Source organism: Myzus persicae, unplaced genomic scaffold (genome assembly GCF_001856785.1).
Source record: "Myzus persicae strain clone G006 unplaced genomic scaffold, MPER_G0061.0, whole genome shotgun sequence".
NCBI lineage: Eukaryota > Metazoa > Arthropoda > Insecta > Hemiptera > Aphididae > Myzus > Myzus persicae.
The window spans coordinates 34,511-178,689 of NW_019102621.1; the positions used below are offsets into that span (position 1 = coordinate 34,511).

Consider the following 144,179-nt stretch of genomic DNA (forward strand, 5'->3'; position numbering starts at 1 on the left):
CCTACCAGAAACTGAGACTACCAAAGTAAAAATTGAATCATCTTTAAAACCATTTATCATGTAAACATTTAAAAAATATCCTTGTAAAATTAATATATCAATCACTCAGTTCAAAATCTAAAGTATTAATTCAAATATTTTGAAAAATTCAGTGGTAAACATCAATAAAAAATGATTATTTAAAATAAAGAATAATGTTTCGAATTTACACAATTGATGTTTGACAAATAATTAACAAAATAACAAAAATCATACATTTGAATTAAACTTCACTGGCTCATAAAAAATGTACGTGTGCTCTATACATAACTATACAGAAACTAATCTCTCAAGTATCAGTAAGTATAAAATGTATGAAGAATCTTATTAATTTTATGAAATTTTAACAATAAAATAATTTACATATTCATAATATATCTCTATGTAATATGTTATATAATTATAATATATGAGGTTAATTTTAAAAAAAATATTTTTTATGTCAGATGGAAAATATTCAATTAAAGAGGGTAGTTTCGGGAAGCAAATTAGATGTGATAAATTAGTACTTTGGGTTCAAAGACAAAAAATTTTAGTTCTTCCTTCTTGAAATTCCAATTTATATATTTAAAAAACAACGATTTATGGAAAATCTGTCACAATTGGACTTCTTCTTCTTCTATTTCTATGATCACTTTTTATAGGAAAACAGGTATTTCGTTGTATTTTTTTTGGGTAGGTATTGGTAGGTATATAAGACATAAACATACGGTCATTACATCAAGCATCTTGATGAAAATTTGAATAACAAACAATACTTAACTATCATTATTTATTTTGTTTTATTATATGAATTGGTTAGGTCACTGCTTTTTATACTTCGTATTACCTGACGTTGGTCGATAATTATTTTTAATTTTAAAATTTTATTTAACGAGTGTATTTCTATTTTTGCATTTTTTATAAATACAAAGTTCTTTATAAGTTGTTTTGACCTCAGTTTGAAAATATTATAACAAATTGCACGATTTTTTTAAATAATACAATTGGACATAAACTTTCTCAATTCTTAAATGTTGTATAGAAATAGGTGTAAAAGTTACTATAACAATAGAGTAGACGTAGCATTGGTTGAATATCAGTGTAACGAATATTTATAATCCATTATTTATATATAATAATAACACAAAATGATAATAACATAATGATAGCATAATGATAACACCTGAACATTTTTCAAATAGGCAACTTATTTATAGGTTAGGCAACTTATTAGACATCTCGAGTCGTCCAATTTCAATTAAACTATATTCATATACTAAAGTTACCTCTAGGTAAAACTATTAATTGATACATTAAAATGAATGAAACATCTAAATGATATTTAAAAAAATACACAGCTATACAATACATTATAACATAATATTAATAACTTATTAATCATACTTTTTTAATAAATATAAGATTTACATGAATAATTATGATGAATGAAATAGTAATTACATTTTATAGTGGGAAATTTAGAAATATATCATGAGAAGTAAAAAAATCAAAAGAAGCAATGGAAATATTAGTAATACAGGAATTTTTCCTGTTATACCGGTGCTGCTCAGATGTTGATTATTTTTAGTTATAAAATAATGTACTACTCTATCGTTCATTTTTACGCTATTTCTGCTTTTCCCCAATTTCAGTCTCTGTTTTTCCTAAAAAAAAAAACGGTATATAATATGACAAATATATTTTATTGTTTTATTTCTACTTACTGTTTTACTGTTATCACCTAACTAATTTTAAGTTAATGCGATTGTAGCTTGAATTTTAGTCTGTTTAATCAGTACAAGAATAAAATTAAAAAAAACATTTCATCGAGTTTTGTTTAATTTTTATAATCAATATGTTACAGCAGACACTAGTTAATAAGTAGCTCGAGTGTCAAAATATGTAGTTTAAAATTATAATATTAAATTATATATAAATACATATACATTATACAATATGTGTCACCCTTGAGAATTTATTTAAATAAACTAAAATAAAATATATAGGTATATTTTATAGATGAATGTGTTATTTTTTCCTTGAATTACTTAAATTCTAAAAATTATTTAATGGTTGAGAGAGTTTACCTTTTTCGTAAGTATTATATTATCTTCATCCTCGGAGAGTGAACATTTGTCTTTTATATTGTTGGCCTAAAATAATACGTTGGCATAAAATAAAAACAATGTATATACATATGTATAAATTATACGGAAGGAAGACCTATCTAGCTATCTATCATAATAATTATAAATTTTAAAAAGTAGACATGCTGCAGTAGCAGCAGTAACAACACTCATCAGCCTAACAATGTAATAATAATAAGTATAGTAATAGTATTGTGTAATGAATCATACTATTTTAATACTATTTAATGACCATTAACCTGAAACACAGTAAGCTTATATACAGTTTAATCTGTATAGAAAAATGTACGACGTGATAAACGGCCCCTTTCCCCACCCCCATGCACAGGTCACAATATTTAATAAAAGATTACTCAATAGGTAATAACTAATAAAGTAATAACCATATTCCATTAATTATTCGTCATTATTCAATTAAAAAATTCATTTTTATACTCTGCCAATATCACTCGAACAAAAGATCTAAGATAATATTTATTAATTAATTCATATTATACAACGTTAAAAGTTTTGATTAGTCTAAAATACAAGTATATCAATTTTTATTAAAACCCACCTAGTACCTATATTTCTTAGACTATTAATTTTCAATATGATATTTTATTTTAATTTAGGTAGTAAAAATGTTTCCCGATATGAATAAAATAAGACAAGTTCTCGATACAGGCTCCCTTAAAAAAACCCCCATTCCCCCCCCATACCATCATGTATTAATGTGTTACTCCATCTTACAAACGTACAACTTAGCAAATTTGTGTTCAGGTTCAGCAGAACCAATTTTATGTTGTTAGGTTTAATATTAAAGTGATTTAAATCATGATGGACCTTTAAGTTCTGTAATTATCTGTGTTTATACCAACGTTGGTGTTTACGATAATTATGACTTATGAATATTTTTAAATAATATAGTAATATTTTGCTTACTCATAACTATTCATTTAACAATTAAAATAACCCAAAACACCAAGAAGTTCCTATAAACTCGGATAATTTTATTATTTCTAAGTTTGTTTATAGGTTAATTCACTATACCGAGTATTTAAGCTAACAGCACAAAGTTTTCTTTGTTGAACTTTGTACATTTGAAAGACGGAGGTAGCACATGCGGCTATGGCGTTCTCTTAAAATAAAGAGTTAAGGTTAACAATTTATTTTTTGTTTTAAAAAAATTCAAATCAATATATATTTTAAACATTAAAATAATTTGTTTACATGGGTAAATAAACTCATTTAATAAAAACTAACATTTAAAAAGTAGGTTTTTCAAAAACAAAAACAAATAAAAATTGTGTTTTTTTGTTGTATCTCTAACTATTATTAATGACTCACCATATTTTATTCTTCTGGCTTTATTACTTGAATTTTGTTCTCACATATATTATAGACACATAAAAAGGGCATAAATATTTTTGTAGTCACTTAATTGCTATTATGTATTGACTTATTTATCTTGAAAAGAAAACTTGAGAAAATAATTGAACATTGTACCGACTTTGCTGTTCAATGGAATAATATGTACTAATGGCAAGATATAACACTCAATAATATTTACTTATAAGTTAGTATATTCTATTATGATTAAAATGTATTAATAATATTAGAGTGGTGAGTATTACACTAGTTTTTGACCTTTGTCCAATTAAATGTAAATAAATAATGAGATCATCTAACTTTGTTAATTTCTTATCTTTAATTAATATTTATAAATATTAAATACATTTAAATTCACTTAAATACCTGTTGTTACCACCTAACTGAATAACGTTGGATTGGTATTTGGTATATTTGATTTATAACATTGGAAATAAAAAAAAAAATCATAAATCTACAAATAAATGGTTATTAGTAGGTTGGTTGTACTTATTATATAACCATTACCTTTACATACTAAGTACATACCTACTTTACTCTTCAGTCTTCACACAGTCGTTAACTTCTTTAAATAGCTTAAGTTGTATAATAAAATATTAACGTTGTAAATTTTAATGAAATATATAGGTACCTACATAAAAAGGAGGAAAGTAGGTAACCACTCTGTTGTGTACCTCGTCATTGAGAATTAAATATCACTGTAATGTATATGTGTTAAATTTAAATTATTAAATGTTAAATCATTGATACAAAAAACGATTCTGAGCAAAGATGGTCTGTCGGCCTTATATTAATATGCCAATTGCCAAGTTACATGAACAATCACTAAACATTTAACGAATCAATAGTGAGCCAATGGCCCCTTAAACATTGTTTAGTAGCCCATGATTATAATTGGTCATTACATTTTATTGAGCCATTCAATTAATACATTTTTCATACAACTTAGCATAAGTATATTATATGATGTATTATTTATAAATTTATAATGCTATTAAAATAATTTATTTTACTATCATTAGTACGGTATGTTGAATTTACTTTAAATTGAAAAAATTGTATTTTAAAATGTCATTGTGTGTATAAGACATAATAATATTATGAACTATATTTTATCATAAATATTAAATTATATAGTACATTGTTATCATAGTATTCGTATATTATACATTATAAGTTTAAAAATGTCATTAGCTGTTCAATAATTCTCAAATTTTCATAAATTTGACAGATGTTGTAGTACTTTTAATATTTTTAAATGGCAATAATAACAACTTATGAAAAACCTTATACTAAATATTCAAGCTTTTTGACCAAACAAAATATTTTTTATCGATATAGAAAATGTAAAATGTTTATAAATAGATCAAAAAACGTCAAAATATTTTTAAAATTATATCATGTATAGAAAATTCTAATACAAATATTTGGTAGAAATTTTAATTTAAAAATTGAATATTTAACAGATATTTAACATTTTAATAATAACAGTTATTTTGTTGTAATATAAAAATATTATACTTATAATATTACACTGTCAGTTGATGACATTTTGTGTGCTTTTCGAAGGTGTCCACTATTCAGATGGTTCAAATTGTAGAAAGTTTGTAGTTGGCTCTCTTGAAAACATCCACTTTTAAGAGGTTTCTGCTTAATAGCACCTCCTAATGGAGGTGTCCGTTAGAGTTTCGCTGTATAATTACATAAATATTATATTAAATAAATAATTTTAATAGCCATATAAATATATTATAAGATATACAACTTATATAGGTACTTGGCAATATAAGCTGACAAACCGTCTTTGCTCAGAATCGTTATCCGTATGCAATGATTGAACTGTTTGCATTGAATTCAAATTTGATACGTAGAATAGCTATTGTGATGTATCCTCATTATTCGGGACACTACAAAGTTATAAAAAAAGTCACTGTAATAGTGTTATTATGGATTACATTTTAATTAAAAGATAAAACATTGCACACAATGGACCTGCCTCAGTATAGTTAAATAAAGTCTATATTAAATTATTAACAATGTTGTGGCGTTGTGTACCGTATGTTATATAAGTATATTAATTGTAATTAGGTCTACCATTTATAAAAAGGATTCACCTGTAAAACAATAAACGATAAGGTAAGTTAAAATAATTTTTGCCAAAATATTGCATTTTAAAATGGTATTATATGCATAAAAATATAAAATATAATAAAACACTTAAACAAGTTTTTATTACCTAAGACAAATATTTTTATATTACAAATGCTTCAAAAAGAGTCAAAATATTTTTAAAACCTTATAGTGGGTAGAAAATACGAATATATAGCATCCTGTGAGTATTTAATGTGTATCTATGGGTTTTTTACAAATATATATTATATTCCCAGTATAAGGAAATTTTTTACTTTTGAAACCACCCCTCCCCCTTCCAAAGTACCAATGATTTACCAAACACATCATTGTAAATGTAATACATTCATCACTCCACTCAGAATTGAAAAGGTTTGCTGTGAAGTAAGTGGGCTAAGATTTCTTTACGATCTTTTAGATCCGAACTCAATTTTCCTATTAAATAAAATGTGGGACGCAAGCAGTTTGCAGTTTGCACCGACAAATTCAACTAAATGTAATTTCCTTTTATAGTTATAAAGTTATAACTTATAACTTATAAGGTATAAGTAATAGCTAGGTACTATAAAAGTATTAATTATTAATAATTAATGAGCATCAATATCAAACATCAAAATATGTCACGATTAAATTCTTAAAGAAATAATTTATAATTTATCTGATATTAGATAGGTACTAAGAATTTCTCTTAAACAAAATACATTACAAAAAAAAAATAATAATAACCAATGATACCTAATATTTACTAATAATGGAGAATAGTAAAGAATAAGACGAATCAAGAATGTATACTGTATAGTGTATACACATTAGGTTACCTACTTTAACCACAAACTAAATTAACTAGTAACCATACATAGTATACGTGATGTACGAATAGATACATATCTAGGTATCACAAGTTACACAAAGGACTATTGTTTTAATTTATTCACCTTGTTAAATTATTTACCATGTATTATTAATTGTTGCGGTTTTTTAGATTGCTTTGGCTTTGACATCAATGTTTATAAGAAAAACTTAGGTATAATCGTATCAACATCAGTCGTTTACTCGTACGCATCAGTTGTCATGTGAGTAAATTACATCGATAACGATTAAAATGATATCGAAGTTGTATCAGGTTTATGTTTCAAAAAATGTGTATACCAAATATGAGTACAGTCAGTATCATCTATAACGACGGCTAAGGGACTGTAAAAACGAATCGTTAAAACCAGATGTCGTTACATAAAATATGTTCATATAAACAAAACGGAATTTTTCCGGGACCTTGAAAATAACATCGTTATACCCCATAGTAATATAATGTCGTTATGACAGGTGTCGTTATAGATAGTACTGACTGTATTATAATATGTTAACATATTGTATTATTAAAGCTATGGTACATAGATAAGGTAGATAGCGGTTATTATAAAAATCAAAAATAATTAATATTTAACATAAAATGGTTTGTTGAAAACTATAAGTTTGTATTAAATTTGGAATTAGTAATTAGGTAGGTATACATATCATGGTATTATAATTTTTAATATTTGTAAAACTAGAATTTTTTTATGCGTTTGCACATAACAGTTATTCCTTTGACCTCTAAGAAAGGATTTAATGGTTATTTCTTATAGTGATTTTGTCGTGTCTGAGACACCTATAAGATTAATACGAATTTTGAGACAAGTACTCCCCTAAAATCAGATTGAGGTTTCTGCATAATTGTGTTATTAATTTAACTAGTCCAGAGAGTTTAATTTTTAGATCTACTAGGCAAAGAAATATTTTGACCACCGTTTTCACAAATAATAAATACTTATTTCTCCAGTGATTTTGACTTTTTGCGACATATAGGGAATTACCCCGGTTACCGTCTAGCATATTACTTTGAACTTGAGAGGTAGGTGACTAGTGACCAGTGTAGAAGCAACCAATATTTATATTCAAGGGATGACGGAAGGAGTGGGAGATTTTTTATGAAAAAATACCAGTACCTGAAATTGCAATACAAATTAATTGAAATTATGCAGCTACATATTGCGTAGGATTTAAAAAAAAAATTTCCATCAGGGGAATATGTATCACTGCTAGCGACTCGCAAAATGTTGTTAAGAGTAAAAAAATCAATAAATTTTAAATTAAGTATTTTTGTTTAAACTTTTATTTTGGGAGACACAGTTGGATTGATTCATTCCAAAAGTCCCAACGATCCACACAATAGGGGTTTATAAAATAGACCTATAGTTGCCCTATAGTCTAACTACTGTATGTCTGTATATCTACCTTAATGTCCAACTACGCCCCTGAACTATTTGTGGGAGTACGAGGATTATTTACGCTCAGAATATAATTAACCTTCACTAACAGAAACAATCACATAAGTAAATTCTCATCACTTTTACTTTTATTTTATACTGAGAATATTACTCCAACACTCTAAATGAACCATCAACCTATATGAACTACTATATAATAATACAATTTAATAATATTGAACGCTCATTGGTGAAACACACTCTTAAAGAGTTGTGATGCCAAAAATAAAAGAAAGAAAAGAAATTAAGAAAATGTATGAAGATTGGATAGTTCTGAATTTCGTGAAGTAAAAAAAAATGTCTGAATTAATTTTTTACGAGTTTTCATATATTTTTTGCTCAAACTAATTGTTCGTTTATTTATTTTTTGTGAATATTCAAAATCCATATCATAGTTCACTTTAAGATAAAAATATGTCACGCTACAAAAGACAATAAGTTTATAATTTGAACTAAATGTTATTATCCTTTCCTCATAAACTTTTCTTAAATATTATATTTAATTTTAATCATTAAAGTCTTTTGATAAATATTCAATGCAATAAAATAACAAATTTGAACCATATAGTTTTTATGTTATGTTTGATACCAAAATATCAGATAATTAGTGTTGTTTTGTATAATAAAACATTATTAGTTTTTAAAATCAATATCGTTTACCTTTAATTATTTGAACGAGAATTTCACATAAAACACGACTCTTCACAAAAATAAAATAAATTACTATTAAACCGGGAATTATCTGAACTGCAATATACCAACTATATCTATGAAATACAGATACCTACGTACTGAATGCGAAAGGCGTAGTTCATACTGGTATCGGTCGTGTGTGTTTTCAGTTACGTTTTGCGTGTAGTCACAGGCTGACGTTTGATGATGAGTAATGATAAATATTTTAATCCAACACTTTTATAGGGGATTTAAAATGAAGTATAAATATACTTACAAATAAAATAAAATATTTAATTTAATAAATTGTATTTATAATTGTTGTGTTAAATGTTTTAAAAAAATACGGACAATTCTATGGATACTACAAGTACTACTACAACAACTTTAAAGTCAAAAAAATTTCCCACCATGTTCAAGAAAATGATGCTTTCAAGTTAGTTGATTGGTTTCTAAAAGTATTATATAATGTTGATTATGCTTGATATGTATGTACAAATACATTGTTTATAGTTACACAAATATTCAATAATTGTACTTTTGTTTTGTATTTAATGTAATCACGTAGATTAAATATTAAAATTTCATAAGTAATCGTTATTCGTTTTTTTTTACTTGAAATCATTATTATATAGTTGCTTAGTGTACAGAATAATATAAGGTATTCATGCAATTCATAATTAATCATTTTCACTATGCTGGATGAACAAGTAGAGCAAATAAACAGCATTATTGAATTATTACATTAACACGAAAACTTTTAAGACTGAGGAAATATGACACAATTTAATTTTGGCAAACTGTGATAACAATAATTTAAAGTTGAATTTATTAGTCTTATAACATCAGTTATATATTTTGTAATTAATAATAATTAATTTCAAGAACGTTTTTAAGAAGTAAAACTTACACATAGATCATTGTAATAAAATATAAATTCAAAACTGTATTTGTATTTACAATTAGAACGTTAGGTATAGTTAAAAAAAAATATTAAAATTGTACTTTTCATATTTTGTATAAATTATCTATATGAATCACAATAAACTGATATTATATTAAAGATATTTAAAAAAATGCATAGAAAATACTCATGATACATAGATATAGTATAGCTTTGTTTTGTGCTTACATAACTTTCAATATATAAACTTAGAAAAATTTGTAATTGTACAAGCAATTGCAATATTAACAACATAACATTTATTTATTTAATAATGTATCTATTACTTTACATTTTAAATATTTTTTTAGGTTTAAGATTTTCGAACTTAACTAATTATGAACAAAAGCTTAGACAGAGTTGGCTAATACATTGATTTTTATGCAACATCAACAAACTAAAATATTATCCATGGTAACGGGTTATTAGTATAGAAATTGGATACAAATTTACTTTTTTAAATTAAAATACACACGTAGGTAGTAACGAGTAACTTAATAATTGTACACAACGATAAAAAAGAAGCTAATCCTTTTTCCATAATAATATTCGATTTATCGTCCTAAATGTGTGACTTAATTGAAATAATACACAATAATATATTAAACGAAAAACTCAATAAATACAAAAAATTAGCCAATCATCAATAATTGATATTAAATACCTACTGTATAATGTTGATAGTAGATTTTATAATAAAACTCAAAATTAAAAACAAATTCAATTTATTGTTTCTATGAATATATATATATTAAAATGTATAACCTATATACCTACTAATAAAAAATATTTGAGTTGAATTTTCTAATAAATTTCGATTTAGTTATTCTATAATAAATTATAATACATGTAGGCTAGATGTTAAAAAATACATTTTTTTTATAAATACAAATTATATACAAATGTATGTACAAAGATGCATAGTACAAGGTATATTGTTGTATTTAATACCTATATTGAATATTTATTATGAAAATAAAATACATGTAGTATGTACTAATGCTTTATGGTGTAAATTTATTTAGGATTAAAGACCATTTCAAAGGATGCAACTTCAGCTGTAAAATCATCCGTCCAAAAAAAGACATCGGCAAAAAAAAAGTCGAAAACGGCTTTGGAAGCTGAACAGGAAGTTGTGGGTATGTCAAGGCGGCCAGACACAGCCACGTTGGGCAAACCACTGTTGTTGGACAAGCGGACAGAGAGCGGAACGGAAGTACGGCCATCAACTACAAAACGTCCGGTTTGTCAACAATTTAACAGTAGAACATACCGGGTTAAAACCAAGGACCGAAAAAGCGTGCTTAGCTTACCAGAAGTATCTAAACAGACACCGAAGAATCGGAAAAGTCATTTACCGATTAAAGTGAAACCGATTGCTCCAACTCCACCAATTCGGCAACGTATACAAAAGATGCCGTCTCCATCAAACGACCAGGAAAACGTTAAACAGAATATTATTAGCGAGAGAATAGAAAAAAAAACTGAAGAATATCAACCAGAAAAATGGGTTCCAACGGCTGTTGGATCAGCGAGGAAGAAAAGGCTTGTTTTGTGCTATTTGTGCGGTAAAGAATTCGGTACTGCTTCGTTGCCATTTCACGAACCTCATTGTCTCAAGGTACGCTATAATAGTTATTCCACAACGTAACGCTCCCAAATTATAGGTAAAAATACTATAAATATATTAACATTTTATTGGAAATGTAAAATAACTCGTATTTTTGGTAATACTAGATGTTGTGTTTAAAAGTTTGACTATATTTATTTTTTAGAAAACACAAATAAATTTACTGTAGTCTGTAATTCAAATGAAATTCAAATAAAAAATAATCATCATAGGTATAGGGAAAAGGGAAAACAATTGACGAAACTAATTTAGGTATAGATATTATACAAAAAAATTATAAACAAAAAAGTTGGTAGAAAAATACATTAGATTAGGTACAAAAACAACGAAATAAAAATAATATATTCGATTTATAACTAAGTTCTATTTTTATTGGGTACCTACACTATATAATTATTTATTGTCCTTGAACTTGAAATATCGCATCCTTTATTATTATATTTTGTTTGTTTGATTAGTTTTTTTTTTCGATGTTTTGCATTTCAAAATATTTTAAACAAACATTGATAAATTATACTTCGTGACGATAGTCACATATACAAACATAAATATTATGACAAATAATAATAGGTATACGCATACGCCGTCGTTATATACAAGATATGATTACATCTGATTATATACCTACTATATGTCTATATAGAAATATATCCTACTATATATTATTATATATCTATGTATATATATGTATATACTATTATTACACTATTTAGTACTTATAACTTTTATTAACAAACAATATTCAACTAATTTTTCAAACAATGAATGTAGGTATAAGTGTTTTTTATGATTTTCATAAAAAATTTGATTATTATATTTAATGATTTTAAAATAATTGTAACAAGAGCTTTCTTGGTAACTAGGTTAGTGTAATAATATTAAGGCTTGTTCCTGTCGAAGCATTAAACAAACATTTTATCAAAATGTAACTAAAAACTACCGGATATACCTCGAATGTCGGAATGTATGCTCAGTTGAATATAGGTTAAACGTGGGAAGTGTACCCACGGCGTTTAATAAAAAAACCATAATTTGTACAGTTTTCCTTCGTTTTAAGCGTATCTAGATACAGGAAAGTTGAATCCTAGTTTACAAGTATATATTTTTTTTACAACCTCAGCTGTACTTCTGTTTAATATAGCTATATTGTACACGGTTTACACCGTCAAAACACAATGCCACCAATGTGAGAGCAAAATAATAATGGGTGGGTGTGCAGTGTGCACCTATATATAGTTGCTTGCCCAGGAAGTCCGTAATATGTCTATAATATGGTTTTTGGAACACTACTCCCATTGTTTAAAAGAGGATGTTATACATAACGAGTAGTTTTTGCAATAAGCCACCGGTATCAATAAAATTATAATACCGAACTCAATTAATCGAACTTAATAACACTCTTACTAGCCTTACTTATTTTAATTCAAGTTGACGAAATAGTCTTATTATATTGAATGATGCCTCAAACAGTCACTCTTTCTAAAATGTATTTAACAATTTAAACGTCGTATTTAATAATGATTCAGTTAGATAAATTTACAGGTTTTTAGATTAATACAAAAATGTTTGTAATTAACAAGAACAAAATGTGATTAAGTTAATCAATTATTTATTGACAAAATAAATTCTATTTCTAAGTTTTAAAAACGGATGAAATATCATTATTTTTTAAATTTATTAAGATCATTTTATTGATTGAAAAAGCTATTATATAAACTATAAAGTAAAGAGTTCTTTTCAATGGGCAGTGTAGAAATTAAAAACACTGCTTGTTTACTTAAATACCATCGCAGATCACAATGTCGTACAGAAGACTAAAGTAACAAAGTCTGCGATATACTTACAGGAATAGGTAAATCACTTTTTAACTAATTATTGAAAGATAACACTTATTCATAATTATATACTTAAAATATAAATATAAATAATAAATCTAATTATACCCCAAATTTTTCTCGATATTTTTATTGTAAAACAATAAGGTATCAGTTATATTGATATTAAATAAATAAATACAATAAATTACAAAATTACAATATATGTTTTTTACTATATCATATTGCCCGTTGGAAAGATTTTCAAGGGCATATATAGGGATAATAGGGATATATATATATATTTTGAATAAACCTATATCAGATTTGTGTAATATAATATAATAATACATATATTGTGGATAGAAGTGTTGGCGTGTAGCTGTAGTAAAAGAATCACTTGAGTGATTTTCAAACGAAAACAGTCGCTGTATAGACCTTGAAAATTGGAAACCTCAAAACACTCCATACTGACCACAACAATACCTATTTACGATATAATTATAATATTATACTTGTTTTAAATGAATTATCCTAAAATTTGAATAGTTGGAGTGCCATAATCATAAACTCCCACTGACCTGTTCATCCATGACCCATATCTAAAATATATTCCTCATCGCTATATCTACTGACTTATTAACTATTAATAGTGATAAACATGTTTTCATTATATAAGTTTATAAAGTTGATGAAAAGTCAATACGTATGCATATAAATAAAAAAATTTAACATGTTCCATTGACAAGGTCTTGGAAAACCTATAATAGATATTATCATACGAAAAATGATTTTGAACAATTCCGTTGAAATCACATTTGCTGACTTTTTTTACAGTTTTTGATAGTATTTCCTTAAATTAGAGCTTAGACTTTTAGAGGAACCATTGAACAAAATCAAAAAAATTACCTCTTCAAATAATCAAATATATTGTGTTTTCCCGAGATCCAATCTTAAATGGAGCTACTTTTTGAATGTTGAAATTTCTTACCCTAAAATCTATTTAGCAAAACATAATGATAATAAAAAAATAACTGTAAAATCAATAGGTACATAATATTATATATAATATATAACCTAACCTACCAATACAATTTAATTGTCCATGTGTTTCATTATTTTTACACGCTACAGGTATCATTATTTTATTGTGTTTTATGTATACCTATAAGTGACTATTTTTTCAGACATATAATTATTGTTTTGTACTATTGATTTTAAATTGACATTGAAACTATGAAACATAAACATAATATTATATTAAAAACTATCTAATAACTATATATATATATTTATATATGTAGTCGAACGTGTCCTGACTAGCTGACTGATCAACGTAGAGCCTAAGCTATGATATCTGAAAACTTAAAATTTTCGTAGTACCCTGTAAAGGTACACAAAAAAGGATTTTTAAAAATTCGCCCTTTAAAGACGTCCTCTCACACAGATTTTGAGATTCACTATAAAAATGGAAATTTTTTTTGTTTATAAATGGTTGTCATTGGCTGCAGATTATGAAAATAATAATATAAATTATTTTTTTTGTTTGTATATGAATTGTTGCCATTGGTTACTCGACCAGATAAGGAAAAAGCACACATCAAATCGTAGCGTTTATGTGGCCTCGGTTAAAGATTTAAAGAACCACTAAATCTTAAAACCAAATGTATGCTTGTGATTTATTATACACCCAAAAACTTCCAGACTGATTTTGACAAGAATTTTTAGGGATGTCAGAGAGAGTAGTTTAATTACGTTAAAAAATATACCAACTGCTAAATTTTGTCCACAGCTTACAGTTGCCCATTTAGGTCGAATTATTTCACAAAGTGAGGTACACCAACGCTGACTTGCCCGTGATTTGACTATCTGAGGTACACTAAAACTGAAATAGTGAGATACACCTTTATAGCACTGAATTTTATATTTGTTCATTTTTCCAGAACGAAGATAGGTTACACAGCTAATATAGTATATACACAATATAGCTGGTATAGGTATCTATATTTTATAGGAACTACATAACATTAGCATGGTTTATGTTAATGGACAGACAATTACTGTAAAAGATAAACGTTCGTAAATTCGATAATGGCTATGTATATTTTTTCAACAGAAATGGACACAAGAAAATTCCCGACTACCCGAACATTTACAAAGAACTTTGCCAAAGAAACCGGACAGTCAAATTATTTCTGTTGATGACTGGAATCAGCTGGCATGGGAGGCCACTCAGGTACCTATGCCTAATATATTATACAAACATTCAATTTCTAGCGATAACATTAGCTTAAAAACTCAATACTTTGAGTTGAAGTTCGATGAACTGAAAACCGACTTTGCAACGAAAGCGAGTGGGCAGAAGTCATGACTCATGATGCAGTTAATTCATTTATGGTATAACCAACTATTATAACTGGTTATACACTTTATTTGTACGCCCAAACATTGGTGTACATACGAAGGTGTGCATTGGTATTCCCTCGTGAATACATAGTCAAACAATGACAATGTTTGATTCAAATAGTAGGAAAATGATGAGGCTTTTCTTATTTATACATAGATAAATTGATTGATGACATTTCATGTTATCTTCTATTATTATATATATAGGTACCTACTAGCTAATTATAAAAATGTACTACTCGGACAATGATTGAAAAGTGTATGTAATGATTGCAGTCAAATTTGGTGCCATGCGATTTTTGCCAACGGAAGTTCCTAGCAAACAGACTTGAAGCCCACGCAAGAGTTTGTATTGAATCTAAGAAAAAAACAGCACCAGTAAGTGGATAATAATTTGATTGTATTCATTATAAATGTTAGTATGGGTAGTGAGTATAATTTAGATTTGACAATATGAGACAACTATTATATATAAATATCAATAATCTCACAAATGATGAGTGATGAATACTTTTATAATGAGTAAACAGTTGTAGGTATTTAGATATTTAGTTAGATGATGTATCTTGACTATTAGTTAGTATAGAAGCTGCATTCTACTATGTGTACTCGTAAGTTGTATATTATTTTGTAATGATGTAAGTATACATTGGATTTTGAATTTTACAGTATGTACCTATTAATATAAATAATTCAGTGGGTTATGCTTGGGCATTGATAAATGTAAATTTATATCTGCTAAAATTAGAAATTGCTCATTCGATTGTGTAAATAAAAATTTGTTTTTTTCGTCTGACATCAATAAAACAATTAACATAAAATATTTGAGGAGACCAAGTATTGCAAATAATTTTTCTAGATCTCCGTCTAGGTCAATTACGTAATTTCACAAAATGTATGCAGATTTAATGTACACGCATACAGGGCATGTTATATTATTTACATAAGAATAAATGTTACACTATTATTGTAATTTGTAAGTAAAAATAAAATATGTTAAATAAATTAAGGTTTTTTTTACGGATTTTGTATAATGAATACGTTGACTCACTGTATAAGTGTAAATGACAAAATATATTTTAACTTATAATATATTATATCCAAGGTGATTGTTTTAAAGGTAAACACTCACAAAGGTATTTACTATTTAGAAATAGGTATTATTTTCACAGACACGAGGGTTAGGGAGTAGGCCATTAGGGTACGCTCATCTAAATATAAATAATAGGTTTGTCTATTTATAAGTTTTAAATAATTAACTAATCGATCGAAATTTCGATATTTTTAAATTACAATTCTCGGAAAAATGTTCTGCTTCAGAATATGTTTTTTTTTTGTACTTTATTTGAACTAAACAATCTATGTACAATATACGTCATACGCCATACTTTGTTTAATACGCTTAGGTGATGATTCCAAGAAGGTTACTGTTAGAAAATATGTTGAAGTAGCCACTCACTGCCCACTGACGTTACTCCTGGCGTGGATTAAAATATGCGAAATTAAAAATGTATGCAGCCATTCAAAAAAGATAAAAAAAAACTTTAAAAATGCTTACAATAAAAATATTATTTCATTATAAAATGTTATTCTATTACCTATTACCCCAATTTAAAATTTCTGAACACATCTCAGTACGTAGAAGGCACATAGGTATAGGCGGTAGAGGTATAGACAATATACTATATTAATTGTAGTTATATATACTAAATAGTAAAAATATTTTCATATTGCAGTATTTAGTATGTACTCATTTTAATATTTGCTAATTTTTCAAATAGCTCGAATTATAAGTGAGTAAGTGACTATGACCATGAAATCTAACCCAACCAAAATATTGGTATTAAAATATAGGTATGGATATTATTTATGTACAGAATACAATAGGTTTTAAATTTTTCTCTCTGCCCAGAATCTAATACAAAAAGTAAATTTTATAATAAGAAAAATTTACAACCACAGGTAATATCAAATTACGTATAATTGACAATATATTTTAAATCCGTCAAAAGAATGCGTATTACCTAAATGAAAAGTTTCGTAATTAACTGAACATTGAATTTTAAATCTTCGACACATTTTAAGCTAGACAGTTAGATGTATGAAATACACGAAAATACGAAATACAAATTGCAGACTGTAAACCATATAGCCATACTAGGATTTAAATTATAGAAAATGACTGACCGTTTTCACAATGATAGTACCGCACCGCGCCCATGAGAACCCAAACGACATTATTTCGCATGCCAATATAAAATGCATATTTTCTCAGTAAAAGTGTCAAATTCAAAGATACAAAAAATATAATAATAACTAATATACTTTTTTTTTTTATGGTATCGAGGACTGGAGGAGGAACTATGGTGCCAATACTTCTCCTTCAGCCCCCATCGTTTATTGTCAAAAACAAAAACATACAACAATTAACAACGGCGGGCCAATCCCCCACTCGCTGCTATTACAAACAAAATTTTTCTATATGCATAATAAAACGGCGGACTATATTATGTATAATACTATAATAAATAAAACGGCTCTCCCTAATTTTAAATTACTAATATACTACTTATATCCCAACGATGTATTCTGGTTATCATTAATCAACGCTACACGTATTTTATTACTATAGGTACCTACCTATACCATCTATACATTCAAAGCATCGTGACGTCGTAGTTATAGGTATTAGGTAGGTACCTACACATAGATACACCTTATAAATACAACACGTTATATGAGTATAAACATAACGAATTCGTATATCGATTGAATGTCATTATGTATACAACGACGGTCTCAAAAGTAGAAGAACAAAAAATACGAACATATTATATAACCTAAGTATGTTATAAGTCCGTCAATATCGTCAAATCAGCTAGGTGCATGGGGCGACGATCGCGTATATAGATAAATAATTAGATATATTATATTATATTGTGCAGGGGGAACCGTTTCGTCTGGTCGAGTCATGATTTTATTCGCGTACCTAATAATAATGATAAATAAAAATATAGGTATTCCGTTTTCCACAGACGCCAAAGTTACCAGCTAAATCGGCCGTCATCATGGACAGACCAAAAAAGAAACCAGCGCCGTGTTACGTGTGCGGTCGACTATTCGGGACCGCGTCCATAGGGATTCACGAACCTCAGTGTCTGATCAAGTGGACCCGAGAAAACGATAGCTTAGCACCACATCTCCGACGACCTGTGCCCACTAAACCGGAAGTGATCATCGACGAAGGTAATGAGATACCACCGTTGTGTATGTGTAGTGTGACGTTTATGACATATCTAATGTACCTACCTGGCTACCTATATAATAATTTATGTAGGTATATCATATGTGGTGTATCATTTTTATAGATCTACGTATAGTAAAAGGTATATTGTACGGCCAGTATAGGACGATACACGCTATCTATAATATTATTTAATCAGTCAACTTTTGAGACTTTAAGCAAAAAATGTTATGTTTTACAAAAAAAACAATTTTTCATCTTTATTTTGTATTCCTAGCGTGGAGCGAAAGATGTAAATCCCTAATGACTAATTATTGCCCAATATTGCACATTGCCCACACTCAAAAGTAAAATGTAACAATTTGAAAATTTTACCTAAGTATGAAACTGTAGGCTTCACAAAATACCAACTATGAAAAAATCAATTTTTAAAATTGATACCTACCCTATGATTTTTATCTTAAGTTATTGAGTCAAACGACGCGTTAGCAACGGCTTCAAATGTAATTTAAATAATTGATATACCTAAACCCTAATGGCACAATATATACAAATTATATACTCAGATATTCACATAAATATTATATTTTTATGTTACATTTTTAAGCCAATTTTATGTACCTAGTTCATGTACGTATACATATTATGTCAGATGTCGGCGTGTAGTTAACTAGGTACTTCCTAGTCCTAGATGCTACATTTGATGCTTTAACAATAATTCTGACAATAATAAATGTGAAAAATAATGTATAATAAAGGTATTATTTAAGATAGGCAGGTACTTAATACTTATTGCATACCTATCATGTGAACAATAATTATTAATTACATATAATATTATAATAATATAACGTTTTAGTGACGGGCAAGGTGGACCAACAAGCTACCAGAGAAGAACACTGGAAATCGTACTTGTCACAGCTCGTGCCATGCGATCGGTGCAAACGGACATTCGACCCGGACAGGTTGGAAGTGCATCAGAGAAGTTGTAAAGGAGTGACAAATAAATGAAAACAATATTATTATTAAACTAATAACGTCAATGCAGATATAAATATTATTATTCTCGTTAAAACCAGGTTTTGTTTAATTACAGTATTGAAGTACGTAGTTATGTTAGTTATTTGATGTAGTAAGAACTTTAGAGGACGCTTACACCCGCATGCGCTGTCTCCGTCTTATAAACGCGTAACATGGACATTCGTTGTACATTCTAAATAATCCATTTAACTCCTACTATGGTTCAAATTTCAGCGAATTCACCTGTTATCAAATTTAGAAGTAATAGAGACAACCATGCGGGTGTACCGTCCTCTAAATTTAAAACGGTTAAATATGTATTGGAAGTAGGTTCTTACGTCTTACATAAATCACAGTATCTAAAAGCAGCGACGTATTTCGAAAAATGTTTAGAAAGGTGTCGAAAATATAGGGGAATTGACTATATTATATAGTTAGGCAGTTGTGGAGTTGTCAATAAGCAGGTTAGTGGCGTTTTTCTGAAAAACTTGAATATAAATCGCTTCTGACCACAATATATTAACCATAATATACTCAATAATTGTTGTCTAACTGTAGTCAAAATTACTTAGGTACCTAACATAAAAAAATACTTATTGAAAAAATTAAATAATTGAAAAAATATTATTTGTTTAACTGCTGACATTGTTTCTATATTAGCCATTAGGCACACAAATATAAATGATAAATTAGGTAATATAAATTAATCACTTAAAATTACATTCTAAACATCGAGAAAATAAGTCGTGTGCCTGTATAATTTTACATAAGTAACATGATACCGTGTATATCATTAGCTAGACTTAAGATAATTTGTGATTTAAAGTTTTGGATAAAGTTACGTAAATAACCTACTGATTTGAGTATTTTACTATAATTAGTAACTGCATTTTTTGTAAATTTATTATGCATGTATTATAATAAACAGAATAGTATATACTATGTATATGATTTATTGTAACGACAAAATTGAATATAGTTTTATATTATTAACACATTTTTACAATTTTTCCCTAGAGTATTATCAAATAAGACATCAGCAGAAGTCTAATAGTTTTAATCACTGTCTTTCTTTAAGGCCGTGGTTTTAATGACCTGAACACATTTTCAAATAAAACAAGTAATATGCATGAAAATATGAAATACTCATAACTATTCATATATTTAATAAACACCATGTCAAAACTTTTTGATTAAAAACGAATAATGTACTCCCACAGATAATAATTACTATTACAGTATTACCTATACATCTGTGTATACTCAAACCCACGACCTTCGAGTATGTAAGACAGGGGCGGACTGGGCCATAATTGCACAGATGCGCCGGTGTCATCGAATGTATCCCGGGCTGGTACAAAATAATCCACCTGCTAAATCATTATTGTTGACGATTTTTTTAGGACCTCTTATACTTAGAACTCCTTTGTAGTAGACCGACATAATCCACTTCACTCCACTCCACTCAACTCAACATTCAATGTTTATAAATTATAAGTTACCTATAACTATATAGGGTCTGCAAAATGCATTATTTTTTGGGAAGTTCCCGCCAATGCTTTGCAGGTACAAAATCCCTTTCATACTCGTACATCAGAGGTTCCCAAACTATGGGTCGAGCTATTTTTTTAAATAATACAAAAATATAATCATCTATTACCTTTCGTTGATGTTCAAAGTTCAAATTCAGTTTTATCGCCAATCCTCATCTGTGAGTGTGACAATTACGAGTTTACCAGCGGCGGTGTCAAATACTAAATATTATACTTATTTTACTTTTTTTTCGTAATTACATAAAATTTAATAAAATAGTTTAATTTTCTGTTGTATGGTAAAAAAAAAGGTCATTCATTGATATTGTGGGTCGCCCATATTTTAAAAAATTTTCAAAATGGGTCGTACAATAAAAAGTTTGGGAACCTGTCGTACATCAAAGAATTTAAAACTATTTAACTTTTAATTTGCATTTTAATCAGTTTTAGTGTTTTTTGAGCAATAATTTTTACAATTTTTAAGTAATTTTTGTTAATTCTTAGTACAAATTTATACATGACTTAGGTACATTTTTATATTCTAGATTAAATTTAATTAGGAATTTCAAAAATTTTGCTGCGACCATTAATCATATGTTAATTGTACTATTTATGATTTTATAAACTAGTCACTAACAACTAATTGGTTAGTCGGTGTTACATCGTAATCGCGTTTATATCGATAATAAGTTCATATTGTTTACTCAAAAATTGTTATAACAATTTTTTGGTCATTTCTAAGGACATTATTGCGGTTAAAATACTTTTTGGGGGCATTCTAATCTAGATGTCATCTATGATTTAGGATTTAAAGTACAATATAAACAATAAATAATTAATATTAGCTCAAATAAATTTTAATTTTAAAAATATTTATCACCTATTTATTCATTTATTATAGTAGTTAGTGAACAACTGAAATTCAAAAATGAAGTACCGAAGTCTATAATAAGTGTAGGTTGTAATAGTAGAGGGCCGATTTTTTTTCAATAATAGTCCACCCCTGATCTAAGACCCATCGGTCTTTATCTTTAAAGGCCGTTCTCAAATCTGTCATTTCTTAAGAAATTAAACAGTTTTTTGGATATTGTTTTTAGACGCAAGTTATACAAGACTGTACAAGTTGATTATTTGGGTCAAATATACTAATTATATTTATTTATTTATAATAAGCATAAATACTTTTAGAGCATAATGCATAATATGAACTTAAAAGGTAATTACTATTACTTGGTAATAAATATTAATTAACCAGTAGCACTTATAACATAATGTTTTTTGGACTAGGCAGAACTCAATTTAGGTCCAACCAATTTTGAAGCCCTATGTTTATTGCCATAGAAAGACAAATCCACAATTAAAACAAAAATGTAATTACATTAATACTAAATGCAGAAACTATACTCTATTCCATAAATCTGGAAGAACTCGCGAAAAAAGAATCGCCGTTATTCGCAACATCTCTCGGCACCCAACGATACCCGCCGTGTACACTGAAGGTTATAATAACATTAATAACAATGGTATTAAATACGCGAAGTGTGGTATCAACTCAACCACATTGTATACAAGATAAAACTGCATCGTCGAAAACAGCGCTTGCCACCGGAAAATCGAGTGACACACCAGCGCGGAGCTGGAGGCGTTTTGGTCAAATATTTTTCCATTTATTTAGGATAGAGTATAGATATTGTTCTACTGCCCAAAACTCAAAAACCTAACCATTATTCCTATATTTTCCCCGTAACTGAAATTTTTTTTTCAATATTTATTGCTTCACAAAATTATATAGTTGAAGGCACGCATCAGTGGGTTTGAATGGTGTGCAAAGCAGGTATTACAACTTGGCATTGAACATGTATTGATACTTTATTTGCATTAGAATTGTTTGTAGCATCTCACAATAAAATTGAAGACCATATTGGTTTTAGAAAGGTTTAGTATAGAACAATGTTATTTACCTTTCCCTTAGTAGTTATTAATCTAACGCAATATGAATATAATTTGCAATATTACCAGTGCATATTACTTTAGCGAGTAGTAATCGTCAAACTATCATACATTATGAAATCATTAATGTACCATTTAATCAATGTCTTTTTTTATTTATTTTATAAAAATTAGATATATATTATTTTCACCAGTGTTATTACTAACTTCTTATCTTTAGTCAGTTTACCTTACTGGGTGTTGACCCTAGATCTTATATTTTCAAGGAATTATAGAACAAGTTTAAGAACCAACCTAAAAATAAGTACCAGTCACATTTAATTTGAGGCACGCAAATCATCAATAATTATTATATCCATCGTCGGGCATAGTGATTTTTTAATATCATTTTACATAAAAATGATCGCGGTAAATTAATAAAAAAAATTATATTTTCAGAAAAATCAAAAATGATTAGTATTATATAATATATCAGGATTGGCCAAACCGTGGTTTCATGAGACGCATGGGGCTCTTGACATAGAATCTTGAGGCTCGCGCATCTTATGGTAACATTTTTAATATGAATTTATGTATTAGAAAAAGTATATTTTATTAAATTACAATGCGTAGAAAAAAATTTAGCAAAAATATAGTGTTCTTAACATAATTTTTAATTATTTTATTATCTATTGCGTGTTTATATTGATTGTACGTTTAATTAAATTTGATACTTTATCTTATTTACAATAATCATATATATTGTATATACGAATATATACATATATATTATTTACTAATTATATATATAATATATGAGCACCTTCTTTCCATTTTGGCTCTTCCACATTTATTAATATATATGGTGGCTAGCAAGTCTCTTCTCTCTGGCCACCCCAGATAAACATTTTTTTTTTAATTAACAAAAATGGTATTAATCAATGAATATTATTTCTAAATTGGGATAAATATTTGGAATTATCTTAGTTACATTCTATGACAATACATATATATAATGTATTATATAAGATATCTAGTCCATTATCATCAACTTCGAACCAGTAGTATTGAAATAGCATTTAAATATTACAATATTTTATGATTTTAGGCTGTAAATTAAAAAAAGTTATTAGAAGCAAAGTTGAACAACAAAAAAATTCATTTTCACATTATGTTTTTATTATAAGGTATTTTAGTGACATGCACAGCGTTACACCAAACGCTTTATTGACGAGACACAATATTATCAGTAAATGATCAATAGATTTTTGTTTTGAAAATGGAAATCAATCATATAAACTCAGACACTGCCATACATTTGGAAAGAGAAAAACTTGACCATAATTCATCAGTTCTTTTAGAATAGTTTAGTCTTATAGAAAATAAAATTTTGTTTTAATAGCATAAAACAAGTATTGTTCAAATTTAAGACGAAAATATTATTTATCAGGAAATAACATCAAGTCTTCCATACTATTGCGTTTAACAATAAAATAATAATAAAAAAAAATGCGGCGATTTTAAAGTTAATATCATGTTTACAATTTATCAAGGTATGAATTGATGTCTGGTAGTCCATCCTTAAGACCTTTACGTTTACGTGTGTCCTAAAAACAAATAAACAACAGTTAATAAAATGTATTGGCATTTAAAATATAAATCTTACCATAACAACAACATATGGTTTTGATCCAGTTTCACATGGGTCACCTGGGAATACTTGCCAATGATCAAATACACACTGTGGGAAAGCTTGTCCTCCGGTGTTACTACGCAAGTCAGCTGTGAATCCTGCAAAAAAAAAAAATGTCCAATTAAATAAATATGTTAATAATTTAAATTTTGATGAATTTTTATAAGATCATAAATTGTTTCAGTTCATCATAGCTTAAATCGTCATCAAACATAAGGATAGAGGTTCTGCGACAGCGTTCTGATGAAATGATATAATATTTATTTTCTTCCATATGCACATTCAACACTGTCCCCATTCACGAACGAATAAAAACCCGCCCGCTAACTACAGAGTGATTCATTTATGCTGGAAGGTATTTTAATATATATTTATTTATTTGAAACTATAGTAATATGAGTGTATTGCATCAGATAGAAATCTGACGAATATAGCGACATAAACCTAATTTTAATTTACCACTAAAGGAAAGTCTATTACTTTATACATTCAAAGTAAAAGAGGCAAATTGTGGTACTATTAGGCTCTGGTTTATAAAATAGTAATGTAGTAATATGTTTGTATTACATCAGATAAAAACCTGAAGAACATAGCGACATTTACCTAATTTTAATTTACCACTAAAGGAAAGTCTATTACTTTATCCATTCAAAGTAAAAGAGGCAAATTGTGGTATTTAATACTCATATCATAAATATGTTTGTTTATTTTGCTAAGACAGTCTTTTACTTACTACACAAAACACAAAACACAATATAACTAACATGAGAGGCAAATTGAAATAAAATAAAACAAAACCTAAACAATGAAGAAAAAAAATTATCTTACCAAAGGATTCATTGACGGGCAAGTATGCTTTAACGACAAACATGGGTGTACCGACAACTTGACTCTCTTCAAAAACGTGTCCTCTACGTCTGTTCAAAACACTGTAAATACCTCCTACTGCAACTTCAGGGCACTAAAAACAATGATATGGTTAATTTTTAAAGAACACTTATTACAATACGATTAATGTTATACATTCTAAAATTGTTGAGCTTAATTAGTTGTTACTTACAAGCTATATAAAAACATTTACATAAGCTGGCACATACCTGAATTTCACACAAGTACACAGGTTCCATGATTCTGGGGTGAGCAGCTAAAATCGAAGCGTACATACAACGACGAGCAGTTGGAATGATTTGACCACCTCCTCTGTGGATAGCATCAGCGTGTAATGTAACATCATAAATATTGAATCTAACGGCACGCATGTTTTCTTCTGCCAACACTCCCTATAAATACAAGAGTACACATTAATTCAATACATACAATATAAACGGACATAAAAAAAATATAAACCCTAGTACACCTAAAGCTGAACATTTAATATATAAAGATTATATTACTCAGACACTTTCAACCATCATAACAAGACGAATCTCTCTGGTGGAAACCGCGAAAGATATAACATAGATATCATCATAGCAGAAATTAATCAATCAATAGCAAAATAGCAAACAATAAATTTATTTTAATTACTCAGACACTTTCAACCATCATAAAAAGACAAATCTCTCTGGTGGAAACCGCGAAAGATATAACAATAGTATCATCATTGAAATATGTTTAATGTATCAATCAATTATTATAGGATTAAATTACTCAGACACTTTCAACCATCATTACAAGATAAATCTCTCTGGTGGAAACCGCGAAAGATATAACAATAGTATCATCATTGAAATATGTTTAATGTATCAATCAATATATAGGATTAAATTACTCAGACACTTTCAACCATCATTACAAGATAGAAATCTCTCTGGTGGAAACCGCGAAAGATATAACAATAGTATCATCATTGAAAAATGTAATATATAACACATGTTAAGTATTTTCAACCTTGTATTATTAAACAATAAAATTACCAGTTTATTCTTAACTTATAATTTAATAAGCACACGCTTTTGACCACCATTGAAAGCAAAATGCTGTCTGATTCAATCGCTAGATATAACATTTTTCGTACAATGCTACTATGATGTTTTGAGGGGGGAGGGGGTACTTCTCTCAGTCTCCTAACTCCTTATCTAAAAGAATCACTGATATTTGATATCACAGTGTTCTTTTCACAATTGCTGCTTAACAGCACAAATCAAGCGGTCAAACGTTGAAGACCTTTCAAACTTATTGGGGGTTAACGACCCTTTTAAGAGCTATCTCTATGACAAACATGCTCTTCAAGAGCAATTAAAATTACTGATATATTTTAGAAAATGAAACAATTTGCTCAGACACTTTCAACCATCATAAGAATTAACCTCTGGTGGAAACCGCGAAAGAATAATACTTGTATCATCATTGCAAAGTTGTCAAAACAAAGATTGATATTAACTAAATATATTACCTCTTTGGTTGCCCATTGGAATCCAGCAACAACTGAATCCTTAATTTCATTAAGATATTGTACTCCCTTGGTACAATCTATCAACAAATTGGGTCCTGTTCCATCAGGTCCAAAAGCCCAGATTTTACGAGCTTCAGTAACATCATATTCGTATTTTTCACCCAAGTAACGGGCACGGGCTTTGAATTCATCTCTTGGGTTGACTTGACCCTAGATTTAGGCATATAATTTAATTCAAGATATTAACTTGAAAAAAAAAATTGAACTTACGCCTTCAATGTCTTCAGCCAAACCATCGGGGAATGGTTGACATTTCATGAACAACCTGTTATGTTTGTTGGGAGATTTTGACAAACACATGATTTCAGACTCTTCATTGACAGTTTCTCTGTATGTTACCACAGGGTCAGACTTCTTGATTGGAATACAAGCATGATCTTCTTCCAAGTCCTTCAAACAAATTTCCAAATGCAATTCACCGGCACCAGCAACAATGTGTTCACCTGATTCTTCAATAATACACTGAACCATAGGATCAGACTTGGCTAAACGTTTAAGACCTTCTACCAATTTAGGTAAATCTGCTGGGTTCTTGGGCTCTACAGCAACACGTACAACAGGGGATACACTGAACTTCATGACTTTCATGTTGTGAGCATCTTTGAAGGTTGTAATTGTTCCAGTTTTAACCAAAAACTGGTCAACACCAACCAACCCACAAATGTTACCTAATGAAATATTCAAACATTTTAGATAAGCAAGCAACACAAATGGTAAAATTTACTACTCATTATTTGGACTGGACTGACTAGTGGCACATATGGTGTCAAGAGTGAGTAGATACTCATTTCACACCTTCTTCCACAATACAATAAAAAATATGATTTCCTATCTATGGTTTAACTAAAATTAAGTATCAAGGTACATACCACAGGGAACATCTTCAATAGCTTCAGTGTAACGTCCCATCATCAAAATTGTTCTTTGGATAGCCTTTTCATACAAATCTTCTTTCTTGCCTGGAGTATAGTTTGGTCCCATAATACGAGCTTTCATGCCAGTAGCGACCTAAAATGTAAAGTTATTATTACTATCATCTATTAAAATTAGGGAAGTATATTGGATCATACCCTTCCAGAGAAAACACGCCCAAAAGCATAAAAACGTCCTTTGTCAGTTGTTGGCACCATTTTGGAAATGTACATCATAAGTGGCGCATCTGGATCACAGTTCTATAACAATAATATATTATTATTTTTGTTACACTATTGTATTTTGTTAAACATAATATACAATATTAATTATACAAACCTTAACACCAAGGGCAGCTTCATCATCATGAGGTCCTTCGTACAACATTTCCATACGATATTTCTGGGCAACAACAGGAGAAGGCAAATGGATGGCTATCATTTGAAGTAAAGCTTCACCGGCAGGCAACCAGGTACGCATTACAACCTAAAAGTAATACAATTATAAATAATTCATTATTAATTCTAGCTTTTGTAAAATCTAGATAAGTATTGAAATTCATAAACTGAACTCACTATGAAGAGATTAAATATGAATATTCACAAATTTATATGGATTCATATAAGAATAATGAAAAATGTGTAGAATAAATCATACTTTTCTTTTATTTCATAGATGTGTAGCATATTAGATGATGAATAAGTACATAGCACAATACATTATATTTTTCACCTTAGTAACTCAGATGGAGAAGGGTTAATATGAATATCAACATATATATTCTTGTCAGAATAAATTTCTATCATCATTGTGAAATGAAAAATTCATATAATAATCATACTTTACTTATTTTAATAGATGCTCATGATATTGACAATGAAGAAGTACATGGCACAATACATTATATATATTACACCTTAGTAACTCAGATGGAGAAGGGTTAATATGAATATCAACATATATATTCTTATCAGAATAAATTTCTATCATCATTGTTATAGGATGTATTATTAATAATATAATGAAATACTTCCACACAAATTTAATTTTAATATAAATTGCCTCCATGCTAATAAGACTAGTTGGGAAGATTAAAAATATATAAATTGTAACTCAGATGGAAAAGGGTTAATATGAGTATCAACATATACATTCTTGTCAGAATAAATTTCTATCATCATAGTTATAGGACATACTGTTAATAATACAATAAAATACTTTACCAGAAGTTTAATTTTAAAATAAATGGCAAGATTAAAAAAAAATGTGTAACTCAGATGGAGAAGGGTTAATATGAATGAATATCAACAGTGATTGTTATCTGTATAAATTCTTATCATCATTGGAAAATAATACATTGATTTATTAATTTAACTATGACAAAATAGATTGGTGTAGAATAATATGTAAAAAAATTTTATAGGCACCATCAACCCATGTTGTACTTCTGATTGGTTGAATTTTTGTCTGTCATATATATATATACGAATATGAATGACAGCCAAAAAGAAGCGGAGAAGTAATGAGTGGAGAATGAGTAACAAAAACCTAATAAATCTATTTTGTGAAGATTTCAACTTTTATTATAATTGTTTAAATTATTATGCTTTTGTATTTTATATTATTTACCCATTCAACTTTAGAAAACACTAGCACTATTTTAGTGTATAAATAATGAAGCAGTGAAAAGCCCAATATACATAACACATATTTACCTTCAACAATGCTTTTCCGTCTTTATCTTGATCTTCGTGTTTCAATTCAATTCCAAGCTTCTTCAAAAGATCAGTAGCTTCTTCTTTCTTGTAGTTCATGATTGAGTTGAACACCTTTTAACATAAATAATTAAATTAATTATATATGCCAACAAAAAATGTAACTACAATATTGAATATTGTAGCATGCATAATATTTACATAAACCATCAGTTATTTAAAAAATTAACTTTCTTCAATAATTACTCAGAACAGGTCTGTGAAAATTAATCATCATTGGTTTGTGAAAAAATCTCTTCAATGAAGTTTAAATTTAAGTGATAGGCTAATATAATTTAGCTACTAAAATAAATTTTGTTCTACATTACAAGGTTATACAGTAGTAATTTGATTAATAAAGCGGTAAACTCATTTTTTTATTATCAAATAAATAGTATTATTAAATAATATTAACAGCACACAAACAAACCATCAGTTAGCTTTATATTTATTTGTCTTCAATATGAGCTCAGAACAGGTCTGTGATAATTAATCATCATAAGTTTGTTCAACAAATTTACCAACCAACTATTTTTAAATTACAATTTCTCCTAGGATAATAGTGAATTCAAATTAAATTATATACATCTCAGACGGCCGTTCTTAAGATATCGTCATGATTCAAAATCAGGAGCATTGGTGTGCAAAGAACATCATCACAGGTAAAAATATTTGAATTTAATATGTTCAAAAAACTTATTAGTACCTACATACTGGTCAAAATCAAGTGTTAACGAAGTTCAGTTATTTATTTTCAAAGCCTTAATATAAAAATATCAGTAATCAATAAACATTTTAAAAATAAAAAGTTGATTTAAATTAATTATTAATGCCTCAGACGGCCGTTCTTAAGATATCGTCATGATTCAATATCAGGAGCATTGGTGTGCTAAGAACATTATCACGGGTAAAAACAACATATCTTAGAAAATTTTTAATTTGTCATTCAGTAATAAAAAATTTAGTAGGTTGTTCATTGTGTCATAATCAATAATAAGCATTAAGCAGTAACAGAACATTTATAAAAACTTGTATGTGCAGTAGAACTCAAATTAACTAAACCAATTAGGACAATATTCAGTTAGAATGTTGGGATTTATCTACCATATTGATATTTGTCATATATACATTGAACAAGCACTAAATGTATAGACATTTGGATCTAATGAACATGGTACTTATATAATAAATAGAATTGTAAATGTAAATTTAAGCCAAACGTGAAATTTGAATGCTTTGATCAGACTACCTTTTAGGGGCAAACCCTGTGAATACATTTTTTCTTGTTCAGCTAGACCTTTGACATTGACTCATTGTCAGTGTTAGGACTCTTTTGAAAATATTTCATAAGTGGTATATCCCACTGCGTTCTCTAATAAAATATATGCAACAAAGAATATTTGCAGTCAGTAGAACCAATCCGAGTGGGTGTTAATAATAGTTTTCAAACTTTTTAATAAACATTTCTGATTTTGTATGTTAATTCTCATAACTCAATTAAAAATTAAAACATGGCCAATGTTTTTAAGTTTGTTATAGGTCATATTACTTATCTCAGACGGCCGTTCTTAAGATATCGTCACTAAGCAATATCAGGGGCATTGGTGTGCAAAGAACATCATCATAGATAAACACAATACATAAGAAACTATTAATAGAAATCATATTCTTTGCTTGTTGAGTAGTAAAGGTAATATGAAGTGCCATAGTAAAACTTAAGATTGTAACTGGAGGAATTTGTTCAAGATTATAAAGGTCTCTTTATTATAGTCTCAGACGGCCGTTCTTAAGATATCGTCACAGTGCAATATCAGGAGCATTGGTGTGCAAAGAACATCATCATAGAATGAATTTATTGAAAAATGATTAACTAATTAATAGTGAATTATGTTCATAATTTACATTGATCTTAATAATAATAACTTCAGTCGGCCGTTCTTAAGATATCCTCATATGATAATATCAGGAGCATTGGTGTGCAAAGAACATCATCATAAGTTTAAATAAAATAAATACTTAACAATAATTCTTAAATATGAGAGCCAAAATTGTAAGCATTTCAAATTTAAAGTTATAATATTCAAATGATAATGAATATATTTCAACTTTCAACTCAACTATAAAACATGAGTACATACCTTGTAAATGGGATCCAAAATGTACATGCAGAAAGAACGTTGGTTATTGTCATCCTTAAGCTTAGCCCATTTCTTTGTTTTGGCATTGAAGAAATTTTCTCCCCACAATCTATCAGAATAATAAAGAAGTTAATACATTTTTTTTTTTAATTTAAATTTAATTATACCTGTTCATAAGCTTCACAACATCAATCTTGAATTTTTCAGCATACATTTCAGCGAACTGTTTCAAAGTGAAAGCCCAACCGTGAAGACCTGATCCGAAACCAACACTTCCCTTGCTAGGGTCAACCTGAAAGATGTAATCAAATACTTAATACTTCAAATTAACATCAAATAGCAAATGTGATAACTCAATCTTTCAGACGTGGAGAAGGGTAATAAAGTTTCATGTAAGCTTGACTTATCAACAGCTTTAAATTGTTATCATCACAAAGATTGAGACTAACGATAGCATTAGGTTATTTATATTTAAGTACCTATATAGGATTTTCTTGATTTTGAGACAGATATAGCAGGATAGCATGAGGCCAACACAATACTTACCACTTTTTGAAGACCTTATATACAGAATATTGATTACAATTCTCGAGGAATTTAAGTTACAACAGAAAATTTATACATGGGAAGTCCTCAAAGACAAAATAATTTAGTTTCATCCTTAATTTTCCAGTCTTTAAGCTTAGGACTTTGCTTTTGCAAATGCGTTGTTTCTCCTTAGAATTGTAAAACATACCTAATCAGAATTCAGTCAAACCATTTTAGAGTAATTAACCTTAATATCTCAGTGTCTATCACCTTTTATCAAACTTTATCTGTTCTTAAGCATTGGATTCTTTAATTATTTTAATTTGAAACAACATAAGGGAGGTATGTGAAATACTAAAAAATAAAAATTATGTACCTAGTTTAGTAACTAAAATATCAAAGTATAAGCACACTTAAGCAGATAATATTCTACCATTTAGTTTCACAATAAGTAAATTTACTCCAACATAGAGCTAACACAAAATTGGTTCTCCTGAATTCAAATTTAATGTGATGTTACGTAAGACTAAGATAACTCACACGTGGGAAGCATCCTCTAAATCAGGGATTCTCAAACGTTGATACGCACACCTCTTGGGGATAACAAACCATTAAATTAAAATAGAGGAAAAAATTCATTGTCTTTAAATTGTTTTATACATATTTCAGTTTAGTAATTAAGAAGGGAGGCTACCCAAAAACATTTGTAGTATTTATAAGTTTGAGAATCCCTGCTCTAAATGACTGGGAAGAATTTCAGACACTCATAATCGTCAATGTAGTCATTAATTTATACAAATAATTTAACATTCAAAATTAAAACAATTTGAATCTTTCAGACGTGGAGAAGGGTAATGAAGTTTCATATAAGTATAACTTATCAACAGCTTTAAATTGTCATCATCACAAAGATTTTATTGATATATATGGTTTAATACTAATAGATAGGTACTAAAAAATTATATATTACCTGAACTTCACCCATGGGACCACTGTCATCAGAGTATGTAGCAATAATGATGTTAACATTTTCAACAATACGTTGGAAAGTTTGGTACAAATCTTCAGATTCCAATTGCAATTCTAATAAAGCACGGTCCATTTTGTTCATGAACAAAATTGGCTTGATTCTTTCAGCTATGGCTTGGCGCAATACAGTTTCAGTTTGTACACACACACCTTAAATTAAATAATTAAATATTAGAGAAACATATAGTAAAGGAACAATATAATGTTATTAAAAAAAAAAAATTAGTTTATACCAGATACACAGTCAACAACAACCAGGGCTCCATCAGTAACACGGAGGGCAGCAGTAACTTCACTGGAGAAATCAACGTGACCAGGGGAATCAATCAAGTTAATTAAGAAACCATTTACATCAGGATCACGTTGGTCAGCGTTCTTAATGAAGACTAAATCTTTTTCTCCGAGTTCAAAGTACATAGAGATGGCAGTGGACTTGATTGTAATGCAACGATCTTGTTCATCTTTACGAGTGTCAGTGAAACGCATGTCTCCAGCTTTGGCATTAGCTATAATACCAGCTTTGGATACCAAAGAGTCAGTTAAAGTTGATTTTCCATGATCCACATGGGCGATGACAGACATGTTCCGAATATTCTTCTTCTTGTCCATCATCTTACGGATCTCGTCTACCGTGAAGTTCACCTAAAATGCATTAAGGAATTTAACAAATGTGTACAACTTATCAATTACAGAAGAAAAACACTGCTACTTTTTAGTCAGACTCATTAAATCAGTATTTCCCTCCATAGAATGTCAGGATAGTAAATTTGTCATCATTCTTTTAATTGCCAAATATGCTACATACAAATACTAACATATTTGAAATTTTCCAGTTCAATTGATTTTGTCAGACTCATTAAATCAGATTTTCCCTCCACAAAATTCAGGTAAGAAAAAAGTGTCATCATTCACAAATCATTGAAAGTATTTGCATCAATTAAATCATTGTATGCAATATTTTTATGTTCACTTCGTTATTTACAATTTAATGTACCATAATGGAAAATAGACATTTTTGTAAATTAGAAAATAAAATTAAGTTTTAAAAGGTGTATTCTATAATATAATCACATAAATGGGATTAAAATAGAATATAGGTACATACTAGATTGTAGGAAAATATAATTGACAGTGCGTACCAACAAATATAAACTATTCGCCGCTTCGTAAAAATTGTTATTGTTACTAAATTTGGTTTCATTATTATAATTTAAAATTAAGGCTAGTTGATGAATTTCTGTATCCCATTCAGGTAAATAAAAATATTGGCTATCGCCTACAATGTTATGCGAACCGTGTCAAAATAGCATACCAATAGGTAAACAAGGTGTCGAGTTAGGTGCAATCATCGGTATTACCGGCTGTCTTAAGACCCAATACCATGAAAAAACATTTGGACATCGATCTCCGAGCCACAGCGTAGGCGACATCATATTATCGATGTCATAGAACATATTAATATACATATGATAGGCCCAACGCGACGTGGTCGGAACCATAAACCGACGAGACGACAAAGCACTTGAACAAATTGTAGGTTAAGGGTACAAGTCACATTAAAGGTCTTAGAAAATCATGAAAAAAAATAGGGTATGGCAGAGGACATACTCGGCAACGGCGACTAACCTGAGATTAAAAAATAAAGATTTCAAGCGCCACGTCCCGCGCGATTTTCGAAAAACGAAATCATGACCGCAAAAAATCGAGGCCGTGACAGGGATCGACGGCATTTTTTTATAGCTCCAACGTTCTACGCCACGCCGAAAACCCCAACCGGACATGGGGTGTTCCGCGACGACCCGCCGCCGCCGCCACCACGTCATCCTCGGTGGGCGCCGACGACACCGAATGCTCGGCACAACCAAAAATAAAAAACGGAACAGAACGGACGATGGAGATACTAACGGGTATTAAACTGCATTTAACGGTAGCGTGTCAACAAAAGCAATCAATACTCACCATTTTGAGATGTTTTCGGATGAAATCTGCTCAGAAAAATTAAATTGTGTTGCACGAGTGTCGGGAGCCGACGTTGCAACAGAAAGGAAGGTGCGCGGAACAGTTCGACGGACCGTCGGGCCACGGTACACAGCGCTAAACCCCCCACCACAGAGCACCAGCGGTCGCCATGACACGTTGCACAGAGCCGCCGTCCACGGGAATAATGACTATGACACCCCACCCTCCCTCTTACTCTTTCAGTCATACGATCCCTTCCAGCCGCGTCAGAACAACAGTGTGTGTACGTGTAGCGCACATGGTTGCCAACCTTGAATCCCGCAAAATAACGTGGACAACTTTTTTTTTAATTCCTATCAAATACTGTCAAAAACCACTTGTCAAAAGGGTATAACCAATCACGTTTTCAGATTTTATAAATCGTGGATATTACTTATACCGTAAAAACAATGTGATTTATACTTCATGGATTTGTTACTATTCCATAATTCGTTCTTCCCATAAAGCATTATTAAAGTTGTCCATAAAGCTAGTATAAACAGTTATTATCACTATCATAACCTTACCTAACCTGGCTAACCTAGCTCTATTCTAAGACCGTGCCTAGCTCGAATTTATTACTAAACAATTATTATTTAATATTATTATTTTTCACGGTCGTTTTATGGTCGTAGTCGCGGCTAATATCTTCTAAGACCGTGTTGCGTATAGACAGAACCACAGAACCGATACTAGTCCATTATATCTTACTATCTTAGTCCGTGGCCGTGGTAGAGATTCATTTCGGTAGAAACTTCTCAAGATTCGTTGGGAAATCATACTATCTTAAATCTTGTTCATTACCATAGAGTACAGCATAAATATGCTCAATGAAAAAGTCATAATATTTTGACAATAACGTCGAAAGAACTCTAGAATTGTCATGGAAAAGTCGCTTAAACGTTTTCGTTTAAGACGTCACGTTGAGCTTAAGCTCAATTGAGGTTGAGACCACCGCCTATTGTCTACCACCCAAAGACCTATACTTTCTAGTTTCTATAATCTATATAACCTGCTTCTATATAACTATATTTATTATATTATTACGTTAAACATCTTGAACGGACACAAAACATGAAATCTATTAATTTCTCTAATAACTGTACTTTTAAGCAAACTCGCAACAATATACGTATACCCATAACAGTCATTACTTCCAACATTAAATCTCGTATCCACAAACCTCATTAAAATGATCTACAATCCCCATTCCATATTCTATTTGTATAAATCGAAATTCATTAAACTGTAACTAAACTGTAATCTACAAACTTGTAATAGCATGCACAATATGCTGAAACATATAATTATAATAAATTAAAAATTAAAAAATATACATATTATTCTATGCCACCACAACAAACGTTTGTGGTTTCGTGCAGTAGATGTATAACTACATAATAATATATATATATATATACCATATATGTACCTAATGGGTAACATAAGGACGTCTGTGGCATCTATATAGGTATCATACATAATCAAAAGGCTCTATTCTGTGGCATATATTTGTGTGTCTATGGTTAGGTTTTACAAGACGATGGTATATTGTATTACCGAGTATGAATGAAAACGTAACCATTACCCTGGTAGGTGAATTAGAACATTTAGAATCCCGAAAGTAGCAAGCTACTGCTCCATAGCAACGACTCGTAATTATTTATATAAGAGTATAAAAAAATGGCTATTGAGTTGTGAAACTATTGTCTATTACAAGTTACAGCGATCGATAAAATAGTTTGTTTTTTATGAACCTAGAACGAGTATTACACAGTTATGGCCAATAGTGAGTATAATATATTATTATCATACTAATGGATTGTCGTAATTCGTAGTTATCCAAATAAAATCATTAAAAAAACAATAAGTAGGTAGCAAGGTAGTAAGTTGTAGGTACATATTATAACATAATTATTGTACATTTAAAATGGTAGTTACTCGATACAAATATCCAAGGAGAAAAATACAAAATATTATTTTCTTCTATAACGATATTACGTCGGTTTATAACTTTATAAGAACCTATACTGCAATATACAGTATACAAGTTAATATTAATAAAATAATGTAAATAATATGTAACATTATAAATTATAATATAATCAACTATCAAACTCAAGTCAAGATGTATTGGCTTAAAACTTTACTGCAACCATTAACCAATATTGGTAATTGTAGGAAATACGGCATTCATAGGTTGAAGGTGTGTTAAAAAAGTGATTAGTGGGCAAGTGGTACTGCTCTGCTCAGGCACGGATTCGGAACACAGATTATTTGGGGGGATGAGTGACAAAGATAAAAAAAAATAATAATAATAATACATCTTGTTGGTACAACACAAATGCGATATAAACATTGATTATTAATTTTGCGAAATTTGTCAAAAAATTTTACTATAAAATATAATAGTATATGTTAAATGTTTCTAGCTCCTATATGACAACAACTTATAGGCATATGAAATTTTCAATTATTATTAGATTTTTTCGATTAACGTCTATAAGAAAATGTAAGCTCAGTAAAAAACTTGAAAATATAAAACTTAAATTGTTGTTAGTGAAAATTAAAAAAAAGTTCAATGTAAGTACACAACAATGTTTTATGAGCGTCTGAATATCAAATTTCGACAAAATAGTTTAAAATAACGAAAATTTGCAAATTAATTTAAGTTAGAGATTTATAAAAAAAATTATTTTCATACATAAGATTTATAAATTTAATGCTAGATTTCTTATAAGTTTATGTACCTTTATCAAAAAAAAAAAATTATTACCAGAAAGTCAAATTCAATTTTTATGAGCGTCGAAGTTGACATTTTTATAACATTGGATATTCACTCGATTTCTCATATAGCGGATTTTCTTATTTTGTTGTAATTCAAAAACAAATGGCAATAGACACTTGAAATGTACACTATATTTTTATTTCATCTATTCATATACTTGATAAAATTTTAACTCGTTTTAAGCTGTTGACGAAGATTTTCAATTTTCATTTTTTTTCTATAAATGTCAATACAATTTTATTGGTTGGGTTAAAAAGTATGAACATTTAATACAAGACTATATATTGTTACAATAGCAGTTGAAAAATATAAAAAATATATTGGCACTGTTTTTCTATATAAGCATTTGAAGTCAAAATGTTGACAACATTTATCAAATTGAAAAATGATTTTGTAGTTCAAATTTATAAAAATTTTAATTTAATAGCTAAGAAATAAATCTAAAATTAAATAATATAAATACAGCTTTTTTATAGTGATTTTAAGTTTAAACTTAGACGAAATCACATATTAACACAAAGAATAACAATTTTAGTCATTTTGTTGTAATTTGATTCCAAAACAGCTCAACTAAACCATAAGTATATATATAATATTTTTCCAGCATCACTGATAATTTAAGTTAATAAGGTAGGTACATATTATTACATAACACAATGTATGAATTTTAAAATTTAAATAGTTTACATTTATAATTTAGATTGGCCATTCTTCATCCTTTTTCTAGCATATTCATTCATAACTAAGTCAATAGCTATAGCTATATGTTTGTCTGTATGAACATTTAATAGAGCTAAGCCATTCGGCATTCAGCCTAGACTTAGTCATTATAATTGCGCATTTGAGCCATGTAATTTTTTATTGTATATACCTAATTGTAAGAGAAAAAATTCTTCACAATGCGGAAGTGATACGAAACAGCAGTATAAGGAACATTTGTTTCTATTTTATTCCATTACGTATTCTAAAAATTTATTTCTACTTTTAATACTAATTCTGAACTTGAATATAAATCTTGAGCATATATATAACATTTCAGCTTTGGTCAATGGTCATGCAGGTATCACACTATCACGTCCTCTTAATATCTGTCGTTCGATTTTTTGTACACAGTTCTTAGCGTATTGGCGTAGATATGCTCATCGGAAAATTCACAGATAGATTTTTTGTCTAGTGCTGTTTAAATATTTGCACATAACCATTTTATGATCCCATCTTTCCGCTGTCGCCTAAATCTGTATTTATTTGTTTTGTGTAGAATTAACTCTTTAACACGTTCTGATAGAATAATTTCACAGTTTTCCATAGTTTTCTAAAAACACTATATAATACTATAACAATGAGTGTGCTATTACTGCAATATTTAACAGAAATTACTTGTAAGTTGTAACATACCTACCACAATTTTAATACACTCAGAATTTCCACATTTCCATTTCCAGATTATCGAAGTATTGTTTATAAATTTGGTAACATACTAACATGTGTCCACAATCGTGTCATTTTCAGGGGTCTATTGTTGAAGGTTGAACTATAAACGTTCGCAATCGTGTCATTAAAAATAACCGCACCATTCGAAATCGTGTATCACCGGCTTCAGCATCCAAGCACCCCCTCTAAATCCGCCACTGATAATTAATAACAGAAGTTTCTACACATTTAATTTTTAAATATCTTTTGTGATAATAGCTCATTAAATAAAGATAATAATATTATATTGGTTATTTAATATTCTATATTATTTAAACATTTTTTCCAGTTACAATTGAACTTATAAGGAAACGTTCTGAACACAACGAAGGTGAGATCGGCACTTTAGAAGAAATATCTTTACACCAGGAAGATATTACTAAAATAGAAAATTTACAACATTGGTGTAAAGACTTAAAAATATTACTTTTGCAATCAAATTTAATATTTAAAATAGGTTAGTATAATGAACAGTATAATAATAAACAGGGACACAGGGTTGGGCAATCAGTTACACGACGTATTAAAATTACATTTATTTGTAGGTGTAACTTGTAAAGATGTAACTATTATAATAACTAATTACATAATAATTATCCTATAAATCTAACTATAACTTAAAATTGAATCTTGTATAGACTCATTGTTATTGTTAATTTAAATAATATTAATATACCATATTAAACTTCATACTTGTATCTAAATAAGTTGCATTTAAATAATAGACAATAATAGACAATTTCAAAATAAATAAGTGGTCAAAAATTACTCGACCGGTTTTTTTATGATAATTTCAAACTGTTCTCGAAGATATCAGGATTCAGGAAAGTTTATGGAGTATAGTTGGAACCACGTTCGAAAATTGGTACTTTCTATAATACTTACTACCTATACCTAAGTGCTATATATCCCCTCATTCCAATCCGTCACAGGCAAATTGACCATATCAATCGAATAAGTTCTCAAAGCGAGGTTCATCGGCACTTTGGCTATGAACCACGATTTAAGATATATCTTAAATCGTGCTATGAACTGAGATACCTGATACACACCATATGGCTTATACTGAAACCAATATACATCTATTTGGCTACTTAGAGCTATATTTGGCTTTTATTTTTTATTTTTATTATATTAAGTCGTGTTATACACTATACAGCTAGTAATTATTAGTTACTAATTAGTTAAACATTATGTTCATAGATATTAGAGAAAGGACGCCGAACTATTACTATTTAATATTTACTATGCATATATTATAAGTGTTCTGGAACATAGGTATAACGTGATGAATTTAAATGGTGGAAGGGAGGACTATAGCTTTTAGGCTTTAATATTTTGGGTATACAAATATACAACATACATAATAATAATTTATTCTAAAAATGTAACTAAAAAAAATGTACTAAAGCACCCTTCATCCTTACCTTGCTCACCCCCCCACCCCCAAAATTCTACGCATCTAGTGTGGAATATTATAAGATCATAATATTTAATAGAACAATTCAACAATTGTGTAACTAGTGATTATACTAGGTAGGTTAAAGTAAATTATATTTTTTCAAGCTTTCATGGTAATACACTATTATTGACTATTGTTCTATGCTATTATATCATATAATTATAAAAATATCATGTAATCAAGTTTGTATAATAATTTAAAACATGTAACGTGTAACGGCTACACTGTACAAACTCTATACTATGAAGAATATTCTAGTTCTTACGCTGTAAACACTGTATAAATCCTTATCATAAAAAATATTTTGTTTACACATTTTTAAGCTCATTTTTATTTAAACCATTCGTCAAAATTTTCAAATTGACCGAAGCAAAAACCGACTTACGTCTTACGTTAAAACTCAACACTTATTCTATTGATTAATTTTGAAAAGTGATTTAAATTTGAGATAAAATATCAAAATTATACGTTTGAACTTACTTTTAAGAAATATAATACAAAGTGCTTAAATAATTATTTATATTTTATCATAGAATAATTTGATATTAAATTATTCTATGATTTTATGTTTTGTGAATGTAACCATTATAATTAAATATAAATTTACCAACTAATAACATTGTTTAAGAAAATGGAAGAAGATATAAAACCAGATATCAAACCAGTGATCGATGAAGTCCCCAAAGAACTGGATGATAAAAAGACTAGTTTATGTGTTGCATTGAAAATTCTCAAAAAGTATAATTTAAATTCTACTGCTGAAACTTTGAAAAAAGAAGCTAATTTGACAGATTCTGCATATAATACTTCAGAACACGATGTTAATAATGCATTAAATATATTCAAATCTCAAGGAGATCCGTCAGTTTATGAGAATGCTTATATAACTCTATCAAAATTTGTTGAAACATCATTAGATATTTACAAACATGAGTTGGGCTGTGTTTTATACCCAGTATTTGTACACATGTATTTGGACCTTGTTTGTAATCGACATGAAGCTGAAGCTTTACAGTTTATGAAAAAATTTGGACCCGGACAAGAATCTTACTATCAGGCTGACATTCAAAACTTGGCTATAATTACAAAAAAAGAAGAACTAGACGATAATGCACTGATAAGCAATTATAAATCCAACGAATTTGTTGTTCGAATGTCTAGGGATACATTATCTCTTTTAAAACGGCATTTGAAAGAAAAAAAACAAACCGTCTTACTAGATATTGTCCAAGAAAATTTGTTCTTTGATGTATATGAAGGAATAGCTAGAAACAAACAACAAATTGATGCGGTGGCAGGAGGAATGATTGGGGAAGGAACTCGTCAAGACAATAAATCAAGAGTGTATTATGGGTTATTGAAAGAACCAGATTTGCAAACTGCAGCAGCGACAGTTAACTTAGATGAAGATGAAGAAGAAACACAAGAGAGTGAAAAACCAAAAAAAAAGAAATCAAAGTCTAATCCTTTATTATCTAAAAAAACTAAAATTGATCCTAATGCTCCACCTTTAGATAGAATGCCACTACCACAATTGAGAGAGGTAAATATATAAATGACAAATTTGTAGAACTTAAATAAATATTACCTGGTCTGAACTTATGTTAAATTAATTTTTTTTTTTTTAATGTTGGGGTTCGTTTGAAACATTTCAAATAAAATATATATAATTTAATACACATTTATATCTTTAAAATCTTGACTATTTAGTATCCAAGATGAAAAAATATTACTATAGGTTTATTATAAATTTATACTTAATAAATAGGTACATTGGGGAAATGCTTATGATGATTTTAAATTTTCTTGTATAAATGAGCTTCTTTTTTACTTACATTAAATAATTTTGTTTATTTATAGGCAAGTTTTGTATTTCAATTTTATTAATGAATATAAATAATGTTCATTAAATATTTTATTATCAAAATTACTACAATAATTTATTTTGTAGTAGAAGTATAATGACTTAATATCGACATGTAGTGTCATCCAAATTTTAAATTATTAAACTGATGGGAATCTTATGTAATCCTCACCAATTCTGCTACATACAATAATAACAATTTTTTATTCAAACGTTTGTATTTTTCAGATTGATAAAAAAATTAAGGTTCAAGCAGTTTTAGATTCTGCTAAGCGAGTGACATTAAACCATGAAACATTACCTTCTATTTGTTGTTATACATTATTGAATTGTTCCAATGCTGTGAATTGTGCAACAATCAGTGATGATGCTACAATGTTGGCCGTAGGAATGGCCAATAGTCGAGTACGTGTATGGAGCTTAGTACCTCAAAAACTACGTGCCATGAAAACAGCAGATCAACTGTTGGATATTGATCTGGAATCAGACGATGTAATGCATAGAATACTTGATGATAGATCAGCTGAAACCACACGTACATTGCTCGGACATTATGGCCCTGTATATCAAGTGTCATTTAGCCCTGATAAAACATTATTGTTGTCATGTTCAGAAGATTGTACTATTAGACTTTGGAGTTTACTATTATGGTCATGTGTAGTTGCATATAAAGGAAGTTATCATCCTGTATTTGATGTCAAATTCAGTTTACATGGTTATTATTTTGCAACTTCTAGTAGAGACCGCACTGCAAGACTATGGGCAACAGATAATTATCAGTCATTAAGATTATTCAGTGGTCATTTTTCAGATGTTGATTGTTGTCAGTTTCATCCTAATTCAAATTATATTGCAACTGGGTCAAGTGACAGAACTGTACGTTTATGGGACTGTGTTACTGGAGAACAAGTACGATTAATGACTGGCCATAAAGGAGAAATTTTGACATTGTGTTTTTCAAATGAGGGACGAGTTTTAGCATCAGCTGGCAATGATTGCAATGTACTTCTGTGGGACATTGCACATGGGCATTTAGTAGCTATGCTTACTGGACATAAAGGACCTATTTATACAATTACCTTTAGTAGAGACAGTACTATTTTAGCAACTGGTTCTCATGATTGTAAAATAATGCTCTGGGATTATTCAAAACTTTTAGAAGATCTCTCGTTAGATGATATGAATGTGCACAACCCAACCGTTATGAATAATAGTTCCAAGTACCTACTTCGAGCATTTGGTACAAAGAACTCACCAGTTATACATCTGTTTTTTTCAAGGCGAAATATTATGTTTTGTGTATGTTCGTTCAATTCTCCTCAATCAAATTAACTGTTAATTTTCAAAAACAAATATTGTACCACATTTATCTTTATGTTAATTATTTAATAGTGTTAAGTTAAGTACAAGATTGTATAAGTAACTATTCTTCTTTGTGGTATTTGTAAGTATAATTTATTTTCTTGAATATATTTTTATATATTTATAGTATGTGTAAAATAATACATTTATCAAAACGCAGTTGTGTTCTTTAACAGTAAAATAATATTAAGAAATTATTTTTTTATTTTATTTAATTGTTAAATTAACTAAATAGTATATATAGGTACTGAATACAAAATACATGTTATATTTTTTGAACTAATGCAAACTTATGTACCATTAAATTTAAGTTTATACATCAAAAAAAGATTTTATTGAATGTTGTACAAAATCAATTGTATATTCATATGATATATTAATAATCCAAAGATAAAGGGTCTAAAATCTTTTTAAAAAAAGTTATTTTTTGTTTCATTTATTTGAATAATTAAAAACATATTAGTAGGTATATTACAGTGAATAACTAATGACTGAAAAATAATAATTTTAGAATTAGTAGCATTAATTGTGAAGACACGTTGTTAGGACATCTTACTTTTGTTAATGTTTATTTTATACAACTTACAATAATACATTTTGAAAACCTGATGCATATTTAATTCAATGTTTTTATATTACTCTATGTTGTAATTGATATTATTTGTATAATATGAATTTATACATCACAGTTTTCTTATTTATAAAAAAGTTATATTTGAATTACATTCATTAATAATTGTATTAAGTAATTCCAAACAAATAAGTGTGTTTATAACTTTATGTATCTGTAGTCTGTACACTCTGGTAATAGGCAGACCCGTGGGCAGTGAATTAAAATGACCTCAAAACTATTTTTTATATTTGTTTTATGTTTTCTGTATGTAGTGTAGAGCGAAAGTGATGCTAACACGGTTCTCACTCCGGTCCTTGATACCACAAAAAAAAAAATGTATGTAGTGTAACTGATTTTATTTAAGGAATTTTTCAGAAAATTACCATTTTCCAGGTCTGTGGAATAACATATGATTATGTTTGTAAACCATATGGGGACTAATATATGCAATACATATGGGAAAGCGCAAATTAAGATAATATTTTGGGCCCTGGGCCTAATAGTAATAGTATATTTACTATCCATACATTATAAGAAACTTACTGCTAGCCAGGAGTCCACTATTGTTTGATATCCTTTGTCAGCTCCAAATAATCCAATAATATATTCTCATTAAATTAATAATTATTCTCTTGATAGATTAAACTCAATTATTTAGGTGTTTACTTCAAAAATGATTAAACAGTTCAGTTAACCCATATAATGATTATAAGCAAATCATATAAAATGCTAGGTTTCATCAATAGAAACACAAAAGAGTTCAAAAACCCTATTTGGTTAAAAACATTATATTTATGCAAGTAATTTGTAAGATCTAGGTTCATCTGGTCCTCTAATAATTAAAAAATATAATAATGAACTTGACAATGTTCAATATAAATTTCTTAACAGAATTTCTCATGCAGGTATCCAATAAAGGTACAGATAACTAAAGATACTGTCAATGTTGTTGAAAACTTCTTGAGCCTAGACTCACTGAGTGCCAGATGTAAATTAACAGATATCATGTTTGTTTATGATTTTTGAACAACCTCGTTGAATGTCCCGAGTTATTATCAGAAATTGGTTTCCGTATACTAGGTAGAAACTAGAGACACTGACAATTTAGATCTATTCACAGTGCCTAATTATAGCTTTAATAATGGTAATTATTTTTTTTTTTCAAAAGCTTTTGTTCTGATTAATCAAATCTCCATCAAATTACATTTTTTTCACTTCCTCGTAGTGTATTTAGATTTAAGACCTTAGAATCACTAAAATCATTGTATTAATATTAATTTTGTTAAAATAATTTTATATATTTTTTAGAATTACCTACTTTAAGCATGTACAACATTTATTATAATCTTTTAAAAAGGGCGATTGCCTGTATAGCTATGTATAATAAATAAATAAATAACCCATATAGAATATTGATACTTCCTAATTATAATATGTTTGATTTCAGAAAATTTGAACAAATTAAAGAAATTAGAATATTTAAACTTGGCATTGAATTGTATTGAAAAAATAGAAAACTTGGACGGATGTGAATCTTTAAACAAATTAGATTTAACAATGAATTTTATAGGGAAACTTGATAGTATTGGATCGTTAAAATACAACACACATTTACGAACATTGTAAGTAAACTCTTAAGTTATAATTTCAAACAACTGATTACTAATAATTGTCTAACACAACAATGGGATCATTGTATTGATAATTAGTTCCATCTTCTATGGGTACCTATAGGCTACAGATCAATAAATGCAATGGACACGCATTAATAATCTAAAAAAAAGAGTAATTGCTTCTCTAAATTCATCAAAAGAGGACGACGGCTTTTACTGGCCCAGTCCATCCCAACCGGGTAGGACAATTAACAGTGAATTCAATATAATGTTATGCTATGAAGGAGGATGAAGTCCCTTTTAAAAATGTATTCATACTTCGACCTTGTCCCCTTCTATTTTTTCCTAATTCAATAAGCATTGAATATTTATAAATTCAATATTTCAATCAATGAAATCTGAGCGCACGGTAGGGCGCCAGGCCAAGTTACAGCAATGCCAGTGTATCTTTACACGAACCAATTCGCTCTTTTTTCTAACCCATATATCTCTGTTTCTTCTTAAGATAAACTTTTGAAATTTAAAACACAGATTAATCTCTAGTAGCTTAAGACGCTGTAAGAAAATGAGCCCTTAATATTGTGCCATTTCAAAATGGCAGGATTTCAAAATTTATAATATTGTTACTGACTGACTGACTGACTGACTCACTGATCATCAAAATTATAAGACACTTCCCGTATAGGTAGAAACACTAGAAACGTTAAATTTGGCACAAAGGTAGATTTTACAGTGTAACTGAAGTGAAAAATCTAAAAATTAGAGTGTATATTTTTAAACGTATGAAGTGGCGCGCTTAGCACGCATAAACGTTTACTTTCAAACAGCGTTACAATATGGTAATAAGAAATTGTTTGTAGTTGAATTATATATATATTTATAAAACATAATCAGGTTTTCGCACATTTATTTTATTCAAATACAAAATATATAATATACTCATACAAATACAGAATATTTTAATAATATTCGTCGGTTTGCGAACGATAATTTTACGCGATAACGTCACAAAAAACATTGATGACAAATTGCATAATGCATAGGAGTCAGGGATTAAGTTTACCAAATGCTTTGTTAGATGTTGGAAACTCAACTTTCTAGTGTGGTCAAGCGCACGTGGCCCTCTCCAGGGAGTTAACTTAATTAATTTTGATCCCTGTCAGGTGAAAGCCAAGAATAGTGCCATTGTTGAATATAACCGTCTAAGAACTTTGTATAGGCTAGACTTAACAGACATTCCACCTAAAAAGGCTCGACGAAAAAAAATAATAGACCGTACTTGGGTATCTTCGCCTGGTATTGACAACGCTCAAGAATCCAATTTCTCAGCTCCTCAACAGAAACCCAAACGGTCTTACAAGAGAAAATCTAAGACGTATAAAAAAATTAATTTAAAAAAAATAAGAAAAATAATAACAAAATAATAACAACACGTCGTCCACGACGTTGAAGCCCACAAAAATAAATGATATCCCCAACAAAAACATAACAGTGAAAAAAGGCCAAGTTCCAAACTCCCTCCCAAAAAGTCGGCCTATCAAAGTAGTGAAATCTACATTGTGGCCAAGTCTGCTATTTTTTAATTCATAACCTCAATGCACTCCTATATTAAAGAGCAACACTTCTCTTTTATTTGTATTGTTTAACACCTGGTCAGTTTCTGAATGAGGAATAAAACATATTATCGAATGTGCTCACTTATGACTTACGAGAGTGATGGGGAGAAAAAGATTCAGAAAAAAGTAAAAGGTTTAGATTTCTTCTCAAAAAAGACAGCGAATCATAGTAAGTAGTGGTATCTACATTGCGGCCAAGTCTAGTTTATTCCTCATTCAGAAACTGACCAAGTGTTAAACAATACAAATAAAAGAGAAGTGTTGCTCTTTAATGTAGGAGAGCATTGAAGTTATGAATTAAAAAATAGCAGACTTGGCCACAATGTAGATTTCACTACTTTGATAGGCTGACTTTTTGGGAGGGAGTTTGGAACTTGGCCTTTTTTCACTGTTATGTTTTTGTTGGGGATTCACATTTACGTAAAATATCTTACAATGTCAAGTTATACAAACTGTTTTTTTTTGTTGGTAAGTCTGTATGGGAAATTAGTTATTTTGATATAAACATTCTGAAATAAATCAAGTAAGCTACGAGCGGTTTTCGAATTCATAGTTAGCTGATGCTAATGCTATATATACGAGTGGCCTATTGAGAGTTGAAGCACTAGATTTACTCACAGTAATAGGTAGGCACTTTACAAAAATCTTGGATACAGGAAATCTTTTCTACTCTAGCTGGTACAATTTTTCCTCGACAGACGACAGTGTTTGCACAAATCGTTAATCCTATGTTTTAATTTGTTCAGGTATCTCACTGGAAATCCCTGTACAGATTATGATGGATACCGCGAGTATGTTATTGGAACTTTACCACAAATTGACGTACTTGACGGAACTGACGTGACTTCATTTGACAAATTAGTCGCCAAACAGCAGTTATCAAATGTTTCACTTAAAATTATTGCCCAACAAAAAACCTATGAAAGTAAATGTTTGAAAATAAAATATAAAAATACGTATAATGAGTATCAACTGATGTATAATATACATTTACTGCGCTAAGTACTCTGTTACTAAAAAGTAGAATAATTTGAATTTATGTCCACTACAGATTTCAGAGTAAAACAAAAAAAGGCATCAAAATCTATAGACATCACTGAAGAAACTTTAGAAACATTCGAAAAAAATTATGAAGAAACAGATGAAGAGTAAGTTTAAAAGTAAATAAATAAAAAGTAACTTAACTGCTGGCTAAAATGATTACTGTAGAATGTTGATAATTAAATATGTAAAAGTGTATAAGGTCGTTAAAAAATGTATAAATAAAATAGATATAATATGTATAATATCAGTGGCAGCGCCAGGGAGGGCCTTGGCGGGCCAAAGCCCCCCTAAATTTGTCTTGGCCACCCCTTGGCCCCCCTTGGCTTCCTAACCACAAACAAACATTTTCTGCAAATAAGAACAATTTATAAAATTTAAAAAATTTAATTTGTTTACTATATAATATTATATTTAATAAATTACACTCTTTTAATGTAAATTTGTTGAAAATTATATCTAATGTTTAAGTGTGTAAATACAACTTATCAGATGTACATTTTTTTTAAAATAAGCTAAAGGGTGGTGTTGGGTTTTTTTTTAAAAATTTTTCTTTAAATGTACAATACATCGTATAAATAAAGAAATATATCTACTCCTTTAAGCCTATAAGCTTGTGATGGGGCAGAGAGTTAACAATAGTTATAATAGTAATAATAGTAATAATAGTAACAATAGTGATAATAATAATAATAATAATAATAATAATAATAATAATAATAATAATAATAGTATTTTAAAATAGCAACATTAGAATAAAATAAACAGGAAATTAGAAATTTGGATAAGTACATCATTTAGCAAAAGAAACAAAATTTCTTAATAAGTACATACAAAATAAAATAAGCATACGAATACAAAGTTAGTCACATTAGACAGATCAGTTCAAAGTTACAATACAATACAATAATATATAAAATAGGTAAACAAAAGACATCATATGAATATATAAGAGAGAAACGTGGCAAGATTCAAAATTTGTTATTAAAAAAATTAGTAGTTATTTTTAAATACATTTAATAAACAAATCAGATCAAAAACAATAATAAAAAATCATAAACACTGAAATCACTGAAATGCGAACTCTTATTTAAGGAGTAGTTAATTCTGCGAATAGCCATTTATAGACGACTTTTTTCTCCTTAACTAGATCTCCATGAATATTTTTTTTCGTATAAAATAGGTAGGACCTAAATAATCAACAAAAGATTGACCAAAAGATTTTTTTGAATATTTTACTAGCAAATTATAGGCTATATGAACTCTTAAATGTCTGTTTTGTTATTGACATTAATAACATTTTTTATTGTAAATAAAATTGCATACTTCTTGTATAGGTACCTTATTGGAAGAACACCTAATTTTATGTAATTCACTTTTGTTGAGTCTACTAAAGATTTTCTATTTAGTATTATTCTATAATACTAAATGTTTGTTGAGAAAAAATGTTCAGCCCCCACCCCCAGGAAAAAATGTCTCTTATAATTAGTATTATATTATAACTTGTATCGTTTAATTTACTTTAATTTGTGTCGAATAAACTTGTAGCATCAATATATATATAGCGTCTAACCACCCTTATTATATAAAATGTTCACAACTTTTAGTTTTTGGAATCAACCAAGTGAAAACACTCCGGAATGTCGCGTTGAGATGGCGCTTCACAGCAGACGAGCTCAGCGAAAGCAAGATGAAGTGAAAAAAACACCCAAAGAAGAAAAGTGGACTCCAAAATTATTCGCCGAAGACGGTCGTCCGTATAATTTAAACCAAGCTAAAGTGCCGTACAAATTGGAGAATGAACACAACAGATATGTTCTCACTGTTCATGTGTACAAGTAAATCAATGTTAAAATAACATTTTAAAGTCATTAAAAAGTGGGAGTTTTATGTTAATGATTAATTACAGTAAAAATAATTTTTTTTTCAAAAATGTGGTTTTCAAACGTCTTTAATAGTTATGTAAAAAATATACTTCCAAAAACAACTAAATAGGTATTCTTTGAGATGATGATATAGTTTTCTATTAAGACAATCGCGCTGTATAATAACATTTAATGCTTAAACATTTCCATTCAGGTTCATGGATACTAGCGAATTGGACTTAGACATTCAACCTACGTACGTGAGGGTCACGGTGCGGAAAAAAATATTGCAATTGGCTCTGGACGAAGAAGTAAGAGTAGACGAATCTAATGCGAAACGGTTGATTGGTTCAAAACTGTTGGAAATAACTATGCCTAAAGTAAATCATTGTCGTATAATGCCATAATGGATAGAAAAAAATAATGTGTTTATTTTTTACAAAATGTATAGGTATTATATTATTTTATTACAGGTAAAACAAATCATTTGTCCGGTTAAAAAACAATGCCCCAAGGACAACGATTTTCGCAATGATAAGTAAAGTAGAATTCTCGTTTTTCATTATTATCTATTTAACTGTAAAATGAAATAAATATTAATAATTTAATATGTGTATGGTAGTAGGTATCTAGGCCGTAGGCCAGGGATGGCGAACCTTCTTGTACCAGCGTGCCAAATAAAAATGTTGGTTGGATTTTGTTTTTTCTGTATGTCAACTAGTTCGATAACCCTTTAATATTATCAAACTTTTACAGTTTTACACATGTGTGTCAATAAAATAGTGTGAGCGTGTCATAGGTTATTAGGTTCGCCATCTCTGCCGTAGGGCCTAGTGTAATAATTATAATATACGGATTACAGACAAATTGTATACGATATTAATCACGATTGGATGAATTTAGAATTAGTAAATATTTCTAATACCTGCATGTTATACTATCAAACTCAATCTTTTTTACTCTTTTTAAAAACGTATGGGTTTATATAACGATGTTATTAATTCCAAGCCAGGCTTTTTATTATATAAGCAGACGATTTAACCAATATTTGACACACGTATAAAATAACTACGAGTACATTTACAGATATAATAATATCAATAGACTCCTGGAGTATCTACCTAAATTCTATCAATTGAGTTGTTTGCATCATAAACGGCATTAATTCATCTAAACTGATGTTATATGCTGTTAGTCAGTGTCGTGCCTAGGATTACGGTTTGCGGGTTATATCCCGCATCCCATCGATCCATAAATCCCCTTATGTATGTCTTCGGTACTACCCACAGTGTTCATTTAAAAGCATTATTACTTATAAAAGCCCACCCCCACTCCATTAGCATTTCCTGGGCTCACCACTGCTGAACATTTTCCCTTCTCCTCACTACACTACCACTTGCTTATAATTGGTGGAGAAAATTAGGTAATGATTTTATCGATAGTAGGCGCCGGCAAGTACTAATAGACAATTTATAAATTTATTTAAAATAGGTAATAAATAATATGATAATACCTACTGACTTTCAATAAATAATGATGCTATATCATGTACCCTTTCTATAAAAAAAACCCAAAATATTAGTAGACTGTGACAAATTAGGTATATTCATATATTTATATATTGTTAGGTATGACACGAAACGGTGGCGGACCACAAATTAGGAGATGTCCCATTTTTTTTTTCATATAAATATATAGAAGATTCTTATTATATCGAACCATCGATATCTCAAATTTTCCGCAATCACAATCCACAAACTCAATTAAAATCCCGTCGAAATAATTATCATTATACAATATAACTCCATACTTGCCTTGAACTTTTTGGTTTAGATCTCTTTTTTCTGTTCTCCTTGAGTTTCAACCACGATAGGTACTCTAGAGTCTAGAGTCTAGAATATCTTTTATCTTGGTTTCGGCTAAACAAGAGTTTACTAGCTGTAGGTAGGTAATAGTCATTAGGTACCTCAGAACAGGTACCTATATTACCACAGAACAAACAATGCTATTACGAATACCTATACTGTACATTGTGCAACATGGGACATTGATATATTGTATAGTACTATAGTACAAACAAATGGTATTTTTTGAAATAGTTGTCGTTTGATTTAGACGGTAGGCGAAAAAAAGTCCACGGAAATAAGATCAGCAAAAAATTTAAATATAAATATGAACTTATCTGTACATAATATACAGTGTTATAAGTTATAACTTTTAAGTCAAAAACATCAGGGGTATACATATAATAGCATCTTATGTATATTTATACTATATTTACACAAAAATTACACAACTATAAAAATATAATACAATAAATGAAGACAAAACAGGTGGTAGCATAATATATTTAGTCAAAAATTATTGTCAAAAAACATCAGTCTTACACTCTTACAGTCTTACGTGTATGTATACTACCTACATTTAATAAAAAATTACACATAATAATTTATGACATTATTTTCACTATAGGTAATATATTATTTGTTGTCATATAGGTACATGCGACATGGTAATTTCTTATTAGGAGTAGAGTAATACATGTGTTCACATTTGTATTTAATTTTTTTTCTGGGCTTTTTTCCCGCGATTCGGTTTAGACAATCCTAACACCTATATCTTGCATTGGATATATTATTATATTCTTATGGATAGTCTGATAGCACCTAAGTTTTGATAAAGAAATGTGTAAAGTATCTAAGAGTCTAAGACAGTGAACGCATTTTCAGATTTTCTAATATGTATAGGTAATGAGTTTTTAATAAAATTAACACAAAATAAATCATGGTTAGGGGGACGAGGTGACCGAGTGGTCTGACTCTTCCGCTGCGACGCAGGCACGCAGCCGGTCGCGGTTCGATCCTCGGCCACCGGGCGGCATTTTTCTCCGGACAAGTCGCGGTGACCGGAGAGCAAGTGCTGCCATCCCCCACCCCCGGGGCATGGCAGAAACCTACGGGTGCCGGGGTGCCCCATTCGAAATTCTGCCAAAACAAACACACACGTGTTCCCCCTACCGTTCCAAAAACCTACAAACCATCAATACAAAAACCTACAGTACCTACTAATAGCTAATGGCCACAGTTGCCGGGCTCAGGATCAATTAAAAAAAAAAAAAAAAAAAAAAAATCATGGTTAATTTAATTCATATTTTATTATAATAGCGTGTTCTTACATAACATCAAGTGTAACTGAATTATTTGTTTTGCTAACCTCATATATTACAAAATGTGTTCAACTTTTTAGTAAATCCAAACTAACGGATGAAGTATTTGATAGCCAAAAGCAAGTGGAATTTTGGAATATAACCAATTCACCAGCAAGTGTAAAGAAAGTTGGAAACCAAAAACCTAAAGATTTCGTCGACAATTCAGAAGTACCACCTTTAGAATAAAGGTTGGGCTCTTAATATCGACCACAAACAATCTAAATAAATTATCATTATTGTTCTAACTGATTTTTAATGAAGATATAGGAAGGTAATTAATAGAATGGATGAAAATATCATAATTTACTTTTTTTTTGCTGTAAAAAAAATACGATACCTATTAATACATTTTCTTAGTAGGTTATTATATACCTAATGTTTTATGTTATGTAATATGTATACAGTTAACCCGATGGTTACTTTTAATTAACCTCAATTATTACCATGGTTGAAGAAATTAGAGTTTATCATAATGTATTATTAGTTGTAATTTTGTTAATTAAAAACAGTGAAAATAATTAGACTCGATTCGGTGTTATACCTAATGCAATTTTCCACATTTTGTTTTTTTCATAATGTTTTGTACCTATCGGCTACGAACCATATTTTGGTGTACAAGCACAACGACATAGGTTTTCAATACAATAAATAAAGACTTAAGGAGGGTTCACATCTCTTTGCGTTGTGTAGTGTTCAGTATATTTAATGTATAGGTAACAAAATGCTGGTCACCCGTTACCTACAAGTTGAATAGGTGTATTGAACTCTACACGACACGGCGAGCTGTGAATTCTCTTTTACTCATTGGGTATGAACCTGCTACGACCTAGTATTTACCTACTTTCTTATAGTTAATACAACATGTCAACAAGAATGTCAGCATGAAGACTAGAAGGAGACCAAACTCCGCTTCTGATAACGTCCCAAAATCAGTCGCACGATATTAAACAGCCACAGGCTATGCTGCGTACTCTGGGTGCTTTAACCCCCGTAGTATACATATATAGGGCGATTATTCATGTATTTTGCGTTTTTTGTAAAATATATGCATTAATTATATTTTATAAGTCATTTTGCACTAAAAGAATAATTTCGTTATAAATTCTAGTATAAATTTGGTATACCTAAATGATAGTATATATTTTTAAGGGCTGTAAAAAAGTTTTACAGACAATTGATCGTTTTGAACTTCTTTAATATGGAATAAGAAAAAACAATTATTTTCATACATTATTTTTTTTGATATATAGGTTTGGATCATATATTTATTTACCCAGACATAGTTATAGTTTGTTCATTAAAGATGATGTAAAAGCATGTAAAAATCTTAAAATAAAAACTCATATTCAAATTTTGGATTCAAAAACTTTAAAAATGTCTCAAAAATCCTAAAATGCACAAGAAAATGAAAAATGATGTATTTATACAACTTCTAAGCCCAAGAGACTTTTTTAGTTTTTACAATTAGTTTTAATTGCATTAATATTTTTTTTATACCTAGTATTATGTTCATGCTCAATAGTCCAAATATAATTTTTATTTTTGTATGCTAAATGTAATGATTTTTTTTTTTAAAAAGCCTATTCAAATTAAAGTTAGGACTGTAAAATACATATTTGGCTTTCTTAGTAAATATTTAATAGTTTTGTTTACAGGTACCTAGTTGTTGTTAACTCATGATATGGGAATTAAACCCCAACAACCCATATTTTGATACCAAAAGTAATATTTGATTGTACTAAGAAAACATAAATTACTCGTAGGTTTTGTTTGTTAGTAAAATTCCTAATGTTTCTAAATATTAAAACATGTTTCCTATAATTGATATTACATAATCAACATATATTTTCCATTTTAATTGACTGTCCATGTTTAAACCTAAGAATTTAACATTATAAGCTTTGCATATATCTTTACAGAAATAATTTATAAATGCTTTAAATACACATACCTCCAGATGATTAATTATTTATAATATAATTTAAAAATTTGACAGTTAAAAAAAAAAGAAAACTTTAAATTGTATTTTTATTTTGAGTTTTCACTTGGTATTATTAAATTGTTTTTAAAATCTTATTTGAATTACAATTTCCTGTTTTTATTAATAAATATTTAGTAATAATTGTAAAATATATATAATTATTAGTATTTAAATTTTAAGTGCATTATGTTTTGAGAGCTTATAATGACAACAAATAATATTTTTTATTGTTTCAAGCTTACAGCACGTAAGAAATAAATGCCCTTAAAGGAAAAAGAGCATTTTATCTTTTAGGAAGAAATGCAAATTCTTTACACTATCAGTTTTAAGTTGTTTTTAAGTTTAAATGTAAATATGGATCATTTTTAATTTTCCTGGTGTGAAATAATTGAAATTCAGTTATTAGTTTTATCTATAAGTGTATTTAAAATATTTAGTATGAAATTAACATAATATATTATTAAGTATCCACTATTAAAAACCCACAGGCCATAATAGGCATTAAGCAATATAAAAATGTATATACATTAAAACAAATGTGTCAATTTGTATAAGCTTTAAAGTAACAAGAAGTAAAAAACAGGTAAATAAATAATTGTTTTTGACGCAAATTTGAATACTTCCTTACTATTTTTTTTTTAATGAATAATAAATTAACAACAAAAAAAAGGTGATAAAATACAAATAAAAAAATAATAATACTAAAAGCCAAAATGAATATAAAATAACAGTGTTAGGCCAGTGGAAATTACTTTATAAAATAATATTTGTATAAAAATATTTATATTTTATTAGTAAATTATATTAGACAAATTTTTTTACAGCCGTTTATGAACACTTTGAGCTTATAAGCAAAATCTTACATTTTATTACAACCCTAAAAGAATTAGCTCACTCAGTATTATGGTTAAATTGATAAATAGGATTTTATGAAATTTTGTACAAAATAAAAATAATAATAATAAATAACTTCCACCGAGGACAACCAATAAAAATTTTTGTGGTTCAAGCCACTAACATCAACTGCTTTATTATATTAGACAAGTATGATGATGTCATGATTATCTCGTTTTATTCAAACAATTATTATTAATAATGGTAACATAAATATTTACATTTATTTGTATGATAAGGAACAGCTTCACAGAAAACCATTTTGCTAAGCATTTGAATAAAAAAAAAAATATATAATTTGTTAATAGGTCTTGTAAAATAAAAATGTTTTAAAGTACACATGATAATATACAATTGTACGTATATTTATATCAATGAGCTTAGCAAAACGTTTATCTCTTGGTGTTTTACAAATTCTGTCAATAATAATAGTATCCATTTAAAATTGTCTGTATTAAATACTTGACTATTCAACAACAGCGATTAGACAATCTGTCTGATTTCCTATCGATATTAATCTTTTCAGGTACATCAGTAGGTTCACGTCCAGGTGTCTTGTTCAATATTGATAATGTAAGGTCAGTAAATGCTTTTTCGATGTTTATATTTGCTTTTGCAGATGTTTCCAAAAATGATATGTTATGTTCACGAGCAATACCTTCACCTCGAGATTTACCAACGACACGTTTATCATCCATATCACATTTGTTCCCTAAAATCATTTTTTCTACATCTTCGTTGGCATGCTGAAAAAAAAAATTATTATAAATAAAATAATTAATATTACATTAATTATAATTGAATAGATATAAAAATATTAGCTAAAACTCAAGTATAATAATCTGTTAAGAATTAATCGAAACATTACAACAACATTTTAAAATTTTTATTTATACTGAATAATAATTATATAATTTATGAATGCATTTGTATTCAAAATATAAACTAAAAATTAGTTTAAAATATAATATATTTATCTAGTTGGTACTTTGAGGGAGGGGGGGGGGTGAAAGTAAAAATCTCCCACTTGTTTTCAAGGGTCAGGTAGTATGAAGATTTTTTACACAAATCCAATTTTCGACAAATTCGATATTTGGTGTAACTTTAAAATAACTGTAGATATATGAAATTTTCACTGAATATTTAAATTAGCATTTTTCATACAATGAACAATTTAAAAAATATTATTATTGGGCATAAGAAAATAATGATTTTCAAGGGGATTCCAAATGGACAATTATTTCAACCAAAATGTACCAATGTTTTGTTAATTATACTGATGGACCAGATAAACCTGATATACATCTGACAACTGCTTTGAATCTGTTAATATAATGTCTTCTTAAGATCGACCAGGTCAATTTTTAAAAATTTTGTTCCTACACTCCTACAAATGTTTTTGAAATTTCAAATGCATGAAATTAGAAATGTTGATTATTTGAAAATTAAATTAAAAATCTTAAAATGTGGCCTGATCGATCTCAAGTAGACATATTACAAATTCAAATCAGTATTCAGGAGTCTTATCACATTATTAGGTCCATCGGTAGGATTGACAAAAAGTACACACAGTAAAAATTATTGTAGATTTAATTTTTAAGAAATAAATTATCATTTCAAATTTATATCAACATCTTAATGAATGAAATTGTGGATAAGTAAATAATGAATAATAATAATACATTTATATATACCTCATTAATGTTTCGTAGCCATTTCACTATATTTTCAAAACTTTTTTCGTTTGTGATATCATATACTAACATAATTCCCATTGCTCCTCTGTAATAGGATGTTGTTATGGTATGGAATCGCTCTTGTCCTGCTGTATCCCTAAAATTCAAAATGTATTACATATAATTTTTAAAAAAATTAAGTTTTTCTTAAATAAGAATCTAACAATTAAAATTAAGTTTTACTTTGAAAATAATTTAAACTTGTAATGCTAAATTAAAGATACCATAATAATATTTTTAATAAGGATGTCATTAGTATTAAAATAATAACAACACAAAAACTTGTTTACTATATTTATGACCTTCTAAGTAAAATAACATTCAACTATTTGTTGCGTAATAAAACCAGACAAAAGAAAAAGTAAAACAACTTATTGGTAAACAACATCTAATATTTAAATTTGATCCTTACCAAATTTGAAGTTTTATTTTTTTCCCTTGAAGCTCTACTGTTTTGATTTTGAAGTCAATACCTGCAAATAAATTGTATCAATTAATAATCAAAAAAATGATAGGTAAATATAAGTAGGTACTTATGTACATTATTTTTTTTTGAAACTAAAAGGATTCATATTGTTTGTTCTTAGAGAAAAGGATGAAGAGCTTTTTACATGTTTCCAATAACTAATAAGTAAAAGAGTATTAAAGTTATAATATTTTATAAACACTTCAAAATGTATCAGTTTTAAATACTTAAAACAACATTTTGTATAATAAAAATTAATTTAAGATTAGATCAATTTCCACATTGATTTATATATTTGCCTCTCGGCTCTTACACTCATAGGGTGTAGCAATATAACCACACTATTGTAGATCAGTCATTAAATGTTCTTAATAAGTGATTTCTGATTTTAGAGTAAACAACTATTATTATTAATATACATAATTACAATTCACTATCAGAAAAATATAGGTTGATCGGTGAACTACATTTGAATTAAGTATTCCTACCCAACAGTGGCATATATAGGGTTTAGGTGATACAATATTTTCATATAGTTTTTGATTTAGTTATCATGAATAAATTGAACAATTCTTTTGAAATTTTTTTCATGCAGTATAGTTATTTATGCACAGGATATTATGGACACACAATTGAATAAAGATTAAAGATAAGTATGTACAGTATCTGAATAAGAGGGCAATGAACGTTCTATTATCTTTCAACACTAGACTGGATACGTAATATAGGATATGGTAGAAAATAAATTGTTGAACTATTGTAACATCTGCAAAAATTGTTTAAAAATAATACATATATGTAAAGCTTTATATTGTTTTTTTGATACCTAGTTTTAAACTGTCGAAGGTAACATTTTTTTATGAATTAAAGGTAATGAGATATAATTGAAAATATTTTTAACATTCATATGCATTCTATGTAATAGTTACCTCTATGTCCAAATTTTCAAATCATTTATGCACTAATATGATATAACTATAATATTAGACATCATACATATTGTGATCGACAAGAATAAATCTTTAAGACTGTACCTACTATTAACACATATATTTTTAAATTTTTTGAGATCATACTATTTTTACATTTTTGTTGTCAAATACTAAATTAAAAAAACACATAGAATTTTGATAAGTATTTAGTTTTAATGTTTTGAATAGTACACAGTATTACTGACATTAAAAATAAAGTAATTCATTTAATTATTTGTAATTAACATTTGATATCTATCCATGTTAAAAAATAACGTTGGTGGCTTAGAGAGCTATTGTGTGTCAGATTCTGACAATGAAGTAATTATTACATTAGTTTTATTGATTGTATTTTCTAATAAAAATTGATAAAACTCAATTATTAAATGTTCAATTAAATATGACTAGTATTTGTAATTTTATTCTAACAGAGATTTAGTTAGCTTCTGATATACCTATGTGATGCTATCTTCCTTTGACTAATCTGAGCTGTTAATAATTATGAGTAATGCCCCATCATATGAATAATAGCAGATGATTTAATCTGCCTGATTCACTGATATGTATATCTTGTAAAAAAATTTCTGGTATGCAAACTTAAATAGATAGTTAAAAAATTAGTAAATGTTATATAAGATATTACTAGAATCATATTAACACAGTACAATAAAAAAATCAATATCAACATCATATTTTGAGAATAGAATAAACTTTAATTTCAGGGAAAATAATTTTCCCAAGGTCAAAAGAGATTTAATTTACCCATTTTTTCAAATAACTGTCTCATATTTTTAGTTGTAATACCTAAGACTTAATAGAAAAAAAATTATATTTTGTAGACTGAATAACTAGGTAATAAATTATTATTTGTGATCACTTAGATGTAACTTTATAATTTTTGGTTAATCTAACTTTTTCACTGGTGTTGATACCTTTCATGAAGTATTATATAGTGCCGTAGCGCGCTATAAATATATGTATTCCCAAATCTAATATTGTACAAAAACTTTCTCCAAATGGCATAACCTTGTAATTAACTAGAAAAATCAATAGACAGTACCAATCACATATTGTTTAATCAAAAAAAATAATTCTAAATAGGTATTAGAATAAAGGTTTTAGATAGTGTGCTCTAAGAAATTAGCTACATTTTATTTCACCTGGATGAATAATAATATAAAGAATTCTACTTTACACATTGGTAACACAATATAATTTTGGAATTTTTTAAAAGAATAAATAATGGTATTCCAGCAGATAGGGAATTTAATAATACCTAGGTATCTTGATACTAATAATTTTAAAAACGCCTCTGGAAACTATTGATCTACCTACATTCTAGTACGTGGTGTACCTATATTTGTGACTTGAGAGTTTAAGCTCTTATTCTGGACTTGGTTCAGACAATGTTCCCAAAATACTTTTAAAATTGTGTAAGTAGCCCTATCTGATATATTACAAATTATTTTGGTTTGTGTTGGTTTTTGGTCATTTATTAGTTGCTATTTTCCATCTTTTTGAAAAAACAGTTTTAATAAGTTTAAAAAACTGTGTCAAACTGCGCCTAGTGAAACTTATATACATAGACCTATTTCTAAATACTCAATAATTCCTAAGTTGTTCAAAAAACTAATAGTCATCAATATCATGATTATTTAAACATTGATTACAGATTATAATAAGAAAAAAGTTTTAATAAAATCTATCTGTGCATTAGCAAACCAAAACGGATGTAAATGAGGCTGGTCTACGGAAACAAAATCTTCAACATTTTTATTCAAATTAATTAGAACTCATGGAAGGCAAAATAAGGCATTAGTAACTAGTTTTCAAGTAATGTTCCGATCCACATTTTTTTTTTGTGCTTTGGTGGACTCTACAAGGGTCTATTATATCAAATTATTGTTTTATTTATTCAGAAAAAAAACTTGAAATTTTTATCTAACCTAAACTGTAAGATTAATTTGTTTTATCAGATACAAAGAAGGCTAACAAACAATTATTTTTTTGGTTTATAGTATACAAGTCAATAGTCAACAGAATTTTCTTCCAACCAGTAGAAAAATAGATTTGAATTTTCTTTTTTAATAGTTATAAATTAGTTGAGGAAGGATTCAACATCTTCATGTGTTATCTGAATCTTATAAAACATTTGACATGGCAAAATTGTGTTCAGCACAACTATTTTATGTTGTTAAATTTAATATTAAAGTAAGCTGGCTTATCATCAAACTTAAAGAGGCAGGTACCTAAGTAGATAATATTTAGGTCTTTTATTGATATTTTAATTTTAAAATGAGTTTTAAATTATGATCTTGCTTATAACTGTGTAAAATATTACAAATTTAAAATTCTCATAATTCCTTAACAAATTTAACATTTCATGTAGAAACCTATTAAACAAACTATGATCAAAATAATCTGCATAGAATTTTCACTCAAGGTAATTTATGTAGGTAATCTAGATTTATCCTTTAATAGTCTAGGTAACCGATTTAGGACATCATAATTCTAATTATTAATCTTATCCATTGTCTATTCTTTGGTGTATCACATACTCATAGGCACCTATATTAACAAATAATATTAGTTCCTAGGTAATGTATATTATCATAGGTATAATAATTTATGCTGTTCTTTTATATTTTGAATTACATAGGTACCTTATCATTTTGAAAGAAATTTAAACAGTAATAATGCTTATCTACATGAAATCAAAATAAATATTAATCAACAAATTTGAATTTCAAACTGAAATTTTATTGATTTATTTAATTTCAAATTAAGACAAAATGCAGACAGTTGGATGAGTAATGTATTTAAAATGATGAATGTCTTTAACATATGAAAATACCTAGCTAATTATTTTTTTTACATTTTGGTTGGTAATACTTAATTTTAGTAGATGCCTCTTAATATAGATACAGTCCTATAAAAACATATTATCCTTATTTTTATTGTTTTTCTTTAGGTATATAAGTTCTATACACAGTCAAAAATTGTTGACTGCATATCTTTTGAGATTGATCCTTAGTAGATTTTCTTAAGTTATTATTCATTTCTAATCTACCTAGATGAAATGATTGAATAGAAAGTGTAGGAAATTATGTATCTAAATAAATTAGTGTTTTGATATGATGGGTCATTGTACTCTTATAAAATGTAATGAATATTTTTACTTATTCTACTAGGATACTCGGCGCATGCTTATGAATATTTTATTAGTATACCTACTACGGATGATGAATATAGGTATAATATTAATATACAATCATATATCAGAACTATAGAAATACTTGAAGGAGAACAATGTATTAAATTTCTTTTAGATTTTATTATTAGGTTACTTACTTACCAAACTTGGTATCTTTTACAATTGACTAGGTATTTTAGAATAAAACATGATATGGTATGTTTAAATAGAGTAGGTAATATTAGTACCTAAATTCTTCATTACATAATAAGGATATTAAATTTCTTGTATTTGTATAGTTAAAATTTAAAATTCTTAAAGATAAATGAAAATTATTATTGTCATCTAATTGCATATGATGCTGTAAGAGCGGTACAGTGAGTAGTTGGTAGTTACTATAATTTAATTGAAGTTTACATGCATTAATAACAACACATTAAGTAGGTAAATAATTTTACCATTTCTCTTACATAAAATGATTAGAAAATTGTTAGTTTAAAAAAATTAAATGTACGCCTACCAATTAGGTACTAAACATGGCAACCAGCCTAATAGTTAAAAGATAGGTATTTTCAAACAACATTTTTGAATAATTAGGTATCAAAATTAATGATTGGGCCATTAATATTTTTAAGAGACTTTAAACTTAACTATAACTCTCTTTGTTTTTAAACTATAAACAATAACATATAGGCATAGCACGTAATTGTACTATCTACTGTTTGTTAGTTATTCAAATCTATCATAGCATGAAATAGTATTCTAACAGTTTAATTGATTCTTTTAAAAATTTACAAACAGAGCTCATAAATATTAATCAATGATTAAAAAAAATTCTTTTAACTCATTACATCATTGTTATCGCATAAATGAATGCAAATGACCTTAATAAAACAAAGATGATTTTTAAAATACGACTTTGATATGCATAGATATACCAACTTTAAATTGCTATCGGCATAATATTATCAATCTATTAATTGCAAGATATGCAAAACTGTTAAAGCTCATGTAGGCAATTCAATTATTTGTTTTGATTACGAAAAACTTGAAAAAACTAACTTAATGTAGGTACCTCTATTTCCCATTTTGCATTATTAATAAATAATAATCATAGCAAATAGAAACAAAATTAATACAAGATAGGTAATTCTAATAAGTTTGAATGAATTTTAACTTAATCAAACAATCCGAGGCAACACCTGTTAAACACTGCCATACCAATGGATACTAATAGGACGTCATTCCCCAAAACAGCCTTATAACTTTCATTGTCAGGCTCACACAGACTCTATACATTGGATCTGAAGGTCGTCATGGTCTGGTATTATAGATAATACAGTACATACGTACAACGTCCCACCGACTAGCGAGTATCATGTGTCGAGACAATGGATCCAACTATCTGAGGGGATTGGGATACCGAAAAAACACTGGCTCACTAGATAAATAAATTAAATTCAACTCTGACGACATCGACATCGCCCACTCACCAATGGTCGAGATGAACGTAGTGGTGAACGCATCGTCTGAGAACCTGAACAGAATACATGTCTTGCCCACGCCCGAATCGCCGATCAGCAGCAACTTGAACAGCAGATCGTACGTCTTTTTGGCCATTACGGACTGCCGGGTATCGTCTTCTTCAGAGAAAATTCAAAAGTTTGAGGGAGGGGGTTAGTGATAGGCGGAGGGGTGGATCGGAAAAGGCGCGAGTAAGGCGGGCCCGCGAAGAAGAAATTGCGTATCGGGACGGTGGTGCAAACCGATCAACGATGTCGCGGGTCGATCGTTTTTAAAAATAGTAAATATTTTATCGACGGTTTGTGGCGCGCTACGAATGTTTTTTTCAGCGGTTTTGCGGCGTATTTGACGGACGGCGGCGACGGAAACGACGATGACGAGGTGGTAACGTGTCACTGGGTCTAATGGTAGTAATTAACTGCATCAAGTGTTCAAGTGCAACGCGAACGGTGAACCCCGATTAGCGAAAATAATATGATTTTATTCTATAAAAAAACGTTATCTCGGCCGTCGTCGTGATCGTCGTCGTCGTGGGTCGGTCACTCGGTCGGTTATTGTGTAATGTGTGATGGCCAAGTTCCCACCTCTACGCGGCGGAGATTAAGACAGTGTGACGTTTGTACGTTCTGTTGGAAAGGCGGTAACACTGTATTCCCGGGACGCCGCCGTTTTCGTCTTTCAAAAACCTAACCGTCCCGACAATAATGGACATATTTATATTACTATCAGCTTATTATCATTAGTCCGCCAGACATTGATTGATAATTTTCAAATTACAAATTTAAAATAGTAACTTCTAGCTTCCATTATGGAAATCTACGATACTTTTTATATTAATGAAATATTACGGATTGTACAAGTCGAAATAAAATAATAAACAACTAACTTTGTTTTTCATAATTTCATAAACAGGAAACAGGTGTGTTTTTACTATTTAAATAATTGTTATGTCGAATTTATGAAGGTAATATTACTTAACTAATTAATTCAAAGAGATAACTTACTTATGTTTAGAACATAAAAGCTTAAAAAGTATAGAAAAAATTAATTTATGAAATATGAATTACTTATGAATAGGTATTTACCTAGAAAAATCGTGGTCTACTATTACTATTTAAAAATAAATAATTTTATAATAGTAATAAAACTATTTTGGAGAAATAAATATTAAAATAAAAGTAATGTAAAAACTCCTCAATTTTTTAAAGATTTATTTAAAAATGATTCAACGTTTCTTTAGGATATTTAAAATCTATATTTAAGACCTGTTTTTATACTATTAGAAGTCGTAATGGGTCTGATAGAACTTCCTGGCCATGTATGTTTCTTTAATGTCCTACATTTTTCCTAAGTTACAAGATTTTTCTAAAAATTTAAACTATCAGTATTTCTAAGTTTTTTGGTTCTTTTAAAATAATATTAGAATGTATTTCTGGTTATTTAAAACGTCATTATTTGTTTAAAATATTTTGCAAATGAACCAGAATGTTTTTAATTTCTTCACGTAGCTTATTTTTGTTTTTGATCTTGCAGATTTGTAGCACCTTATAGGTATTCGCGTACGTTTTGGCTCTGATATTATAATAAAGCTTTAACAATTGTTTGGCGCTTAAATAATTAATGATTTAGTGATTTAGTCACCATACACGTGATGTGAGACGGGAGTGGTTGACAATTTGACTATTAGAGACTAAATCCTAACTCGTGTCTAACGTCTGTCGTCTGTGAATGTCTAAGACGTATACCAACAATGAAATAATAACTTACCTTAATCTTTATTATAGTACGATATAAAATTATGTTTTAAATAATAATACGAATTCACGATATCAACTGTTCGATAAGTACGTGCGTCGTGACCGACCGCCACAATGTGTTAATCGTTATCGTTGTTATATTTTGATTTAGCATTACATTTTTTTTTGAATTCTCTGAACAGTGAACATAGATTTCACTTTAAAAAAATATAGTAATTAAATCAATCTGCTAGAAATTGTCTACTCCTAAATTATTGCCGCAAGAGATAATTTTCATTGTGGACAATAAAGTGTGACTGGCTGCGTCTAGTTTTATACTGAGATTTAAAAAAAATGCTGATTGATATCGATATACAGGCTTATCAATTCCATAATTTAATTACTACAAATAAATTTATAAATCTCAATAATTCATAAAAATGTATAAAATATATATAATTATAATAAAATAAATATTTCCATGTATTATCCTTTAAAGATGTTTTCCCTGGCACCCTGAGAAAACCTTAGTCCAAAAAGAGCGCCTCAAATAGAAAAAGTTAGGGAAATCGCTGTTTTAAAGCATTATATACCTATACTTAAATGCTATGACTGGTGCGTAATAGTGAATATCTAGGTATAAGTAAGTTGGTATAAAGATTTGTGTACAAACACTGCAAACTATACAAGCACTCTAATTTTAAGAAATGTTCAAATCTTTGAAAATATTAGCTACAGGACTGTGTTTTTTTATCACCCTTCTGATCACTGACGGACTAACTCCTCTCCTGGCCACTAGGTCTTAAACTTAATCCAGCTTCGATTGTTATGTTGTATCTAGTACCTATATACATAAAGAATAATAATAATACAATTCTTTTGACGTTAAACATAAATTATATTCATACATAGTTGATTTTTTTTATATAGTTTTATTGATACACATACAATATACATACACATTTATTATAGATTGACACATTTAATTAATACACGCACACATACATGGTATAGGTAGGTATATATATAATTATACGCTGCAGTCGACTCTGGGCATCTCAAACTACGGTACGAAATTCTTTACCCAAATACGTCATGTTAGATTATATGAAATTCACCTCCAATAACCTTCATAATAGTAATATATAATAATATCAATATTATACCTATGATGGTATACGTATCACGTGCCGTCGATGTCGTGCCAGCGGGATTCCATCGATCTTTTAACTTTTTTTATTAGGGGAAAATAATGTCCATGGACTTCGCCAGTATGAATAGTTTTAAAACGATACCTATCGATTCCGCCAATTTGAAGCAGTGAGTATATTATAACACCTGCAGAAAAGTATGGGGAAAATATAAACTTCCTGAAAAAATTACAAATCGTATTTTCATTAATGGATTTTTTAAGTTGACAGTTTGCACAGACACTATGTATACACAATTGTATTGGTACTTATAAGACGTGTATAATCACTTAAAACTTTAAAAGTTAAAAATGACAATTATATATGTTTATTTTTATGTACCTTGCCATGAGAAATTAATTTCAACAATTTAAAATTTGTTATAGAACTATATAATTATACCTGTGCTGGAGGAATCGATAGGACCCTCGTATCTGCGCTCATTTCGAAATCTTTGATTTTCTCGAAATCCGTCCAATTTTTTTAAATTCCTTCCGGCCCGACCTGTCCGATTTACCGAGAGTCGACAGTATGTGAATTATATTGTACAGTTGTGGTTATGAACACACACTCGTTTAATACGATTTATAAGTTTATTTCAATACGATGTATCTGCGTCTACAAGGATGAATATAAATAGATACGCGTTTGTCGGACAAAAACTGTTTTAGACAAATCATATACCTAACAATATTGTAATTAATACGAATAATTCTATAAATTAACGATATGCATGCGTAATAGTTTTTGATATGTTACGATTATTTTAATATTATTATTATATATATAATATATTATGTATTATACGTATATATGATATGTAATACGATAAAAGTAGTTACCGACATAATATTGCGAAATGTTATATATACCTTTATACCTATAGGTATTTGTTGTGTTTGCTTTGCTAATAAATTAAAAACATTTTAAATTATAAAAAGAACATCGAAGTACGTAATTTATACAACATATAGTCAATAACCAAATAGAATTATTATTACGGTATGTCATCGCGTACAGTATTATAGGTATATTATTACTATCTATTTCATGTATAATGAAGCCGGTCAGAGTTTTATAATAACTAATTATTATAAAGGTATCTACTGTATAAATATATTCAATAGTTATATTGTGTACAAAAATAGGCCTAAGTTTAACACCACGTGACGTTACAAGGTTTACAACAATAATTAATTTAATTATCCTATTTATATTATTATATTTATTAAGGTATACTAACCTTAATAATATAGGTTTTCAAACACTCGGTGATGTTTTTATGGTTTTTATGTTCTTTAAATATATCTAATATTCGTTAGAGCGACATTACAATATAGTTATACAACGGAAGGCGGCCAAACGAAAATAAACATTCTATTTTCTAAGCGGTAAAATTATACTTAATATTATTAACATTATCATTAATATAATATTGATATGTCGTTATTATTATAATTTATATCATTATTTAAGTTTTTTTTTTGGATTTTTAAATATTATTTTATTATTCGTCTAAAATCGCAGTCTGGTTAATTGACATAAAATACACATACGATTTGTTTTGCCTTAACTATCGGCTACAAGACAGTGCCTAGGTGGGTGTGCAGTCTGCGTAAGAAAATCAATATTTATCAAATTAGCCCGTCCACTATATATAAAAAAAAGTATATAAATATAAATATATATTTATGTAAACGCTAATATGTAACGGAATTGACAGGCAGATATAAATATTTTCTTTTGTAAAATTACAGTAGGCCATTTAGAGCGTAGCAATAGTTTAGCAATATTGTTTATAAATAAATATTTTAGGCATCATTATATAACTTTACTTAAATCTATCTCTTAAAGCTAAACATTCAACTTATTTTCTAGATAGGTAACCATAAGTTTTTAATTTTTTTTTTATACTTAACAATATAGATTTTTTTTTAAATATAATGCGCGTTCTTTAAAAATATATTTTATGTTTAATACGTGTTTTGTTTAGCCAACGACAGTATAATATGTTGCATGAGCAAAAATGGATGTACTAAAATAGTTCTGTGACAAAGTTTTACCTCAGTGATTATGATATGATTAAGTTAGTTCCTAATAGCGTGAAAGAGGAGCATTACACCTTTTAAAAAAAAACATGTTTTCTATCAGAAGATGACTAACCAAAAGTATGAAATTTTTAGGATTACTAGGTTCATAACTATTAATTGTTTACAATTTATATCACAAGTATTCATACCATCTCGAACTAAAGGGGGTAACTATCATATTTTCAGTTTAAAAAAAAATTAAAATCCAAGGGACGATTCTTATTAAGGTTTTTGGTGCGAAATAATAATGGAATTACTTGTAAGCTAATAACCTGTGTAGTTGATGCTTAATCAATAAAGAAAAAAAAATAAAGAAATTATGACGGCTGAAGATTTTTTTCTATATAACTTTTGAGATTATAAAAAATATTATCATTCAGGTAGTTACATCTTTTTAGAAACAAAATATTGGTTGGATGATAAGATAAATTTGATTTCCAAGTACCTATCAAATTTAATTAAATATTCTATTATGTGACTTTCATACCAGTACATGATTATTGAGTATTGATAAATGGTACGTATTTATATAAAAGAAAAAAAATGATTTTGTTGATATTTTGAAATAGTAATGCATGAAACAATATTGCTCCTCTTATCGTATTAATAAATATTGTTTGACGAGAACTGCTTGTATACTGCTGAATTATTATAAAATTAAATTATGTGATATGTATATGATAATATATAGAAAAAAGCTGAAAGCTCATTTATTTTTTGTTATAAGAATGACCAACGACGATGATATCTTTACTGTCTAAAAACAAAATATTTACTTGTTACATAATAATATATACTTAACATATTAATATGCAACAGAGGAGTGAGCCTCAAAAAGTTTTCTCTCAAAAAGTAATAAAATAGTATACACAATATTTTTCAAAAATGAAATCTCTATACCTACATCATCCTTAACATCGTCTGATTAAATAAAAACTGATTTACAACATATAATCGCAAAGCCGTTCAATGTCGACCCACGAATGCGTTGGCTTTGTACTCGTTTGGCAACAGTTTTTTTTTGTTTGATTAATTATTATAATATTATTATAGATTTTGATAATTAAAACGATAATGATAAATTTCGATTGTTATTACAGCATTTCTAAAAAGTTCTTGATTTTTTCTCATTTTCTTTTTTTTTTGGGTATAAAAATATGAAAAAAACGATCATCATAAATAATCTATCTTTAGATCCTTTAAGAGATACGATACATATACTATCTAGATTGTACAAAAAGATTCATTTTCTCAAGCCGTTTTACACACGTACACATAAATGTAATTGAGCTATATTAAAAAGTTTACTTATAGTTGATATTATTATCATCAATATTAAAGAGCTAAGATTGTCTGCATGTTGATATTGTGATCCCAGTGTAATTGGACGAAATGGACTCGAGTTTAAAGAACGTGCTGTGATACATTAATATACTGCCTCTATACTACTTATATGATATATTATTATACATTTATACGGACAATTTGACTAGAAGACACTAAATACCTATATTTTAATTTATATATCATATATATATAATATATTAATATAATATACGGTAATATACGTGGGTTTCTTACGTAAAAAACAGTGTCCTTTCCGCATTTATTTGAAACGGATAACAAGCGTTTTATATCGTTATTTTTAGTATTTTTTTTTATGGTTAAAATGATTATTATATTATTTTTAACATTAGTATTATTATATCATTATTATTATTATTATTATTATTATTATTATTATTATTATTATTATTATTATTATATACTCTAATTAACACTCGACAACTCTCGTTGATCCTAACACTTGTATCACGTTTCAGATTCCATTAGGTTGTGTCTACGTATTTAATGATATGCGCGTTTCTGATATGTAAGTTTTGATTTTGCAGCATATACCGGTGCCGATGTCGACGTCCCGAGCCACAAGCACCCTTATTGGCCGTAAAATGTTTTCAACTTCTCGTTATTTTGTTTTTTTTTTGTTGGTTTGTTTTGATATGTTTAAATTGTTGACGTTTTTATTTTTTCATTTATAACAATCCATGTGCCGGTAGAACGAAGATGAATATTATGGCGAAGGAAATTTGAGGATTGATAGAAGCAAACGATGACGTGAACGTACAATTTTCGTTGGTAGTTGGCATCGAGTCTGGATAATCTTCACAAGTAATTTTACTAGTTTCTTTCAAGGCTTGGGCTAAACAAATGGTAAATACATAATATATTACAATGTTAAAAGTACACCTCAATACAGTTTTTTGTGATATCATAAACTTTCAAAATCAAAATTGACAACTAGAACGATTTCTAGATTTTATTAACATTTATGAGCTATCATTTTAAATGTTAAATTACGCAACAAAATATAGGCAAGTACTCCTCCTACACAGTAGGTGCTTCATAATTTAGTAAAGCACTGTAATGGATGTGAACAATTTGAATTCAAATAATTCAATGATAAATCATTGCATATGAAAAAAGATTCTGAGCGGATGACGGTCAGCCTATATTACTAAGTATATATTTTTATTATGTATTTATATTACTGTACTTGTGAGGAATCTCGTATCAAATGTTAAGTACATAAATATCAAGTGTACATAACATTTTTTTTATGAATTTACTATATTTCATGAACTAAATTTTAAATAAGTAAAAAAAATTAAAATACATATAAATAGCACAAAAAGAGTTTAAATATTTTGAAAAATATGTCATGGTAATTTGATGCTAATATGAATATTTTTTGGAAATTTCAAGTCTCTATGGTAATTTATTTCATTTATTTTTAAGTTACAACATAAAAACAAAATTGACTTTGCCGAAAATTGGTTTTGCATAAAAATGTCTGGTTTTCACTGATTTTTTTTTGTTTTTCCTTATTATTATAACAAGTAATGAGAATTTTCAATTTTTACCTCTTAAAAGTTAAAAGTACTAACTAGATTCAGTTTCCTATCGGAAAATATGCTCAAGTAGAAAATCGAAGCATTTTTACTGCTCTAAAAGGTGACGACAGTATAAAAAAACACATCATTGTTGAATCAATATACACATCGATCTGCTCAGTATCCAAGATATATTATAATTAGTAGTTAGTACCCACACGTAGTTGAATTATGTTTGTATATTGTATTATATTAGGATAATATTTTATCATATTTGTATAATTCTTAGAATAAATTTAGTCTTAAATGTAAATAGACTGATTGTTTTGTTAAAAAAATTGAAGCGAATGAAAAAACAATCAGCTTGTAGATTGGATTAAGTCAAATTAGCACATAATTATTAATTACACTTCAAGAGAATTCTTAAGAAGTTCTTGCTTATTCATTCTTTCAAACACTTGCGAATTTAAATAATAAATGAGTATAGTACCAAATTCGCATAATTCAAACAGGTACATCCTATACTATGTATATTATGTATAATACTATTCGTATTAGGTACCTACTTAAATTGTTAATATCTATACTAAACAAATTAAAAACTAGTCATTAACTTTAAAACATAAAAGTTGCAGTCTTATTACTAATACGTCAAACTTATACTGAACAATAATTCGTTTATATTAAATATATTTATAATTGTTTATAATTTATTTTCTAATCGAAACGAATAAATCAATCTTTATTACAGGCTTACCGATTTTCGGGAAAAATCCGTTCCAAAACTGGCATTCAGCTGCTCTAGGTCCGTAACCTACGTGCAATTCAGCAGCATTCCAAACATGATATATCGGGTTTGATTCATTATATAGTGGCCAATCTATGTCATCTGAGACAGGTGTTCTAAAAAAAAAATTTCTATGAGCTAAAATGAAACATAGGTACAACATTTTTCATTGTTATACAATGTGATCACGATTTATGATTACATTTAAGTATTTCGGATGTAAGACCATTAATTCGATTCGTGTTTGGTTTATTTCTTAAAGTATTGAACATTAAACTTATTTTTGAAAAATTAAAATTTTTTTTTTTGTTATTACATTCATATACCTCATAAGGAAGGGTCTTTTTTTTAGTTAAAATTTGAATAACATGATTTTTAAAACAACTTGGAATTATACAGTTTTTATCTTAAAAATTGAGTAATTAAATGTGAAGGTAGTCACATGAAATTACACGGAACTTCATAAGTAGCAAAAATTGTATGCGAAATACAAATAATGTGAATAATAATAAAAATACAATGGTTTTTCGTTATTATTTATTTATTTTTTTTTGTTTACCGAACCTTTGGTATGTATTTGCATGATTTACACTGATTCGCCTGATTTTTGCTCATGTATACTCGCGTATGAAAAAAGTATACTCATTTGAATTTTTCAAAAATGAAAGCCTTCTATGCAGTGAAAAAAATCCGAATCAAATTATAGGTCTTCCAGCTGAATTATTTAGTTTAATTTTTAATCGTAATCACACTGAATAGTTATTTGTGCTACCTAGACACAGCTGTTATCTGTAGTAATCTAAATAAACTGATACATATAAAGATAGCCGTAGGTAGATGCATACATATACGTACAAACATACATGATGCATACTTACATACAATGTCATACATACATACATTCATACATACATATATACGTACAGAAATATGCTTTTTGTATAATACAATATGCAATAGTAAAACAGCATATTCATTAGAATTCAAAGTATATAAATATAATATATATATACTATACAGTAATTATGATATGAACTATGGTAAATACTTAATGGAAAATATGAATCGTATGTAGTATTGTGGATACGATAATATAATCTAGGTAGTACATGTAGTCTATATAGGTAATACATATGAGAATGTTATGTTTGTCTAACCACACTGTGATTGGCGGGACTTGGCTAGTGATATAGGGAGAAATAGTGGAAAATATGTTTGTCAGTATGGTGTTAAAGGCTGATAGCCTACCAAGAAGAAGAATAGAATGAGAGCATACCTCCACAGTAAACAATGGCCAATTATTAATTAAAATATATTTCACGAATGTAGATTGTATAGTTAGCAGTAAGTAGTTACACAAGAATAAAGTTCTATTTCTATGGATTTTAATGTAAAAGATAGTGGTGTAAGTAGGGTTAAGGTTATAGGCTTCAACTCCCTTGAAATTTCATCCACAAAAAAAATCGTACTTACCACCATCGTAGACATTTTCGTTTTTGGCTGATTAAGAATTTTGTTAAACGTTTACATGACCTGAAGATAATCTATAGATAACTGGTTAAATACTCAAAACGTAGACTAATTATTGAGACTAACCCTATAATTTATTTTAGCCATTTATATAAAAACTGTTAAACAAAAAATAATGTAAGTGTGATGAACCGTTTTTCCCACCCCACGGGTCTGTGATTGATCTTAGGCAAAATCATAATCAAAATAAAATGCTGCGAACGCTACCGGCAAAAAATTTTAACTAGAAAATATAATTTCTGAGTCTAGCACTATACCTAAATAATATTTAGGTAGAAGGTACACTATTCCACACTTGTTGTTTTTTAAATTTAAAATAGTGACATTAAAACATCTTAAAAAAAGAAAACTTAGATTGTTGACGAAACGATTATTAACTTCCATAATAATATGAAATTTAAATTAACAATTTACGACTGAGGGATATTATGCAGTTGGTATTGCTGGTAGTATATTTGTGCAATATATTTTATGTTTGGTACATATCATGAAAATCTGTATTTGTACTATTTTGATTTAAACTAGGTATCTAAACCAATAAAATTATATTTTATATTAAATTGGAAGTTATTGCTTATAAAGCGAATGGTTAGCAGTATATAATATTATGATTGGTTTTTTGCTATACTCACAAGTACCAGCAAAATTAATCATCTCCAGCTGCAATGCTCGCAAATCCAACATTTTATAATACCTATATATAGTTGGGCAAGACATACATCTAACTAGAAAATGTATTAAATGTTTTACTACATTTTTTTCAAGTTTTTTTTAAATTCACATCGTTGTATTTAGATAATGCCTCCCATATAACAGGCTTAATATATTAATATGTATATATATATTAGAGATCTAAAAGGATAGTTTTTTTTCGATAAGAAATGGTCCGAATATTAATTCAAAAAATTATACCAGCCTAGACTTGGTCCGTAAATTAATATTATACACCTTTCCAAAGTATAGACATTTCACTTTACTATCTCCAATTTTCGTTAAAATGTAATAACTGTAAAATGTACAATATACTTAATAAAAAATATGTAATTTATATATATATACATATATTCTAATAATGTTTTGTTTTATACTGAAATATTATACATAATTCTATAAAATTAAATCTCTAAAATAAATATTTTTTACTTTTCCTATAACATTTTGAGGATAATATTATATATGATATAAGAATTAAGAACTTTAAATGTTACCAATTGTCGTGTATGGTGTAGTACTGTAGTGTGTACCATTGATAATCTATATTATAAGGTAATTATTTGTATTATTTGACGTATTCGAAATATTTTTAACTTTGTGTAAATATATTCATCAACTGTTTGATAATTATTTTATTTTTATTTTATAATTTTTTAAATATCTAACATCTATGTAAAGTAAAACTTGAAAATATACCTCCTAATTATAATGTATTTACATTATCGTCAAAATATTTAGGAAAAGTAATATTTTAAATTTTCAATCTTAACCTATACAAATTGAATATTTTCTACTTTTTAAGTATATTACTACACTATATAAGTATATATTTGTAATTAAATATTAATCATGTTGGTAATTACACTAATTAGAGTTAAGAAAATATTCGTTCAATAATTTGCATGTGTTTGTGAGAAAAATTGTAGTGTGAGGATTTTTTTTCCTATGGTCGGGCATTTTTTTTCGAGGTTCTTGGTCTGGGATTTTTTCTTGGGATTTTTTTTCTCGGGGATTTTTATTCCGCAATTCGGATACAACTCATATAATCTGTGGTTATAAAAACAGTTATAGTTAGTGTGCTATGCATTTAAATAGAGTAACGGTAAAATGTTTGATAAATGTTATGGCAATAGGTAAGTCAAAAATGAAAAAAATAGTTTTCAGCATACTCATTTCACTCATTTTCGGTTAAAATTCGCATGGCCGCATAAACATGCATAATACATATTATAATATATACCAGAAACCAGAAATATATATCAACTATATACAATAGCATGTACAAGTACAACCGAAGGAACGTCTGCAAAGTTCGTGCGGAAGTAATTACGCAGATAGTCCGGATTGGTTTATCAGCATTCAGTTGAATAGTTTCACTTATCGGTCAATCGTCCGGCAGGTAGCATAATATTTACCCTTTTTAAAACAACCACCCGCGTGACCACGGCCAATTATATTATGTATGGCTATTTGTTGTGCGTAATGTGTATTATTGTTGCATGTCGACGGCGCGTCTAGTCCTTTCAAGGATTTATTTAATTTTTTTGGTTTTTTTGTTTTTATTGTGTTAACAGAAGTTGATAACGAAGATGTAATTACCTGAATTTCTGCGATAACAACAACGTCGACTTGCACAAAATCATTGATGCAAAAATAAAGTGGTCTATGGGTGGTTAGGGGGGGGGGGGTAAACTTCGTCCCTCAAAAATTATACGGGTTACCTTAATATATTATAATATTATATATTCTGTAAGACTTTCGTTCCCCTACCTAATTTAAAATTGCGCCGTATGGGCAATAATAATTATTTAATAAAATACAACAATTAACAAGTGTGTAGGATTATAGTTATACACTCTGTTGTAATAAAATACTGTGAAATATAGTAAGTACGTTACCCGGTCAACGAAAATCTGGTGAACGCTTCCATGATTCGTATGCTCAAGTCTCTTTCCCTGGCGTTGTACGGCATCGACATGTTCAACGGATGGCCAAACACGTATTGCATCTCATCACCGTGCAACACGCCCATCCAATCACCCCACAAGTGTGAGTCTGTCCTCTGCAATATTTTAATGCGTTAAATATTATTATCATGAGAATTATTTATATGAACACGGTCAACGGTAATGCATATAATTTATTAGATACACTAAGTCGTTAACAAAGAGTAATCAAAAAATAATAATATGCTAATCAGTATCATCTGATTTACAGACTGCAACCAATCGGTTGCTGTAATTATATTATGATATACAAAATAGACATGTATATTTTTTTTTTGAGGAAGAAGGGAATAATGGAAAGTTATATGCCTAAAACATCAACCGTAGGGGCTATGATAACATAATATTATTTTGTATATATCTTTTATAAAAAAAAATTATTAGGTACCTACTATTAGAATAAAATAATTAGTTGAAAATTAAATAACAAAAAAATACATTATCCGTAGCTATCTATAATCAAGGGTAGGCGAAATGCTTGAAAAAGTATCAGATACAAGTATACAATAAAATAACACTAATATACTATATAGTCTATAATAGACTTAGATACTATTATAGACTTTATACAAGATGAAAATTAACACATGTCAAGGAATATAAAAATACAAAATATATTATGCGTATCTATGATACTTTCTACCTTTGATTACAAATATTTTATATACCTTCTGGTTCCTAAAATAATACCTAAGAAAATTTAACTGCAATTAATTAAAATTAAACACTATACTCACGTGAGTAAAGAAATAGTAGTACACCCGAGCTCCACGACTTGATACGATGTTGGCAAACAGGTTGGTTGGACATACAAAGAAATAATCTGCAACCACGTCGCTCAATTGTTTTTGGTTGGAATATTTGTCGTCCACGTCTTTTTTTTCCCATCCCGAATACTGAAATATATAATATTGTTGTGTGCAAACTGTATCATATTATGTTTTATTCTACTCATTCAAATACATTTTTAGGGGACCGAGTATAAATCTGGAATTTATAAATTTGGACCCTACAAACCCGGACTGTAGATATCTGAAAAGTACATATCTCAATATCTGTACTGTAAAAACCTGGACGTTTCAAATCCAGATGATACAATTCTGGGCAGTACAAATCTGGACGGTGACCTACTTGGGGTGGTATTGCATAGCAAGTTGAGGGATATTTTCGTTTTTTTTTGTCCGAGCGCAGCGCATTGAGTGGCCACGTGAGCATCACTGTCTAGATTTATACAGTCCAGATATAGAGTCCAGGTTGGACCCCATTTTTAGTAGTTTTATAATATTATAATGTTACTAAAGTTTTTTACAACAGTTTATTGATTGGCAAAAGGATTTTTAAGATGTTTCAAATCGTATTTGTCTACTGGTACACACAAAAGTATTTTCTATTTCCTTACATTTTTTTTAAAAGTTGTTCATTATTGATGTCTGAAGTTCAAAAAAGAGTGTCAAGAAGATAATGGGCCCCAGTGAACATTACTAATATAAGGGCCACGGGGGTGTATTATTAATATATAATATTCATTACATAAAATTAACGGAATATAAAAAAAAACTTATTAGTATAAGACTTTAGAATGTATTACGTAAGAAATAATGGACTTTCCTCTCATAAAATATTTATCAAACACTAATATTTGCTAATTGCTATTTAACGGAGTAGACAATGGGTGCTTGTGAACTATGCCATTAAATATTATATTTTACCTAATTTATAATACAGGCGTTGATTTTTATGCAATTAACTTCCACAATAATTTTAAGCAATTAAACGCTCATATACCCTCATGATAATATGAATGTTATTGAAAATGTAAATAGACAAATAGTAAAGCTTAAAATGTATAGCAAATTATTAGTAGGAAAAATTACAAAAACTTGCCAAAAAAATGTGGCTGAAGCACAGAAAAACAAGACATTCAGAAATAATAAGAAGCGAAGATAAGACGAAATTAAGCCATGATATTTTATTAAGACGTAGAAAATTGATTCCTGATGAAATATTATTCCCAGAGTCGGAAATGTGTCTTTAATGTTTAATTAGTAATTACCTATTTAAATCACGATGATGATAATTTTAACATTATTTCAAGTCTGTGAATAATACTGAATATTCGTTTGATATAGAAATATAAAATCCGAGTAAACTTCATTATATTTTGTTTAATTTATACGTTTTAATACCTTATTATGCAGTGCCGGCGGTTACACGAAGCCACCAATAATTATTATCTTCGGGTGATTTCTGTATTCTAAACACGCGTATTGTTTCTATTCGGAAGCTATATAATATGTATTAGTGTAATATTATGTATGATAAATTATACACGATCACCTTGTGCTTTCTAGCGGAAAATTTATTTACATTTTTTCATTTATTTTCGCATATTCAATGTCCGTTATAATAAAAAACACTTGTATAATGTTGGTTTTAAAATATTTACATTTCAGTTACTATGCATACTCGTATATTGAAGTTTTTCATAGTTCACGTAATGACGCTTTTACATGAATAATAGGTAACTTTTTTTTTTACATTTCGTAATAGAATATTTATATGACCGTATCTGCATAACGGTTCTTCGCCTATTTATTTATTTTTTCAAAAGAATATTTTCATTTACACCTAAACGCGCGGGAAATTGTAATTTAACCTGATATATAATGGCGTCTCTTTCCAGCTGCGTTCTGTCTTTGAATATCACGTTGACTATTTGCACAAATTTTTCCTTGGGCAATGCGGTGGCTGATGTCCGGTCGAAGAAATCGACAAAATCGTACAGCAAAAAATATGTTCCTGGAAGCAACAAAAAATTATATATTATACATTATTAATACTATTTTAAAAGTATAAAAATAAACTCTATTTAGGTCAACGAAATATATTAATTGCGAGTTGACACCTTATCAAAATTCACCGGCGTTAAGGGTAAAAGGGTAAAATGTGAAGAGGGAGTGACGGTTGAGTTTCCTAGGAGGAGAAGGGAGTGATCAATATATTATTATGACTGTGTGCAAGGTTGATGAGAGACCTGCGCCTCGTCGAGCCTAGCTCCCTCATTAAATAAATTGTTATAACAAGTTCCCACTCCTTGATCATTAGTGCACAATAAAAACATTATATTGTGGAAACGATAACTTTGGCGTTCGTATAAAACATTCCCATGCGTCAATAAAAAAAAACAGAATGAAAGAAGGAATAAAACAACATTACGGGTGTTCGAATTCGACATTCGTGTAATGTTGTAATATAATTAGAAGTTGCCAGTTGGGTTTGTATGCTATAAAATGTGTAAGATATAACGTTTATATATTCTATATAGGTATATAAGTATATATAATACCTATATTATATTAAATGTACCTGGTACCTACAATATTTGTTAAAAAAAAACTTTGATGATACAATATTATCAGGGCTGTGAATTGAATGCACTAAATTTAATGCTGAATATGCGTGCGCTTGCAGTGCGTTAAAAATTGACAAAATATGAATAATCACTTACAAAGTAATGAAAAAAAGACGTTTTAGAATTCTAAAAAATGTTCAAAAAAACACATTTTAAAACAAACATATTATTTTGAAATAACAAAACACAACATTTATAGTATTAATAAAAAAATATTTCTATAAGTTTTTATATGAATTACGTATTACAATTGTTATTAAAACGAGTGGATTATTAATATTTTTAATTTGTATTCAAAAAAACATGGTAGTCTTGCATTAATTATCACTTATCAGTTATCACCCACACGGCCACACAGATTGTCTACTTTTTAGACTCTTAGCCATCATTTTTAAAATATGACAAATCTTTTTTAACAAAATGTATAGTATATTATAATATATTTAAACACAAAAACTATTAAGCATTAACAACGATACAAATTGATATTTTAATATTATTAAATTTAAATATTAATGCATATCAAATGTCTAGTAGAAGAAAAACGTTATGTAGGTAGGAGTTATAAATTATCAATAATTCAGAAATGAAAGAATTCGCAGCTGCATAAATAATGCATAATATTAGTAATAGTCTGCAATTTAGGTTTATGTTATATTATTTATATTGTGAACAAAATGTTAAAAACATTTGAGTGTTATAATAAACTGCTGCTGCTACAGCAAATAAGTCGACACAATGACGATATACCTATAATTTCAACGTATTATCCACAATTATTATTATATTGTAACAAAATGATTGTAATTACATTTTAATGTTCAAAATAAATGCATTATTTTATTATATCGTACAGAGATGCGCAATATAATAGTATTACGAAATATCGTAATATAGTGTACCTACCTATAGCTTTAAATCGGGGTTCGAAAGAAAAAAAATGTATTGACGTACCTATTTATACTCGTTTTTTAACTGAATGATCTATGATGAAAAACTATTGAAAACGAAGAGAGGGGATTTTTTTCAGTTGTTTGTCATGCTGGATTTTCTACGGTTCGCTACTCTTGGCGTTGAGTGTTCTTGAGTTATTGACCGAAAGAACATTCAAAAGTTTTTCTTTTTATTTAACTCACCAGAACTCTTAAACCGAATGTTGGCTATGATTTTTTTTTACCTTTATTTAGTATGGTATTGACTGAATATATATGTATCCAATGCTCAATAGTCATATAGGTAATACTTATCTACCTACAACTGTATTTTATTTAGTCTGTATAGATACCAAAAAGTTAGTAAATATTACAACCCACGCGTAATATGTCATAATCGCGTGTTTTAAAAGAGTTGATTGATACATACTCATTCAATGTACAGGTAGCTACACTGAAAGTATTAATAAAATCGTTAGTTAATAAGATTGTTAGACAAAAGTGAGTTTTTTTCATGTCAAACTGTCCGCTAAATTTAATATCATATTGAAAAACGTTCATCAAACCTTACCTTATGATCTGGGTTAAAATACAACGGTTTAACGGCCAGCAGGCAACTGGCAAGGTTATATATTTACTAATAATATTATAATGCAAAGAAATATTATGCTGTATATATTATATTTTCCACAGAGTCTATATATTATTTTCTACAGAGACTTGTAAAAAATTTCACCTAACCTGACCGAACCTAGCCGCAGCAGGTATACGGACAGACGAATGTATCGAACTATACGGTGGCAGAGTGATTGGGGGGCACTTGTGACATGCCGAGGGTTGATGACGAATGAGGATTACTTTTTTTTCCAGACCTAAAAGAGTAATGTGAAAAATGTGTACACAAAAAACGCACACGCATACACAAACGTAAGTGTATTATATACATGTGTCGTGGGAGAAAAAAATTAAATAGGTCGTGCAAATGGATGTTGTCATGACACATTTATATATAATATACTTTACCGACCGCCCAAACACAATCACTCCGCGTCTGTCTGTCTCGACAAAAACTAATATGATTTCCCAAGAATTTTAGCGCTAGGTATACTCGCGGTTGCTGCTGGTATAGAGGTGACGACCGCGTGGTACGGCGTAAAACGTGCCGCGTGTGACGTTTAAACACAGTATGCTTTTTTTTCCGACACGTCGAGACGTCGTGATAATCCGACAACGATAGAATTAACGTTTGAAATTACACTCCCGGGGTCGTGATTGAATTAACTTTGAACCGTATTCGGACATATACGTCAGTGTGACGACGGTTTTTGACAAAATCAGATAATCCCATTAAACAGTCAATAATAATAATAATAATAATAATAATTACCTCCATTGGATATCGATTGACTCGTACAGGTGTCGGAGGTAGCGGCGCCGGGGGAGAATACATAATTAATTAGTTTCTGCGAGAGCTTTTTAATTAAACATTTTTAAAAATAACCCAATTATTTTGCGTAAGAAAAAACTCGTACCTATAAATATATTATACTTGAGGGGAAGGGGGGGGAATCGTACTTATGCTTTAATGAGAAATCTATAATAATATTATTATATTAATAATGCACAAAATACGAAATCAATTTATTTTAGCAATTAGTGTAATCACTGACGTTCGTATATATTTATATTATGCCAAGTCGTACGCGAGCCACACGATATTAATTGTGCGAGTTATGCAAAAATAGAATACGTTTGCGATTATAACCGTTGATGATGGTGCCGGTTTGTTATTGGTTTAATGTTGAAAGCAAAAAACATCGGCAATTATTTCGTATAAATATCTAATTCTGTATGAGAGGGTTAAGGTTTACAAACAGAGTCCTTAAAAAATACATAATATAGGTAACTGAAATTAATGCAATGCAAGCAACCATTTTGCATACCGTACTTTATACAACGGGCATAAACCTCAGCTCTACCCTAATCGGATAAAAATGAGAAACATTTCAACAGTAAATTGGAATTAAAATAATTAATAAACTAAATAATATACATCACTCGCATTCTTTAAGTATACACACGGAATATTAAAATGTATGTTTTACCCGCATTAATAACTCAATTATGAAGTAGGTACGTAGGTAGGTATAGTGTAGTTATACTCATCAATTTCATACAAACATTTCCAGAGTACTTAGGCATACATATTTAAAAAAAATGTTGATCTCATACGAGGGTACTGCCAAATGCCAATATTATAAGTATAGTTATACACTTATTCACGTCTTATATTATATAATACTATAATAGTCATCAGGTATAATAAAATATTATTATTTCAAAATAAAAAAAAATAAATACAAGTTCTCCGAGTTCTTAAAATATTGCAATTCAAAATTAATTATTAATTAGTGTCAAGGAAAAAAATCACTATTTACTTCTTTTTCAGAAAGAAATATTAAAATATTTTTATGAATTATTGTACTAAACCTGATTTAAGAGAAGTTTTTGGGAAAAATTGTATAAACTAGATTCAATGAGAGTACTAGATCAAGAGTTTTGGATTATAAAAGTAAAGAGGATTGGTTTTACGCAATGATATGATTTTATTTTTATTATTAACTTTTGCTGTGAATACTTTTTCGGGTAAAAGGAGTGCTCAAAAAGTTTTATTCGACCAGCTGTCGTTCGACTGAAAATCCATTTCTGTTAGAAATGGTCATTTTTACATTTTCTCAGTAGTTTCACAAATCATGAAAAAAAAAATACTTCCGTGAAACGGTGGAGAAATGTGGACGTTATAGCAATCACGTGGTGTGTTAAATCGAAAAGAAAAAAATATGATATAGTGTTTATATTTCATAGCGTATAATACTTCATACTATAAATCAAAAAAGTAATTATATAACTATCAAGGTTATTTCTTAAATTCTAAGTCAATATTGTAGGTAACGATTAAGATTTAGAATATTTAATGATCTTATATTCATTTATTTTTCAACATTAAATGCTTAGTAATACATCAATAATATTGTGTATTTGTTCATTCATTATTGAATTACAGCAAAACAAAACAAAATCAATTTTGTCAACGACCTATACTGTGTAAAAATTCTCGTTTAACCTTTTTTTTGTTCATCCCGATTATTTTGAAAAGTTTTTGGGAATCTTTTACTTTTACCTCCTAAAGTACCATCTAAATCCAATTTTCTATACCAGAAACCACTCGTAAAGTATTGATGGTTGATTCATGTTAACTGCTCTGAAATATAACGAAAAAAAACAAAAAAAAAACACACAAATCGTTGTAAGACCAATACGTTATTTATCGCTTGGCTGCATGTATTAATTTAATGTTAATGTTTCTTTTTATAGAAAATACCAATTGTTATTTAGATCAGAATTATAATAAATCAATCGATTTAAAAAAATAAGTAATCTACTACCTACTTGAATATATCAATTAAAATCCTTCTAAACCGTATAATAATGGTTCTAGATTTACTTTCGGTTCCCATTTTAACTTATTTTGCATAAGTAAATGAATAAAGATGAAACTTAAGTTTTTATTTGAAGATAGCATATGTTTTGTTTATTGTTGAAAAATAGATGACCTTAAGACATATCCTAGTGAGTAGAAACAAAATTTAACACAATTGTACAATATTATTGTAAAATGTTTGTAGACATTATAGTAGACATTCTTTTAAATTCTGAAGTAGGTGACTACGTAGAGTGATACATACACTCTAATATTGAATGTAAAAACAATATTGCAAAATTATAATTACTTTTCCTCATCAAATAAATGTAATTTAATGTAATTTGTCGATAAAAGTTTAAAGAAAAATAATCCCAGACAGGTAATTATTTAACAGATTATTATTTCTTCAGTTATTTAAGTTGATTTCTAAACGTAATTCCAAATGGAGATGAAATTTGTACATGATATTATGTAATATTCAGAGAAAAAGCTTAGGTTTATGACGTATCCATAGTTTATGTACTTCATAATATCGGTTAAATACGAAAGAGCATTAATTCATTAATAATGATGTGTCTGGGTATGCGTACACCATGTAAATATGTAATACCTACATTAAGCACATTTCCACAGGTACGGAAAACAGAATTTGATGAACCCTAAATTATAATATTTTGATATTTTGTTCGAAATATTATCAACGGCAAAAACTATACAAGTATCATCGGCGCCAAGTGGTTGTAAGCGAACAACATATTGCAAGTGCGAGTCATACATTAATGTCGCGTCCGCCTACAGTCCAACTCCAACACCAAAATATGTTCTTTTTGTTATCATATTATTATTTTTATAGTCGTAACTGTAAACTTTTCGATTGCGAACTCGTACACGGGATTATTTGTCTCGGGAACATTTGTTAGAACGTAATGCATATAATATACGTATACAACATAATATAATTTTTTTCCCTATTTTATTACACTTTTGACCCGGTTTTTCGTGCGACCACCTTATACCGACACGCAACGCGTGTGATAACGACTAGCTGGAACAACTCGCGTATGGTTTCCATTTCCAGAAAACTATACGATTTTAATCCTTTTCCTCCTCATACGACTTTCCGATTTTATTTCGAGTAATAACGTATAGTTATACATTTACGTTTTAAATTCTTTGTATTTAATTTAAACTTAGGAAAAATAATGAAGATGGTTGGTCGAGCTTAATTGGCTATAATAGTGTGCGACAATCACGTAGTTTATGATAATAAAATAATATTGTGTTATTGTTATTTAAATAAGTACTTATATAATTTTTGTGACAGCGAACTGCAATTATAAATATTTTAATCTTGATATTGAATTTTATTAACTACGACAGGTTAATTAAATTAGCAATAATGATAATTGAAATTTTATTTTGCCAAATAATTAAAAATATATATAATTTTTGAGACAGATTTACAAAAAAGAAAACCATAAAAACAAGGTTGAATTGACACTTTTATCTACTTATTTAAAAATAGTATAAATGAACTCGAGGTATAAAATTATGTCAGATTAATTGTTCATGATGCTGTAACGGAAGCGCAGAGCGTAGAATGCTGAATTACTTATTTAATTTATCTGTTAATACTTAATTCCAATGTCAATATATGTCAGTAATTCGTTTAGACTTCACCGTTCATACAAATTACAATTAAAAGTATCATTGGTGCCAATTTATTTATTATTCGAACACGCAAAATACACAACGACTTATTGTTCGCTATAAAAAATACGATGTACAATATTGTTGATATAAACTTGTTGATTTAAGTTTTCAATAATCATTTGAATAACAGTTCCATTTAAACATTAGTAATAATAAGCATTAAGTAAGAAAAAATACATAGCCCAAGTGTTTGACACTTGTCTTTAGAGTATTCTCTGCTTGACTCGTTGAATTATTATTGTTACTATATTATTATTTTATTATCATCATATAATATTTGATACCGCACCAAAAAATGTATACATGACTTTCAAAATATGATTTCACAGACAATTGTTATTCAGAATATTTGAAATTAAAATGTCAGATGTTAATAATCACAAAATTAAACAGGTTTCTACAACCGTGGAAATTAATGAAAAATTCCGTTCATCGTATTTTGAACAATCCAAACTTAAACACTTAAAAAACAAACTATTGTCAAAGCTTAAATTTCTACTTGAAGTTATAGAATAATACAGCATGAATGATTTTGACTTTATTTACACCTTCTGAATTAATTGAATTGCACATTTTATAAAATAACATTTCAAAAATAATTATTCATTTAAAATATAATTTTAATTTAATTTTCGAATACTGCATGTACCTAGATATAAATTATTCGATTTAGTTTTAACTTCAATTTTAATTTTAACCTATACTAAATAAAACTAACTAACTTTACTAAATTAAAATTAACTTGAGTGATATTTATTATTTACAGTCAATGAAGTATAAATATTTATATTCCTCTACTTTAGTATCTAAAATTACGCATGTATAATATATATATATACTTATATTATATTGTAAATTAATAAGTGTAGGTATAAACAACTACATATTAAACATTTTACAAAAAAAATGTTTGAATTATTATCTTTTTACCTATAAAAATGTATCTTAGTTTTTTACGATCATTACTTTTTCAACAATAAAGAAAACACATGCTATCTTTGATTAAAAACTAAAAGTTTCATCTAAAGGTATTCTTTTACTCACTCAAAATAAATTAAAATGTGAACCGAAAGTAAATCTAGAACCATAATAATGTAGGAGATTTTAATTTATGTACGTCGCTTATATGAAATTTGATCGATTTAGTTAGATTAGGTAACTATTTACAAATAGTACAATACTGACTTAAATATAAATACTGATTAAAAAAAAAAAATTACTCACATTAAATAATAACATTGAATCACATAAAATTACGTCGGGGGGATGCTAAGCCGAAATGTTTTACATATTTTTTCTTGTCTACCGATTGTATATAACAGACAGACTGCAAAATAATTGTTCTACAAATAATTTGTCCTCCATTGATGTACCTATATGAATTTTATTTTAATTTAACCCCAACACTCACTATAATGAAAATACCTATATAAGCTGGAGACGAAATGTATGTCGAAGTAATATCCTCTTAAAATAATATTCACTATGATGGAATCATATTTTATATTATCTTAGTTTGATCTCATCTGTCGTGATGTGATGTATTTTACTTTATTAATTTAGATATATGGTTTTGCACATTATAATATAATCCAAGTAAATTAATTAAATAATACTTTTATAAAACAAAATATATTATGTTTCATTGGTTGAACATAAATATATAATTTACCTTGACCGGCGAATCAGTTTGACTAAGAAAATGTACGATGTAAAAAGCTTTCAGAAGTTATTGAAGGAACGTTTTCATATTTTTGTAAAACAAAAACTTTGAGGTAGCCCGGAGTTTATACGGCGTAGGTAGGTATGGGTAGGTATATATATGAAATAATAAAAATAACTTTTAAAGAAGAACAAATCCGAATTTTCAATTCTAAGTTGCCGCCGTGCCATGTTTGAATGTAACTTTGGAAAATATTTAAGGAAAATAAATGTATATTTTAATATTCTAAATTTGAATCTACAAAACTTAAAAAAAAGTTTAGCACATGAATAAACATTTTATTGTGTTTGAATATTTTTTTTGCACAATTCTTCCAACAATTTTTATCCAGTATAAACTGTTTTTACACGTTTATTGGTCTGAATGTCTAAATGTCTTGACATTGTAATGTTGAATGTTAATATTAATTTCATTCTGTGCATGGAATGTTTTAAATTTGTTAACCTTCATCGTGATCGCGATTTCAGTCAATACATCAATAAAACAACTTGATGGGTTTAAAACGAATTACATTTTTCATATATAAAAAATAATCAAATAACCAACTCGCTTCTAAGAAGGTATAATATATAATTTCAATAAATTATACGTCGAATTAATACCTCACTGTATAGTTAGTTATATAAATATTATAGTGTGATGCGCGTGTAGGTCCTATACCTACCTACCTATAACCTACATATTATATTACGTGAATTCAGAACCAAAATATATGTGCTATCTCAAAATATCAAATCGTTCAACGGTTTTAAACTTCAATGAGTTCAATCTATACTTTCCTATCTACTTTCGCAATGAATGGTTTTTAATTATATTGTCAAATCTGAAAATTAACATAATCGTTCTGTTAAGTCTTGAAATTTGATTTAGTTTTAAGCAAAACTTAACAAAAAATAAATGAAACGAAATTATACAATATAATGTTTGTCAATTCGAACCTCTTTGATATCATTACATTTTTTTCACTTAAGAACTTTTTTGTTCTGAATTAATGTATCTGTTTTCTGGTAAACGAAATTCACATGTACGAAATTCGATTACACAAAAGAAGATGATATTGAAAACAAAATAATGTGATGGTATACAATTGTTTATTTTGTTGATAAACGTACAATAATTAATAGTGTTGTTCTATAACCATATTATTACCTTATGGTTATTGTAAAAATGTATGATTGATACAATGAATATGATAGTACTTTATACTTAGTAATTTGATCACGTTGATAGAACCTATATACTATAGTTTTAAATATTACTGCTAAAATTGAAAGGATCTATTCATAGATAGAATAACAGCCTTGTAAAATATATTTATTTAGCAACTCTTAACTATAGATAATAAACCTTATTAATCCATCGTGACACATAATTATTATTAGTTATAACTTATAAGTCACAGCATACTTTGGATAAACATTGTCTATTTGCCAAAAATAAGTAGGTACTTACCTATTAAGATTTAAGACCACGAAATAAGTGAATACACAAACATCATAACATTTATAATATTATCTAGAAATATTTTAATTAAGTTCTTAAGTAAGTTTTCAGAACACACCCGTTGGGAAACACTAACTAGATACACAGTTCACTGTAAGCTCAAATTCCAAAACATTGACAACTAAACCTGTATGTGAATAAAAATGAGATTTTCGAGAAAACCGATTTAGCGCCTTTTTTGGTTCTGAACTCACAAATTTAAACAAATTATAATAGTTACCTTCGTTCAGATTGCTTCCAATGAGTATGTCGATGTCCGAAAAGTTGGCCTTAGCCAACATGTCCAGCGGGTGTTCCGGAAGGAGAACGCCGTCCACGGTGGGCGCAGACGGGAAACCCAAAATACCGGAATAGCTGTTCCACTGCTTTTTGGATATGGTACTTGCGTCAACAGCTCTCATGCACGACATGGTGGCAATCGGGTTGCTATCCAACGTCGTCGAATTGCAATTGCAATCGTCCAACAACTTCTTTGCTATGTCTACTGCCCGTTCGCCAGTCATGTAGCTCCAAGGTGCGTTCACGGTGCCAGACTGTATGATCCCGCGTCTCACCATTCCCCTTGTCTCCGGCGAAATTAAGTGCACGCTCACCTGTGCGATAGATGATCGATATAATATAGTCGGCATTGCTGTTTCGTTATAATATCGACGAATTTGATGATATGATATATATCGAATTAGGGGTACCTTTTTTTTGTGTCTTAAAACTATATTGCCTGCAAGTAGTATGTAATAAATTTGTTCGCTCATAGCCCATGTTAATTTTTCACCAAAATAATCACACAGTTTTCAAGAGCTAATACCCCGCTCAAAAATCTTTATTTTACTGTATACCAATATATTACAAAGAGATTGCACAGACGTTGATCGCCAATTATTTGCAGTGCCTCGCACAAAAATATTTACGGTTATACTGTATTCACATTAACACACATACATTTTGTGTATTTTCATTCAAAACAATTTCATAAGGAATTATAAATTATGAAATAAGACATAATTAATTTATACTCCAAAGTTAATAGATAAAACATTTTTTTAACAAACAATTAATTAACCAAGTTGTGTTTTACTTTCTCAATTTCACGAGTGAACTGTCGACTTACCAAATTGTATTCTTTTACTGGTCGAAAAAATTATTTTAGTTTTTATGAAAAGGTTTAAAAAACTAAAAGTTTGCACATGATAAATATTTTTGTGTAACCAACACAGTATGCGTACAGAGTAAATATTTTTATATAAGTGACAAGCTTATGGCCAAAGACTGTGAAATGTAAATACGGTAAAATTAAAATGTTTCAGTGGGACATTCCCGCTTGAACATGGTGTGCTTATTTCGGTTGAAAAATGAAATTGGGCTGCTGTGAAGGAACAAAATATGTATAATATGTTACTCATACACAGATCATCACACATTTTTTTACACCGTTAACGAATCAGGGATATTTTAAACTGTTTTTGGTTATGGTATGTCTTAGGTTAGTAGTATGGCTTTTATATTATATATCTATTGTATTAATATGGGTGGACAATGTTTTCTCCGAAAATGAACTTCATTTAAAAATGGACGACCCTTACAATTTATACGGTTCATATAACGCTATCATGGCAACATAATATAAATGTACACACGTCAATAACAGTTGCAGACTTACTGATCCACCACCAGCCGATTCGCCGAACAACGTAATTGTCTCAGGATCAGCGCCGAAAGCCGCCGCGTTTTCTTTGATCCACTTGATAGCCAGCGCCTGATCCCATAATCCCATATTGCCAGGGGCGTCGTCGCTATCCTCTGGCAGCTCGGGCGTTAAATACAACGAACCAAATGCCCCGAGCCTGTACTGCATGGAGGCGATCATCACGTCGAACGTGGCCGCCAGCAGATCGCCGTCGTAGATGTCCAGTGTCGAAGTACCGGACATGTAACCTCCCCCGTATATCCAAACCAGAACCGGTATCTGCAGTACATACAGGACAAGTAACACGTGAATGGTTTTTTTTTTTAAGCAAATCGATCGAATAAAAGAAAACATAAGATGAATACAGGGTCATTCACCAAGGCTAACCTAACCTGCTAACCCCCATTTTTTCTTTTAATAATAAATTTATTCGAAGTCTGATTTTCGAAATTTTTAAATATACTCAAAGACCATATTTTCAAATTATTAAATTTTTTTGTATTGTTTAAGAAGTGTCCTGTGATTATACAAACTTCTGTTTTTTAAATGAGAACTCCCCCCTTTTTACTGTAAATTAATTAGTGGATAATTTATTGAAAATGTTGATGCACTACATTCAAAATTTGAATGGGTAGTTTCTGACTTAATAAAATGTTTGTATTAAGTATAATATAGTTCTTATTAAAACTGGTTTTACATAAATATAAAATATACGTCAAATTGGGTCTAGTATTTACTATTTATCGCATACTTGGGCCATTTCAACAAATTATTAATATCGACAAATCGATAGATTAATATTAATGACTACAATTTTCAAATTACCATACCTCCCGTATCTTATTAATTCATTACTATGAACCTTTTATCATTGGAACTCAAAGTCAAAGAACTCAAAAACTAATAGTCCGAATTTTGATTTTGATATGTTAAAAATGGCAGAAAAACTATCTTCTTTGTACTTTATAGTTGAATAACGGTTTTCTAGTTTGAAAAAGAGAAGTTTGTATATCCAAAAGACACTCCTTAGGTAGTACAAAAAATCTCATAAATTTGAAAATATAGTCTTGAAATATATTTAATAATTTAAAAATCAGATTTTTAATAACTACATTATTGAAAGAAAAAAAAGGAATGGGCATACTTGGTGAATCGAGCTGGATATTTGAAACAACACGAATCGCTGAGGGGCATGTCATCAACATGTTTTTTAGACTGAGCGTACTTACAAGATCGAAAGGATACTACGGTTATGCATATTTATAGCAAACGCAATTGTAAACGCATATGATGGCACGCATGGCTCTTGAACGTTTTTACCTTTTGTATTTTATCGCAGGTGACTATATGGTAATTACATTATTCCGTGAATGCCAATGATTTTGTGAACAAAATACGTGACAAAATACAGCATGTAGATTTTATATTATGTGGTAAATAAATTATGGGCTTTAAACTAAAATTAAATTTACAATATTATACCAATATTCGAATTAATCAAATATTATGGTACTATGGTGGTGTACCTATAACTTCATTTTTACATATGTGATAAAAAAAATCAATTAATTGATTTATCGAATGAAGTTAGTATCAGGTATACGTACAAATAAATGTAACCTGGGCAAATAATAATAACATGGCACAAAATGTATTAAAATTATGTTATTTAATGTTTTTATAAAGAGTTCATAATAATATTGCCATTACTTCGATTTTAAATGTAAATTTTTATACTACTATAATTTTTTTAATTTTTTTATTCAAATATTTATAATTAAAAAAACTCGTGATATCTCCTGTAATAACATAGGTATTTAGTTTTCATGCAATTTAAGTACGTCAAATATTTTTTAAAATACCAAAATCTACCATCAGTATAATATAATAGCCAAGTATAATGCGTAATAATAAAAAAAATTATGTTTTTGTTTTGAATCTGAATTTGGGGTTACTATGTCACGGAATAACTTTAGTTCATTCTGCTTAATCTTTATAAAAATCTGTACATTAAAAGCTCATGTAACACGATAATGGGAGTTATTATTTTACGATGAGTTAAAATCATCTGACGTTGATGTATTGTTTGAATTTACAAAGCTGTAAAGTTCATAAACAATAGAACAGAATATAGTTATATTATATATTGTGTTATTCCAAAATTCATATCACTAATTGTGGTGAAAAAAAAACACGAATTTTATAAAGCTTAGAGGTAGTCAGCAGACATGTTTAGGGAACCATTAACTCACTATTGATTCACTAAATGTTTAATGGCTGTTTATGCGAGAACCGGCATAATTATATTTCCTACAAACTATTTGTTTGATTTATAGTCAACAGACGATGTAGCCCCAGTGTTTTGCAAGTATAAGTTCCATTTTATTGGTCCGTTAAAAAAAAAAAATGAGGTATTTAAGATGTCATTATTATAATGACGTCTAGAATACTATACAAGACTATTAAAGGACTGAAAGTATTTCGAACAGGAGACATTCGTATAATATGTTAAGCAATACGCCGATAGTCAATAAGCGTTATAATAATATTATAGGACTATATATTTTATATATATATATACATATATGCATTTTTAATTCCAATAAATTGTACAATAAAGTGGACAAAGATCAAAAATTAATTTTTGTATATCTTATTTAGTTTATATACCGCGTGAAAACATATTATCATAGACTATTTAAGATAGTATCTAAATGCCAGTTTAAAACATAAACTTAGCACAAGTAAATTTAAATATTTAAGTATCACGTTTTTTATAGATTCCAAGCGACGAGTGTATTTGAGTGTATTAGTTTTACAATGATGTAGTGTTTTTTACTTTTTATTCTTTGAGAATGAACACATTTTTCATAGAAGGAAAAATGCTTTGATTGTATCAACTTTGTCTGTAGGTTTTGGTAACAAAAAAAGATTTAGTTGATACTTTGGTAAAAAAGTAAAAATAAAAATTCCTCGTATTTTTCTTCATAATTGGGAGAAACTAAAAATAACTACGGGAATATTTGCACAACACCAATTTTTGACGAAATCGATTTTGTTATTTTGTTGATATTCAAAAACAAATAACCTTAGGTACCTACTTGCAATTTTCACCAAATATTTATATTAGAATTTTCTGGAATATTTTAGTTCTTTTTTTTATGCGTCTACAGGCATTTAAGATTTTTAGATTTTCTGTTAATGTTGATTAACATTTTTATCCTCGGTCAAAAATCTTGATAATTTAATAAAATGTTCCTAATAAGTTCATCTTAAAAGTTAAGCGTAAATATATGCACTAATTTCCAATGAACTTTTCATGAGAGCTTTGACAAAAGTTGTAAAAACCTAAAATCATGTAGTATTTAAAAATTCATAACATTTTCAATTTTAATTTCTAAGAACTGATGATTAAGGATAACATTTCTCATAAGTTTTTCTTACACGAATTAAAAAGCAAATATAAAGCGTAAGGCGTTTAATTCTGATGAACGTTTGAATTTCAAATTATAACATAATATGTAAAATAAAATCTTTTGTTATGTAGTTATAATTTAAAAAATAGATAATCATAGAAACTTGAAACATTTCATTATCACATCAATAAATTATTATTTCCCATTCAGAATGAAGTTTTTTAAGTATTAAGACAAAAGGTCATAATTTTTTTAGCTATTAAGTTTAAAATTTGAAATTTGAGTAAGATTTCATTTTTTTATTTATTGTACTGATAAAGGAATTTACCCTCAGGAAAAAAGCTCGAAACTTTAATACGAAATCCCCGATAAGTTTTTCATGTAATAATTTAAAAAATATTTTGAATACACAGCTATAACCTTTTTTTATAAACTTAGGAATTTCAAATTTTGACAAAAAAAAGTTAACGAAAATTTGAAAATTATTGTGTTGTTAATACGAAAGTATTAAAAAATAAATTAAAGTTCATTCATTATTCTAATTTGAATGGCCAACTTAGCTAAGGTTTGAAAATTGAATACGATATTTTCATAATTTGCTCTAACAGAAACCTAAAAATCTCAAAAAAATATAATATGCACAATTTTTTTTTGGATATTATTTGAATTTTCACTAGGAGTGTTATTGAAGATTTTTAAAATCTTAAGTGAAAAATAGCGATTTTAGTTTGTGGAACGCCAGTAATTGAGTTACTTTGAGTTTTGACTCTTAAGTTATTAAGTTAATAACAGTCTGTAGTAGCATAGCATAGTTATAAAATATTAGTAGTTGTTAATTTATTACCGATATCATATATTTTACTACTTTATCTTTGAAAAATTGGTCTGACTTAGAATACGGGTAGTAGTATATCTATTACCCTTTTTTTAACAGTATTACTGATAGAAGAAATAAATCACAATAATTTAGCAATATGAATATTAATATGTAATAAAATATCCTTAGAAGTATACAGGCTGACAGACTGTTTCCATCGGAATCGTTTTTCATAATGTACAATGATTAATCATTGAATTCAAATCTAACAAAACCATTACAGTAGGTACACTCGACACCCGCAATAACTGTAGTAGGGGGGAAGTCACTTCCGCAGCTTTTTTTTAAAATCGATTTAATGTCATATACCTAACCTGATTGTTTATTAAAAAGTTCAATAATGTGCTGTGGTTTCCTAATTTCCTTACCAGATAGTATTTTGAATATAATATTTTAACGGGCACGTATGCAATCTTTTAGTATCTGTACGATGTTATCAACTTATACCGCAAATAATTCATATTTTCAATAATATTCAACCCAATCCTGACATGAAATAATATCATCACAAACGTTAATATACATAGTTACCTGTATATTGCCATAAAATTACTTAGGCAGCGATCGTCTGCAACGGTTGTAATAAAATTGCATTGTAGGTAACTACTCGAATTATTATTCACATTACCTATATTATTATTACAATAACATGACACTTGCTACATCACACTTTATATATAATAGCACTTAATACATAGATAAGTGTTAATATGCAACGAAAAGAGGAAGTTTCGTCAGTTTAGGTTTTTAATCAACTCGATCGTGCACACCGGAGAAGCGTAACAAGTAGACCGAACTGACGAATCTATTAGTGTATCCTGTATACCGTATAGTAGTAGATAACAAGGCGTAAAATACAATAATTATATAATATAAACGAGCAATGGTCGCCGTACCCAATGTGATATTTTATTAAAACCATATATATATATTATTTATTATACTGTCGTTGCACCCGTTTTCTGCACGTGACACGACATAATTGCACACACACAAAATATGTAACATTGTAGGGAGTAGACAAAACAACAGAGGCTCCGGACACGGAGTGTGAGATATAAAACGATTCCAAAATAAAACCAAGGAAAATACAGATGAAAAAATATGCTTGCTTGTCTCTCCCCTGATTAAATAATATTATTGGCTGTACATTATGTAATACTGTCGAGTCTCAAACCTCAATAACTCGAAAACCCTGGTATCTCGAATTTTTTTCTCGCATCTTGACTTACCGAATATGGTATTTTATCAAAACGTTCTACTTATATATTAGACTGTAGTTACACTCGTTCTCTGCACGTGACACGACATAATTGCACACACACGCACACACACACACCCAAAATATGTAATATTGTAGGGAGTAGACAGAAAAACAGAGGCTTCGACGCGGAGTGTGAGATATAAAACGAAACAAAACTGAGTAAAATAGGGGCAAAAAATACTAACGTGTCTCTCTCCAGCTCATCGTCATTAAATAATAATATTATTGGTTAATATTATGTAATACGCAGTCGAATCTTGATAGTTTGACTTTTTTTTGCCCCTTGAAGTATATTTAAGTTGTGTTCGAGGTTAACTCAAAAAATACACAAGTCAAACTTATTTTTACTCCGCTCTAGATTCGAGTTATCGAGACTTGATCGCATTGCATAATATATAGCCAGTCATAATATTAAATCAAGAGAGGTTGAAGAGAGACACGTGAGTATTTTTCAGTATTTTTCACGAAACGCAAAATATACTGTTAAGTGTAAAATTAAAATAAAAACCTGCTTGTGTCTCAGTAATAGTGCGACCAAGACTCAGTGTGACACAATATCATATATATCAATCAAGTTCACTTGAGTATCAAAAAAAAATTGATATATTTATATTATTGCTGTGGTGACAGCTAATCCGTAGCTGCTAAAAAAGGGAAAAAACGGTATCCCTCCAATTGATCGAACCACGAATAGTTGTTAGAAAAACAATTGCTCGAAAACTAAAATGGTTAGGTTAGATGTATACGTCAACATTAAAAAAATACAAAACCAATATAAATCAATATAATTATGAATAATATATACTATGTTATTTGTTCAAATTTAATTTTCGATTGAAAATTAAAGACTGGGTTATACATTTATAATCATCACTGTTCCGATATTATATTATGTAGAGCGAATTTTCGTATAATGTTTTCGGCGGTTTGCTGACAAAAGTGTATTGGCAAAGTCGATTGATGCTTTTTTCTATTTTTAAAGCTTCAATATTAATGGCATGTTCCCACTTAAAATTGACGTAAAACAGTTGTTCCAAACTTCAACGGAATAATTGTTGTAACCTTGATGTATTCTTAAAAAACATTTCCAAACTTCAATCTCAACTTTTGGGTATTTTTCTTCTACTCCTAATTTACCTTACCATGTATTTTAAAAATAATTTAAAATGGGTTTTAACATTTCTTCATTTTCTGGATAATAATTACTTTAAATTAAAAGATTATAATGTCTGTTCACATCCTTAACAATTCCTCGTTATTGAATTTAAAAAAAAATCTAGCTAGTTCAGCTTATGATAAAAGTAGATACTAATGTAGGTACCAATTAATTACCAATAATAAATTAGACCTATAAGATATGTACAATAACTTTTAGCTTAAAATTTATTGTTGATAGCGAGGAATTGTTTTTCGATCAAAACTTTTCTAGCAATTGTCGCGTGATAAATTGTTTTCGATAAATTGACATGCATCCGAAAACAAAAACATTTAATAATAGGTTTTCAAAGGTTTTTAAAATAATTTGTAGTGTTTTTTTTTAAAAAAAATTTTTTTGTATATCGGTTCTTTTTTGCTTTAATATTCTTTAACTAAAAGCTTCATACAGGGCGTAACTCTGGTGATAAACTATATCATATAATACACTATATACATTATACACATATCAAAACAATAAAATATATTGTATACGCTTAGTAAGTATAATAGGTACGCATAGAAATGTACTGTTAAAGATTAATAATTTATACAAATTAACCAATACACGCCCGCACCTATGATGTAAGTACACTATCCACACCCCGACCACTATGATCACACCGTTATGTTCAGTAGGTACACTGTATATTGTATGACGAGTACCTAATATCCCCACCATCGATCTGAATATGGTATAACGTTCAGAGTGTATAGGTGCAGACGACTCACCTTGGCGTGATGCGCATTGTTCGAATGATGCCTGGTGCGTTGCTTCTTCGGTATCCAGATGTTCAGGTACAGGCAGTCCTCGGAGAGCTTGGTATTCGGGTTCCACATCTCCTCGCCAACGAACCCGGGAAAGTACTCGTACCGCTCCTGGTAACAAGTGTTCGGTAGCCTGGTGGCGTTCAGCACGCCTGTCCACGGATCGACGGCCACCGGGCGCCGGAACCTGAGCGGGCCTACCGGCGGCTTGGCGAACGGTATGCCCGTGTACACCCGCACCTCGCGGTTCGCAATGATTTTCGTGTACCCCTGCACCATGCCAGAGCTGGTCACCACCACCGGGCTCTCGTCGGTGTCGTCTACCCCCGACCCACCGCCACCACCACCGCCACCTCCACCGCTTCCACCGGCTCCGGCACCACCTCCGCCGCCGCCACCACCGCCACCGTCCGCTCCGCCATTAGACGACGGCCGGCCCAGGACAGCCGAACAGCACAGCAGCAACGTCACTGCACTGGTGTAAACGCAGTCGACGCTCATTTTTCTAAGTTTTATTGTGGTCACGTTGGTGTCCTAGCAGCAGCAACAGCAATATACGCGTGGGATCTACAGAAAATCAATTAACAATAAATGCGTTAACTCGATGTGTATTATTCATGGAAAAACCATAAAAAAAATGGCAACCGACGTCGGTTGTACAACGAGACACTAAATTATTACGTATGTCGTCGACAGTCACGAGATTATTATCTATAGACGTGACTCGATATTAGCTGTTTATGTAATAATAAAAAAATTATATAACAGTAATCAATTAGTAATATTAGAATAAACGTGTTACATTATTGAGTATTATACAATATATATTTTATAAATGTTCATATTTAATTTATTTGTAAACCATAATTACTCCATCTTAAACTAATATGATATTACCAATAATTTATTAATGCGTGAATCACTAATAAAGTTGTACCTTTCGACCATTCCTGCAACTGCATTATTTAACAATAATATTACTATATCAATAATTAGACAGACTTGATATCACAGTTTTTAAAATATAAGTAAGAAAATCACATTTTTTTACTTTAATTGAATGTAAAATGTCAATACAATTATAATATAATATAATTATTTATTCGCATACAAACCTTCTGCGAAGTGCAAATGCAATTTTCTACTAAAGTATCAAGTGTGTAAAACTCGGAACAAACAGTGTTCGTTAGAGGCGTGTGCTTTCGTAATAACTTGAGTATAAAATAGTGCATGGTTTATAATCAAATTAAATATGAACTTAAAAAAAAAAAAATATAATATTCAATAATGTAGCACGTTTCATTACGTGGGTACTTGTATTCAAGTAAATACTTGTACTCACACTCCATATATGATTTAAGGAAAGATCACGATTGTTCTCATTATTATTTTTTATACGGTCTTATTATTTTGATGTAGACTATTTCGTTTCATTTTAATTTAATTTTTCATATTTTATTATGTGTACAACCCAATTTGCTATGCTAAACTTTAAAAATCAACTTTCGTGTAACCTATTTTGTGCTTCATTTAATAACTTTAACTGTATTATATATTTTTTTTTTATTATTATTCAAATGTGTTTTTTTTTGGAACAAAATTGTTTTTTGTAGGCAGTTATTTGAAATGTCGAAAAAAAAATGTTCCTTGGATGTTTGAAAAAGTTTTACTCCCAAAAACACACTTTGTACTGCACCGTTATACCAGTACCTAGGTAACCAATAGGCAATGACTTACGAGGTAACTGGTTTTTAAACTAGGTTTTGTTAATGGTTTCCGTGTAACCATATAATTCTCTCTTGAGCCATTAGGGCAGTTTCATCCACTTGTATTTCGCTTAACCCTAAATTACCCAAGTCGTTAATAAATATTTAAAACGATATTGGCGAACACAGTCGAGGTAAGCCAACCACTGTAGCTCTTGACTTTCGACTACTGATTCGTTCGTCGGGCTTATACTACTTCGTGCATTACAATAAAACATAAACATTTAATTTACGTGTACATAATAAAATATAGTGGATCGAGCGTGATATCATTACAAACAATGAGCTGATTGTGTGCTGTTATACAAATATGCCAAACATGAATGGGCATTGTATAATATTATGTTCTATTTTATATTACATAAAAGGTTAATAATAGTGGTTTTGAAATTGATTCAATATTATCAGATCATCAGATACATCAAAATGTATAACTTATTGTAATATTTAGTTTAATGAGGCACTTTATTTGCATAATGCGTTAGTTTATTATAATATGATGTACCGATAACCGATCCACGTGCCATTCCCGTATTATACGTTTGTTCTCAACCCCTCCCCCGTCAATCTCATGAACTCTGTATTGTAATCTTTGTGCGATTTACACACTATATTTACATAAGTGCTTATTACTGAATGACAGTCAGACGAATTCGAGGTTCTACTACAGAATGCCCTCAATTCATGTCCCGGAAAAAATTGCATGCATCTTACAATTTTAATATATTTTATGAATGTCTTTTTTTTTTAAACTTCTTGAGTAGAATATATTAAATTTAATACATAGGTACACAGTAGCATACACATATTAAATATACATATAGTTAATTAAATGAACAATATAAGTTGAAATTAACGAATACATAATAGTGATCTACCTATTTGTCGTTTTTCCTGAATGGTTATTGATGTACATTTTAGCTATTGCATTGAAATTTGAAACGTAATAATAACTGCATTATGTCTGTATTTCGAATAATATCTTTATTCCTTATGGCTGCCAATGCATATTTATTCTCCTATTTGATACATCTCGTATCGTTTACTAATCAGTTGTTTAACTCTTGTGCGACCAGACATTTTTATAATTATAATATTCAATGGATTTAAGGTTGTCTTTTTTAGTCAATCTAAAACTTCTATATATTACTGTGATGGATAAAACAACTAAAAGTTTTTGAAATTTACTACGGTATCCTCAACTGCATTATTTGTGCCTTTTATTTTTACACATTTTTTTATTAGGATATTTTATTGCTAACATTTTTTTTATTGGGGCATTTTATTGAGAACATCCTTTTTTAGGACTTAAATAAATTGTTTCCTTTTGTCGAGGACATCCGATCTTGAAATTGATTGTGGTGTTAAACAATGTTTATGTGAGAAAATACTGTATGTATTTTAAGTTTAAATGTGTAATAGCTATACGCTCTAGTGGAAGCGCAAGATGTGCCCAATATTATGTCAATCACATCATGTTTTACCACGGACGGAGATGTGCAACATTATAATATATTGTATTAATAATATATATAATAATAATAATATTATATATAATTTTAATAGAATGCGACGAAGTATCGTGTAAAATGTATTTCAACGTCGCCAGATACGTATATTGATTGGTACTTAATTTTCTTTTTATAATCATATAAAACTAATTGTGATAGGTAAGTTAAGGTATCAGTACCTAATAGAATAAAATGATTCATACGTAATCTTATGCGGTATCGAACAATAATAATTGAAAAATTTAACACCACGTATCATAAGAGTTCTTATTTATGAAATTAACTATATTTATAAACTATAAGTAGTAGCGATTGATCCATAAGTGCCTATAAATATATTTTATATATAAGGTAGCTAATATGATAAAAACGTATAAAGTTTCAATGGCTTGAAAAAATAAAAAATAAAATGTAAAAGATGTTTTCAATTTATTTTTTTGTTATAACAAAAAGACTTTTTTAAGTATCTTTCGTTTTTTATTAAAGAAATTAGATTTTGTTAAGTGTGAAATAAGTTTTTTTTAAAGGTATATTACTATGTAGTACGCATCTTAACAATTTAAAATTTAGTAAAATGTTATAAAAACTTTTTTAAAAGAACTTGGTTTAAAGAAAAATCGAAAATGTTAATTTATTTATGTGCAAATCTATCTTACAATAATATAATATAATATATTCAAATATGAGATAAAGACTAAAAAACCAAAATTGAATAACTAGATACCCTAAATTATTATTAGTTTTACTAGGTACGTCTCAAAAGTGTAAATATTATATGTACTTATGATGTACTTGGAAATGAAAATGACATGTCCTTAATTTATTTTCTTATAGGATGACTCCACGTAAAAGAAAATATAATATATAGATTATAGGTATATAATCAAAGTCTTCAACCACGGTTGTGATTTTTGTGCACTTAAACTTATTTTAGTATTTCTGTTTGTCTTAAAATCTTATTTTTGAACACAGGCACACTGTACTATGTTTACGAATCACATCTATACGCACGAAGACTGTTTTAAAGATTACAACACATCTATAAATAAATTTATAAATTATAAAATATAACAGCGAGTGTTAGTTGTCAATAGATAAGAAAAACATTTCAACCTTAATGCCACTGTATAATAATTATTGTGCTCGCATCATATAATTATTGATTTGACTGCCTCTTATATTGGTTTTGGCTTTTACCCATTTGACCTTTGCATTCATTTTTTTATATCCACATACTATGCCCCACTTCATACTGACGCTTATAAAAAAATTATGTTATGCTTAGAAGCAGTCTTATAAAAACACTTGTGCATTTTCATGGTATCAAACACATTCAACAGCCATTTTGACAAGCATATAATTTATTCAACGTATTACAATAATTAATTGTACTGTTTGATGAAGTCGTTAGGTATTGAAATAATTGAATTTGTTTGTATAAAAATGAATGTGACTTTAAAGTATAACCCTGGTATAGTATTTTTTAATAATGAGAAGTGTATTATGAACTCTTTTCATTTTGCCAAGTCAGTATTTGTTACATAACTGTCATAGAAAATTTAGAACAATGATAGGTAGGCACATTAAACGAAATATTGTGACTTGAAGTGTCCGGTTTACTTCACTTAAATGAGTTGTTAAATTTTTATTGAACGTTATTCAAATTGTTAACACTGATTTAAAAATAATTATGTCAAGAGTTTTGACATGCATCTATGTACAAATAAAAGTCAATTGATCGTATATTATAAATTATAATAAATAAATAAATAATAATACACATGGTACTAGGCTTTATAGCGCATTACTTGATTCTTGTAAGTAGTAACTCATTTAAAATCTCTTAAAATAATGGCTTTGAAACAGACATTATGGGTAATATAAACTCATAAATATTCAAGAAATATTTTATGTATATTATGTAAATATTATTTAACAAGTTTTGAAACTGATGAAGAGAATCCTTATGCCAACTATTATAGTCCGTTGATTTTATTTATACAAATACAATTAGGTATAACTTTTTTTATTTTTTTTATTAGCGTTTATTAATAATTATAGCTCAAAATAGGTATTACTTATTATGATAAAAGAAGGGAAATAAAATGTTTTATTTTTACCAACTCTGTTGTTTTAAATTTTATTTCACTAAAAGACTAAAAAACGTTAATTTAAAACTTAATAAGTTATTTAATTAAATATGTTTGTCACAAGTATTTTATTGTACTGAAATGGTTATGCGATTTGTTGTTGTTGTTATATTAGGTATAATTTATTATGTTCAAAAAGTAGTACATAATAAAAATTTAACTTTGAAATAATAAAAACGATTTAATCATTAGTATAATTAATAATCATAGTAACAGTAATTTTAACAAAGAAATTTGTTAAACCTTAATAAATGTTCACCTGAATATAATATTTGAATGCGTCTTATATTATGTTATCAAATGTTATCAAGTCTAGTCTGACGAGTGCGTAGGGAATAATAATTATAATCATGTTCTGTTATTCATAAATAATTGGTTAGTCTGCCAAAAATGTACCTACAAATATTGTTTGTGTACAGAAAACAAAATGTTAGGGAATAAAAAAAAGACTTTATAAATGCTATTATTCATACCACGAATTGTGCGGAGTCACGTAAATTCGCAAAAGCCGTAAATCGTTTTGGCTGACTTTCGTAAGTCCCGTCGACCACAAGGAGGGTGACAATTAAACCCACAAGGATACACGTGCGCATGGAGAATATAGTGTTTCCTCAACATTATTACATTCCATAGATAATGGATAGTGCACGTCACTATGTCAGTTGGAAAAAAACACCAGAAAAGAGTAAAGAGTACACATGTTTTCAAACGATACAAGTATGCTGTTGTTTAAATCCTAAAACATAATCTCATTCAAAATACATCATATTAATGGACTATCTAAACTCTGTGAATGAAAAATAATATATAAAAATAGAAATTAAAAAAAAAATCAAATAGAAATTATTTTAACTACGATATTATTTATTATGTATTGTTTATATATTATAATATGATAATAGCCAACATCAAGAACTTATTTCAAAATAATATTAGAACTAGTCGTACCTATAAAACGAAAGTTTAGGATTATTTTTTAACTTAAACCTTATTTAATAACACAAATAAATAATACTCATTTAACACTGTAGTCTGTCCTTACTACATAAATATTAAATACATTATCAAGTGTTTAAAAACAACAATTTAACAAACAATCATCAGTATGACCCAATGACCAGACTATGCATGATCCAAGATGAATGCGTTAAGAATTCAAAAAAAAAAAAATAAGAATTCATTCAAAATACCATCAAAGTATTCGATAACCAAAAAATGTATGTACTTTAATACTTTTCCTCAAATACTTTACAACACAATAAATAGTAAAATTATAAAATTATGTATTATTAAATTGTAGTTTTCATTATTAAAAGCTTATCATCTCATCAGAATTTCTCTAAGCTTCTATACATTTCTTATAGTCTTTGCAATATTTTGTACTTTACATAATTTGCCTGTGTAACTTATAGGTAGTTTAATTAATGCCCAAACTTAACCGAGGTTTCTTTAGAGAACCTATACAATATTTGGGTAAACTTGTGTTATTATTTTTCGACTAATGTGAATACAAATTACTGAAAATGTTGAAGCTAAATTAATACAATTATGGTTCAATGTATTTTTTATTTATTTAAAAAAATAAAAATAATCATAAAAATTACAAAAATTAATGAAACGTACATTTGGAAATTGAATTGCTATAAATTAAGTGAGAACGCTTGGTTATGACGTGTCAGTTAATTTCAAGTACCTCTTTAAACAATATATGCCATATGTGTATGCATTTATATTATAATGTTTTAACGAACATTTCAATGAATATACTCTAATAAGCCAATTGTGCTTATTTTATTTTGTTTAGCTGTAAGATACTACTTTAATTGTTGAGCTAAATTTTTTATAAAGGCTAAAAAAAAATAAGCTATTTGCATAAAATATAATAGTTTGTTAATAATAATTTAAAATTACCAGATTTTAAGCAAGTAATAAGTGCTTTTAATGAATGCAATAATAGTGGATAGGTAGTATATTTTATTATAAGTTATCAGATTTTGTCCATGCATTTTTTTTCGGAAATATAATCCGAAATATATTAACACGTATACAAATAAGATCGAAAATAATAAATCTACAATACTAAAAGGAAATTGTAAGATTAAAATAATTACAATTTTGAAAATAAATACCACACACACTCGTTATTGTTCTTATTCGTCCAATAGCAAAAAAAATTTCGGGTCTTAGATTTTTGGCAATGCAGGGATCGAGTTGATGTTTAAATGATTTTATTTTCCACTTGCTCATAATTTAAAGTAGAAAGACTGCTCTAAAAGTTTCAATAGCTTTTGTCTATTGATCGGTAATAGAGTCAATATAGTTGGTACTTTTAAGAAGTAATTTATTTCAGTAGAGACTATCTACTGGAAATAAGCGAGTAATAAGTAAGTAAAAACTACCAATAACTGCCGAAGAGATTTCAGGAAACATGGCAGAGTGGGTGTTTAAGCGCGATTATCACTCTTAAGTCCTAACCACTGTCGTGCGCCGAGATGAGTGACAAGAACTAAGTAACTACGTAATAATGTTAAAATGTGTCTTGTCAGGGGTTTATTATTGATTTAATTTAACTGAATATTTTAGTTTCAAAATTCCTGTTGACGTAAACGAAATATAATTCCTGTCAAAACATTTTATATACATTGATAAATGATAATGTAGAAGTTTCAGTGATCAGTTTTTGTTGAACACCGCACAGAAACATCAAACAAATAATCCAAGATGTGGTTGGACCACATCAATCCGACCACATAGTCCGAATTAACGCTTAGGTACTTTCAATCTGAAATTTGATTATGTCAAGAATATGATCTAGTTTATCGAAAAAAAAATGTTAGAAACGTCCTTACCATCGATTTTATATTTCAGTTAGGGGCACATAGTAGTTGAGAGTCATTTACAACAAAGAAGTTGCCGTGAAATGTGAAGCCAAAAATCATGTTCCTACTCTACTGACTCTAGTAAACAAGTAGGTAAATTTAAAGGCAACCATTTGCCTCTGAATTTAGAAAAACAAGTGGGTCATAAGGTGTTAAGAAAATTATATTAAAATACCATGTAAATAACCGTCGAGTTGTAATATTTTATAATGATACAAATAAAAAAAATAATTAAGACAACTGAATATAAACGGAATTATCAAAGTACTATTGAACTATAATAAATATCTAGTCTAACATAAACGTAATAAACACGTAGACTTCCTACAAAAGATCATAATATTACGTAAGCTCGTGAAAATGTGTACGAAATAACTAAGTAATATTTAACTAATTTATATTTAAATTTTTAAAAGTGTAAAAATGATTTACTTCAATCATACAATTTTACGCAGGTACGTTGGAGGAAATCTCAAGCGTGGGTTTCGAGGTCAGCTGACATAATAATTATCATTTAAAAACTGTGTGCAATACTTTCGAAACTTTACAATATTGTTTTCTATCGTATAAAGAATATTTTAAATATTAAAAAACAATGAAATGTAGGTACCCATTTACAATTTTAAAAGGCTCATAACTTGGTTCAAAATTAAAATATCAGAACTAGTTGACGTGGGACGGGGGGCGCAGATAGTATCTATTACCTTTGAATTTGGCAATAGATTAATTCACTCTAATTTTAAAAACAGCTGAGTAAAATAGATTATTCTGAACATAAAATTTGGTATGTTATGAGTTAGTAAGACGGAAACGACGTCTTCTTAAGAGGTTTATATTTTCGTACATTAATTTACATTAATAATAAATATAGGTAACCCAAGTCCCAAATGGCCTGCTAATTATAAGAGGAAAATATATTTGACTAAAAATTATTAATATCGGCTTGGAAAACAATTAAATCTTATAATACTGTTTTTATAAATAGGTACATAATTGAGTTAACTTAAGTATGTATAAGAAATTAATATTTTGGTATCGAAATATGATATAAATAATTGGCGAAATGGAGAGTGGTTTTCTCTCTATAGTCCCTACATTACTATAGTGGGTTAGGTTGATGCCACAAGATTCCAAGAGTGGCCTCTCGTGAGTTGGACTGACCCACAGTATTAAAATATTGAGTACGTCACTGTAAGTACATAAAATATAAATATGAAATAATTAATTTTTATTTAAATGCTAATAATGCGTATAATTGCAGCAGAGATGATGTTTCTCTATTAGATTCCATTATTAGTGTATCATATGATTAAACAATAATTTATTTATTTCACGTATTATTGATAAATATTAAAAATAGATGGTACTATAAATTGAAGTACTCATTTATTATATCAAATGCCTAATTTTGCAGATGACACCACCGATGTCACAATATTCTGTTATCGCGACTACCCCATTAGTTGTTTGAAAATTATTTTATCACAATTTATAATGTGGCTCTTCTAAATAAACTGCACATTAAGTGTGTACAAATTAAAAGCTGTTAAAAAGACTTACGTCATCTCCAACAATTGTATTAAAGCAACCAATTTAAATGTTTTGACTTTTTAAGCTTTGAGTACAAATTGTTCGTACATAATTATTCAAATCCATCTTAGTATTACAACACATAATTAATTGCAGATGACGCCATTGAAATCAGTTCCTCGGCCCGACAAAAAGGCAAAAGTGCAATGCACATACAAATTAAAAAACACTGCCAACAAAACAATTTCCGACACCCAAGTTCAATTTAAGAATATTGAAGTCCATGGCGTTTCATAATAAATATCTTTTTGAGAATATTGTAACGTATTCGCCACTTGTATATTATAATGGTAATTGATCATATTTTAGTAAATAGTCATTATTTATATTATTAGGTATGATATGTATATTAATAATAACAAAAACAAATATTAATCATCGTATAATAATAAGATTACTGTAATTTTAATAAAACGATCGTAGTCCTCGTTTATTAGTTTATTTTTTTTATATCGTAATATTATAAATTATAGAACTGTTTATCAACTAAATCAATATAATTATTACAACGTCCTTATCGACTATTCTTTTCCTGTTATCGCTACCTATTTAAATCGACAGTACATCAAGCCATACAACATATAATATTACTACATAGTATAGCAGTGTATTAAATTACATAATATTATCATTACTCATACTATAATTATAAGCTCTGTTAAACTGACGTGTGCAATAAATATTTATTTATTACGAATATTTACTATGAACGCACGTGCATTATAAATATCAGTACCTAGGTAAGCTTTTTGTCGATAAAAATATCGAGCGATGGGCCATCATCATATTATTATCAATAATTATCAGCTATTTCGTTGCCTATCATTATCATTATTGCTATTATTATATTACGATATTATTATCATACCTGTATTCAGGGTCGGACTTGACGGGGCACTTGTTGCCTGCGGCCGGGAGCCGGGCGCATCGTAGTCTGTCGGCCGCCGCGGTTATCACTGCCAGCGCCACCGCCACCGCCGCCGCCGCTGCTGCCGCCGTCACCGACGACGCCGACGCCGACGCCACCATCGTCGCGCCTCTTCCACCGCGTATACCCGCCCCGTCGACAACGGTACACCGCCGCTGCTGCTACAGCACCTCTTCGGCGACCCACTCCCGTTCACCCCGTCCCCGTCCTCTTCTCGCTCTCGCCGTACCAGTGCCGCCGCCGTTGCCGTTGACGCTGCGCTGCCCGCTTTTGCTGCGCTGCTGCTCTTGCTGCTCATGCTGCACGTCCTTCAGCGGCGGTGGCAGTGGAACAGTCGAATGGCGGAAGGGGGTCGCCGCGGGTGGAAGGAACGTCGAGAGTCTCGAGCCCTCCCGACCGCGCCGAAAAATCTGGGTTGCCGCCCACGCGCAAGCGCAGTCCTAGACGACTACGACGACGACGACGACGACGACGACTCCGACAATGACGACGTCGCCTCAGCCAAATCAATTTATTAGCTACGCAAACACACACACGTTGTTGCGACCGTATCGACTTAAAAAAAAAAAAACCGTTTGATCTATACATGCATATTTACATAACTTACAGAAACACACACACACACAAATATACCAACTGTTCACGTGTTATGTGTGCAATTATAATGCTATTATACCACGGCCACCAAACATATAAAATGAAATATTACTGTTCTAGATATTTATATTATTGTGCCCGTGATGATGCGTTTTGGTGTCATAATATACATCAATATATAGTTGCATATTTTATGTGCGTGAACGTGGACGAAAAACGTTAAGAAAACGTAGTTTTTTCGGTTCAAGGTCGCGTGAAAACGTCGATGGACGATCGATGTATATCAAAAACACGCACCCACATTATGAATTTTACCCTCTTGTATGTGTACCCATTATATTATGCACATTTCTCGTGTGTGTTCTCCTGTACACAACCTTTGTTGGTATTTTGTGTGTGTTTTCTCTCCGACCCTCTATCTCTCCCTCTCTCGAAATTTCTCCTTCTCTCTCTCTCTCTCTCTCTCTCTCTCTTCCGATCAAAGTATACGCTCAGTCGGTCTGTCACACGGGTGTGCATATATAGGTTTATATAATATATGTTGTATGTATGTATACAAAAACAAACGACACGACGGAGATGGGGAGGTAAAAAGAAAAAAAAAACGGAAAACTACCCCATTTGTACACATCGCCTTGCCGACCATCCGCCCTCGCAACCCTTCCCGGACGTCGTCATCTCGCCAGCGTTCCTCCGCGAAACTACACACACACACACACACACACACACACACACACACACATAATATTTATATACATATATATGTACTCCTTTTTCGACCCTTTGCCGCGAGCGTCTCCGTCCGACTGCTCTCACGCACACTTCATCCCGCGGTGGCGGCGGGCGGCAACCGCGACCAATCGCATTTTATACACAGCTGGCGCCGGGCGGCGCATATGTGTGTGTGTGTGTGTGTGTGCGTGCGTGTGTGTGGGTCTGTATGCGTGCGACCGTATCCGACGCGAAGAAAATCGATGTCCCACTTTCGGAGGCGGCGGCCGTGGAACAACAAGGCCCGTGTTGTGTAGTCGCCGCCACCGTCGCACAATAATACTACAACGTGCGTATTTCCAGTCCGTAATGACCCGCGCCCGGCCGGAGTTACGTGGCGGGACGCGGACGTGGTCGCGCCGTGATCTATGCGTATAACGACGGTAATTTATCGTCGGCGGCGGCGTGCGGTCTTGCGCGGGACGGGACGATGCCACCACCGCCGCCATCATAGCTAGTTTAGTCGCCGGTGTAAAATATAACATTATTATATTATTATTATTATTATTATTATTATCACGGCGTACCTATGTGTACAGGATGATTCACCCGATCGCGCACACCCCCTTTTTTCTCGTCTCGAATTATGCGAAAGTCATTCGAAATATGATCTTTTTAAATAAATACTCACTTATAATAAAGATCAAGTTTTCAAATACTTGACATATTTTGTACTAGATATTTAAAAATAGCGTCCTGTGAAGATGTGACATGTTTAAAATTAGAACCCTACCCTCATTTTTTTTATCGTATATATAATTAAGCGAATATTTTTTCTGAACAATTTGTCATTTCTAAATCCAAATTCGAACGAGTAGTTTTGAGTTATTTAACCATTTGTACACCAAAGATAATAGGTTCATGATCATGAGTTTGGAAGATATGGGACTTGGGCACTTGGGTAATTTAAAAATTTAAAATTGAATAGTTTGTAAGAACTAATATATGTGCACATGTATAGTAAATAATATGTACAATATAACATCCATTTGATATTTAAACATTTTTAAAGACCTTTTTTCTTAAGTACATCTTGATAACTGAGAAACTTCTCGTTAAAATTATCCACTAATAATTTACGCTAAAAAAGAGAGTTGTCTTTTGAAAAACAAAAGTTTGTATCGTCGCAGGACACTTCTTCAGTTTTACAAAAAAATCTCAAGAATTTTAAAATATACTCTTTAATTATGATAATTATTTAATTTTAAGAATGTCAAAAGTCAGAATTTGAAAAAATTCCTTTTTAATGGAAATAAAAAAACGAATAAGTGGTTTTCGCTCTGCTGTGCATTAAGTATCTACAAGGTCGCTGTAATGGATGGTATCAAATTTGAATTCAATGATATAATATCATTATATACGAAAAGCGATACTGAGCGGAGACGGAATGTCAGTCTAGGATATTTTATATTGTTATTACTTATTAATAATACAATAGCCGATAAATTGAATTAATATTATTCTTAAATTATTAGTGGTGCTGGAAAAATATTATACATTTACTTAAGTAAAGTTGGGTTGTTATGGAACCGAATTACAACAAAATGACTAAAACGTTATTCTTTGTGTTAATGTGTAATTTCGTCTAAATTTAAACTTAAATAACTATAAAAAATCTGTGTTTATGTTTATTTTAGATTTTTTGGTTACAAAATAAAATACTTTCGTAGAACCTTATTTTAAATTTTCAAAAAAATACATCATTGTGAAATCAATACACTCATCGCTCAGAATCTAAAATAGAGTGAACATAAACTTAGAGTTAAGCACCCTGTATAAACTATAATATATAAGTATCTACGACGTTTACGGACGATTTCCTCCCCCCTGTGGCTTCAGTCCCGTCCCGCTGCAGTCTCAGATGGGAAATCCACTTTGTTTTCTTCCAAGAATAACGATAATTTACATAATTATCATACAACGTGCGAATATTTAATACCTATGCTTTGTAATAATTTGCATTTATTCTTTTAAATTATCATTTATTACCCTCGACTTGTTGTATACTAGTCGCGAGGCAATATAGCAACTCTATGTTGATTATACCTAATATAATAATATGTTTGATAGGACTTCGGTCCGCTTATAACAATAATAATAACAACAAATAAATGATCTTCGGCGACGGACTGCAATTTTCTAGCCGCTCACTTGAGAATACTAAGCGCTAAGGTGTATAACTGTAACATTACGGCCCCAAGTGCCGTAATGATGGCTTATCGCACATGTCTTCTACGAGGTGGACCATTGTGTGTTTTCTCGCGGAGCTATTAACGCAAATGTTACAGGAAAAGTGGATTATCGGCCAATGTGTTCTTCTTTCCCGAACATTATGGTACGTACTTTGATGGGCGGTGTAGGATGAAATCGTACATTTCCCAGACTGTACATACCTATACAGGATTGCTCGGACTAACTCGGGAAACTTTAAGCACAATTGTTTATTTTTGTTTTGCTTAATCCAATATACTTATTTATATTATGATACGCCTTATAGTTTTAGTCAAAAACGTACTATGATGAAATTAATGTTTTACATTTTTTTAATATTACTCTTCCGTTATAATTGAGTTCATACGATGGACATACTTTTACGGGATTCTTCATTATACTGCAAAAAATAGAAATGACAACTAACACGTTCCGTATATAGGTTTTAGTATAATAATTTAATAATTGAACAATATATTTATTTCATAATTTACTAGTATAAACTCAACATATCTTAAAAAATAAAACTAATTTACCGATCTAATATGTTTATCGTTTATGATAATTGATAACTATTAAATTAACAATTAACTACAGATATTTTGATAAGCCATACCATTCATTTTTCAGGAGAAATAATCTTGAACTGGCGACAGTTGACGAGACAATATCGGCAGTTTAATAATGGTACCTACGTGTGTTTGAAATACAAACAGATAAAGTGAACTATGGTTTACATATACTATTTATTACAATTTTAAATTATTTTATTTATTTTTTTATCGATCCTTGAGCCTGGGGACTATGGCCCTTAACTGTTTTTCGGTTAATTTTGGTAGTTGTAGGGTTTGGTTCGGTAGGTTTTTTTTACACGTGTGTTTTGTGTTTGGCAGAATTTCGATTGGGCACCCGTAGGTTTCTGCCATGCCCGGTCGGGGGGTGGTGGCTGTATACTATAACTTTATACAACAAGTGAGTAAAGCCAGTGAATATATACTAAATTGATTGATGGAAAACATTATATGGTTTTAAAGTCGGCAATTAAATCAAATGCAAATTATTTGTTTTCATTATTCTTTTTTTATATAAATATATATTATATAACTAAAGATACAACGCCCAATTTACTGCTGAAAAAGTATATATTGACTGGAAAACATATTACTCTACAAGGGCAATTTAGTAATTTAAAAAGCTGTCCGAAATAACCGGGAAGAAGTATGCATAAAGAGCAGCCAATGTATCGATTTTATCGACACTGCTCGATAGCCACCATTGCCCGTAATAATATTGTATATATAAATACAAGAACACGGGGAAACTCTTCCCAAACTAATTTAATCATCTGACGAATCTGTCAATATGGTTAAAATTATATTAATATTTGTTAACCTAGTAAACTATACTTGCTTTGATATTATACGTACAGTTGCTCACTGCTGTGCATACACTACATATTTATATGACGGCGCTATGTATAGGCAATTCAGGGACATACATGCGTTGAAAACTCTATCTTTAAATAATGTATAATAATATTATTGTCATTCAAAAGATAGAATAAACCGACAAAACTAAAAATATTATTTATGTATACATGATGTTGTATTTCGTGTATTTATTTTATGGATGATATACCTTTCGAATTACTTACCAAGTCAAAGAGAGATTTAACATTCCTTTACCTAGACAAACAAAAATAACAATTTCATTGCATAATTTTATTAAGCTTATTGTAAGATATATATATAGTATATGCATATATAGATAAGCCACAAAAAGTTGAGTTTTTTTAAATTGTTAGATCTCATTTTAATATAAAAACAACATTGATACATGCATAAGAGACATATCAAAAATTCAGTTTGAATTTAATTTGAATAAAGTTACTAAACATAAATAATATGGATAATTTATACTTAGAATTATATTAAGTACTAGTTTCAAAATAATGAACAATTTTTAAATAATAATAATAATTTATTAATTCTCCAATAAGCAATATTAACATCATGTTAATATTGCTTGATGTAATATGATGTATTACAATCACATACTTTTTGTTGGATCACCTCCAAAGCCTGGAGGTGAAAGTTCATTCGAATACAATCAAATATATCAAAAATATAACATAATCATATTATAATTGTTTTATACACTGTTTCAATATATTTCAAAAATTATAAATAGTAGATAATCTATATTATTAAAAATAAATAATCGCAAATACATAATAATTATTTTACAGAGGATGTTTTATTAGTTAAAGGGCAGATGCAATTATTTACTTCGCTTTTACACGACAGACTGTGTGTTATCTTAATTTATCAGCATTTAAATTATTGTTATTAATACTTATTTTAAAATGCATGAAGTGTTTAGCAAGATTGAATTGCCAAATATTAATATAAAGTCAATTTTTAATTAAATTAATACCTTGAACTATAAACATCGTTGGCTTCTACTTCTTATATGACTCTAACAGCTTAATATAATTTCTCTTGTTCCGCAGTGTTCAAATTCTTTTTAACAATATATTATGAATTATGATCTACAGAGACAAAGGCTTTTTTAAAGTCTAAAAATAAACCAACAGTTTTTTTTAGATCGAGATTTTCATAAATAAATTTAGTGTACAATATAAAACATCATTAGTGGATAATTTATTCCTGAAACCAAATTGGTTTTCATTAAAAAATATAATATGTTAATTTAAAAAGTAAACAAGTTTTGTTTTTTAAATATCTTGAGTGCTGGCTTAGTAATACTCAATGTTAGAGTAATTGGTCTATAATTATTACCAGTTTTAAAGCAAGGAAGTTACTTTTAATTCTCGTTTTAAGTATTTTTGTTTTTTTCCCATTTAATGCAGATCTAAAACAAGTAGTTTTCATAGAAGTTTAGTAGTGTAAACATGATGAAAATCAAACTATGTAGGCGGTAGAAGAATATGTGCATTTATAATGTGTTAACAAACAGATTTTTTTTCAAAACTCTATGATCGTCCATAGCCGCGACATAATGCGTGGCAACTGACAGTCCAATTTGTTTAGTGACAATTCATTTTAACTACCCCCAAAATAAACACAGTTTTCAATTCCCTTTACGGTGTTTCCATATAATTATAAAAACTAATTGAACATTTTACAGCAATGTTGTAAACGGTGTTTAAATTGTATGTTATTATATAATTACAAACATTTCAGTGACCATGGTCATGTTATTTTAATTGGTTTAAAACGGGTACACCTGATTTCCTGATCACGATAGGGTCATTACTCATTAACATAATATCATAGGTATAACGACATATTTAATCTTTAACGGTTTTTGTGCGTAATATATTTCGGCATACATTTGATTACTATACGGAGTATGAAACATACAATAAATTATTAATAATATATTATTTTTTATGTTCTCAAAAAACTTTTGTACATCATTTAACGCCGCTCCGTTCGTTTACACGACAGTTTATTTTTATACCCATCCTTGTATGCATAAATATGTTTATTATTCATGTTCGAATTAAAGACTCGCCTTTGTTCTGCAGGGTACTGAAGATTTAAAAACGCATCTGTAAATAGTAAGTTTTATATATTATTTGCATTGATAAAAAATTGACGATCAGCAGTAGATATGACTTTTATTTGTATATCTTGAGTACACTTAAGCAATCTTTTGATGAGTTCTGACGAAGAGTTTCCCTTATATATATATATATTATGTATCAAAATACAACTATTATTTTTCGAAGAAAAGAAGGACAATTTATTTATGAACATTTTTTTCTTTAATGTTTAAACAAATAGTTACAATTACGTATAGCTCTACAACTAAATAATACTTATAGATTATATTCTAGTATAGTGGTACCTATACGTCATTACTCATTACTATAATAATGAGGTAGATAAAATATTAGCGATATTGGTATAATAAATAGTGATCGGAGACAATTAAAATGTGCAATTAAATTAATAGCACACCTATAGATACTTTATAATAATGATATATTATGAGGTTATGATAATATCTAAAGGAAATGCGTATTAGAAATAGAAATAACTATGGGTTATATTGTTTTTGAAGTACCATTGTAAGGATGGAGAGGAGGGTATTAATTAATGCAGTCTAGAAGGAATTAAGATAACGATATATATTGTTAATGGAATTATTGGGTAATATGGTATTATTGTAGTTGCGGCAACGGGGACATAAGAGGGTTTAGGCTGAGGACAATTTATACTAAGCAATAATGATTGTAACTTCCATAAATACGCATGTATATTTTTTTAAGCCTGTATGTTGAATGGTTTAGTTTTACGTACAATCCTTCTTCGAATTTGAGTAAATTTTGTTTTTTCAGACGTTACGGAAATGGCTTTATATTATTATTATGACTTGATCCTCTGACGATATATTTTATGAGATAAATCAAATATCAACATTCGTTATTTAACCTGAAATATGATATTATTAATAATTATATAGATAATTATAGACTATATTTAATCTTGAACAATATATATAAACTGTATTCAATAACTTTTAATACCTTCTCATACCGTAAACAAAAATAGATCATAAATTCCTATGATAGTTATTGTATAAACTTGTATTAAGCACTTGTATACTTATTTAATAGGTACTATCGATGATACATATTCAAAATTATCATCTCATTCGATTCGACCAAATATATGGAAATAATAGTTTTTTTCCAACAGAGTTCCTATATATAGAGGTGCCGTTTTATGTTCAGCCAATACTTTGGTGTCCATCATCATCATATATATAGATACAAAAATACTTCAAAGTTTCATATGGATCTCTGTAGTATGAAAACTACTCGAGGTCTTTACTGTTTAATCTTGAATCTAACACTATATTATATTATATAGATGCAACAATTTTCCGGTTCGAAAATTTGTTCTGAATGTCTGATTAACGGCAATATATAAGCTAATCGCATCATTCCGCCGCATTAATCATTTCTAGCATAGCAACGAAGCAGAGGAGATCGTTTGCCATTTGCGAAAACCAATAGAATAATAAATTAGGTACGAAAAGAGCGGAAATAACACGTTCTGATTGATCGTCATTGTTCTAAAAAACAATTCCACGATTGTGCTGTATTGTTGTTGATGTTTGTTATTGCAATAAAGAGGAAACAGTTATAAAACCAAGTTATTCTCGGTTCGGCGATTGGCGATATTCATTTTTACATTTTACAAGTAAATTATTTCTTCTCAATATATATTTTATATTTATATATTTAAATAATACGTGTTTTATATATAAAAAAAAACAAGTTAAAAGTCAGAACTACAAATATTTTTAATTTGTTTTTTTTATAGCAATAATGTCATTTATTTTTATATAGAATTTTTAGTTTTTGTCATACGACTTGACATTTAAATACGAGGTTCCGTTATTCATTGTAATATTACATTCAATAAAATAATGTTCAAAATCTTTGATTGAACATTTTTCATTCGTGATTTTAAAATGTTAAAAACGTCCTCATTTCTCTAATCACTAATCAGTAGGGAACTACGAGCATTAAGTGTTAACAATAGCAATAAAATACATTTTCACTATTTTGTAAATGATTGGTATTGCATTTAAACATAATAGAATAATCGGTTATTACAAGAAACCTGTCACTTACATCACTGTCGTGCACCAAGATTTGAATAAAGTGAGAGAGACCAATTTCCAATACATACTACCCCCCTTCCCCCCCACACATATATATATCCTTGGTTTTTGCGTACTGCCCCCGCTTCGTTTTAAAATTTTTTATCTAATTGTCCTTAGTAATTTTTTTAATGAATCGCGATTGAAATTATAAGATAACATATACCTAACAGTATATATCTTTACTCATTTACATAATGTTTATTGCCACGTTAAACACGCAAAATCATATTGCACGGTTTCACCCACGGTGTTAAACTATTTATTAAAGACACCGATGTAAACAAATCATATGTAAATGACAATAACATGAATATAATTAACTATAAACAACGTTTCTAATTACGTTTATGATTTATGAAATATGATGATAAATTCGGTATTCATCATTATTAGGGCTCGGAAGTTGTAAGAGTTGCATAATTGTATGTATTCTCTGGATTTATAGTAGACTAGAAACTAAATAATAAATAACATAATAGTTTAAACACAATAACATTTATAAAACATATTTTTAAATATTTTGGCGGTTTTAGGAAAAAATGCATATTATTTCTTTATGTTTAAATATTCTCATAAGCGTATTTAATATATTTCTTTAAATGCATCTTTTGTTGTCTTTCAATTTTGTACTCAACCATTAAACGCAGGAGCATTATTTTGTTCTAAAGATTTGTGCAATGTAGCAAAAAGTCCATTTTTCCACTATGATAAAAGTTTTTGATAATGCAATGATTTTGCAGTATATACACCATGGCGAAGTATTATTATATTATTATGACAATTAACTGTAGTTACGATTTTAATTTTTGATTTCGAATACTTTTTTTTACCTAATATTAAGTAATTTGATTGCATATTTTGGTTTTTTTTTCGTGCAGATTTGTATGAAAATTTTATCAATTTTAACTTCTATAACAACGGAGATGTTGTAATAACGTTAAACTTTTCAAATGTTATAAAATATTCAAATACGAAATTCATACTACTAATAAATAATGATATCGATTTTTAGCATTAGTACGGGTTTGTAAATATTATAAACGATGAAATCGGCCCAAGTGATTTTAGGTTTAGTTTCATTTTTACACCTGAAAAATAAAAAATATTTTATGTTCATTATAAAAACAAATGTGTTGTAAAAAAAAATAACAAGACATGAGAGCGCGATAGAAGTGAATGTCCAGTTACACTAATTCAATGATACGAACTAGGAGTTTGATTAGTTTAATGAGCAATTAAATTTATCGTTTGAAAATCTGATATCACCAACAAAAAAAACACTGGTGACCACTGTATTTTCAGTTACCTATGCCAGGTGACAGTCCAACACTGTTCATATAATATGTCCTTAAATAATATAAATCAATATTTTTGTTTTAAATTAATTTTAAGTATATAATTTATTAAAATGTTTGTTGACGATATACAATAATGTATTGAAATTAAATCATATTTTTTAATGAGACCATTTGTGCAATAAATTCTATAGTTTGAATTTATAATATACTTATAACTATTATAAGTAACAATAATAAGGAATACTACTAATGACACCCAAATAATGGAAGGTACTCCATTTAATGTTTAAAAATGTATAGCTTTACGTTAACTTGTTGACATTCAATGGTTTTATTATTCTACTGGTTATTACTCATTAATCAACTAAACTTAAACTATTTATTTAATTCCTATAATTGTAGGAATCGATAGAAAAATTTTTTTCCAGTATTAATTATATTAATTAATATACAATAATATAGTATATTTATTATTGATAGATATAATAAATAAGTTATTGATAAAAATTATATATTATAAATACTAATAAATCAATATCACTGTCATGTCAATTTCTGCACTAAATGAATATACTCGTATCATTTTAGTGTCTATTTTATATTTCCAAGAAACAATAAATACATTAAACATTTAAATGGTTATCCGGGTAACCGGTAATAGTAAAATAGTTTGAAATTTTCAATATATTAGGTACAATTTTAAATGAATAGTTTTATGATTAAAAGTTTGAATCCAAACTTTTATTTTAGATTTATTTTATTTGAATATTTTAGTTGTTTGTAATTTAAAAATTTGTTATCGTATGGCGAGAGACATACATAATTATTAATCACTGCTATAATTAATGTACAATTCGTCCCTATTTATATTTAGTTGATTCCAAGTATTTTGAAATAATTCCAATTATATTAATTGCAATTTGGAAGTTATTGTTAATAATACTCATAACTTGCTAAAAGTATTGATAGTGATTAATGATTATGATGTATGATGGTATACTGTGTACATAATATTCAAGTGCAATTCTGTTATGTTGAAATACTAATAGAATTGTTTTTGTTACCTATTAAAAAATAATGAAATACAAAATGAAGTTGTATGTATAAAAAAAACGTCATTTATACATCGTAGGTAATTGAAAAACTTTATGACCAACAATACAAGTTTAAGTCGTATAAAACAAATATAAATACAAAATGTACAAACAACATATCTTGCAGTTTGGTCATATAATATCGTCTCACTGAATAAAATATAGTTTTGAAATATTAATATATAGGTAGGTATTCTCAGTATTTAACTGATCATATATTTATGTAATCACACGCAGTATTTGGTTATTACGTCTTTTAGGTATACAAGAGGATACACGTTTAAATTATCATACATATTATATAGATATACCGTATACCATATACCATGGACCGTATAGTGTATATGTACGATGTACTTATATGTAAAAACAAGCGGAAGTACCTGTACCTAATAAGAATTAGTTTTAAACACTTGTTAAATATTTTAATTATTACATTACAATGTAGTAAACATATACAATTTTTTACGTAGGTGTCGTTATAAAAAAAAAAATGCAATTATAAATACAAATAGTAAAAGGCATTCATTTGGTAAATGATTATTATACACATCCATCGGGAACAACTTGTCGAGAATTTATCCGCTGGGTCACGGTGTTCAGCTGACAATTTTCACTAAATCGACTACCTGGGCACCAGCGCGTCCTTGGCCCCACCAACTCCAGCCGCCGAGATGGCTGGCCCACAAGGTCCTATTATGACTGAGTGCGTACAAATCAAACCGATCCTCCCTCTCCCGTGGATTCTACAATATCTCTCTTTCACTCTCCAGGATCCTTCTCCATCCCCGTCCTAGATCCTTCTCACAACTGCACCCCGTTGTTCGGCCACCCCTGCCGTGGCTTCTCGACCGCGTATGTATTATATAATACTAATCCTTCCCCTCTTTGTCCACAACTCGTATATACCTTCGATATAACTCCTTAACTTATATAAATTAACGGCTGAATAGGTAAACCGTGGGGCTTTATATTTATATTTAATTTTTCTGTCATTAAATGCCATTAAATGGCAGAATGCTCGAAGACCAATATAATATTTGAATTGTGTTAATTGTGTTTTCACTCGTGTATTATGTACATAATTATATCTATCACAGTGCAATATTATATTTTACTTGTGGACATGTAGCACCTACACAAAATAAAAACGTTTACGAGATATTTTACTCTTATTCTCAACCTAATAAATTTAAATTGTATCTATAGAATAATTATTTCCACTCTAATTTTATACCTAACATAATACATGTATGGCCGTATTGTATACTATGTAGGTATGGATTATAAAAATATAATATAATATATAGTGTACAATAAAATGATTCATATATAGTGAATAATGCACTAACACGATTAATTAATTAAGTTATTTCAACACCTTAAGAAATAATTGTATGAGGGGAAATGTCCCCTATATTAGCATATCAATGGAATAATTAACATGCGTAATTAATTATAAAATGTAGAACTTTATGTATCATAATATTATGAGATGTATTACATATTACATTGTATTTCGTAAACGCGAAATCTTTCATATTGTGTTTGTTTATTTTTGAATACGAAATAACAACAATAAGTTATAAAAAAATATTTTTGCGAAAAACATTCATGCTTTTATAAATTACGAACATCTAATAATATAAATATCTATTAAATTAAAAAAAGAAAACTCGATAGGATAACAAAATTTTTGTATTATTATAAGAATTTTATCTACGATTATTGATATCAATGAAACATTCATGTATAACTTAGAATTATTATTTTTTTGTAAACACTTCATTAAAAATGATCGGTCGATGAAACAATCTCATTATTTTTTAACGATTGCCAATTATTATTTATTTATAGTAAACTTTTTAATGAATTAGTCATTTTGTCTCGAAATTTGGGTAAAGAATATTGTTTTTGTACCAAGTTTTTTTTTTATTGCTTACGTCAATACTTAAAAGATTTATTCGATTTTTAGTCATAGGTGTTTATGTATTGTAAGATAATATTTAGGACATATACAAATGTAAGCCAGTGTATTAACTTACATACAAGTACTACAGTAGTATTATATCATGAAAATCTAAAAGTTGACTGGATTATATAAATTAAATTTCATTTTTAGTCAAAACAGGTACATCAGAATATTTAATTAAATGTATGAATTTTATATTTATTTTACTCAGTATATTTTATAGACATTTTATTTATATGCCATAGTAAATAAATAAACAACTAAATAAAATATAATAAAAAAGGTCTTAGTTTATACAAATGTGAAAATAAAGATAAACTTAGAAATTGTTGCATTAATACTATCAGTTTTAAATTTTTATACAGACAAATTTGATATAAATAATATGTTAAGATTTGATATTTATAAAAAATGTATGGCAGAACTCTTCAAAAAACAAATATTTATTTTATAATAATACCTAATTAAGTATAACAATTTAATAATTTATGAAATCTATTTGTTGTGGTTGAACTAATATTGATATATTTTCATAATATATTGTAATTTATAATATTAAATATTAATATATTCTGAATGGAAACAGAAAAGAAAAGTTCGATTTTCAAACAATTTTTCTTCTTGTTTCAGAAAACAGTTTTTTGAAAGACAATGTTTTGTGAGGTTATTCGATTGATAAAAAATGTATAGATGGGTTGAACCTATTTCAATTTTCATACACATAAGAAAATTCACAAAAAAAAAGAGTGATAAAATAGCAAAATAATATCCATTCAGCATTATACAATGATTAATGAAACATTCCTAAATTTGGAACTGCCAAATGTATTAGTTATTGTAATAAATTAATAATAGTGTTGATAAAATCAGAACTGATTGTTGTTGATACAATAATAATTATACATAATCGAAGCGCTCTTAAAGTTAACACCAGTGTTCACACTGTACGGTCTGAATCTAACTTTATTGTTAATATTTAATTGATTTATTGATAAAATAGGAAATTGGCTCTTTCGTATAGTATTATTACTGTTATGATCATTTTCACTTAGAAAAAAACAAAATTCAATTGACCTATATAGGGATCCCTCGAGACTATTTTTGATTCAATTTTGAGTAAAGTTACTTTTTTTGGCTTCGTCCCCTGACAATAATCTAGAGTATTCATTTTTATGTAACAATAGTATTACATAAAATAACTGCAGATATAGGTACCCATTAAATAAAATCGAATATATCATTAAAAATATTTAATTCAAATATATTGCAAAATTATATACGAGTATGTACATACAAATAGTTATATATTTATATATATATTATATTACAATGGTGAATGTATAGTATATTCTTAACATATTAAAAAAAAGTATTTTTTTGTTTTAAACTAAAATTATTAGGAATAATTCAAAAAAATAGTTTTATTATTAAATAATGTAGTACTAATTTATTGTAAAACAAATCATTGACAGTAAAATGTGCACAAGTGGCAATGCATCAAATAAATTTGGTGACCCAAATATAGTGTTACATGTGTATCTAGTATAATATAATATTATTCAAAATAATCTGAGGTAGTACTTTTTTTCACGTGGTATCAGGTATCTGTAGGGCGGGAACCACGATAGCATTACTCCCACCTCAATTGCAGGTTTATTGTACAACAACAATTGGACAATTATTATACAAAATCAAATCATCAATACAAATTATACACAAATACAATACAATACATGCAATGTGGTAGCCGGAGCTCATACATATAAAACATATAAATAAATATTGACCCATAGTCAGGACTTTTCTTAAGGGGATGTTTCAGTTTTATATTTAAATATAAAGTGTGTGCGGCTTTATACACATCCTCAATCGTAGTAATCAATCATCATATTTATAATATCAAATATGAAATTGAACAGCACATGACAACATATTTTGCAGGAATCTGAAAAATGGCCTTTGGGGGTGTTTCGGCACCCAAGACATCCCCGTGGCTACGCCACTGAATATAATATATACATAATATGATATAATAAACAAACAACAATAGGACCCCGTTCACCAACCACTGGTTGGCGCTGCATAGCCTGTCGCCTCAACTCCCTCGTGATGTCTTCAATCGTTAGTTTAGAATTCGTTCAACAGCGATTCAGTTGGATGCAGAACAACAGTTCTCGGGTGGTGGTCCTTCTTACACACATACACACACACACACACACACACACACACACAGCAAGTTCAAAATAACTTCTGATCAATAGTCTTAATATTATGCACTCTGGACTTTGAATATATTCTCTGAACAAAGATTATCAATATTTTATTTTAAAAATCAGTACCTACCAATATAAAAATATTCAAAATTTCTTGATTATATAAATTTTATTTGATAAGTACCTACTATATTAATCGTCTTTGATCCTAGAAGTTTTTTAAATTTTAAATTTTTACAGCTGGCTTCGCTAATGATTTGCCAAACCCATGTAGCATAGGAAAGTATAGCTCGACTATTAACAAATTCGCTAAGCAGATAGTGAACACATGTTGACTTATATTTAAACTATAGCCTTAACTAATTTTTAATACACAAATATGACTGACATGGTGCCATATAAATTATAAACATATCTGTGTACAATACACGGTATACTATTATAGAGTACCACTTACCAGGTACCACCTAGTAAAAGTTCAGCCTATTGCGTGATATGAGAAAAGTTATCGGTCAAACACTATACCTCGAAACGTGACGATATATCCAAAGTATAATATAATGATAATAATGTACGACACATGCATCACTATAAACATAATGTATATTACGCTGTATAATAATATATAATATATGTATGACATGTACATAAACGGTTCGTTAAGGTATAATGTATATCAGCGGACAAAACCGTTATCGTGAAAAGGTCTTATTGGGATATAATATATCATCCCTAGACACAGTGTTTTTAAAGATTTATACAATATATAAGTGTGTATAGGTACCGTGTATATGTGTATAATATATGTATTTCCTATCATTCCTCTCCAGCCTTTCGCGAGACATATATACCAAATTACGTCACTGAAATGCGTGTGCATAATACTATAATATAAATTTAGGTACACATAATAAACAGTTTCAAATCCCGCGTCATAAATACAGCCGAGTATAATATTATAACTATTATGACTAGGATTTGAAGTTTCCGAGTGCAAATTCCAATTCGGAAAACGGGATACCATTAAATCTCTAGAGATGTGTATACATAATATCAACCAAACATGTATGGGTTACCTAAGCACACGCTCGTTTATACGTGCCTATTACGATTTGCCAATTCGGCATAAAGATTAAAGGTTTTATACGTTCCCACCGAGTGGCAGACAAAAAAAATTTAAAAATAATAATGTTATTTTAATATTAACACGTCACAACAGCAAGGGCATAATATTATATTCGTAATTATTATTCGAACGAATCGTTTCTATGTGTATAGATCGGAATGCTAAAAGAAAGTTAACGATTCAAAAATACTAGTATGTTATTTCATCAAAAGTCGATTCGATTAACACCTACCAAAACATATTTATTTCGTAGAATACCTAGTCGATAAAAAAAAAAATTCAAGCCACATATTATTCTAAAATAACATGATATTATATGTTTCGGAAAAATATTGTTTCATTAACTGCCTATACTAAACTATGAATTCTGAAAAAGCTGTTTGCCACTTGTTAGTTTTATAATAACGATAAACAAACAAAGTTGAATCAAAAAATATAATTACATAGGTGAAAAAAAATGTTTAAAAATATTTAACACATATATAACGATAATATTATGTATTACTACCCTATTATACTTAATTTTTAATTCATATTCGTTGAAATAGTTACAAAAAATAAAAAATAAAAAATATGTCACTTGGTACAATTTAAACTACATGCGTACAAACAGATTCTCATTTAACATGTATTTTTATTTTTTTTATTAAATTTTAATTTCTAAAAAATCAACCATATGCATAGAATCATGATAAAACCATGATCGGCGACTATATAATGCTAGAATACACTAACTAGTGTTAAAATGTTGACGGTTTTATTCCTCATAGTTTTTAAAATGTGAACGATAGGTATATATCACAGGAACTGGCGAAAACAAAGAGAACTATACAGGGGTTAAATCCCGACCATGCCCTTTTCCCGCTAATTTACATACATGCTTTGGATTAAATGTCAAATGGTAGAATAATACATTTTAATCATAACTATTAAATTTGGGCAGACTATAGTTAACAGTTTTTGTGAATGTGTTGCCATTCCGAGACAAAATCAAAATATAAAAACGTCCTGCAGTCGTATAATATAGAAACATTATGTTTATTATATAGGTACAGAGTTATTCACCAAGCATGCTCAACCCCATTATTTTTTTAAATAATAAATGTATTAAAATTCAAATTTTTGAATTTTTAAGGATTTCCAACGACTTTGATTTTGTATACCTTTCAAAGAGTATATCTAGAAATATCTTTTAGATTGAAATTGATGACGAATCGTGGAAGATTAATTATATGGGTACTGGAATATAAATCTTGCTGTCATACGGCCCACAAACGCTATAGGTAGAACAATAAATTTAATAATGTTGACAGTTATTGAAAAAAAATCCTTCAGTCATCGTTCTGTTGTCGTTCTACATTGTATTATAAATCTGCAAATTTGTCATAGCTTGCAATCAAACTGTTTATGGACAATTATACAGTCCGAAAGCCACCTACACGTCAATGTACCGAAATTGCCTATAGTCAGTGCCGACCAATAGATGTGATATAATTTATTAATATCAATATAAATATTAATATTAAATATATAAAAAAATATGAATTAACTTATTTATTGTAATAAAAAATTAGAGGTATTTCGAGAATAATATCTATTTTTTTTTTTATTAACTTTAAACATCATAAATTCATAACATATAGTGGCACAATTTAGACTAGGAATCATTTATGGATCTCCCACCACTGTACTTATGCATATCAATATTTGTTCTTAATATTATTAAAAATTGTAAACAAAAATTAAAACCAGTAAAAAAATCAAGAATAGATTGAAAATAGTTTTTAAATTTGTTCTTTCAAAGAGTAACATTAAGACGAGAAAATTAGTTAATCAATTAAAAGTTTTTTTTTTACAGCGCCTACGGTTATAATTTGGAAAAATAAATAATTATTATATCATTATAAATATCAGTCATCCAAAAGGAAAAGAAATTAATTTCTGCAATAATTAATAAATATTTCTGCAAAGTTATATTACAAATTATAAACTTTCACGCATACCTACATTAAAAATTATATAAATTCACTTTAAAACTTTTATTCAGCAAAATTATGTTATGTATATGTATGACGGGAAATGTATGATATGACTATACTAAACAATATTTCTATTTGTGATAACAAAAATGTTGTCATCGTTTTATTGTTGACGTCACTATAATTGGATAATTGGATAATTTAAGTATGAATAGCAGAGTAGGTATTAAATAAAATAAAATAAATATTTTACATTATTATATAAAATAATGAACGTAGTTATAATATTTATCCATAAAATATAACTACGTGACAGCGTCGGATCTAGTGGTCGCCGTTGTTTTAGCTTGACGTGTACTCCCCTGTAGTACTGAAATGGTTGTATTTATCAGGAGTCGCAGATTATCAAATTTCCGCGGGTTTCAAAATTCAGTTTCCATGCACGTGTTTAAATAAAAATTTTGAAAATAAAGTTTCTTAGATTATTTGGTAATAAAACATCAGTTTAATTACATAATAATAAAATCTTCGCCATGGTTATGGTTGCTAAGCTGGAATAAACTAAATTATTTACCCCCTTAAAATTGCCTATTCTCACCAAGGGGTACAGTTTTACTTGAATATTTTTAACTCCCGGTAAAATATTCGGGGGTAAAATTTCACCAGGCAATATATACCGGGGGTAAAATTTCACAAGGGAATATTTACCGGGGTACAAAATCACTAGGCGGTTGTGTGCCGCGACGTACATAAAATACAACACAACATTCGACAACCTAGTATAGTTATAAAGTCGTATATTTCTACGTTGATATATATTTCGAATTTTCGTTTCCTAAATGTTGTTAGTTAAAAAATATATACATAACGTTTCATACATTATAAGCATATAGTCTTTTAATTTACTATTTTATGCTATAAATCGTGTTAGTAAATAAACCCTTCCAGTTTAGTAAAGTTATAAATCTTTAATGTCACTATCTAAAAAAAAAAATGGGCATTGGGTTCACCACTGCTGCTTATAGACGACGGCTATGGCTTTACCTATTTAATGCATTGCTGTTACCGTATAATAGATATATAGGTCTCAACTCCGCCGCATGAATCTTAATGTTACTATGGTATCTGCATTGGTATGTCGTCTGAATAATTTTGTATAATGTATACGTACCTAATAATATTACGTAGGGACAATATCGTCGGTCGATTGTTTTCCGTGCGATTTAGCAGCGTTGATGAGTAACCCTCGTTTAAGAGCTGATCGGAAAAAAATTAACGGAGTAAAAACTGCAGATAGACTGCGGGGATGATCTGGCGTGATGAATATTCAGTCATAAAGTAGAAGAGGAATTGGTGCATTGAGATAAAACAACCCATAAAGTACAAAACCGTATGCCCTAAGACGTATAAACTATTTATGAAAACGGAATGCACACGCGTACATCGAACATTCTGTAGTACACGGAAAACACTAGAGCCGCAGCGTTAACTATCCACACACAGAACTATAGTACCTACCTATATAGGAACGCATTTTGATGGCGATGCAAATTTATACTATACGATGGTACTGTCTGCGCGGAAAACAGATACATATTAGATCAGATACGTCGAGTAGAAACTGTATGGTAATACAATTTAATGTACATCATATATACGTTATATGACGTGTATAGTACCTAGTGGATTTATTTTTTTAAAGGAGCTTTTATACACACACACACACACACACACACACACACACACACACACACACACACACACACACACACATATATATATATAACACTGTATTGATATGGGCCGTATATTATTACACGCGAAACCTGCTGCATAATAATATGTTCCGATCGACTTACTTTACGACTCAATATTATAACAGTATCATCATACTATAATATAATAGGGTACGATAACGGGCGTGTTGGTAGTGAGACGAGCCCAAGTACGACTTTGCAGTAGAGAGTGCAAGTGGCGGATCCAGGGGGAGGCAAAGCAGGCATTTCCCTCTCTTTAAGCGCCGTAGTTGCCCTACGTTTTTTTGGCTGGGTTTGTATTAGTTGTAGCAGGTTCTATAGATTGTAGAATATAGATTATAGTTTTGATGTGGTACATTTTTACGTGCATCTCAACCTCCTCCCCCCCCCCTCACACACACACACACACACACACACACACACAAAATAATCACTGGATCCGCCACGGACTAAACCTACCACAGTGGCGTAATTTATTTATTTATATAACAATATGGAACATGCCCAATTCAATACAATATTAACAAATATAGGTAGACTATACTAATACTGTTTGTACAAGATATTAAGGTAGAGTTGATGGATCCTTGTTGGCTATGTTCATTATTCGGTATAACGGTTGGTTTTTTACATAGTTGGTGTTACAAGTTGGCAAGGAAAACAGATAAATGTGACGGGTATTAAAGGATTGTAATTTGGTCATATATTAATGTATTATGATCTAAGGTGGGAGGGGGAGACTACGATTTCGCAAATTTTGAACTTAAGGGTCCTATTAGCCCCCCCCCTCTCCAAAAACAAAATGTTGTATGACATATTAAAGATGTATCACATTATTATTATGTATGCACCTCTAACATGTAAAGACACAAATACATTACGCATAATGTTTAAATAATAACTTATTTACTATGTATTTTATACAAACTGCTGACCTGGGGTCCTATTATACAGTAAAATAAAATAGTTGTATAAATTATAGGTACGACGTTGCTGCAGAATATGTGCGTCGTCGCTCATCGTGGGTATTTATGTTTTCGTACCAAAATATATTATAATAATATTATATTTGGGCAATATAGGGCGTTTATTACGAAATAATACTTACTTCTTAGTTATGACGTTACAGCTAACATATATCTATGGGATTCGGTTTTTTTTTTAAATTATACGAAATTATATTAATAGTGTTAAATAAGTACCTACGCATATATAATAATATGAACCTGTGGCCCGTGCCAGTCCAAAAAAGTTAAAACCAGTTTAAAAAACACGACGGGGTTCCAAATCAGCCCCCCTCCCACCCACCATAATGACTGCTCTCCTAAACATAATACATATTTTATACGTTATCGTTATAGAAGACAACGATGCGGGGAACAAAACGCGTGATAAACGTAATAAATCGTCGGGTTATATTATTTGTTTAGGTACGACGGCAAAAAAAAAAAAAAATAATAATAATAATAATAAAAAACAAAAACCCGCGTAAAAACAATAAATGCGCGCGTGCCGGCAGATACGTATCGCAGATATCGATTTAACGCCGGTGGCGCGGCGGCGACGCGATTGGAGGTGATAGAGTGTGGGGCAGGTGTGGGCGGGAAGTGTATATATAATGCTCCTTGAATAATGCATTATCGCGCGATACCAATTATATAATAATATGTTTATGTGCATAATATTATTATATACGTATCATGGGTACGCCGGATTGGGTAGGTATGCGTATAATACCGTCATCTCAATATACATATACACCACCGCCGCCGCGTAGTATACTATAAAGTCGTGTGTATATATTGTACATTTATACATATTATGTATATGTATAGATAATATATAAAGGCGAGTTTACAAAACGAGCGGCAGCGTTTGTGCGTTCCAGTGCAGGCGACTTGGGTACATAATCGTATATAGAAGATTACTCGCAAACGCGTATATATATATATATATATATACTATATATGTATGCTGGGTCGTATACATACGGTTGCTCCGTCGCACAACTATTCGTGCGCCGCCACTGTCTACATACATATATATATATATATATATACGCGGGGCGGGTGTGCCTGTATGCATATATACAAGCGACGTGTGCAGGCGCGGAAAACGCGCGCGCGACCGATTCCCGGGAGGATTTTACTATATACGACGGAGCGCGCGGCGGTGTGGCGCGTCAGGAGCAGGACGCGTACTACCTCTGTACTTATATACACACACACGCCAAGTATATACACCTATATACCAGCGATCGCGCGTGCGCGCGCGCGCGCGCGCGTGTGTGTGTGTGTGTGTGTGTGTGTGTGTGTGTGTGTGTGTGTGTGTGTACGTATATATTATATACTATATATATATACGTTAAATATTACATTATGGATTGAGAAGGGTTGGCGGTGAATGAGGAAGACCAAAGGGGTTGGGCGAAGGGTTAAAAGAAGAAATTTAGAGTAAAAAGAGAGAAAGAAACAGAATATATACCGTCGTAGTGCGTAGTAATAGTGGCTGACGGCTGTAGTAATATTACTACTACTACTACTACTACTACTACTACTACTATACTATACTATACTACTACTACTACTACCCCACTACCCCACTACCCCACTACCACTTCCATGCTATATTGTAGTAGTATTCCGGGAAACCGACGGAGGGGGTGTGTACACAACATGCGCATCGCAAAGGTCGATCCGCCGCCGGCGACCCAACTTCGCTGTTCCGGCGTTCGCGGAGACCATAGGAAAGCGCGCGCGCTCAGACGGGGAGTAAATGCAGCAGTTGTAGGACGAAGGGTTTGGCCTTGGAGAGAAAACCCCGGCAACAAGCTTTTAGCCAAAGATCCCTATCGTCGATTTTCGGTGACAAAACACGCCCGCTATGAGTTTCAATACGGTTCACATAAAAATAATAATAAAAATAACGAATAATGGTAAAAAAAAAAAAATAAATAAATAAAAAAAACGTTCCACTTTCCCCCACAACCATCGTCGACCCTTTTCGTACACTATATGTATAGTGGATATAGTTGATATATATATATGGTGTCTCTCTCGCCGATATATATTTGTGTGTGTCTGTGTCTGTGTGTGTATACCGTCCATTACTGTTCCAACAAAATGAGTACATCGAGGGTTCTTTTTTTCCCAGATAAACAAATTTACATGTGTTATCCCCAAGGATTCCTTCGCCAAAACGTTTGAACACGTACCTAGGCATAATATAATGTATACATGTATGATGATGATAAGTGTGTGAGTGTGCAGTGTTATCATCGGGAGGGTGGAGATTTCAACAACCACTATTACAGCAGGTGGAACTGTGAATATAAAATTTGAAAACCTACAATGGTAAGGAAAAAAAATTATAGAAAAATAAATTAAAATATGTATTGATAAATGCTGAGAATGGTGACGTTACATACATTTCTTCAAATTTCTTTAAATCTGGGCAAGTTAACCAATTTTTTCAACTAGTTAAAGTTAAGTTATCCTAAAATTAAAAATAACTAAGCTAAGTTAAAGTAAATTTTATAAAATAAACAAATTAGAGTAACTAAGTTAAGTTACCAATTTTCATGAAAATAATAACTAAGGTAAGTTAAAAGTTAAGTTACTTTTTTTTTTTTTTAAATACCTTCAACTTACACAATATAAACGTGTTTTATCTCACCGTAGGAAAATAACTAGTTTTGCTATAAAGTAAAATAAATTAATAGCAAATGCGCAGACCATATGATTTTATAAGATTAACAACTGTTACTGTAATATTTTATTTGTATCCCTATATAATATTACAAATATTATTAGACTGTAGAGAGTAGTTTGTAGAAAACACAGCTACGCCGCCTACGCGCTGTTACCTAGGTATACGTGTCACTGTATGCCTGTATCAAAAATTACTAATTACTAATTACTAATTAGGACCGTTCTGGAAATTGTATTATTACCTATCAAGCAACAGTATGCTTATAAATTCCTAAGCTTCCTAATTATATTAAAAATTAGTACCTAATAAATAAATATTATATAAATAATAATAATCACTATTCACTATAATACTAGGTATTATATGTATATACTACTATACGTCTAAAATATAGTAATAAATAATAATGTACCTACAATCGTCGGTAGATATTCCTCGGTTCTGGCAGTTCTCAGAAATGTCAATGCAAATAATATAGGTGAAGTTTAAAATAAGAAAACTCATAAATAACTTTTTACAAATAACTTAAGTTCTAACAAAATAGCTAAGTTGAGTTACCTACAATTATTTATAAAAAGAAATAACTTAGTTACTAACTATCAAAAAAAATAACTTTTAACTTTTTAAGTAGTTACTACCAGCTTTCTAGTTTGGGTGTTTTATTGATCAGTGATCACATTATGTCCTTTTACTTGTTTTTCTCGTCTAATTATAATATTTTTTAGGTAGATTTTGATTGTTTAAGAGTTGAATTATAAAAGTATTGATTTTAAAATGATGTGTTTTCAAGTAGCTCTAGTTAGTACTTTGGGCAATGAAAAGTAAAAAATCGCAATAGATATAAACTTTTCTCAATAAAAAATAGTGACTTTTAGCAAAATTGAATATTTTTGTTATTTTATAGCAATTTTAAAAGATATTTGTAATTTTCATCAAGTGTTAAAAGTTAGCATCATATTTAGTAAAATTATCAAAATATTTTGACTCTTTCCAGACATTCAAAATTGTTGTGTTTTTAAAAAAAAATAAATTCCTATCGATAAAAAAAAACACTATGCTTGATCAAAAAGCTTGAAAAAGTTTTATAAGGTATCATACCTAAATATACTTTGCTTATAATATTATAACAAAACAATCATGTGTAGTTCTACAAATATTTTTATGGGCATCTGAAAATTACAAAATTGGAACTTCACGCGTAGGTATACCATTAAAGAATTACCACTTCATTCATTACCTAAACGATTTTAGTGTCTGTGTTGTAAATCAAAAAGTGTGAATAGTAGACGGCAGAAACTTGAAACATTCCACTTTGGTAAAAGTTATACTGTAGATTAATTTTTCAAAATACTTAGACTTAAATACTTAATTTAAATCCAATGACAGACAGCTGTATAATAAAATATTTAATACCATTGTCTTTTTTTATTTATTCTTATTATTAAGCAATACTTATCATATAGGTAGTTATTATTATTATTATGATCACTTTATCAACACACCGAACATAAGAATCAAAACAACCACGCAATGTATTAACATTTTAAAATATAATACTACTCATATTAATTATTTTCCAATCGCCGAAGTCGGATTAAAAGGGTATCTACATGTTAATCAATAATCGGAAAAATACCTGCCCCGGGACGCGAAATGTCTTAATCCGGCTTTTCCTATTATAGTACATGTATCGCATCTAAAACCATTTGCCGAAAGTTTTACATGATTTCCTACGAGTCTAAATAAGCATTTTATTTCACCTAGTAACAAAAAATACTCAGTCGTTTAAGTTTACTTAATGGTTTAAATGCCATTTAAAATTTTATGTCGATTATTCACGCCAAAAAACGCTTATTATTTCCCATGAACAATCACGTATATTATTATATTAGGTACCTACCTATACATACATAGCTGGTAGTCATCATCTACATTTGTAACGTGAATTCTAGACATTACCTACCTAGTTATTTAGTAAATAAAATATCTTAATATGTAAATCGTCATAGAGATATAATAACGATGAGCTTGTTTTATATTTATACAAACTAACAATCTACTAAGTACCTACTAAGTATGGGACATGAGTATACAACACAGTGCACACGGTGAACATTATACAACATTAAAAAAAATACTTAATTGTTGATACAGCTATAAATAAATTATTTATAAATTTAGTTTGGATATTCATTATTTCATATTAATTATTCAAACTATTTTATTAAAACAAAACAGTATTAATATTTTAATTTAAAGACTCAAGAATAAATTATTTTAGTATAATATTAATTATATATTACATAATTAATAATTATAGTATTGTATTGTTAATTACAAAATATATTTACACATTCAAAATTCAAATATTTATTGAAATTATTGTATTATTATAAAATATTTTATAACCAAAATAGTTTCATTCCGGAGAACTAATGTACCATAATAATATGTACAAATAACTAAAATCAATAACATATCCTTTACTAAGAATCAGCTGTACAGTTGTTTGTACTACAATATAAATAATGTATTATGTATTGTCTATATTAAGTTCAACCCTTCACCGCCCCACCACTAAAAATTGGTATATGGAAGCTGCTAAAGTAAACATGATGTGTAACAATTCATTATTAAAATATCTATCAGTGGCTTTATCATCACATATCAGCCTTATATAATACTTTTACTGTGCCATTGAAATGCATCGATCAACATAGATCTGTTTTTTACATCTGTCAAATGTGGAATGTGTGATTGAAATATATGTATTATACACTTTCTCAGATTACACTCTATGTGTAGAGATCCAGATTACACTAATTCTCATCTCATAGAAACCGCATCAGTCATCACCATTGAATAGGTCGTTATAATTGATGTTAAGGTTTGAATTCAATGATTAATCATTGTATAAGAAAATCGATTTTGCAGGGCAAGACAGTCAGCCTATTATACTTCTAAAGATAACTTATAAGGGTAATTTTTTAGTGCCTAATACAGTAAGTTTTGTTTGAAAAATATTTTGTCAAAAAAAAAAAATCACATAGGCATTAAGAATTAAAATACAATAATAATAATATTTTTATTAGCCAATCTCGACTTAGGTATAAGTCAAATGATAATACCGAGGTACCGCTGATTGATGAGACGGTAGGATTAGGTTCATGGTATAAATAGATTAAAATTAATTTAGATTTTAGAAAATTGTATTGTGTACACAAATAGTGTACCTACTACCTACGTGATGCCGAAAAATATCCAATTATTAAGATAGCCTATGTGTGTATATCGACAAATTGTAACAGCCTATATGTAGAACTTATGACTTATGAGGAATCTTATTTTAAATTACCATACTTTTTGACCTAGCATACAAATATTTATTGACATTTATAAATTATAAGTAGGTATAGCTAACATAAACTAAAAAATGCATTTTAGTTTTTTTTACTGCTGCAGTAAGAAAAACTTGTGAGTTGTGAGGAACCTTGTATTAAATTATAAACCTTTTTAACTCATAAACAAATATTTTAATCATAGGTAAATGAACAAATAAGTCAACAATTTCAAATGTCTAAAATTAGCTCAAAAATATTTTTAAAATAAAATACCTAATATGCCTATTAAATGTTGATATAAATATTTAGTAAACATTTCAAGTTTCTGAAGCTAATTATTTTTTACTTAAACAAAAAAAAAACAATATCTTTTTTTTAATAAAAATTTAGTTTTAAGTAAACATTTTTGTTTTCCCTATACTACCAACTAAAGTACCATCTAGGTCCGATTGTCTACTCGGTGCTACCCTAAAAGTTGAGCATCGAAACATTTTTATTGCTCTGAAAGGCGACGGCAGAAAATAAAAAAACACTTTGTAAAATCAATACATTCATTGTTCTGCTCAGAATTTAAAATATAACCGATTTAATTAAGTAAACATCTTTAACATATTAGAAAATTCAAAATAGTAACTCAAAATAAACTACTTTTGTAACCCCCCCCCCCAGGCACGCCCCTGTCGTTACCTGAATTAGCATAGGCGGAGATGCATTTAAGTTTTAGTTTCGATTATTTATTTGGTAAAAATTAAATACATTTGATAAAATACAATTTTTACATTTCCAGGATGAAACAGGTCTGGTCCGAGACAAAAACCATCTGCAGACTCCAAAATAGTCCATGAGTCCATGAAAAATTTGTTTGTGGGGCATGGGAGTTATTTGAAGGGTATAAGCTCACCCCCACCCCCTCCTATTCCACGATCACAGACTATACTAATGGGACTTGTAATCGGACGCAGTTGTCCGTATAATAGGTTTTTTCTCCATCACACAATATATTATATATAAATCGGTAAGTAAGGTATTATATATTTATATTATGTACGTCCCTACCGGCTACCAACATAGTACGTATAGATTACAAAACGGGCCTTATTTTAACCTAACACGTGGAAACGGCATAAACACGTAATAATATTACATCGTCAAATATAATAGCATGTAATAAATTTGACACTGAACGGATTATAAATGGTTTTGGTTTAATGTTTACTAAAATTATAATTCAGATATTAAAAAAAAAAACACTGCAAGACTAAAATGACAGCACGAATTTTTATTGAACAAAACTCGTAGATAGTAGGTACAAACATTTTTACTAACTTATTAAACTTTTTAACGAATGTTTCAATTCATGTTTGAATTTATGGAAAAAGAAAAAAGTAAAATTAATACCTAAACAGTGGGGACAGCATAGGTCTGGTGTGAAAACTTAAACTATTCCACAGACTACAATAGATACAGCGATAATCCAATCGCAATGTACGTATATTTTCATTGTACGTGGCAATATTTTATGAAAATGGTACATACCTCATTATTTCCTCTTTCAGTCATAACCATTAGCAATCAGCATTTCAGTTTTAAAATAAATGCAATAAATTATAATAAAAATGAATGAAAATGAAATTTAAATGTATAGTAAACATGTTGCTGATACATAGAAATATTTAGAGGGTATAAAAAAGTCGACTTATAGAATCACATCTGACGTGTTCAGGAATAGGGTATGGTAAGTCGTTTAAGCATTGAATTAAATATTGGAATAATTATAATATATAAGTATGCCAAGATTAAATTTCCTAAAATTAAGAACTAAAATATATAATGTTATATTCAAATATTTAATAAGGTAGTATCTTTTCATTTTTATCAATTCTAGAATTAATACATTGAAATTTGAGTTAGTTTAAAAAAATAATTTTATTGGTGTACAAGAGCATTATAAAATTAATAAGAGCATTATTGTACCTATATTAATCCGTACCCGATATACAAAAAATAAAATAGGATAATGTAAAAAGGAAACAGGAATAATTTACATAATTTGTGTTTGCGTGTATATGTGTTTTCATGTATAAATATATAATAGAGTTGATGAATTGAAAAACAATAAATTGTATGGAGATAAAAATATTAATATCACAAATAACAATTATTATTAAATGTTCAGAATGTATGTGTAACAGCCTGTATGATATGATTATTTCTCTGATTTAATTTTAGGAAATACGAGACCAAATTTAGACTCTATTCCTTCTAATATCGGAAGCACTGCATGATAACCTCCAATATGATCTGGATTTGAAGGAGTTATTCCATCACCAGCACCTTGTACTGAAACTAATTTTTCTGAACCAGATGGGCGCCTAAAAAATAATTAAAAAAAAAAATATATACTCAATACATAAATTGTACAGTTTAATTTGTACATCTTTTACTACTTACGAGCCTCCAAAATCTACATAAAACAATCTTTGTAGAATTTCATAAGACAAAAGTGTCACTCCGAATTGTGGCGAAGACCGGAATACACGAGCTAAACAAAACACATACATTTTGGTTTAAGTATAACTATCAATATTATAAACTAAACTTACCGCCAGTTCCTTTCCAAAATGCCCTAGGTCCTTCTTCATTGTAAATTTTGATGGCACAATCCACCAAACCATTATAAGTAGTTTGGCCCTTTCGTGCCACAACCTGCAGCCGAGTTTTTATAACATCTGCTGGTGTCACTAATGATGCAGCCGGAACACCAGCTATACAACCGGCAGCTAACAGTGATAATGGATGATTATAACCTTTTTCATCAGCAAAAGCCTGTTTTACATGATTGTATGCTGGAAAGTAGATAGCGCTAAAAGGTATGTCTCGTAGGAAACAAGCTTTAGCTCCCTAAATAATAATAGAAAATGTATTAAAATACATTTTTATCAATTCCAGCTGTAGTTTTTATCAAATGTATTACCTTATACAAGCCAAAGAAACCTAATTCTTTAATAACAGTTATAGCACTCAATTTTTTTGTAGATGCTATTTCACCAGCAACTTGTAAACGAATTTTTACTATTTCTAACGGGTTGGTAAATATAACTTGAGAAAATCCTGCCTGAAAGTAATATTAATATGAAAATATGCAATTTAATTTAAAATTAAAATAGTTCAAAATATACTAACACAAGCACCAGCAATAATCTCAGAAGAAACAGCTAAATCTCCATTTTCTTGACGTAATTTATCTCGCACTAAATCATTAACTGTGAGCTTTGCTGCTTTTTCAGGAGCAACACCTATCAGCTGAGGCAATAGACCACGATAAAGTCCAAAAATTCCTTCATGTCTTATTACCTAAAAATGTATAGTATCTTTAACAACAGAAGTAATATATATTTTTATATAACATTAACTTTATATTTGAAAAAAAAAAATGTTATAAAAACTAAATCTCACTTTTTTAAAACAATCAAAACTGTTTCTGTACATGAGTTCACCAATAAATGAACCAGCTCTTTGATTTTGCATTCTAGTTTTAACCAAATCAATTGGATATACTGCTGTGGCACCAATAGCTAAAATAAAAACATGTACACTTCTTTGATTTTAATTATATAGTTGTTATGGTTTTATTGTCTATTATTAAATATTAGATAACGTGAATCAAACTTTGTATTTTGAAATATATTATATTATATTATTCAATTTTCACTTAACAAGATGAATTTTGAACATTCGATTGTTAGTAACATATTATTAATAGTTTCTGTAGTCTGTAATCGTAATCAACCACTTATTAGACAACAAGCTTGTTTAGCCGGTGGAGAACAAGCACAGAATTTTGAATTTCCTTTTATGACAGTCATATACCATAAGACTATGTCATGTTCCGGAGCAATCGTATCAGAAGAATGGGTTTTGACAGCAGCTCACTGTTTTTCCATTAATTATATATTAGGTATAAGACCTAGCGATGTCAAAGTAGTAGCTGGCATAGTAAATTATATCGAACGAACAAATAATTCACAAGTCAGACACGGAACAGAAGTTCACATACACCCAAATTATAGAGTCAGTAAAATTATTCATGTAAATATGAAACAATAATAAAACGGTTTTGGCTTATTATAGGTAAAACGAGTTGCAAATGATGACTTAGCAATCATTCGAGTCAAACCATTTCTTATGACTATTGCTGTTAATATTGTTCATGTATCCGATAAAGGACTTCCAACAAATGATTATATACCATGTACGGCAATAGGTTGGGGAGAAGTTGATACACCACCTGGCCGACAAAATACACTCTTACACAAACTTAAAGTATTTTCTTCAATGTCTGCCAAAGCATGTCCAGGCCTTCAAGATTGGGAGAGGAGAAAAATCATTTGCTTACAACAAGATAAAGGAAAAGGATTATGTGACGGTGACTCTGGTGGTCCACTTATATGTCAAGGTATATTATTAATATTATAATGGCTTACATAGTTTGAATACTATAAAGTAGGTACCTATTTAACTAGTTAATTTTAGGTGAATTATATGGAATAGCTCATCAAGTTTACAAAGAAATAAAAAATGAAAGTGAACGGAAAGATTTAGAACGCTGTGGGGCAGCTGGTATCACTCATACATATATGTTTGTGTGCCCATACTTAAATTGGATACATCAATACATTCATACAGTGCCAAACATGCCGTTATCATGTTACTGGAATACAGAAAAATAATATTACCTCCAGATATAGAGCCCAGGGTGAAACGGTACAAGCTCTCCAAAACTTGAATAAAAACTCCTCTATCAGATGGACTCTGAAATAGAGATGAAGTAATTTAGATAATGCATAGAAGTAATAACATTTGAATTATACTTACAGATACTGCATGGATTTCAGCTATTCTACGATTATGTATTTCTTTATAGTATTGTTCTGGTGTTATTGATTGTAAGTCATTGTAAATAATCTTGCTAAAAAAAATATAGGATTATAAAATATGCTTGCATAACATATGGCACAATTTAATTACCCAGCTCTTTGATGTAATAAATGGCATAGAGTGAATAATATATCAACTTCTAACGGAGTAATTTGAGACATAACTTGAGTAGAATACAAAAATTCATCTAAACAACAAAAATATTATGTCACATTATAAGGAACAATAATTGTTTTGATGAACATTATGAATCATACATAATTCAAGTTAACAACCTTTAGTAACTTCTCGATTCCGATTTTCATTACTGGCATTTAAATAAATACGCTTGACAAGTTCCATGTTGTTTAAAAGTGATATGAAAGCCATAAAATATGGAAAACTAACA

At 29.1% G+C, this 144,179-nt stretch overlaps 8 protein-coding genes and 1 long non-coding RNA gene across 10 annotated transcripts in view; 4 read left to right on the forward strand and 5 right to left on the reverse strand.

Annotated features, from left to right (window-relative positions):
* Window positions 1-5,085: 5,085 nt before the first annotated feature.
* LOC111032802 lies at window positions 5,086-8,764 on the reverse strand. Its single transcript, XR_002604344.1, has 3 exons — window positions 8,636-8,764; window positions 5,317-5,446; window positions 5,086-5,230 (listed from the first exon to the last, which is right to left on the reverse strand). It is a non-coding gene; the product is annotated as an uncharacterized LOC111032802 (long non-coding RNA).
* A 44-nt stretch (window positions 8,765-8,808) lies between these two features.
* Window positions 8,809-20,646, forward strand: LOC111032801 (zinc finger protein 474-like). The gene is made up of 6 exons (XM_022313260.1): window positions 8,809-9,083; window positions 10,616-11,211; window positions 15,151-15,270; window positions 15,717-15,818; window positions 18,476-18,686; window positions 19,544-20,646. The coding sequence occupies exons 1-6, from the start codon at window positions 9,005-9,007 to the stop codon at window positions 19,693-19,695; spliced, it is 1,260 nt and encodes a 419-aa protein (XP_022168952.1). The 5' UTR covers window positions 8,809-9,004; the 3' UTR covers window positions 19,696-20,646.
* A 3,676-nt stretch (window positions 20,647-24,322) lies between these two features.
* LOC111032810 (translation elongation factor 2) lies at window positions 24,323-35,762 on the reverse strand. Its single transcript, XM_022313268.1, has 15 exons — window positions 35,634-35,762; window positions 33,908-34,316; window positions 33,616-33,824; window positions 32,285-32,409; window positions 32,118-32,226; window positions 29,941-30,054; window positions 28,565-28,711; window positions 28,384-28,485; window positions 28,183-28,321; window positions 27,524-27,981; window positions 27,254-27,463; window positions 25,956-26,138; window positions 25,687-25,819; window positions 24,832-24,956; window positions 24,323-24,772 (listed from the first exon to the last, which is right to left on the reverse strand). The coding sequence occupies exons 1-15, from the start codon at window positions 35,634-35,636 to the stop codon at window positions 24,704-24,706; spliced, it is 2,535 nt and encodes an 844-aa protein (XP_022168960.1). The 5' UTR covers window positions 35,637-35,762; the 3' UTR covers window positions 24,323-24,703.
* A 1,593-nt stretch (window positions 35,763-37,355) lies between these two features.
* LOC111032799 (protein tilB homolog) lies at window positions 37,356-56,559 on the forward strand. Its single transcript, XM_022313258.1, has 9 exons — window positions 37,356-37,461; window positions 40,220-40,387; window positions 46,679-46,853; window positions 49,207-49,385; window positions 49,512-49,608; window positions 51,109-51,339; window positions 51,581-51,746; window positions 51,840-51,904; window positions 54,613-56,559. The coding sequence occupies exons 1-9, from the start codon at window positions 37,452-37,454 to the stop codon at window positions 54,758-54,760; spliced, it is 1,239 nt and encodes a 412-aa protein (XP_022168950.1). The 5' UTR covers window positions 37,356-37,451; the 3' UTR covers window positions 54,761-56,559.
* Window positions 41,712-44,778, forward strand: LOC111032798 (transcription initiation factor TFIID subunit 5). The gene is made up of 2 exons (XM_022313257.1): window positions 41,712-42,935; window positions 43,485-44,778. Exons 1-2 carry the CDS (start codon window positions 42,024-42,026, stop codon window positions 44,586-44,588), a joined length of 2,016 nt encoding a protein of 671 aa, XP_022168949.1. The 5' UTR covers window positions 41,712-42,023; the 3' UTR covers window positions 44,589-44,778.
* A 930-nt stretch (window positions 56,560-57,489) lies between the features above and the next one.
* LOC111032800 (ras-related protein Rab-10) lies at window positions 57,490-65,864 on the reverse strand. Its single transcript, XM_022313259.1, has 4 exons — window positions 65,309-65,864; window positions 59,598-59,658; window positions 59,144-59,282; window positions 57,490-58,195 (listed from the first exon to the last, which is right to left on the reverse strand). Exons 1-4 carry the CDS (start codon window positions 65,433-65,435, stop codon window positions 57,920-57,922), a joined length of 603 nt encoding a protein of 200 aa, XP_022168951.1. The 5' UTR covers window positions 65,436-65,864; the 3' UTR covers window positions 57,490-57,919.
* Window positions 65,865-68,821: 2,957 nt separating this feature from the next.
* On the reverse strand, window positions 68,822-111,179 carry LOC111032793 (acetylcholinesterase-like). The gene is made up of 9 exons (XM_022313249.1): window positions 111,018-111,179; window positions 100,218-100,820; window positions 92,708-93,013; window positions 91,271-91,643; window positions 80,940-81,082; window positions 79,021-79,179; window positions 78,176-78,339; window positions 74,004-74,149; window positions 68,822-72,555 (listed from the first exon to the last, which is right to left on the reverse strand). Exons 2-9 carry the CDS (start codon window positions 100,752-100,754, stop codon window positions 72,389-72,391), a joined length of 1,995 nt encoding a protein of 664 aa, XP_022168941.1. The 5' UTR covers window positions 100,755-100,820; window positions 111,018-111,179; the 3' UTR covers window positions 68,822-72,388.
* Window positions 111,180-139,538: 28,359 nt separating this feature from the next.
* Window positions 139,539-143,583, forward strand: LOC111032796 (snake venom serine proteinase 14-like). Of its 2 annotated transcripts, none has more exons than XM_022313253.1 (3): window positions 139,539-140,588; window positions 142,985-143,309; window positions 143,387-143,583. In XM_022313253.1, exons 1-3 carry the CDS (start codon window positions 140,586-140,588, stop codon window positions 143,581-143,583), a joined length of 525 nt encoding a protein of 174 aa, XP_022168945.1. In that variant the 5' UTR covers window positions 139,539-140,585. The 2 variants fall into 2 exon arrangements, with proteins under 2 accessions (XP_022168945.1, XP_022168944.1); XM_022313252.1 differs by lacking the exon at window positions 139,539-140,588 and adding an exon at window positions 142,470-142,924.
* Window positions 140,955-144,179, reverse strand: part of LOC111032794 (calcium-binding mitochondrial carrier protein Aralar1) — a 5,472-nt gene continuing 2,247 nt past the window's right edge. The window contains exons 7-16 of the mRNA XM_022313250.1: window positions 144,067-144,179; window positions 143,882-143,978; window positions 143,729-143,822; window positions 143,590-143,665; window positions 142,310-142,428; window positions 142,037-142,207; window positions 141,828-141,968; window positions 141,457-141,754; window positions 141,305-141,395; window positions 140,955-141,225 (exon numbers count right to left, since the gene is read on the reverse strand). The exon at window positions 144,067-144,179 is cut by the window's right edge and continues 29 nt beyond it. Of these exons, the coding sequence (XP_022168942.1) occupies window positions 141,060-141,225; window positions 141,305-141,395; window positions 141,457-141,754; window positions 141,828-141,968; window positions 142,037-142,207; window positions 142,310-142,428; window positions 143,590-143,665; window positions 143,729-143,822; window positions 143,882-143,978; window positions 144,067-144,179 (1,366 nt within the window). The 3' untranslated portion in view covers window positions 140,955-141,059. The remainder of the gene's footprint in view (window positions 141,226-141,304; window positions 141,396-141,456; window positions 141,755-141,827; window positions 141,969-142,036; window positions 142,208-142,309; window positions 142,429-143,589; window positions 143,666-143,728; window positions 143,823-143,881; window positions 143,979-144,066) is intronic.

Coding starts and splice junctions, on each gene's coding strand:
- LOC111032799 (XM_022313258.1), top strand. Junction 40,388..46,678: donor AAATTTAATATTTAAAATAG/GTTAGTATAATG, acceptor GTTTGATTTCAG/AAAATTTGAACAAATTAAAG. Junction 51,905..54,612: donor AACGATTTTCGCAATGATAA/GTAAAGTAGAAT, acceptor TCAACTTTTTAG/TAAATCCAAACTAACGGATG.
- LOC111032801 (XM_022313260.1), top strand. CDS start 9,005: ATGGATACTACAAGTACTACTACAACAACTTTAAAGTCAAAAAAATTT. Junction 9,084..10,615: donor CAAGAAAATGATGCTTTCAA/GTTAGTTGATTG, acceptor AAATTTATTTAG/GATTAAAGACCATTTCAAAG. Junction 15,819..18,475: donor CTAAGAAAAAAACAGCACCA/GTAAGTGGATAA, acceptor CGTTTTCCACAG/ACGCCAAAGTTACCAGCTAA.
- LOC111032798 (XM_022313257.1), top strand. CDS start 42,024: ATGGAAGAAGATATAAAACCAGATATCAAACCAGTGATCGATGAAGTC. Junction 42,936..43,484: donor CACTACCACAATTGAGAGAG/GTAAATATATAA, acceptor TGTATTTTTCAG/ATTGATAAAAAAATTAAGGT.
- LOC111032800 (XM_022313259.1), bottom strand. CDS start 65,435: ATGGCCAAAAAGACGTACGATCTGCTGTTCAAGTTGCTGCTGATCGGC. Junction 59,659..65,308: donor TACGTTCATCTCGACCATTG/GTGAGTGGGCGA, acceptor ATTTATTTGCAG/GTATTGACTTCAAAATCAAA. Junction 58,196..59,143: donor GGCTACGAAACATTAATGAG/GTATATATAAAT, acceptor TTTTTTTTTCAG/CATGCCAACGAAGATGTAGA.
- LOC111032793 (XM_022313249.1), bottom strand. CDS start 100,754: ATGAGCGTCGACTGCGTTTACACCAGTGCAGTGACGTTGCTGCTGTGC. Junction 79,180..80,939: donor GAGACGCCATTATATATCAG/GTTAAATTACAA, acceptor TATATATTTCAG/TATTCGGGATGGGAAAAAAA. Junction 74,150..78,175: donor ACCAGATTTTCGTTGACCGG/GTAACGTACTTA, acceptor TTTTTTTTTTAG/AACACCTGTCTCAGATGACA.
- LOC111032796 (XM_022313252.1), top strand. CDS start 142,574: ATGAATTTTGAACATTCGATTGTTAGTAACATATTATTAATAGTTTCT. Junction 142,925..142,984: donor ACATACACCCAAATTATAGA/GTCAGTAAAATT, acceptor GGCTTATTATAG/GTAAAACGAGTTGCAAATGA. Junction 143,310..143,386: donor TGGTCCACTTATATGTCAAG/GTATATTATTAA, acceptor AGTTAATTTTAG/GTGAATTATATGGAATAGCT.
- LOC111032810 (XM_022313268.1), bottom strand. Junction 27,982..28,182: donor TATTGAAGATGTTCCCTGTG/GTATGTACCTTG, acceptor ATATTTCATTAG/GTAACATTTGTGGGTTGGTT. Junction 24,773..24,831: donor AACCATATGTTGTTGTTATG/GTAAGATTTATA, acceptor ATTTGTTTTTAG/GACACACGTAAACGTAAAGG.